Source organism: Schistocerca gregaria, chromosome 4 (genome assembly GCF_023897955.1).
Source record: "Schistocerca gregaria isolate iqSchGreg1 chromosome 4, iqSchGreg1.2, whole genome shotgun sequence".
NCBI classification, from domain to species: Eukaryota; Metazoa; Arthropoda; class Insecta; order Orthoptera; family Acrididae; genus Schistocerca; species Schistocerca gregaria.
In genome coordinates, this window is record NC_064923.1 from 265,584,209 (window position 1) to 265,690,300 (window position 106,092).

Genomic DNA, 106,092 nt, shown 5'->3' on the forward strand with positions numbered 1-106,092 from the left:
ATCTCCTACCTGCCAACCCCAACCCCCACATCGCCCGCCGACCCTCACTGCCGTAATCACTCGGCTTAGTCCAATGATCATGGAGGAGGAGGTGTTGGCGGAGCTCAAGGCGCATCCCTCGCTGGAGGTGTGGGCAGTCTGCCGCATTTTCAACTCGGTCGGCCCCACCCGCCTTATGCGGGTTTTCTCCGAGGACGCCCCCTCCAAACACCGTCTCCTGAAGGAGGGTGCCCTCCTCTTCAACCAGCGCTATAAGGTCGACCCCTCCCGTTCCCCTCCTCAATCCCTGGACTGCTAGAGGTGTCTGTGCTTTAATGCACACCCAACAACCGAGTGCCGCGAGGCATCCACCTGCCTGCATTGTAGTCAAGTGCACTTCCTCTGGCACAGCCCTAACCTTCAATCCCCTCCCTCCTGCAATACCTGCAATCTCCTCCATCCCACCTACTCCCCAAAGTGTAAAGCCCTCCAACCACTCCTGACTATTCCCATGCCGTCTGGAATGCCTACCGGGATACCCTCTCCACCCGGATCGAAGGCCACCCCTTCACCTACCACCACCCTGACGATGTTACCCATGCCACCTCCTTTCTCCAGCAGACCTTAGCTGAGGTCGTGGAGGCCCACATCCCTACTGTCACCATCCACCCCCACTGTCCTACCTTACCCCCAAAGGCTGTCCTCCTCCTTCGTGAATCTCGCCATCTTTACGTGTCTTCCTCCCCACGGGTGACCCAGACACACTGCGACGCCACCGGCAACTCCATCGACACATCCGAAATTTGCTCGCGGCTAAGAAACACTGGGACTGGCGACAGACATGCACCCGTTTAAATGCTACCCTACCTGTAAACTCGTCCAAGTACTGGTCAGCCTTCTGTCGCTTTACCAGAACTAAACCCTTCCCCTAATATCCTCCTCTCCATGATGATCACCCCTTTCCTGACACCCTTAGTAAGGCCAATCTCTTTGCCTCCTACCTTTCCGATGTCTTCTCCATCCCTGACGATCCCCAGTTCGATTACTCCCTCTTCCCAGATGTCCACAATCGAACTGATACCTTTGTCCCTCCCCTCACACCTAGTTTCCAGTACTTGAACAACATTGCACACACGAAACCCAATGCGCCTATCACTACACTGGATCTCATTGCTGCACTCTGCATGAAACGCAACACCGCTCCTGATCACGATCGTGTTACGTACCGCCAGCTTCGTGAAGCTCCTGTCTCTTTCCTCTCCACCCTGGCCAGCCTCTACAATGTAGTCCTGTCCACCGGCTACTACCCCAACCTGTGAAAAACCTCCCGTATCCTGATGTTCCTTAAACCTGGTAAACCGCCGTCCGCCGTCTCCTCCTATCGTCCCATCAGCCTTGCCTCGGTCTTCAGCAAGGTCCTGGAATCCATCGTCACCCGACGCATCCACAAGAACCGCCTCCTTCCCGTTACCCAGTGTGGCTTTCGACCGTCCCGCTCTTCCAATGACATTCTCCTCCACCTCACTCGTCTCCTTTCCAAACAGCGAAATTCCCGTTGCTCTGCGATCTTCCTCTCCCTGGACCTTGAACATGCCTATGACCGTGTGTGGATTTCCGGTCTCCTCTTCAAGCTCTAAACCTTCGCCCTTCCCATTAACTACATCTGTCTGATTGCCTTCCTTCTCTCCCACCGTCCTTCCTACGTCACCATCCACAACACACATTGCTACACCTTTTTTTCCTCCGCCGGTGTGCCCCAAGGCTCCGTCCTCACCCCCTTCTGTAACTTTTGTAAAGGCGGACATGCCGCCGCCGTCACCCCCTGTCCACCTTCTCGAGTTTGCCGATGACACCGCCTTCCTTGCCCTCGCCCCCACCCTGCAGTGTTCCCAAAACCTTCTCCAATCCTATCTTGACCGGTTCCCCACTTGGTGAATCAAGGTTAATCCCTCCAAAACCCAGGGGATCATTGTAGGCAAAACCACCCCTTCCTTCCGCCTCCTTGATTTCTGTCTCACCATCTATGGCCGTCCTATCGCCCTCACCCCCACCCTTAAGTACCTTGGCGTCACCCTCGACTGTCACCTCTCCTGGACCCCCAGCTCCGGGCAATCCAAGCCAAGGCACACTCCCGAGTCTTTCTCCTCAAGCTCCTTTCCGGCCGTATGTGGGGTCTGGACCCCTCCACCATACTCCACACCTATAAATCCCTCATGCCCCCTATCCTCTGTTACGCCCATCCTACCTGGATCTCCACCCCCGTACCTTTTACCAATCCCTTCAGATCCTTGAACGCCATGGTCTCTGCCTCGCCTATCGCATCTGTCTCCCCTCTCCCACGCGGATCCTTTACGACCTCATTCCGTTCCCCCACCTCCTCCTTTTCCTTGAACGGATATGGATCCTGTACACCTCCAGAAAACTCGACCATCCTCACCCGCCTTTCTCCCCCATCCTCTCCTCCCCCGCCCACTCCCGCACCTGTATTCCCACGTCCCACCCGGTCTCCATCTCTCCACCCTCCTTACCCTCTCCCAAGGTGGCTTCCGCCAGCTCCCTCTCCCTGATGATGCCCTCCTCCCCACCATCTACCCCTCCTACCAACTTTGATCCTCCCTCCCTCTTCCTGTGTTTGCTCCTTTGGGCACCCTCCCTCCCTTCTCTCCCTCTTTCCACCCTCTTCCATTTCTCCCCACTCCTCCCCCTGGGCTTCCCGTCCCCTGTCCCCCTCCTCCTCCCCCATCTCCTCAGCCATTGGCATCTTTGTTTTCCCCTCTCCCCCCCCCCCCCTCACCCTTCTTCCCGTCTTGGCAGGTCCCCGGACTCGCACACGCTATGTGGACATTCGCGCGCCGGAGATCATCGCCATCAGTGTCTCGTGTGTGCCGTCATGTTTAGTGTTCAGTGTTCACCGTCGCACTCCATCGTTCACCTGTGCCATCGCCATATTCAGTGTTTGTGCGTCGTGTCAACAGTTTGTAGTGTGGATTCTCGTCGAGTGTGAATGGCTCCGTGTTTGTCTTTATTTGTCTTCTGTTTTATTACTAATCGTTATGTCACTTATGTGTATTCTTTCTGTTGTTTATTTCTCTATTCTATGGCTGAAGAGCAGCGTAACATGCTGCTGACAGCCTGCCTGTTTGTACGAGTTTGAAAATAACAATAAAGGGAAAAAAGAACCTAGTCCAGACACTCTGGTAGTCGCTCTGGATTCCGTTTCTATATCTTTAAAAGGTAAGCTGATGGAGTTTTTCGTTGCAAAATGTGCGAATTTGAAACGTATAAAATTGGATGGTACTGGATACGTTGCTCAGTCCTCTGAAAAAGTAATCCTAGTTCCCTATGAGTTATCGCAACTCATCGCAAAAGCTACTAAAAGTCATATTGTCGGAGAAAGACTTGAAAAAAGCTGTTTATTGGAAGCAGTTGATATTGTTTTTAGACCAGAAGGTGAACAAAAACATACCCAAATACTGCTTTGTGACAACACTGTGAAACGTCGAATTGATGATATGGCCGAACACATAACAAATCAAGTAGTGCACTCTGTGAAAGAATTAGAATTTTTGGGAAAGCAGTTAGACCAGAGTACAGATGTTGCAAATAGTCGTCAACGAAACAAAACCGAGATGCTATTTTTGACAGAGCTAGCGACTACTTCAAAAGCAATTCATATAACTACAGTGATATCTAAATTCTTTTGCAAATATGAACCATCATGGCAAAGGCTGATGGGTGTATCACAGACGGCGCCCCATCAAAGCTTTGATCTCGGTCAGGATTCGTGCAGATTATCAGAGAAATGGTATTTCAATCCATTGCGTCTTACACCGTCAAGCCTAGGCAGCTAAGATACTTCCAGACGAACTCAAAGACCTCTTAAAATTATATGTCAAAACTATGAATCATGTTAAAGAGTTTGCAGTAAACACTCCTCTTTATTGGCGCTTTGTGAAAATTTGGGAACAGAACATAAAAAAAACTGCTGTTTCATATGGATGTACGCTGGCTCTCAAAAAGAAATATCTTAGCTAGATAAATTGAATCAGTTTTTGGAAATTGAAAACCAAACTGATTTGTGTGTTGAACTCCGAAAGCCAAGTGGTCAAGTTGCGTTCGCTTATCTTCCAATATCTTCAATTCATTGAACTCAACGAATTTGAAATTGCAATGTGAAGATGTGAACATAATTTATCATCAGGATGCCATTGCAGCGTATATTAATGAGCTGCAGCTTTGGAAATGTAAAATTGTAGCCTGTAATTATTCCTATTTTTCTTAATTATTTGGAGTCATTGGAAAGAAGCACTCTTTATGGAGGTCTTTGAGCAAACTGATACTAAGAATAAAATACATCATTTGCAACATCTGACAGCTTCAAACGCTACATCCCTAGCTTGTGTGATAAAAACACTTACAGACTGCTAACAAAACCTTTTCACGTTGACATAGACGTGCTGTCAGGAACACTGTAAGAACTAAGTTTCGAAATTAAAAAGATGTGTAAGATTTTATTTTGGGTAAAATATCTGAAAGCAAACACTGCAACTGCGCTTATCATTTTCAAGCACTTATTTGGGCGAAAGGGTGTTTTCCACAGTTGTAGCCATGAAAACAAAATGGAGAAGCTAGCTCAATACCGCTAGTGATTTACGCTGTGCACTTTTTACTATTCATTCAAGAACTGAAAATCTTTGAAAAAATGCAAGTTCATCCAACACACTGATTTACTTGTTTTCTGTTACCAAATGTGCGCGTAATAAAATATATATATTACAAAATATTTTTTTTTAAAATCTGTTACTGTAGGCTATCCATCTTGAGATGACTGAAATCTAATTAAAAAGAATTACATCAGATGCACTTCGCTTACATTTACAGACCATCTTCCGTGGTTACTCTGTAAATTGGATACATATGTTAGTACATTTTTGTTTGTTTTAGGTTAAAAACAACGTTTTGTTTATAAAGTTGTTCTGCAAGCTACTTACGGTGTTACATAATCTGCTCCTTTCCTCCTTGCTAGCTGTGGTTACTATCAGCAGGCTTCATTTCAGTTTTTGTCTTTCTGCAGTAATTCCTGCGCTGTACTATTTATAACTGACTTTCTTAAACTGTTTTTCATTCTACACTGACACAGTGTTTATGCCTGTTCATTTTTTTCATTCACATTGTGCGTGTTGCCAACCTATGAAACGATTTTGTGTTTGTGTGTGTGTGTGTGTGTGTGTGTGTGTGTGTGTGAGAGAGAGAGAGAGAGAGAGAGAGAGAGAGAGAGAGAGAGAGAGAGAGAGACAGACAGACAGGCAGGCAGGCAGACAGAGAGAGAGAGAGAGAGAAAGACAGAGAAGGTTAGTAAATTTGTCTTGCAGGAGTGGAGGTGGATTGGATTTTTCTTTTTACAAGTGCGGGGGGGGGGGGGGGGGGGCAGGGGAGAACACAAGGATGGGCCTGGCCAGTGGTTATAGGACAGAATCTGGGAGGAAATGGTAGTGGTAAATGGAGCCTGTGGTTATATGTATGCTTTTAATGTTATACTACGTAGTCAATCAGTTTAAAGAGTGTGTCGTTTGTCAAATTGATTTGATCATTTATGAGTTGTTTCTATTCTGTTATGGTTTTTTTTGATGTGGTAGCTTTCTTGTAAGGTGAGATGGTGTTTTTGTTGTTGTTTATCCTTATGTTTTCAATCTCTGTGTCGCTGGTTGTAATTTTATGTTGGTGTTGGTGTAAGTGTTCTGCAAAAGTTGGATGATTTGTCCTATACTTCCATGCTTTTACATGCTCTTTGTATTTCGTGTCAGATGTTATACTGGTTTGACTGAATTTCCATGCAAATGAGTGTATTGATCATTTTAGGGAATAAATATGCATGTCGAAGAATTTTTTTATTTAATATCTTGTATTTAGAAATTTATGAGGGATATAAATAATTTTCCTGGCGTCAATGGAGATGTTTCAATAACTTGCATATGCATAATAGGTACTATCTTTTCTCATGTGAATTAAGACCAAATTGAAGATTATGGAAAATTTATGGTAATTTGGTTGAACTAATTATTATTTTACAACTGAAAATTTTTGGCAATTTTTGAAGGGCATTGTTTCATAGAACTGTATGTAAAATTTCCATGTCTATGTTACAATGTTAGTCGACAAAGCAAAAGTGCTTTCCTGTCATCCACAAAGAAAAGTGACAGAGAGAAGTACAGTACGCACATGTTTAGTAGTTCTTCCTGTCGCATCTAGAACAAGTCGGAACATTTCGGGTCGATAAATTCTTTTTCCGATTGGCGCCATCGTCAAAATATTACTGTTGTGGCACTAAAGATGCGAGGAAGGGGTGCTGTGCCGTGGTGTATTGTCTCACTTTGACATCTTAAATAATAACGAAACGAGCGTTTAATTACTAAGGCAATAATTGTGTTTATATAAAGTGACGTGACACGAACTAAAATGGTCAATATGTTTTTAAATGACGCTTTTCTCTACTAACTGCTTGGTGTTACAACACCGTTCACACAGTTCCATTTTCCTTTATACGCGTGAATAACGCATTTGACGATGAGCGTGTATCTGTATAATGCGCAGTGTCCACTTTGTGTATACCATTGCAGGTTTTTGGTACAATGCACGTGAACTTGTCGGTTAGAAGCTCCGAAACGGTGACAGATAAATATTCCCCCTAACACGTCAGTCCTTACCCTGGCGACAATGGTACTCTCTCTGTCTCCTCCGCGTGCACGCCCTTGAGATAGCAATAACACACTAACTCCAAATGTTCGTACTGAAACAAATACTCTACTGCTAATAATCTGATAAAAAAGTGGACGTCAGTATAAAATTGTGTAAAACTGTGAAGTATACTGAGACCTAGCCGCAAAATGAATTGAGGAGACAATTTTTAAGAATGGATGTTTTTGTTCAGGTTGTCGAATGCTCAATTTTAGTTAGCAGCTTACCTTAAAGACATGCTCGATACAGAGGGAGTGTTGATTAGCCGCCGTATTTGTAAGAGGGAGAATGTTGGCTTGGCTTCACACCAGTGCTTCCAACCCACAGGTGCGTGCACATCCTACAGAAGTTGCCCATCGGCCAACGTTTTGGATAAAAGCTTGTGCAAAAGTGAAGCAAATATAAAACTGAAGCTGAATTTTGATGCTGCGTGTTTCTGTTGTTTTTTGCTTCATTGTGCAATTTTGATCTTGTGGCAGTTCATGAATGCAAACAAGTTTAAGATACGATAGTTTATGGGGATGTAATTTGGGAGCCATGAACTAGAGTATCAGTCTATGTGATTAAATATTTTGGCGATTGCTGGTCTAGTACCTCCCGCCGCAAAAGTCGAACACGCGCCAGAACTATTGGACGTGGCCAGCCCATAGTGGGCTCCACGGCGGCTCTTCCATGCAGCGGCTCTTGCGCAACGAGGGCACCATCGCTATACCACGTGCAGACCGCAGCCAATAGCTGCTCCCTTTGGTTTTGTATATAGGGACCCGCTCTGCCCTAGTCCAGGAAGAGTGTCGGATTGTGCCGCTGACAGCCCTCCCCTGCCCATATGGGGCATGGGAATGATATCACAATAAAGAAAAAAAAACATCTAGTCCGCTCAGTCTGGTACTCGCTCTGGATTGCGTCTCTATCTCGGCGGTACTGCGTTCTGGTCGTTGCTCGTTGTTGGCATTTGCCTGGCTCTGGTTCCGAGTGGATTTACTGTTGGTGTTTGGTGTTGTGCTTTCTACAAGCCTCTGTTGTTTATCTATTCCTTGTTGATTCGGTCATAGCCGGTCGTTGTCGATTGTTGTCAGTTGTCGTTGTCAGTTGTCGTCCAACTCGTCCTTGTGTTTCCCCGGTGGTGCGTGCTCCACTGCCGAAGGCTTCTCCGCCTGGCGGTTCCAATCTGCAGCCCTAGGTGTTCACGCAGTTGGTTTTGGTTACTGCAGCTTGTGTGATGTGTATTTCTGTAGACTAAAATAGGGAGGTCTGGTGATATGCCATGCTTCATTCTTGACATCTGGTTAATCAATAGTGTGGAATGTAATGGGTGGGCTGTTTCGTTGACTGACAGTGTCTGTGTACTTTGATGTTTGAGTAGTGGAGTTTTTAATGAATGTTGTATAATTTTTTTTATACTTATCTGGTTGTGATTTTACATATCGTACATACTCAGAAATCAGGGCCTTACCGAGCCTGTGGCGATACTGGGTCCCATCAAGGGTGTAAGCACACGAAGCGTAAAAACCTATATAAAAACACGTGAAATATGATTTAATTCTCCTGCCCCTCATGTTTCTATCTTCTGACTGCAAGAAGAAGACTTGCCCTCAGGACATGACTGTGTGCACACAGTTATCACAGTGTCATTTCGTCCAAGCAGCAGCATAAAAAATGATTTCTAGTGAACAAGATTCACATGAGTTATGTGTCAACAGTGCACTTACTTCATAAACTGACAACTACTTTTTTTGTACGCTACTAGCTCATGTTCAACAATGGAATTTTTGTTGAAATTTCGCTATGGTATAGTAGAATCTAAAGGATTGGTGCCCATCTAACTGTTATGGCAAAGCAAGGCATGATAATCATGATTAATGAAAGCACAGCATTCTCTAAGCACCTCCACTCTTTTAACACAAGGTACTGGCTTCATGCAGTGTTTTGCTGCATTACGCTAAACATGGCTACTGCAATTAGATTTAAGGGCACTTCAGGGTTCAAACTGACCTCATTTGATTGCACAAATAAATAAATAAGTTAGTGACATGAATATAATCCTAAAAATCCTGAACCACCCACTTGAACTTTGGGACCAAACACCGAACATGGAGCTGAAATACGTAACATCCGATGACTCAGGTTACAAGTTGCTTCTCCAAACTTTGAAACAGCTTAGGACTTAGGAGATACTTATGACAATGCCAGTGACTGCAGCATGTTGTCAAGGCAGTACAGCAAATTAAACATGATAGAAAAACTACTTACGATAGAGTATAGCTGAGGTAGACTGTCAAATTCAGCTATCTTGTCATAGAATACGTCACAGCTGCTAGATTTGACATCAATGACAAAACCCAACACGTTTGCTTCGCGAAAGTAAGAAAATGGAAACTAAAATTATAACAAAAACATAATTCTTGAAAAGACACATATTTCAACACTTATTTAGAGCACCTTTTTACTTACGTCCAGTTAATTTATGAAGAACAAATAAATTCTGTTTGTTACTGTATATCATATTAAAATCAGTATGCAATAGCTGACATAAAAAATTAGACACAAATTTTAGTTTACTTTCATTTTTTAGAAATTTGATACGATTTGTAATTTATTTACTACATACATTTAATTAGTTGTGTGCAATATTTTCCATCTGTTGTTGTTGCTATCGTGGCCTTCAGTCCAAAACCTGGTTTGATGCAGCATGTCATGCTAGTGTATCCTGTGCAAGTCTCTCCATCTGTGCATAACTACCACAACCTACATCCACTTGAACTTGCATCTTAGTACTCTATTCAAGCATTGTTTTTTTCCCTCTCCACACACACACACACACACACACACACACACACACACACACACACACACACACACACACACAAACGAATGCATACTTACTTCCGTCACCAAACTGACAATCCCTTGATGCCTCTGGTGTGTGTTAATAACTGATCCCTTCTTTGAGTCAAGTTGTGCTTAAATTTCGATTTTCCCCTCTTCGATTCAGTGCCTCCTCATTTATTATTCGATCTACCCATCAATTCTTCAGCATTCTTCTTTAGCACAACATTTCAAATGCTTCTATCTCCTTCTTTATCTGAATGGGTATCATCCGTATTTCACTTCCATACAAAACTACACCGAGCAAGGTGGCGCAATGGTTAGCACACTGAACTCGCATTCGGGAGGACGACGGTTCAATCCCGTCTCCAGCCATCCTGATTTAGGTTTACCGTGATTTCCCTAAATCGTTTCAGGCAAATGCTGGGATGGTTCCTTTGAAAGGGCACGGCCGATTTCCTTCCAAATCCTTCCCTCACCCGAGCTTGCGCTCCGTCTCGAATGACCTCGTTGTCGACGGGACGTTAAACACTAACAACCACCACCACCACAAAACTACACTTCAGACAAGTAGCTTCATAAAATATTTCCTAACACACACTATTTGATCAAAAATATCCGGATACCCCCACAAATATGAATTTTTCATATGAGGTTCATTGCACTGCCGTCTAATGTCAGGTACTCCACATCAGCGACCTCAGTAGCCATTACAAACCGGGAGAGAGCAGGACGCGGCGTTCTGCAGAACTCATGGATTTTGTATGTGGTCAGGTGATTGGGTGCCATCTGTGTCACACGTCTGTATGCGAGAGTTCCACACTCCTAAACATCCCTAGGTCCACTGTTTCCGGTGTGATAGTGAAGAGGAAACGTGAAGGGTCATGTATAGCATAAAAGTACACAGGCCAACCTCGCATGTTGACTGACAGAGACCGCCAAGAGCTGAAGGGGGATGTAATGTATAATAGGCAGACATCTATCCAGACCATCACACAGGAATTCCAAATTGTTCCAGGACCTACCGCAAGTACTGTGACATTTAGGCGGGAGGTGAGAAAACTTGCATATTGTGGTCGAGGGGCAGCTCATGAACCACACATCACATCGGCAAATGCCGAATGACGCCTCGCTTGGTGCATGGATCGTAAACGTTAGACGACTGAACAGAGGAAAAACGTTGTGTGGAGTGACGAATCACGATACTCAATATGGCGATCCGATGGCGAATGCACAGTGAACCTCATCTGCCAGCGTGTTTAGTGCCAACAGTAAGATTCAGAGGCGGTGCTGTTATGGTGTGGTCGTGTTTTTCATGGAGGTGGCTTGCACTCCTTCTTATTTTACGTGGCAAGATCACAGCACAGGCCTATGTTGATGTTTTAAGAACCTTCATGCTTCCCACTGTTGAACAGAAATTCAGGGATGGCGATTGCATCTTTCAAAACGATCGAGCAATGATTCACGGCTTGTGGCGGAGTGGTTACACGACAATAACATGGACTGGCCTGCACAGAGTCCTGACCTGAATCCTATAGAACACCTTTGGGATGTTTTGGAAAGCCGATTTCGTGCCAGGCCTCACCGAGCGACATCGATACTTCTCCTCAGTGCAGCACTCCATGAAGAATGGTCTGCCATTCCTCAAGAAACCTACAAGCACCTGATTGAACGTATGCCTGCGAGAGTGGAAGCGGTCATCAAGGATAAGGATGGACCAGCACCATACTGAATTCTAGCATTACCGATGTAGGTTTATAATAAATGTTAGCAAATTTGTCTTTTTCGTAAATGGTTTTCTTGCTGCTGCCAGACTGAATTTTATTTCTTCCATACTTTGGCCATCATCAGCTATTCTGCTACCCAAATAACAAAATTCATATACTACTTTGAATTACAGCGGACAAGTTTACAACTCTCTCTCACTCCCTTCTCAACTACTGCCTCCCTTTCCCTTTCTTCGAATTGTATTGTAAGAGGTCCATGATTAAGTAATTTGTTGCTAGCGCACTCGAGCAGATGTAATTTCAATGGATTGCTCACGCGCTGCCTGCGATATGTAAGCTATAAGAGAATCTCACACCAGAGAGCAGTGTTGTCAGCTGTAGTAACTGTGTACCAGTAGGAGTAAGTAGTAGCTTGCAGTCTGGTGTATTGTGTTGTGAACATTCGTATTTGTGAACAATGTGGAATGACAGTCTATGTTACGCGATGTAGAAATGACCTCTGTTCGATTAATTGCTTGTTCTTCTGCAGATTAAGAGTGCTGAAATTCTAATGCCAGTTGTAAATTTTCATCCTTTTAACATTAAATAGGAATTTAGAAAGTCAATAATTGTGTTGTGTTCTACCAAAACATTCGTATCTAAAATAACGTATTGTCAAAAAGGGAACAATCCAAAAATTTGAGTGGAACGTATGGCTTGCAATAATAAATGATAAGTTTGTTTGTAATTTTACATCTACTCCTTTAGTAGATACTGCTCCTTTTACTTTAGTTTTGCCTAATGGTAACGTAGGATAGGTGTCCTCTTTGTTACATTCATTGAAAGTTTCTTCATTTATAACTGTCATAGGTGATCCAGAATCGATTACTGCTGAAAATGTGGATGATCCAATCTTTACTTCAATGAGAGGGTGGGAAATGGTTTTTTGAATAACTGGTTTTTCATGCAAAAGCGTGTCTCGGATGTCACCAAAAGTAATAACATTTTCGAGAACAACATTCTGTTTGTCAAAAGTAGTACTTACGTTGTTGGAAGATGCAACCTGTACTGTATCTAGTCAAATTCTTTCTGACGTACCGTTATTTGCGGGAGAATGCTGTGGCATCTCAACTATTTGTACTGTTCTGCTATTTCTTCCTGACGCATTAGGTTCGGGATGATACCTACTGTCTGGTTCATTCATTATAATCTGTTGTTGAGGATGATTCTGCTGCTGGTTAAGACCGACTGTTATTATACATGGTCTGAAAACTGTGCTAATTACTTTTACGTTTGTCATAATAATCATTGCTATACGGCGCATTGCGATAGGAGTTGAAATGATGTGTTTTCTATACGTAGTAATTTCCTTGTTGCTGTACGTTACTATTTGGTGGAGCCAACGCTATACGTGTAGGCGCTTGGTTGGCCTTGCAGACTACATTGTTGTTTAGGTATGCTAACCGACTGCTTTTGTTGATGTTGTGGGGAAAAGCCTCTATTGTTATCAAGATATGTCTGCGATTGCTGAAAATTTTGTACATACTGGTATTTCTTGTCATTTCGGGAGTGTCTAATGAAAACTGTCACTTTCGGTAAAGCTTGTCATATAAGGTTTTCTTTACTCATTCCTAATTCTAGATAGATCGATAGCTGAAGAGTTGTTTCGATAGATATAAAAGATACTTAAAGAGAAGGCAGCAGTGCACGAAACTAAAGATGAAATAGCACTACTACGACTCGGGGCCCTGTGCACGCTATGGCACATATTCATCGAAGTGTAATGAATCACCTGAGGTCACTTATGAGCTGCAAATACATTTTAGTTTCTGCGTTACAGGTGATGCCGGTGAAAATTCAAAAGAAAATTGTTGTATCCAGTCAAAAGGATGAATCAGTGTTCTTTCACTCTTAAATTTCCTAACGGATAGACAGTGCTTGTAATCAAAGTTATCGTCTCTACATGACTGAGCAGGTTCAGGTATGTGTAACAATCTGATTGTCTGTGTCTGTTCGGGTTCTAAGTCTCAGTACTCTCTGTAAATTACATAAATTATACTCGCTGTGTGAGTGTGACAAATGTTCGGAATGTGGTGTATGGTGTGTTGTGTTAGAGACTGAAAAATATTTCATCTCTGTCACTTTAAAACGTTCGTCAATTTGGCTGTTCTGTTGTTTAAATTTCTTATCGACTTTCGCAACCAGAGTGCGTGAAATTTCTGATGATATTAATTTCAACTCGTCGCGTAACTGTGTTGCGTTTTCTGAACATTGTTTACCAACTGCACTAATTTCATCTCTAAGTGATTCTGTAGTGGCTGCATGTGTATTACTTAATTCTTGTGCAACAGATCAAATTTCTTCACTACTGTTCCTAGCACAAGCCTTAATTTCCTCACATAATTGTTCTTTAGTATCATGACGTTGCATGGTAACAGCTGTAATCTGTTCACTAAGTTGTTTGTTCTGTTCATTAAGGTTGTCGTGTTTTTCATTCGACTATTTGAAACTTTCATTAAATTGTTTGCACGATTCAGTAAGTTGTTTGAAATGGTTGTCGTATTTTTCATTAAGTTGTTTGCATGATTCAGTAAGTTGTCTATAATTGTTGTCTAGTTTTACATCCCATTGTGTGAGATTTTCATTAAGTTGTTTGTAAGATTCATTGAGTTGTTGTTTGAGATTTTCATTAAGTTTTTTGTTCGATTCATTAAGTTGTAGCAATAATACCATTACTTGATCCATGCCAAAATGGCCTACTCTATTCTCTGTGCTGTGTGATGGTGTATCTGCATTTGTCACGTTTTGTGTAATCATTTGGTCATTCTCTGATTCTTGAAAAGGTTTGCCAATTGGATGTGCATTGTTTGTCACTACACCAGAATCAAATAAATCTGACGTACTTTGAGTAAATTGTTCACCTTCGTTAGAAACATTTGTCTGTTCACTGTGTAAATTTTTCCAATCATGTGTGTCTAACTGGACAGCGTTCATTGTAACGGAACGTGCCGCGTCATCGATTGCCGTTAAATTAAGTGTGGACATAACTGAATGTGTTTGTTCATCATTTGGAATAAAATCATTACTAGTGATCGGCATGCACTGCTTATCACTACGACACTGAGTGTCGCCAGTATTATCACTCAAATTATTCAACTCGGCTTTTTCACTAATTGCACATTGCGATGTACTGTTAGCAGTTTTTTGCGCCATTTTCACAAATCAAAGTGAAGCACAAAATCAAACAAGGACAAAGCAAAAATGGAAAAAATACAATAACAACAAAGAGCAATAAATTGCAGATAATCTGTGAAAGAAAGAGTGACAAATTAGTAAATGCGTTGTGCCAGATGCAAACTACATTTAACATTAAGTAAATAAGAGAAGATATGTGACTACTTCTCAGAAATTCACAAAAATACGATTCTGGCCGGTTGTTGACACATGTAACCTCCCAACAACAGTTTATTATTCATGCATGAATGCTATGTCAATAATTACTATAGTGACGTGACTTCTGAATAATGTATAATAAATGTTTTATAAATGGCCAATGAGTGCCAATATTTACTGCAATGACATGAGTTCTTAATAGTATTTTGTTATACTCTGTAAATGAATGCCAATGATTACTGTAATAAAATGACATGATGCCAATAATTACTGTAATGAGATGAGTTATGAATGATGTTTTGTAACACTGCATAAATGAATGCCAACAATTACTGTAAGAAAATGACTTATGAATAATGTTCTGTAATACTCCATACATATTACAGAAAAGTTTAGTAACTGGCCAGTGAGTGCCAATAATTATTCAGCTCGGTTGATACACTAGTGTAATTCTGAATGATGACTAGCATGAGACTTAATGTATCCTTCACCTTCTGACTTAATTACCACCAATTACTGCAATATCCTTGTGTCCTGTCTATCCTAATGATCATGGAGCACGATATTTGGTTTTTGCACTAATTCTACGTTGATGTAAGAGTATGGGTGCTACAAGAATGTGGTGTTGACATATCAAGCTGTCCACCACCTTGAACGATGGAGATGTTATTATGGTCCTACTGTTTAGTGCACCTAATGTACGACCAAAATGAAAACATACAATGTTAATGCAACATTTCAGTGTCTTGGCTACACTGATAAATACTTCAGTAAGAGAACTTCCGATTGTCTCACTTGATGTTGTGCTTCTGTAGAAAGATATGGACTTTAAGTGCCGCTACGTGCAACCTACTGTGCTACAATCATGATGCTATCCTTCCCGTTCCTTTCCTAGTTCTTGTAAAAATGATAAAGACTTTTACAGTGCATGTTCACTTTATTTCATTTCTTAATGTATTCAGTTCTTATAAAAAATGCTAAAGACTTATACAGTGTGTGTGCACCTCATTTCATTTGTTAATGTGATCAGTTCATGTAAAAATGCTAAGGACGTATTCAGTGCATGTGCACTTTATGTCATTTGTTAATATATTTTGTACTCATTGTGTATACATTTTGTCATTTTTTAATATGTTCTGAACTCAGTGCAGAGTGCACTCTATTTCATTTCTTAATATGTTCTGCACCTATCAATAATGTATATACGCTGTGACTGTAGACTTAGTAACTAAATAGATTACAGAAAAATTTGTTGCTCATGGCAAACCCAATTGACTCACCACGCTGCCAAATTTTTGCCCCCCCCCCCAGTGGCCCTGTTATCTAAGAGGTCCATGATTAAGTAATTTGTTGCTAGTGCACTCGAGCAGATGTAATTTCGATGGATTGCTCATGCGCTGCATGCTATATGTAAGCTATAAGAGAATCTCACACCAGAGAGCAGTGTTGTCAGCTGTGGGAACTGTGAACCAGTAGGAGTAAGTAGTAGCTTGCAGTCTGGTGTAACGTGTTGGCTGGGCCGGTCGTGTGGAGCGATGGTGGAGCCTGAGCATTGTACACTCATAGAAATGGAAAAAAGAACACATTGACACCGGTGTGTCAGACCCACCATACTTGCTCCGGACACTGCGAGAGGGCTGTACAAGCAATGATCACACGCACGGCACAGCGGACACACCAGGAACCGCGGTGTTGGCCGTCGAATGGCGCTAGCTGCGCAGCATTTGTGCACCGCCGCCGTCAGTGTCAGCCAGTTTGCCGTGGCATATGGAGCTCCATCGCAGTCTTTAACACTGGTAGCATGCCGCGACAGCGTGGACGTGAACCGTATGTGCAGTTGACGGACTTCGAGCGAGGGCGTATTGTGGGCATGCGGGAGGCCGGGTGGACGTACCGCCGAATTGCTCAACACGTGGGGCGTGAGGTCTCCACAGTACATCGATGTTGTCGCCTGTGGTCGGCGGAAGGTGCACGTGCCCGTCGACCTGGGACCAGACCGCAGCGACGCACGGATGCACGCCAAGACCGTAGGATCCTACGCAGTGCCGTAGGGGACCGCACCGCCACTTCCCAGCAAATTAGGGACACTGTTGCTCCTGGGGTATAGGCGAGGACCATTCGCAATCGTCTCCATGAAGCTGGGCTACGCTCCCGCACACCGTTAGGCCGTCTTCCGCTCACGCCCCAACATCGTGCAGCCCGCCTCCAGTGGTGTCGCGACAGGCGTGAATGGAGGGACGAATGGAGACATGTCGTCTTCAGCGATGAGAGTCGCTTCTGCCTTGGTGCCAATAATGGTCGTATGCGTGTTTGGCGCCGTGCAGGTGAGCGCCACAATCAGGACTGCATACGACCGAGGCACACAGGGCCAACACCCAGCATCATGGTGTGGGGAGCGATCTCCTACACTGGCCGTACACTTCTGGTGATCGTCGAGGGGACACTGAATAGTGCACGGTACATCCAAACCGTCATCGAACCCATCGTGCTACCATTCCTAGACCGGCAAGGGAACTTGCTGTTCCAACAGGACAATGCACGTCCGCATGTATCCTGTGCCACCCAACGTGCTCTACCCTGGCCAGCAAGATCTCCGGATCTGTCCCCCATTGAGCATGTTTGGGACTGCATGAAGCGTCGTCTCACGCGGTCTGCACGTCCAGCACGAACGCTGGTCCAACTGAGGCGCCAGGTGGAAATGGCATGGCAAGCCGTTCCACAGGACTACATCCAGCATCTCTACGATCGTCTCCATGGGAGAATAGCAGCCTGCATTGCTGCGAAAGGTGGATATACACTGTACTCTTGCCGACATTGTGCATGCTCTGTTGCCTGTGTCTATGTGCCTGTGGTTCTGTCAGTGTGATCATGTGATGTATCTGACCCCAGGAATGTGTCAATAAAGTTTCCCCTTCCTGGGACAATGAATTCACGGTGTTCTTATTTCAAATTCCAGGAGTGTAGTATAAGGTAAAAGCAGCCCCGCGCGTATTTAGTATTGTTATATCAATTGTATGTATTTTTAAAAAATCTCTTAATAATAGTCTTTCTCATAAAAAGTAGCTTTTAACTATCATTCATTTCAATTTAAAGAATTTACTAATTTCTCCAGTCATTGGTGAACCCGATTATTGAAAAGAAAAATCAGTTGTTTCTTTATATACATGACAAATCTATCGGCCAGCATTGCAATGAGCTGCGCCAGAAAAATTTCTTATAGGAGCAGATATGTACGTGTTATCCGACGACCTAATTGAGGTAAGATTTTTCAATTGATTCAGAATGAATTTTCAGGGCCATGACGTAGCACTGCTGACATCCTAACAATTTTATTGAGAAATTAGTCACATTGAATTATTGGTAGGTTACGAAATTTTACTATTGGGAGGTTTTGGAGTGTATCTGTTGGAAGGTTACGCTGAATGTGAATTGTAAATGATTATATTTTTTTACTGTTGAGAGGTTTCGTATTTTTTCTGTTGGGAGATGACAGTATACCTGCACTCTGTCTTCTACACAAGATCCAAATAATGTTTTGGAGCCTGTATTTTATACCTGCTACCTCTTGTATTGTGTAGTCCAGACCAAACTGTCGAAAGCTTTCCCTAAATTTACAAATGCTGTAAATGTAGGTTAATCTTTTCCCAACCTATTGTCTTGGAAGAGTCATAGAGTCAGTATTGCCTTGCATGTTTCCACATTTTTCCAGAACCCAAACTGATCTTCCCTAAGGTTAGCCTCTACCAGTTTTTCAATCCTTCTGTAAATAATTCATTTCAGTATTTTTCGCCCATTCATTCCTATGAACACCGACCTTTTTTGGAATTATTTTATTCTTCCTGCAGTCTATATCTGTTTCATCTGTGTCATAATTATATCTTTTACATAAGGTAGAATAATTTTGTCACGGTTGGCTCTCCAAAGAATCTCAATAATTCTGAGGCAATGTCGTTATCTCCAAGGGCCTTATTGACCTGTAGGTCTTCCATTGCTTTGTCAATTTCTTCTCGCTGTATTACATCTTCCCTCTCATCCATATTTATTTCTTCCCTTTCTACAATATTGCTTTCAAGTCTGTATCCCTAGTATAGCCCCTCTACATATCCCCTCCACCTGTTAGCTTTTCTTTCTCTGATTACTACTGGCTTGTATCTGTGCTCTTGATACTCATTCAGCTGCATCTCTTTTCTCCAAAGGTCTCTTTAATTTCCATACAGACAGCATCTATCTCTCCTCTAGTCAGCCTTGTATTTGTCTCTCACCAGTTTGTGCTTAACCTTTTTGAACTTCCTGACAATCTCATTTTTTATGCATTTGTATTGTCTTTTGCATGCTTCATTTGCTGCATTTTTATATTTTCTCTTTCCATCAGTTACATTCAGTATCTCCTATGACACCCAAAAATTTCGATTAGGCCTTGTCTGTCTACTTATTTGCTCCACTGCTGCCTTCTCTGTTGCATCTATCAAAGCTGCCCATTCATTTCATACTGTATTCCTTTCCCCTGCTGTAATCAATCATTGCCTATAGCTCCCTCTAATATTCCCTGGTTCTTTCCACTTCTCAAGGTCTCATCTCCTTAATTTCCTATGTTTTTGCAATTTTTATATTTTAATCTACTGTTTATAACTAATGAATTATGATCAGACTCCACATCTGCTCCTGGAAATGTCTAACTGTTTGAAAGTTGGCTTCCAAATCTATGTCTCACCAATCCACACACTGAGGTAAGGAAAGTCATGGGATAGCAATGTGGACATATATAGAGGGCAGTATTGTCATGTTATCATGTTCACAAGGTACAAAAGTGTAATGCATTGCCGGAGCTGTCATTTGCACTCAGGTGATTCATGGACACACAATGGGAATTAACGGACTTTGAATGTGGTATGGTAATTGGAACTAGATGCACGTAACATTCCATTTCGGAAATCGTCAGAGAATTCAATATTCCGAGATCCAGACTGTCAAGAGAGTGCCGGCTACATCTCTCACCAAGGACAATGAAGTAGCCAAACGGCCTTCATTTAACAACCGAGAGCAGTAGCGTTTGTGTAAAGTTGTTAGTGCTAACACACACACCAGACTGCATGAAATAGCCCCGTAAGTCAGTGTGGGATGTATCCGTTAGAAAACTGCATCGAAATTCGGCGTTGTTGAGCTAGGGCAGCAGATGACTGTTGCGAGTGCCTTTTGCTAACAGCACAACATCACATGCAGTGCCGCTTCTGAGCTCATGATCATTTCACTTTGACCCTAGACGACTTGGTAAGAGCTGAGTGTAGAGTTCGAATGTGGCTCAGACCCCAGAAGCCATGGACCCAAGTTGTCAACAAGACACTGTGCAAGGTGGTAGTGCTTCCACAATGATGTGGGCTGTGTATACATGGAATGTACTAGGTCCTCTGATCAATCTGAACCGATCAGTGACAGTAAATGGTTATGTTCAGCTACCTGGAGATCATCTGCAACCATTTATGGTTTTCATGTTCCCAAACAACAATGAAATTTTTATGGATGACAATGTGGCATGTCACTGGGCCACAGTTATTCGCGATTGGTGTGAAGAACATTCTGGACAATTCAAATGAATGACTTAACCACCCAGATCACCTGACATGTATCTCACTAAACATTTATGGGATGTAATCAAGAGGTCAGTTCTTGCACGAAATCCTACACTGGCAACACTTCCACGATTATGGATGGGTATAGAGACAGCGTGACTCAGTATTTCTACAGCAGGCTTCTAACGACTTATTCAATCCATGTTTGGATGTCACTATGTCTTATTTTTAATTAAGTTCTGAGATATTACTTCTTCTATGTTGACTTGTCCAATACCTGGTAGAAATGTAAAGAATGTAAGTTAGGTGTACACACTGTAAATTTCGTAAATTTAAAATTGATCAGTCTAATCATGGCACTCCATGAATTAAAACTTCTTTTCTCGCTTTACATTGGTTCCTTTGTTGCTTGGTGGAGGAGACCAAAGGGTGATGTCATTGGTCCCATCAGATTAAGGAAGGATGGAGAAGGAAGTCGGCCATGCCATTTCAAACGAACCATCCCGGCATTTTCCTGAAGCGATTTACAGAAATCACACAAAACCTAAATCAAGATGGCCAGATGCGGGTTTGAGCAATCGTCCAGCGTACTAACCACTTCACCACCTCGCTTGCTACATCACCAAGCAGTATGTTCTGCTGCAAGAAACATAATTTTTGATCAGCATGTTTTTGCCTGTTATGTAAATTATTAACTTGACTAGAAGAACGAAACGGTTGGTAGGACATGTTTTGAGGCATCAAGGGATCACAAATTTAGCATTGGAGGGCAGCGTGGAGGGTAAAAATCGTAGAGGGAGACCGAGAGATGAGTACACTAAGCAGATTCAGAAGGATGTAGGTTGCAGTAGGTACTGGGAGATGAAGCAGCTTGCACAGGATAGAGTAGCATGGAGAGCTGCGTCCGACCAGTCTCAGGACTGAAGACAACAACAACAACAACATGTAAATTATTATTGGAATGCTTCACTTTTCTTGTCCTTGTAAATAATGTAAAGAAGTAGGCACTCTGTAAAGACGAGATTCATGTGGCAATGTAGACACATTTGTTTGTCTTGAAATTATGGAATTTTGTAAACATGCTCCATGTTGAGACAATTTGACATGGACTTCCTGGCGTGAGATTTCAGTGAGGTATGCACCTCGCAGGACCCTTCCAGAGGGACACAGGTAGGACAATGCAAGTGGTTGGCTGGATGGGACAGAGGCCAGCCAGCCTACACTCAAACCATTCTCGCAGACTTGTTTCTTGGGACACTCCACTGCTGCTTTCCTAAAAGCATGATGTCTTTAGTTTTTATGTGGAATACTGTATGCTACTTTGTTAAAACTAAAATGTTATTTTCCGTTTTAAAATCTCCCCACCTAAGATATTGATAGCACCACAGTCACGTTCCTTTTTATGTTCCTTGGGCTTAATGCAAATTCACACCAGCTGTCGTAGCACCATCTAATCACAGCACCATCATGTCAAGGTGTATTCATATCACCTCACGTAATAGCATGTCATGCCCATTCAAGTCATGTGATCTCTATTTGCACGGCTGCCCTAAACCGTTTTTTTGTGGGAATTGTGATCTTCTGAAGATGACTTCCCTGTTTTTACACACAAAATGCATGTACACAACACAATATCTTATGTACGTGGATGGTGGAGTCCACATTTGTATAACAGTGGCATATATTTGACTCAAATGGTTTGCAGCTTGCATAAATGCAAAACAACACAAAAAAAGAGAGTGGGTATATAAAATGTCATTACGTGGTACAGAAAAGGAATTTCACACGCTATAATAGAGCTCAGAGAAGAGGAATCTGTAATTTATAAGTATTTTAGGAAGTTGAAGCACCAGGTTTTTGATTGGTTACGCCAAATTGCACCCAGAATCGCTAAAGCGAATACAGTGTTATGAGCTGCCATGACGTCTTGTGAAAAATTGGTTTGTGGAAGATTTAATTGCCAGGCCAATGTAAATTTTTGTGCATTAGTCGTATCTCCTGCAAACCTTTCCCTTGGGGACTTATAGGTCTCTTCACATCTTCTATTGGCATAATCTAAATTACCTCATGCTGGGGGGTTACCTTCATAGTCTCGTATGTTATTGAATTTAGCATATGTTAAAATTCAGGAGTAAGTAAGAAACACATATTTTTTGTTTTTCTCCAAAAAAAATCCTGCCCCAAGATACAGGCAACCAATGATGACACTGCAAACATCATTTTGAAGATGCGAATTTCGGAAAATTTTTAAAAAACTGTATCTCTTTAACAGTTCTAGATTTTTGTTGGAGTTGTTTTTATTTTAAAGATAATTGCTTTATGATTACAATGGTATACTCCGTTTAGACGTATGTATCAAACTTCTTTTAATGTCACCTTTTGAATTTTTTTACAATTTACAGAATTTTTTTTCAAAAATACCAACTCAGAAAAGCTAGATTTTTTTCTGTTGGTTAGTACCATGTAGCACTATATTCTCGGAACAGGAGAGCTTCCACTTTTAAGTTGGACAAGTTTTATTTCAAAAATCATTTTTTTTTTACTTTCAGGGGTAATGTATGACATCATTGAAGCTGTTTTCTTACCAATTACTTTGTTACAATGTTTGTTTGTATTGTCTATGTTGTAGTTATTTCTTATCATTTTCTTTGTTGCAGTTATTCCTTTTCACTTTCATTGTTGCATATACACTCCTGAAAATTGAAATAAGAACACCGTGAATTCATTGTCCCAGGAAAGGGAAACTTTATTGACACATTCCTGGGGTCAGATACATCACATGATCACACTGACAGAACCACAGGCACATAGACACAGGCAACAGAGCATGCACAATGTCGGCAAGAGTACAGTGTATATCCACCTTTCGCAGCAATGCAGGCTGCTATTCTCCCATGGAGACGATCGTAGAGATGCTGGATGTAGTCCTGTGGAACGGCTTGCATGCCATTTCCACCTGGCGCCTCAGGTGGACCAGCGTTCGTGCTGGACGTGCAGACCGCGTGAGACGACGCTTCATGCAGTCCCAAACATGCTCAATGGGGGACAGATCCGGAGATTTTGCTGGCCAGTGTAGAGCACGTTGGGTGGCACAGGATACATGCGGACGTGCATTGTCCTGTTGGAACAGCAAGTTCCCTTGCCGGTCTAGGAATGGTAGCACGATGGGTTCGATGACGGTTTGGATGTACCGTGCACTATTCAGTGTCACCTCGACGATCACCAGAGGTGTACAGCCAGTGTAAGAGATCGCTCCCCACACCATGATGCCGGGTGTTGGCCCTGTGTGCCTTGGTCGTATGCAGTCCTGATTGTGGCGCTCACCTGCACGGCGCCAAACACGCACTCGACCATCATTGGCACCAAGGCAGAAGCGACTCTCATCGCTGAAGACGACACGTCTCGATTTGTCCCTCCATTCACGCCTGTCGCGACACCACTGGAGGCGGGCTGCACGATGTTGGGGCGTGAGCGGAAGATGGCCTAACGGTGTGCGGGACCGTAGCCCAGCTTCATGGAGACGGTTGCGAATGGTCCTCGCCGATACCCCAGGAGCAACAGTGTCCCTAATTTGCTGGGAAGTGGCGGTGCGGTCCCCTACGGCACTGCGTATGATCCTACGGTCTTGGCGTGCATCCGTGCGTCGCTGCGGTCCGGTCCCAGGTCGACGGGCACGTGCACCTTCCGCCGACCACAGGCGACAACATCGATGTACTGTGGAGACCTCACGCCCCACGTGTTGAGCAATTCGGCGGTACGTCCACCCGGCCTCCCGCATGCGCACTATACGCCCATGCTACCAGTGTTAAAGACTGCGATGGAGCTCCGTATGCCACGGCAAACTGGCTGACACTGACGGCGGCGGTGCACAAATGCTGCGCAGCTAGCGCCATTCGACGGCCAACACCGCGGTTCCTGGTGTGTCCGCTGTGCCGTGCGTGTGATCATTGATTGTACAGCCCTCTCGCAGTGTCCGGAGCAAGTATGATGGGTCTGACACACCGGTGTCAATGTGTTCTTTTTTCCATTTCCAGGAGTGTATTTCTTACACTTTGTTGTAGTCTCTTGTCTGTTTCTTTGTTGTGGTTGTTCATTGCAGGTTTATGTATTGTAATTGTTCAGTGATAATTTGTATACTGCAGAGGATTAAAAGAAATCTGAGACCATCCAGTGAGTTCTGTGTGTTCGTAAGGAATTTTCAGTTGACACCGTTGCAGTGTGTTTTGTGAAAAGGACTTTTTGAAATGTCTTCTCACTGGGGCCACAGGAGCGTGAAGTGTGCTAAATATTTGCTCATCCATAAAACTGTGACATATAAGACAGACAAAAAAACAGACTTTGTTCACGTTGGGAATAAGTGTTCTTATCTGAAGACTCTGATCCAAAGTGAAGATATTTCCAGTGATGACTTTTTGTGTTCTAAATGTTTTGACAGAATAACAATGGTAGTATCTGAACAAGGTAAAGCCTCACATGGTACAGATGAGGCAGATTTCGCATCAATACAGGAAGAATTAAATACCTTGAATCAATCAACTACAGAGGTAGGTGTTAGTTCTACTAATTAACGATGGTCAGTGAAGTCAAGTCATAAGCTCAATGCATCAAGAAAAATGCACAGAAATTACTAAGACTATGGATGAATACACTACAGCAAAACTGACCACACTCTTAAAAGTAGAAATTCCATCTTCAGAATAAAATGAACCAAAGCACTCTTGCACCTCTTTCCAGGAATTTTTCACAAATATCAATTCAGCTGTTGAATATTGTGCATCCTACTGTGAAAAGGTGCAAGTTTTAACTATTATTGCAGAGACATTTTCAAAGAAAACAACTTTGAACCATGTTCCATTAGTATCAAAGTACATAGTAGACAAATCAAGAAATTTGAGATCTGTAAAAGGAGTCTTTGGAAGACCAGATCCCTATTATGATCATCCTGTAGAAGCAGCTCAAGCTCAAATAGTGCATTCATTTTTTCTGGAAGATAAAGCGGACTGTTTTCGCAAGAGTACCTACAAAAAAGACACTATAACTGCAACAGTTTAAGGACAAAAATTTGTGAAAGTGAAGAGGCATATGACTCACAGTATTAAAGAAACTTTTCCAATTTATAAGAGCAACTATAGAACTTCACATAGTGGAAGATCAAAATTATAGGTACTATGACCTAAGTGAGTAATTCCATTTCAAGCTAGAGATGTGTGCTTATTTGCGTACTGCAAGAATTTTGAACTTTGTGTGATATCTTTGAAGAACTTACTGGGGCACGTGACATATAACACCTTGGTTGAGAGTGTGAAGTCATTAATAGTCCGTGACGTAAAGCGAGAGACTTGTTTGTTTGAAGAATGTAATGATTGCCCTGGAAAGGGAGGACTGTCTATACTAACACATAGCCTGGAAGACGTAGCAGATAACTCTGAAGAAATTACATACGCGACATGAGAGGAAAATAAACTAATTAAGAAAACTGTTGCCTTTGACAGTTTCACTTATGAACTCGGCAAATGGTCAATGAAAGCAGTAACACACCAGCATCTGAAGAAACTGCAACGACAATATATTGCAGAAGTGAAAGGGTGTGTACAGGCTGAGAACTACACTCCTGGAAATGGAAAAAGAACACATTGACACCCATCGTGCTACCATTCCTAGACCGGCAAGGGAACTTGCTTTTCCAACAGGACAATGCACGTCCGCTTGTATCCTGTGCCACCCAACGTGCTCTAGAAGGTGTAAGTCAACTACCCTGGCCAGCAAGATCTCCGGATCTGTCCCCCATTGAGCATGTTTGGGACTGCATGAAGCGTCGTCTCACGCGGTCTGCACGTCCAGCACGAACGCTGGTCCAACTGAGGCGCCAGGTGGAAATGGCATGGCAAGCCGTTCCACAGGACTACATCCAGCATCTCTACGATCGTCTCCATGGGAGAATAGCAGCCTGCATTGCTGCGAAAGGTGGATATACACTGTACTAATGCCGACATTGTGCATGCTCTGTTGCCTGTGTCTATGTGCCTGTGGTTCTGTCAGTGTGATCATGTGATGTATCTGACCCCAGGAATGTGTCAATAAAGTTTCCCCTTCCTGGGACAATGAATTCACGGTGTTCTTATTTCAATTTCCATGAGTGTATGTTTATTGTTTCACTGTTATTTTACTGTGAACTGGTCTGTAATTCTTCCACATGATGTACAAAGGCATCATTGGAGTAATGACCAGGTTTCAATTTTTACAGCAGTGGTACATTTTCAAAACAAGACCACAAGTGTTGCAGTTATAAGTGATGACGCAGGACATGATTCAGCACATGTTTTGGTAGCAATACGTCAAATTCTTCAACTGCAAAGAGGGGCAGAGATCATAATTATTTCTAATAGTACTCGTAGTGATTTTAAAAATCGTTACCAGCTGTATGAATTGAGTAAGTCACTTGCGCTAACTGACTTGGTATACAGTGCTACTGGTCACAGGAAGGGCCTTGTGATGGTGTAGGAGGCCTGCTGAAGCAACATGCTACAAAACATAATATTTCCAGACCAAATACACTTGCGATTCAGAATGCTGAGGATTTTACAAGAGTTGTGATGTCTTACACATCCACAGCCCTCATTCTTTTGTCCAAAGAGGAAAAAAGTATCCCATGCACAGAAAAAAAGACTGGCCCAAACAAACTACTCCTGTAAAAGTAATTCAGATGACACATTTTTCGACTCAAAGTGATGGGCAAACGCATATTGCACACACTTTAACGAGCAAGAAAGAAGAAATTTCGTTCGTTCAGCCAACACTTCAGAAACAGCAGGATAATATTCAGATTCACAACTTGAGAAGGAGGATGTTTGTGGTGTGTGTGTATGACTGTGACTGGTGGATTACAGAGGTCATCGACACTAGTTATGAGTTAAACGAAATTGTAGTGGACTTTACGCTACCACATGGACAAGCTGCTGGGTATAGGTTTCCAGCAGGACAGCAACAACCCCATCAGTGCTCGCTTCCTGTTCACAATGTTTTGAAGATTGTAAGTGCTCCAGTTCTATTGATTCTACAGGAAGGCATCACTCTATATCAAAGGAAGATTATGAGCACTGGAACACATTATTAGTTCATTGACTGGCTAATTTCAGTACAAAACAAAGTGCACAGAAGTTGTATATATTGAAACCTTTAAGTCTTTGGACCTTTCGCATACATTTTGAAACAATTTAAAATGCTTGAAAATGAGTCTCTTACTCATCTTTCATCATCATCGTCATCATTGTTCTTCCTAAAGGCAGGTTTTCACATGGTAGTTCTCCAGGCTGCCAGGTCTTCTTCCAACCTCTTCAGGTCTGCATAATTTCCTCTTCCCTTTATATCGTCTATCACCTTGTATCTCCTTCTTCCTCTCAGTCTTCTCCCACAAACAAATCCTTCCAAAGCATCTACTAGCAAGCACTCCCTTCTCAATGAATGTCCCAACCAGTTCTTTTTCCTTTCTCTTACAACCTTCAGCAGACATCTTCTCTCACCAACCCTTTCCAATACTCTTTCATTACTCACTCTTTCCATTCAGCTTATTCTCTCCATTCTCCTCCACATCCACATCTCAAATGCTTCTAACCTTTTCCATCCTCTCGTCTCAGTGTCCATGTTTCTGCCCCATATAGTGCCACATTCCAGACAAAACATTTGCCAAGCCTTTTCCTTAGTCCTTTATGTAATTTGCCACATAAGAGTCTACTCTTTTTGTTGAATTCCTCCTTCGCTACAGCAATTCGAGTTTTCACCTCCTGGTGACATCTCAAGTCTTCAGTTATTGTGCTTCCGAGATATTTAAATTCACTTACTTGGCTAATGGTATATTGTCCTATTTTAATATTGGACAGTCTGCGTCTTGTACTGATGACCATACTCTTTGTTTTTGCTGTGTTTATTTGCATCCCATATTCCACACAAGCTTCATTCAGATCTTTAAGCATGTTATTCACTGCCTGCTCACGTTCTGCCAATAATACCATGTCATCAGCAAATCTTATACATTCACTCATCTTTCAAAACTAAAATTTTGTTAAATAAGGCTACATTCTGATTTTTATGAACCTGTAATGTGATAATAATACAGGTTTTATGCAAGGAAAAATGTGAGTTGTTCATAAAACCTCTTCAACCTAAAAGTGGAAGCTCTCCTTTTCAGGGAATGTAGAATTATATGGTGCTAATCAACAGAAAAAAATCAAAATATTATGGATTGGCATTTTTGAGAAAAATGTTTTTCCATAAATTATAAGAAAGTTCAGAACGCAGTCGTAAAAGAAATTTGACAGATAATTCCAAATGGAGCATTTCATGGTAATCATAAAGCAATTATCTTTCAAATAAAGAAAAATCCAACAAAATATCTAGAACTGTTGCAGAGAAACAGTAAATTAATTTTTCTCCAAAATTCGCATCTTTAAAATGGTATGCACAGTGTCATCTTTGGAGGTCTGTATCTCGGACCAGAATTTTTTTTTTTAATAAATAAAACAAAAAATAATATGTGTTGCTTAGTTAGTCCTTCATTTTGGCATATGCTAAATTCAGTAATATATGAGACTGAAGATAAGATTTTTATAGCCTTCCTGGTTAATATGGACTATGCCTATTTGGCTTTTAATAGTTCAAGTGCTTTATTTGTACTGGGGTTAACAAGTGAAACCAAATAAATATTGAACGCTAGTGCTTGCAAAATTGTTTCATACGCTATCAAAGGAGCTACTTAACAATAAATAAGTCTGTCAAAAAGACACAATTAAACAAACATTATAATATTACATTAGTTGATGTAAACTTCACCAAAAATGTATTTTTCCACTGTTGCAGCATCTGAAGGTTTCAGTCCATTTCTTTATGAAATATTACAAATGCCTAACAACTTACAAATAAATTCCACCTACTGATCAGCCTGATTCTGCCCACTGATTTTTTTCAGTTAAAGTTGCAGCCATACTGCTGTGCATTGCATGGTAAAATATTAAATACAGTATCGGTATGCATAAAAATCTATAAATGTAGCAGAGGGAAACTAATTTACTAAGCTCATGTCACACAATCCAAACTACTGCCTCCCTGCTTTAATTAATCTTACATTTACTATAAAATTATAAATTTTAACAAAAGAAATAACGAAATGAAACAATTTATAACAAATAACAAAAATAATGAACGAGAAATAACTGATGTCAACCACAAAAAGAACGAAAAAACGAAATATGGATATCTGCACATGGCCATGTATCAGGAGGGAATGAGCTTGTGGTCATGTGATTAACAATGATAAGATGATATTAGCCATCAAAACTTTTTTAACAAGAAACTTAAACAGTGCCATGATGTGATGGGATGTGCCAGTGTGGATGCTACCATTTGAAATGCACTGCAGAATGTTTTGAGGATGTGTAGGGATGTGGCATGATGTGACAGCGAATGTGAATTGGCCTTTAGCCCCTGACATCCCTAAACACAGCATGAGGGGGAACAAGGAAAGCAAGGAAGGGCGAAACTTAAATAGCAGTGTAATTTGTCCATTGATTGGTTACATTTATTTGACTACCACATAATAGCATGAATAAATAACTATAATAATCACAAATAATTATCAGTAACAGTACAAGGTTAATTAGTTGTTTACAGCAATAATTGGTGTCAACAAATGTTTTTACCTCAACAAGCCACAAAATACAGTGCCAGAATAAATATAAAACAGTAAGTTAAAAAAACTTTATTTTATTATAAAATACAAGCTGCTGAATCGGCAACAGTAAATATACTTTTAAGACAATTTAAGAAAAAGTTACATAAGGAATTCAAATAATTTTTGGAAAACAAATTATTTAAAAAAAAAAAAAGGCACTTAACACGCGAGAGGGCAAACATACTGCGAAAATCAGCATAAAATCTACTGAAAAATTTTTCAGGTACCAAAACAGCAAAATAGATTAAGGTTTTTCTCACGTGAGGCAAGTACAATCGCAATTTAGGCTCAAACCAGTAATTATGGTTAAATGATTTAGAAGTATTTGTGTAACATAACAATCAAAAAAGTACCATGCGCTTAAGCAAGTTTAGAAAAAACTTAGGTACCTGAAACTCATAACATGGGCAATACAAGTATATTCCAAAGGAGATATACAACATTAAGTAAAATTTAAATAAGGTTCCATAGATCAGAACATTAAGCAATATAGCTACCATTTAACTTAGAATTTATTAGCAGACAACACGAACCAGCACATTAAGGCAATCGTGGATGTGCCTCAAAGGAAGCCAGTAAACACCAAGGCAGTGCATAACAACAACAATACCCTGCAGCAACCAGCCACTGAAAATCTGGCCATGAAGATCAGTAGACTAAGTAGGGCTGTTAACAAACAATACTTCGGTGAAACACAGACCTAACAAACCCGTTAGGCAAATATTACTGCCCATCTTCTAGAGAAATGATCAGCATAAGGCCTCTTAATATGGCACCAAATTTCAAAAATTTATCTTTAATCAGATTTACAAAATATCGAGAATGCATAGTTGTAGCGAGGGTAAAGTCTCTTAAACCATTTAGTTGAATAATGTTTGTTACAAAAAAAACTTAATAAATACCCACAATAAGAAATGGCAATAATTTAGCCGAAACACATGGCAAGGACCATTGTGTGAACCAAACAGTTATGCAAGGAGAACGACAAGATTATATTTACGAGGTGATACTTAATGATTAGATCTTAGGAACTCTGCTTCCTTCCATGGTATTTAGACATGGAAATCTACAACACGATTTTAACTCATAAATTAAATAGATGATATTTCTGTTAAAATAAACAAAACATAAATTAAACGATTAAATGCAAAATCCTTCAAAACAATTAAGATCACAGTTTTACCTGAAAATTTTTTGCCGTGGCTTATTGCCAAAACATTTCTCAGAACACTATGGCATAAGAAAGCTGACAGCCATATCAATGGAATTGCCTAACATAAGGTTAACTACTGAATTTAGTCTTTCACACTGCTTATAGCCAAGAGAAATACACCACAGTGATGTTGTTAGTGGTACACAGATATCCCCAGTACAAGCACAGTTATGTGTACAGCAAAATATTTGACTGATCAGAAATATAAATAATCTGAAGTAACTGAGCCTTAGCTCAAATAATTAGCCTGAAACAAATATTTCAGTAAGCCACCAGGCACAAATGCGTGATGTGGAAGATATCTGATAGACCTGGAAATATCCAGTGTAGCTCCCAGCCCCGAGTCCCACACATACAGAAATATGAAAGCCAGACAAATGAGTGGCACGGACACAAGGACGCCAAACTGAGCTCAGTGTCATAACTTTGACTTCACCAGTTTCACAAAGTCTTGGTGACTGACCCACTATGTGTGGAAATCAGCCAGTGACGCCACCTAGGCCTCTGTCACAATTTTATTGCTTCCGGCGATTTATTATCACGTCTGTTTGTTTTCTCTTAAGTTATGGCTGTGGTAGCTTATTTTATACATCAAATAATGTAAACATTACATTCCACATTGGATTCCTCCCTTTTAAATTCAATTATTTGGCTGAAAGTGTAGCAAGTAAAACTCCACTTTGTTGGTTAGACATACATCTTTCTGCGAAAGGCCATGTCTTTCCATGTTAAATAGCAACTTTTTGCTGTTAAAGGAAACCATCATTATTCGGTAAATACTGTGCGTTACAAGAGAATTGTAAATAAACTGTACTGTAATGTACCGTTTCGTACCTTCTAGGATCCTTAGGAAACTAAAGTGTTACAAATTTGCTGTCATTATGTAGTTATTGTCGCTTTTTATGGCGCTAAATAGATTCCCTATTGTAAAAACTATGCTAGAGATCAACACAAACGTTAATATTCGTACTCATCCTATACCGTATTCAGATGTTTCGCTTTCTGGCCTATGGGGCGCTATTGTCGCTGTGGGTAACAAAAACAAGGTGTTGTGTCGTGACTGTTATCAGACTGTGATGGCACCACAATCGCATTTCTTTTGATGTTCCTTGGGTGTAGCCCCCTTTTATTTATTCATTGTTTGCCCGTCATTAAATACACTTTGCTGTATATTAAGGCGTAATAAAAGTTGTTCCTTTGTATTCTTGTATCTACATCTACATCTACATCCATACTCCGCAAGCCACCTGACGGTGTGTGGCGGAGGGTACCCTGAGTACCTCTATCGGTTCTCCCTTCTATTCCAGTCTCGTATTGTACGTGGAAAGAAGGATTGTCGGTATGCTTCTGTGTGGGCTTTAATCTCTGATTTTATCCTTATGGTCTCTTCGCGAGATATACGTTGGAGGGAGCAATATACTGCTTGACTCTTCGGTGAAGGTATGTTCTCGAAACTTTAACAAAAGCCCGTACTGGGCTACTGAGTGTCTCTCCTGCAGAGTCTTCCACTGGAGTTTATCTATCATCTCCGTAACACTTTTGCGATTACTAAATGATCCTGTAACGAAGCGTGCTGCTCTCTGTTGGATCTTCTCTATCTCTTCTATCATACCTATCTGGTGCGGATCCCACAATGCTGATCAGTATTCAAGCAGTGGGCGAACAAGCGTACTGTAACCTACTTCCTTTGTTGTCGGATTGCATTTTCTTAGGATTCTTCCAATGAATCTCAGTCTGGTATCTGCTTTACCGACGATCAACTTTATATGATCATTCCATTTTAAATCACTCCTAATGCGTACTCCCAGATAATTTATGGAATTAACTGCTTCCAGTTGCTGACCAGCTATTTTGTAGCTAAATGATAAGGGACCTATCTTTCTATGTATTCGCATCACATTACTCTTGTCTACATTGAGATTCAATTGCCATCCCGTGCACCATGCGTCAATTCGCTGCAGATCCTCCTGCATTTCAATACAATTTTCCATTGTTGCAACCTCTCGATACACCACAGCATCATCTGCAAAAAGCCTCAGTGAACTTCCGATGTCATCCACCAGGTCATTTATGTATATTGTGAATAGCAACGGTCCTATGACACTCCCCTGCGGCACACCTGAAATCACTCTTACTTCGGAAGACTTCTCTCCATTGAGAATGACATGCTGCGTTCTGTTATCTAGGAACTCCACCAATCCAATCACACAATTGATCTTATAGTCCGTATGCTCTTACTTTGTTCATTAAACGACTGTGGGGAACTGTGTCAAACGCCTTGCGGAAGTCAAGAAACACGCCATCTACCTGTGAACCCGTGTCGATGGCCCTCTGAGTCTCGTGGACGAATAGCGCGAGCTGGGTTTCACACGACCGTCTTTTTCGAAACCCATGCTGATTCCTACAGAGTAGATTTCTTGTCTCCAGAAAAGACATTATACTCGAACATAATACGTGTTCCAAAATTCTACAACTGATCGACGTTAGAGATATAGGTCTATAGTTCTGCACATCTGTTCGACGTCCCTTCTTGAAAACGGGGATGACCTGTGCCCTTTTCCAATCCTTTGGAACGCTTCGCTCTTCTAGAGACCTACGGTACACCGCTGCAAGAAGGGGGGCAAGTTCCTTCGCGTACTCTGTGTAAAATCGAACTGGTATCCTATCAGGACCAGCGCCCTAAATTTGAATTCCTTAAACCTTAATAGGCAATGAGCCCAGTTTATTTCCAAAATTTCAAAATATTTTCAATGCTCTGAAGGTGTACCCGGAAATTAGGTTCTTTTCTCAACTGTTCTACCTTAATTTTATTCTCAGTCATGGTTCTGAGAGAGAATTGGTGCTGTAGATGTAATTTTGAAACAAAACTTTGTGGCAATTTACAGAACCGGCCATCAGTCGACGATTGTGTCAATAAAATCACTGTGAAGTTTTGATAGGATTTTATTTCAGGTAAAAAGGTAGCTTTAAATCTCCAAAGGCAGAAATAAATTTTCTGCTTCCACTCATTGTAACATTTGCATTCAGTGACTAGTTCAATATAACTTTTGCAATTTAAGCTGTATGTTGAAACCAGACGAATAAATTAATATGTCTTATAGGCTTATTGGAAACAATTATTGTTGTTATACTACATGGTGGTTAAGCGGATTTGCTGAAGGCTAGTATGAGACTCCTACCATGATGTTCACAAACATTTTCCAATATACAAAATATTTATTTATATAGCTGAAAATATAACTCATTTTATACTCATGACACTGTCTTGCGAAGAATGCAATATGAGAACTTAGCCATCTAGTGCAGTTTTCGAAGCTCTTGTTAAAGGTGGAGCAAGGTGCATGCGGCCAGTAAAACAAACGGCTTTTCTGACTGTTCTGCCAGCTGGCATGACAGTGCGCCGTTAGGATGTTTCCACAGGTCTGGGGCTTGCAGGAGATACATGTGCAAGTTTTCGTTGAATGTAGAGTCGATATAATCATCAAAGCTCAAAGCAAGGCCATCGTGCGCCAGCGCGAAGTAAAAATTAAAATCTCCAATGGAAGATCTCTGGTGTCTATGTGAATGTTTGTAAATAAAAGTGCTTGTGTTGAATTTTGCGGTTAGGGGTCGTGTTGGGTACATGGTAGGCGATTAAATGGCTTATTACTCTCGGAAACTTATTGTCAGTTGCCTACGAAAACAGTTGGCGAGGAAAAACTACCAATACTTACAGAAAAATGCGTATTCAACGGCAGCTGTAGATGCAAAGGATGGTTAGTTCAGCAATGATTTCAAAGAGTACTACATACAAATACACTAGACTAATCACTGATTCCAGAAATAAATATTTTTTTTAAAAAGTTAATGAACATACCTCATTCTTAGTGATACTGTATAACTATAGAATGCTGTTCATTGTTGCCGTTTCGCATTAATGTTTGATAGGGTGCATCAGTATATTCCGAAACAGCGCAGCTTAGCTTGCGTCAGGAACTAATAAAAATAAAAAATCATATAATATTGTGATTGTGACAGAAACATTGAAGTGACACATTCGAACTGCCATTTTAAAATGACAACTGTTACCGTACGGAAGTGAAATGTTTGCTGTAAAAAAATAGTCCCCAATTTTCCCATAAACTTAAAGTAAGACCAAAGAAAAAGCCGAAAAAGCCATATAATCCTCTAGCTTTTGGTCGAAGGTTTCAAACAACACAGCATGACGAGTGAAGCCGACGAACGCTGCTGTACGTTTCGGATGGCCCACTGTCACTTAAGGTTCTCCTTCACGACGGAATCTGCCAGCACATGCTGAAAGAAGCAGTTAACACTTGTGATGTTATTCGTGTTGGCAATTTTTGAACAGTTTGATCGAAGAATGGTTTTGTATGTTGTAGGTGCAATTGGCCTAAAAATAGGACCTATCATGAAACTTTTCGGCAGATTAAAATTGTGGGCAGACCGAGGCTTGAATTCGGGGCCTTTGTTTTCTGTGGGCAAATGACCCACGCCAGTACGTCATGTCCTACCTGCCAAACTTCACAGAAACCAGGAAGGTTCAGAAACCAGGAAGGTTCATATCAACGCACACACTGCTGCAAAGTGAAAAATTCTTTCTGGAAACATACCGGGGGCTGCGGTTAAGCCACGTCTCCACATTGTACTTTCTACCAAGAGTGCTAGTACCGAAAATTTCACAGGGGAGCTTCTTTGAAGTTTGGAAGGTGGGAGATGAGGTACTTCGCAGAGGTGAAAGCTGTGAGGACAGGTTGTGAGTTGGGCATGGGTAGCTCATTCAGTAGAGCACTTGGGCGCAAAATGCAAAGATCCTGAGTTCAAGTCTCTGCGCAACACACAGTTTTAATCTCCCATGTAGTTTCACATCGGTGCACACACTGCTGCAGAGCAAAAAATTCGTTCAGGGTCTGTTGCATCTGTCAGGATGATCATACACATTTGATAATCATTTAACCTAAAACACTAAAGGAGAAAAAAATAAACTCTTACTAAACCATGGTAAATTATACTATTCCATATTTTATTCAAAGAAAGTCATAATTTATAGCTTAAACACCAATTAATTACAATTATAAGGCCTCCAATGGTATGCCCCACACAAAAAAGTACAAAATGACTTTTTACACCCAATACTGACAATACCAGATTGGAGGGAACTGTGAATTGGTATCAACTGCATTCATAAATTTTACGAGGGTTTCGTACTCTAGGGTTAATGTTCTGTGTGATTGATAAAGGAGTGTCTCATCAACACACTTTCCTATGCCTTATAGGCATTCCTACAATTTCATTTGGAATGACATAGGCCTACTAAATTTTATATATGCTGGCTGAAGCGGTGAGTTAACATTTTTACCAAGACGGGAAATTGAACTCGGTCCCCTGCTAATTAGGCAGGTGTGTTAGCCACCTTAGCACAACAGTTCGCACAGCTGCACGGATTAACCTGGCATGCAACCCACATTGATCTGTACTCTCACTGCTGTCTCACTCTACTTTAAATTCCCCCTTGCACACAAACAGAATTGTTGAGGCTGTCCGTATTCTGGAATAGCACCTCAGCATCGAACATTGATGGGGGATCCAGCCTGAAACCCAGCTGCAGGTACTTATACAAATGAAATGATACAGTTTCAGAAACTTTATGCGTCTCATACAGATATGATTTTGCGTATATAGATTGAAGCGGTGAGTGAAAAATTGTACCAAGGCCCCTTGGTACAAATTTTTACCTTCCACTTCAGTCTATATACATGAAATCATATTTGTATGAGGCCAAGGAACCACTGTACAAATTTTCCCTTGCTACTTCAGTCTACATACATAAAATCATATTTGTATGAGACCAAGGTACCTTGGTGCAAATTTTCACTTTCCGCTTCAGTCTATATACAGAAAATTATGTCTGTCTGAGGCCCATAAAGTCTCTGAAATTGTGTGAGTTTATGTGGTTAGGTGCCTGCACTTGGGTTTCAGGCTGGGTCCCCCATTTATGTTCAATGCTGAGGTGCTATTCCAGAACATGGAGAGTCTCAGAAATTCTGTTCAGGTGCAAGGGGGAATTTAAAGTAGACAGTGGCAACAGTGAGAGTCGTGTCGAGGAGGGAGAAGTGCCAGGATAATCTGTGCAGTTGTGTGAACCACTGTGCCAAGGTACCTTAGTGGCTAATGCATGGGCCTAGGATACCTGGGTTCAATTCCTGGCCATGGTACACATTTTTACTCACTGCTACAGTCTGTATACATAAAATCATATCTGCATGAGACCAGCCTCTGAAATTGTCATTTCATGGCATGTTAAATGTCGAAGTCATTCCCATTTCAGTGAACCATAACATATGGTACCATCCTACACATTTTCTAAGTTGCCTAATTTTAAGATGTTATGCCTGTGGCTAGTGGTCATTGAGTGTCATTGACTCTACTATCACATTCAGCAAAGGCAGTCAAAACATAGAGATCTTGTATGGCCCAGCACAGCTGCAGTAGATAAGTGCATACCTTTTCACTTCTTGTCAGTCATCAGTGTCATTTATCAGATATGAGAATGTGACAGCAGCGTTTTTCTGTGCTTTTTACTGCCTTGTTTATGTACTTTCTCCACCATTCCACCATATACACAAATATTTTGTGATAGTGTACTTCAGTAATAAATAAGTCCTTTAAAATACATTATACAGTGTGCTTCTGTACCAGTATCCCAAATAAAACACTCAGATTACAAAGAATAATCAACAAAATTAGCCTATAATTGCAATACACAAGCATTAACTGAATATTAGGCAATGGAAAAATATGATTTTATAAGGCTAAAGCAACCTCTCTGAAATGTTCCCATTAATATCCATGGAAAAGGTGTCAGGTATGTAATTTGGAATTCCATTTGTGGTGGAGACATATTTGTCAGCTACAAATTGGCCGAGTTTTCTTGAGAATGTATACGCAGAGACCAGGGCCAACTGTCATATGCAATTCTAGCAACAGTGATCATAACATAAATAAATGAACAAGGATACAAAGCATTGTAGAAATGAGCAGAAAAATCTACATTTTACTGCAAACTTGACATCAACATATTTGTAATGGGAGCTGGAAACATTTATTTTAGATAAGGACCTTGCAAAATGCTTCTAATACACAGTAAAACTGAGTGGTTGATCAAACTTGTAACTAGAAAATAAATAAACATGGCAGATCACCATGGCATATCAGTAGCATTAGGAAGCTTATTAAATGACAACACTTGCCTTACAACAGATATGAAGCAAAGTGTAAATCTATAGATAGGCAGATGTGATGTAACACAGTGGAATCTCCAACTGGTGTAGCAATGTCGTTTTATGAAGCTCATCTAAACATACATTATGAGTCTATAATATACTTGGGGTAAAAGATAATGTTACAGAACAAAACATTTTGCTCTCCAGCATCCATCATGGTTTCTGATCAAAACTATCAGCTGAGAAGTCAACTTGTGCCCTTTACCCAACACAGTTTAGAACCATGCCTAAAGGAACCTTGTTTTCTCTCTCTCTCTCTCTCTCTCTCTCTCTCTCTCTCTCTCTCTCTCTCTCTCTCTCTCTCTGTGGATTGAGATCATCTTAAAGAGACAGAATGTAGTGTGTTGTCAGTGAAAAGTGGCTGTTGGAACATCATGGGATAAGTGGTTAAGGCACTGAACATGCACTCAGGAGGTACAATGTTCAAATCCCTGTCTAGCTATCCAGATTTGATTGTTCTGCAGCTTCCTGAAATCTTTCTTCCTCAAACTACCTAGAATATGAAGATAACAGAACCTTGTAAATCAGCATCTCATTGTATTAAGTATTTAAGCACATAACACAATTCTTCTTCTTCTTCTTCTTCTTCTTCTTCTTCTGTAGTGCTGCCATTCTTTCTTACCTTTGACTTCTTCGTTTATTTTCCTCTATACTTCTCGGTTTTTTCAATTGTTTTCCATCCCTGGACTCCTTTGCTGATGAGAGAGATCCTCCGTTACAAAATCAATCCACATTCTTCTAGGTCTCCCCTTTTGGTCCAGTAGCATGGATGATACTTTTCATCATTTTCTTTTGTATTCTATCCTCTGCTATTCTCTCCCAATGTCCTAGCAATTATATTCATTGTCATTTGACAAATGTTACTATCTTTCTTCCTTGTATTAATGCTTATTACTCAGTGTAATAGTTTATCCTTTGTCAGTGAGATTCTGATTAGATTTAATAGTCTAGCCAACTTCCCTTGGGACTCTGTATAATTCTTGACACCTGATGCTCTCAAAGGCTGGTTTGAAATCAGTGAGTAGGAAGTGTAGGTCTATATTATGCTCATAGAAATTTTCCATCAGTTTTCTGATCGCAAGTACTTGATTAGTTGTTCCTGTGTCTGGTTGAAAGCCACACTGATGTTCCCCATGTATACCTTCTGTGCATTTTCGAATCCTTTGATTTAGCAAACATATGATAACCTTTTAATTCGTGCTTAGTAGTGTTATACTTCAGTAGTTTTCACATGTAGTTCTATCTCCTTTCTTATAAATGTGGATTATTGTTTCAATTTTCCAGTTATCTGACATGATTTCCGTTTCCCATATGTCTGATATTAGTGTATGCACTTCCTTTATTACAACCTTGTAATTTATATGTTTAGAGGCACACAGTGAGTCACTAGATGATACTAACTCTCAACCAGTTAAAAGACTTAAAGAATTAGGTCCTTCTGAATACATATAAAAAAAGCTGGATTGTAGTAACATGACATAGATGAATTATCAAAGTGGGTTTCTAATTATAAAAAAAAAAAAAAAAAAAAAAAAAAAAAACATGTTCCAAAAACTGGCAACAAAGGAAGGATTATGAAATCGGCCAAAAAGGCTATCAAATAGTGCTGCATGCTTTTAAAACAGTTCCACAATGTTCATATTTATTAAAGTGGTGGAGACATGCACAGATTAATACAGTTGGAAACAAATTAACTTCAAGAAGAGTTACAGGCTGATGATGTCACTGACAGAAGAAAGAAAATAATAAAGTGAAGAGCTTCAGTTACCAGAATGTGAACTGAGATATGATATGTAATAATTTGTTTTTCCATTAAATGATTGCTGCTCTTTCAGGTATGATTGTTTTGGTAGTTTTTCAGTTTTAGCAAGATGCTGCTTGCTGGGCTGTTAGATGTATATGAAACTATTGTTCCAGATCATCATCTCAGATTATTCTTTGGATGATTTCTACGACTAGTGAGAACTGAAGTTGTGAACATAGTTAATCAAAGCTACACTACCAAGAAAAACAGTTACAATCAGTCATTAAATTTAATATCCATTACAGGACTGGCATCATTGCTGTGTTTATTGACATAACATCCAGTATAAATATGTTGGGCAAAGCTCTGATAGAAAATAAATAATTTAGGAATAAAAGAGACCACTTACTGAATAGTGGAAGTGTCTGCTGATTCTCTCTCTCTCTCTCTCTCTCTCTCTCTCTCTCTCTCTCTCACACACACACACACACACACACACACACAAACACACACACACACACACCGTGGAGGACAATGGCGGGATTGCAATTTGGTTGTGAACTGGGGTGAGTGATTATGTTCGGTTGGCTGGGTACATGGGGAAAGAGGCAGGAAACAGGAGGAAGCAGATGGGGAGGAGTAACTGTTGGATTAGAAGAAAGCATCAGGTATGTAGGATAGGAACGCGGAAGGGAGAGGTAGCAGGTGCATGGGCTGAGAATGTGACACTTGGGCATCAGAGACAGTGAGGTCGTGCAGTGCACAACAACAGTGACATGAAAGCTTGAATTGAGAGGTGGTGACTGTTGGGCAGAGTGTGTGGGATGTGGGTTAGTGGAGATGGAGCCCAGGAGGATTACAGGAGCAAGGAATATGTTTCAAAGCTAATTCCCATCTCCTTTGTTCCAAAAACCTTGTATGGGATGGAAGAAATCAAGATGGCATGAGTTGTGAAGGAACTGTTTATTTTGAACTTGTGTTCTCCCACTGAGTGAGCAGTCTTTTCTTGCCCACATTTTCACAGTGGCCATTCAGTCTGGTGGATAACTGGTTGGTGATCATGCGCACATAAAATGCTGTGCAGAAATTGTAGCAGAGCTAAGTGAATGACATGGCTGCTTCCACAGGCGTTCCTGCTCTGATGGAATATGGTAAGACTTTGATAGGGAAAGAGTACAATCTGTTGGGCAGTGAATCAAGCAAGTCTTGCATCTGAGTCTTCCACAGGGATATGACCCTTGTGGCAAGGGAGTGGGGGTGGCATGGGGATTGATCAGGATGTTATGTAGTTTGGGTGGATGGTGGAACACCACATTAAGAAGGATGGGAATGACTATAGGCAGGATATCCTTCATTTCCAGGAATGGTTATAGATATTCAAAGGCCTTCCAAAGAAAACAGTTCAGATGATCCAGTTCAGAGTGGTGGCACACTCCTTTGCAGTGGGTCCTTGCGAGTGGTGGGAGGTTTAGGAGTGTGTACAGATATGGTATAAGAAACTTGTTTACAGGTGATGGGAGGGGAGGTGGGGGGAGAATGCCTGTCTATGAAGGCCTTCATGAGATGTTCAGCATATTGGACAACGGACTTCTCATCACTGCAAGTACATCTGCCATGGGTGGCCATGTTATAAGGGAGCAATTTTTTGGTATGGAAGGCATGACAGATTTCAAAATGCAAGCACTGATAGTCGTTAGTGGGCCTGATTTGGACTGAAGTGTGGACTGAACCATTGGAGAGATGGAGGTCAATGTCCAGGAAGGTGGCACCTTGGGCTGAGGAGGACCAGGTAAGCAGTTTGGGAAAATGTGTTATGGAATGAGGAGAGCATGTCCTTGGCTCTTAATCTTTCTCCTTTGAGTGAAAGATATACAAACAGACCCATGGTGCACCCATAGGCACCCACATTGCACCAATCTGGCAACCAGTTTATGGCCCATCAAGAGGAAACCTTCCTAGCCTTACAAAACCCTAAACCTCTTGTATGATTAAGGTTCATTGATGATACCTTCGTGGTCTAGAGACCAGGTCTTTGCCTGGAAATGAGGGACATCCTTCCCACCCCTGCTAAAGTGATATTCTGTTGGCCACCCAACCTACACAACATCCTTGCTCATTCCTGTGTCACTCCTACTCCCAGCCTCTTGCCCAAGGACTCATATTCCTGTGGAGGACCCAGGTGCAAGACCTGCCATATCCACCACTCAGCATATCCTTCCCTTGTCCTATCACAACCTTATTCTGTACCGTCAGCAGCAGAGCCACTTAACAAAGCAACTATGTCATATACCAGCCCGTTTACAATTTCTGCACATTTTATGTGAGCATGACCACCAAATAACTGTCCACAAAAAGAATGGCCATCACCCAAAGGCTTCATCTGAAAACTAGCAAGTTTTCATTCTTTTTTGTATGCCTGTTGACAACTCAATACTTCTACTACTCAGTGAGTGGTCTCCTTTACTCTTAAATTGGTGACACAACATCCAATATTTCAACCACATCAGGCTAAGAAAATACTGCAAGAAAACATATACTTTGGGTTTCCTAATTTGCTGTTGATATTCTGTTATATATTAATGGCCTAAGATTGTAAGAATCTGTACCTCCTTATTAACCAGTCCACAGTACTATAACCACCATTTCTCTGTGATGAGTATCTTCTGCCAATTAAGCATAAGGTCACCAGATTACAGCGTGTTTGCTTGTCTGCCCTGCTGTCTCATTTGTGCACCCAGAGTCTGCTCACTTTACGTGTATTATATGAGAGCCTTGTGAAACCCTCTGCTTCAGATATCCTGTTCCATATTTTCCCTCCCTGCTTATTACAATATCAGAGACAAGTTTACAGTCTTTTTAATTAGGCTTTACAGTGCCCCTTGTTTTCAAAGTTGACTGGGAGTAGTTCCTAATTACAAAAACAGACATAAAAAACTCTAGTATCAGACAGTGGAGGTGTGTGTGATTGGTTAGTCTCTAGATATATCATGATAAATCAAAAGAGAAACTTAGCTTAAAATTACACTTTTTGCACCCAGTGACATATAAGATAATATAAATTCATTAAAAACAAAGATTCCAAGACTTACCAAGCGGGAAAGTGCCGGCAGACAGGCACATGAACAAAACACACAAACACACACACACAGAATTACGAGCTTTCGCAACTGGCAGTTGCTTCGTCAGGAAAGAGGGAAGGAGAGGGAAAAATGAAAGGATGTGGGTTTTAAGGGAGAGGGTAAGGAGTCATTCCAATCCCGGAAGCGGAAAGACTTCCCTTAGGGGAAAAAAAGGACAGGTGTACACTCGCACACACACACACATATCCATCCGCACAGGTGTATGTGCGGATGGATATGTGTGTGTGTGTGTGTGAGTGTACACCTGTCCTTTTTTTCCCCTAAGGGAAGTCTTTCCGCTTCCGGGATTGGAATGACTCCTTACCCTCTCCCTTAAAACCCACATCCTTTCATTTTTCCCTCTCCTTCCCTCTTTCCTGACGAAGCAACTGCCAGTTGCGAAAGCTCGTAATTCTGTGTGTGTGTTTGTGTGTTTTGTTCATGTGCCTGTCTGCCGGCGCTTTCCCGCTTGGTAAGTCTTGGAATCTTTGTTTTTAATATATTTTTCCCATGTGGAAGTTTCTTTCTATTTTATTTACATCATCATTAATTTGAACCCAACAATTACGTTTGTTATTGTCTCTGTTGCATTTCGAAATAATATAAATTCACTTTTTTATTGATCTACCTAATTGACTGTTCTAACAAAATGCTTTGTACTGTAGTTACCAAGCACTCTCCTTTAATGTTGCAACAGTATGAGAGATATCACTCAAAAGAAAATCTACAACCTATGTTTTTCTGAGCGTAGTCTCTTGCAAAACAGAACAAAATAATCTAAGAAAATCTTTTCAAAATAAAACAGCTTAAGCTCTGTGATTCCTCCCTCGCATACCACATAGTATCTACTCATATTCCCCTTGATAAACCTCTTCCTAAAAGAAGAAAAACATAATAATGTAATTACACTTTATCAATGTATGTCTACCATAAATACTGGAGCTCTTCCAACTGAAGAAATATACAAAAATATGATCTTATAAATACACACATCTGGCATCTAATCTCACCATGTGCACATTATCCAGAGACAAAACAGCATGTTGAAAATAACAATGTGGTAACTCTCCAAACAACTCACTCTTTAAACAACTTGCAACATGTGTCTCTGCTTGAAATGTTGTTCTTATTTAGGCTATCCATAACACAGTCACTTGTTACTAACAAACTCAAAACATGCTCTTCATGTTAAGTCTCTTACTTCTACACATCTTGACATCTCTTTAGGTTTCAGTCTTCTCTGAACTAGATAGTGGCACTTATTGCTTCACTTATTAGATGGCACTACCTTTTCCTCTCTTACACATTGTACATGTCCTGCTCAGTAACTATCTATGAAGGTCCGCATGCAGACATCAGTTCCTGCATTAGTCAGTATCTTCCGAAGTAGCAGGTATGTATTTCTGTATATACCTGGCTACATAAATGGAAGGTTGTCTTCTAATAGCTGCCTGTTCTGACAGCCATTGTGAGCAGGATAACAGGCCCTGTGGTGAGCTACACTTATGACATGCATTGGATATAGATAGAGGGCACATCCTTGTTTGCTGGGCTGTTTCCTTAGTTCCATGTGGTTCACTATATAGCCTTAGTATCTTCTGACTCCACAAGTGTTGACAGCTTATCATTGACATGGATCCCTCAGCCTGGTGTGCATGGCGGTGAAAACTTCATACTTACTCCCTTTTTACTGTTATATTTATCCCTCCAAAACTCCACTGTTGCTTATTAGCAGATATCGGATCACCCCCTTCCATTTCTAATCTAATCCAAAGTTTAGAACCTTAATATGTGTTGCTTGATGAATGTTGTACTGGTTCTTCCAATAGTTCCTCTGTTTATTTCTACAGGAAGAACTTGTGAGGCTAATCATATTAGGTTTCTTTCCTGGAAAATTTAAAACTCTCTCCATCTGACCTCATGTTATTAAATACCTTAATTTTCATGCATTTTCCCACGTGTTCTATCTGTCAAAAACCTGTCCTTGTTTATCATTTCTCCTTAGTGACATAGCCACCTTTCTCAGACAGTTGTCCTTTCAATATGTCTATATTTTCAAGGGAAGGCCATACCTCATCTGCTGTCCACGCCCAGTCTATCAAAGCATACTCCTGGATTCAGACTGGCAGATTCTCAGAAACTGTGAATAAGGTCTTCTTTCCTCCTTGTACCACACACTATCCATAAGTTGCAAAAGAAATCTTTTCCATATTCCCAACCAGGACTGATAACTTTTATCATGAATGTATGTTCTACCAGCAGTGTTCATGCTTCTTCTCTGACCAGACTTGTTTCTTAAATTTTCTGGTGCATTCAAGTAAAGTTGGATGAGTGGCATTTAAATACTCCCCCTACTAATTCAATGTCTCTTGCTCAATTGGAAGAGTTTATTTTGGATTTTTGGCCCCTTTTTCATTCTGGTAAGCGAGGTGGTGCAGTGGTTGGAACACACATTCGGGAGGTTCACGATTCAACTCCGCATCCAACCATCCTGATTTAGGTTTTCCATGATGTTCCTAAATCATTTCAGGCAAACGCCAGGGTGCTTTCCTTTGAAAGGGCATAGCCAACTTCCTTCCCCACCCTTGCCTAATCAGTTAGGATTGATGACCGCACTGTTTGGTCCCCTACTACAATTCAACCAACCAACCACCCTTTTTTGTTTTCATAGTCTTTAAAATTGTTGTGAGAAATTGGCTGGCTGTAGTTATCTGTTGTCTGCAAAATCTTAAAGATTACCCTCCCTGCAAACTGCATCTTGCCATACTTTGTTCTAATTACTGTCTCTTTCCAAGGCCTGCTTGTTTCTCTTTTCTAATTTTTTTCACCAGATGCTATAGTTTCTGTTATTTGCCTTTAATTTTCTCTGTCTCAGCTCTCAGGTTGTGCATTATATGTCACTCTCTTAGTTATTTATTCATTCATTGTTGTGTTTTGTAGATGGACATTTAGGAGTGTGAAATAAATCAAGGTATACTTTAACAGAGACAATACATTGAAATGTAGTCTGCATATTGTTTTAATAATAAGCTATCACTATAATGCTTAATATTATGTTCACTTATGCTACCTAAAAGTCTCTATTAAATTAGATAAAAAGCTGCCACTTCAAAACAAGCCGCTGCCTTCTCAGTTATGTGAGTGTTATATAGACACTGTTTATGTGTTATTGGTAGGTTAATATTTGCTTGATTACTACGGCATTTCTCAAAGAACATATTTGCTTCCACGTAAATGTTGAGCCCTGTTTACAGAACATTACTACTTGTCATGTAGTTCTGGAATGAAAACTGCTACTTGCCATGTAACTTACAGATTGCATTCATGAATCTTGATTTTAGATAATTTGTAGAAAGAATGGCTAATGAGATACATTTTAATTTTCTTTTGAACTGCTTAAGATTCCCAGTTTATTGGTTTATGTTAGATGGGACCCTGATGAATACCTTTACAACAGTGTTCACAACCTGACTCTGAACCGTAGACCGGAGGAAAAATCTGCATGAAAATTATTTTTGTATCATGTTTTAGGACTGTGTTTATTACAGTTCAGCTGAGCTGGTGTTTCTTATCAGCTACAGATACCATTAGATAGCAAATGTATTGGAAATTAGTGTAAGAATTCTAATATCCATAAAAAGGCCCTCTGCAAGATGTTTGGTTATCTGTTTTACACAATATTTGTACTGGTTGCTTCTGTGGAATAAATATTTTATTTAGTTTGGGTTCATTTCCCCAAAACATAATTCCATGAGACAGTATGTCCCTCCACCCCCTTAAACCAATCAACCAACCAGCGAGGAGGGAAAATATCCAAAATAAGCTAACACTCTTGCTTTTAAGCCAACTCAGTGATAGATAAGGGCAAAAAATAACAAACCAAGTTTCTTGATTTAGTTTGTCTATGTAATGACTATTTTAACATGTTACTCAGCTGAACGATAAGCAGGTTTCAACACAGTGTTTCATTGGGTGCATAATCATTAATGTCTACTTGTGGTGCGAGCAGGGAATTTTCATATGTTTGAGTGAGATTAAAACTTAAACTGTTTGCTGTGAACCAGTGATAGGCTTATTCAGCTAACACCTGAACTGTATCTGGTAAGGTTGAATTTGGACCCTTGATTAGTATGTTTGTGTCACCAGAAAATGTTACAGTTTTAAATGCTTTTTTCTCCCATGTTTACTGATTCAGTTACCTCATCCCTAAGTATTTTTCCTTTCTCCTCCTTATCTTTTCTCTCCTTTTTTCAATCCCCCCCCCCCCTCCCCTTCACCCCTTCCTTTCCTTTTTGGTATCTTTCTTTCTGCTCTTTACCCTCTCTTTCCTTCTCCCTCTCTTCCTCCTCTTGCACTCTTTCTTTCTGTCATTTATTTTCTTCCCTCACTTTCCATAACTGTCTACTGTCCCCTGTCCAATTATCTCTTCTCTTCTGTCTCTCTCTTTTCTATCTCTTCTGTCTCTCTCTTTTCTACGCCAGACAAAATTATCTGTATGTTTACTCCTGTATTTCTTTTCTCACTGTTTACTTAAGTTTTGTAAATGGAATTCTTTTATTTTCCATTGCTTCCTGACTTCTTCCTCTACTGATGGAGCTCTCTTTCGTTTCACTTAATGCTCCGTTCATCTGTTCACATACATAATCACCCCATTCCATATTATCAAAATCAAATGTGTGGTTCTCTTATTTCCATTCATTGTTCATGTTGTCATGCAGATACCACACAAAGTCTGTTCAAGCTTATTGTCATCAGCATAGCTCATCAAGTGTAACTCCTCAATTTTATATTACTTATTTACAGCACTTAGCCCTGGAGACAAGTCCCCAGAACCTTCTTTACTTGAGCTCCGCTAATGGTTTGCAGCCACCTTCTTACCTGGCCCATGCAGGGTGCTGACCGTGTCATTCTCTGCAGTTTTGTAAACACCTATATCTCAGATAATTGATGTAGATTTAAGGGTTACTTGCCCCAATAATAAATCTGTGATATGAAAATGAATTTAATATTGACACAAAGTGGCTCTCTTGACTAACATCCGAGAAGATTCACTTACTCTGCTCATTAAATGATGTACATACACAAAAAACTTCCATGGTTAATAAACTCTGTCTGAACAGGCTTCGCAAGGTCCAACGATACCAACTGGCCGCTGTGTCATCTTCAGCCAACAGGCATCACTGGATGCGAATATGAAGGGGCACGTGATCGCCACACCACTCTCCCAGCTGTTGTCAGTTTCCATGACTAGAACTGCTACTTCGCAGCAAGTAGCTCCTCAATTGGCCTCACAAGGGCTGAGTGTACCCCACTTGCCAAGAGTACTCGGCAGACCCAGACAGTCACACATCCAAGTACTAGCCAAGTCCAACCATGCTTAACTTCAGTGATCTGATGAGAACCAGAGTTACCAATGCGGCAGGGCTGTTGGCATAATTAACGAGAACTCTGATAAATTATGAGCATGGCAAGCAAAAGTTACACTATTATTAAAAAAGCTATAATCAAACATTAAGTTTAACATAAACGTGCTCATTAGTTCTAATATTATGTTTGAGAAGTCATCTAATTCTTCTGCAAACATCAAGAAACCTACTTAAGAAAGTTATTTAAACACATACTTTGGTTTTCCAAATTTGCTGTCAAACCCTCTAAAACGTAAAGAGCCTATAGTTCTACGGTATTTTATTTCCTCATTACTCAACCTATCCTCCTCCTCCCAATTTCTTCACTATTGACTATGTGACAAACACAATCAAATATGCATTATTCATAAAGGTATCTTGCAAACAGGTGTTGCAGATGAACAGGCATGTTCTGCCATCCTAGATTTCTGAAAGGCGTTTGAAACTTAACCATTTCATCAGATAATAATCAAGATACAATCATATGGAACATCTTCACAGATATGCAGTTGGCCCAATGAATTTTTAACTGACCGAACACAGTACATTGTACTGATGGCAAATATTCAACAGTGATGAAAGTGAAATTGGCCATGCCCAAGGAAGCATAACAGAAACACTGGCGTGACCATACAAAATACACACAATCAGTGTATCAGAGAGCATCAGCAGCACTATCAAGTTGTTCACTGATGATGCTGATGTCATTATTAAATCACAAAGAAATGGAGATAGACTTGGACAAAATTTCCTCTGGGTGTAATGACGGGCAGCTCTCCTTACATGTGGATAAATTCAAGATAATGCATATAATAAAATAATACCATAATATCTTGAAATATTAGTGGCAAAATCTAGAGTCTGTCACATTATTTAAATATTTAGGTGTAGTATTTATAAGAAATTTTAAATGAGATGAAAATTTAAAATCCATAGCAGGTACAAGAATTGAAGGACTTAAATTTGTTGGAAGAGTTCTGTGAAAATGGAAAGCATCTCTAAAGGAAATCTTATAGAAGACACTAGTTATAGAGTATATATCCAGGCTTTGGAGTTGTTATCAAGTAGGAATGACAGTTTAAACATCAGAAGAACTCAGAGATACACTACTATGACTGTAACAGGTTCATATAGCTCATATAAAATTGTAAATAATGTAGGAGTAAAGGTAACAACTCACCCAAATAGTGGAGTCACAGAGACACACACAAACATGACTGCAGCATCACTGGGATCAGCGGTTGTGTCGGGTGAAGTGAGAGAGTGGAGAAAGGAGGCAGGGAGTGGGAGGGACTTTTGGGGAAAATTGGCTAATGGCTTGGAGGAAGGCAGCAGTAGCATGAGATAGGAGACAGTGGCACCAGTGAGTTGGGTTAGCACATGATGATGATGAAATGGGCTAGTGGGCTGCTATGGGTGTTGGAACAGGAAGGGGAGGCTGTAGGGACGAGGGTGAGTAAAGTTATGGTGCTGGGGAAGGAGGAGGTGCATGTGACTCTAGCTCAAAAAAAGGATTTCTCTGAAAGCTAGCAAGTTGTCAGTTTTATTTATGCGTATGTTGTCAACTCACTGCCTCTACTATTTGATGAGTTGTTACCTTTACTCCTAAATTATGTACATTGTATTATGACTCATTGTTATAATACTCATATAAATTGTAGTGGGGATGTTCAGATATATACAGGGTGACAATTATTGAACTATATGAAAAAAACATAAATTAGTTACAAACTACGGTGTGCAGTCACTTTACTCAACATGTAATTGTCACTACAGATATTTGGATTTAGGTTGTGACATGTTTGAAATGCCTTCCATCATTGGCAATGATTTGTCGCAGACGAATAATGAAATTCTTCATGACCTGCTAAAGTGTAAAAACATTGATGCTGTTGATGACCTCCTGAATGGCTGTTTTGAAGTCAGCAAAAGTTTTGGGAGTGTTGCTGCACACCACAGATTAGATTAGATTAGATTAATACTTGTTCCATAGATCATGAATACGACACTTTGTAATGATGTGGAACATGCCAGGTTAATGAAAGATGTCTGTACAAGATATTACATTACACAAAATATTGCATGACACTAATGTTTAAGTTAGTTTTTTTCCCCCTCTCTTAATTTATATCTAAAAATTCAGCCAATGAGTAGAAGGAGTTGTCATCTAGAAATTCTTTTAATTTATTTTTAAATGTTGGTTGACTATCTGTCAGGCTTTTGATGCTGTTTGGTATGTGACCAAAGACTTTTGTGGCAGCATAATTTTCCCCTTTCTGTGCCAAAGTCAGATTTAACCCTGCATAGTGAAGATCATCATTTCTCCTGGTGTTATAGCTATGCACACTGCTATTACTTTTGAACTGGGTTGGATTATTAACAACAAATTGCATAAGTGAATATATATACTGTAAGGTTACTGTGAGGATCCCTAGATCCTTAAATAGATGTCTGCAGGATGACCATGGGTGGGTTCCAGCAATTATTCTGATTACACGTTTTTGAGCAATGAATACTTTTCTACTCAACGATAAATTATCCCAGAATATGATACCATACGAAAGCAGTGAATGAAAGTAGGCATAGTAAGCTAATTTACTGAGATTCTTATAACCAAAATTTGCAATAACCCTAATAGCAACGTAGCTGAACTCAAGACGTTTCGGCAGACCATCAATGTGTTGCTTCCAGTTTAACCTCTCATCAATGGACACAACTAAAAATTTTGAAAATTCTACCTTAGCTACAGACATCTGTTCAAAGTCTATATTTATTACTGGAGTTGTGCCATTTACTGTACGGAAGTGTACATACTGTGTTTTATCAAAATTTAAAGAGTGTCCGTTTGCTGAGAACCACTTAATAATTTTGTGAAAAACATCATTTACAATTACATCACTTAGTTCTTGGTTTTTGGGTGTTATTACTATACTTGTATCATCAGCAAAAAGAACTAACTTTGCATCTTCATCAATATGGAATGGTAAGTCATTAAGGTATATCAAGAACAGTAAAGGACCTAAGACCAAACTCTGTGGGACCCCATACTTGATAGCCCCCCAGTTTGAGGAATCAGCTGGTGTTTTAACATTACATGAACCACTTATTTCAACTTTCTGCATTCTTCCAGTTAAGTACGAATTAAACCATTTGTGCACTGCCCCCCTCAAACCATAATGATTTAGCTTATCTAAAAGAATTCCATGATTTACACAATCAAAGGCCTTTGAGAGATCACAAAAAATACCAATGGGTGATGTCCGGTTATTCAGAGCACATCTTTAATATAGCCCCACAAAAAGGAGTTGATGTGCTCAGATCTGGAGAACACGGTGGCCAATTGAGGCTCCTGCCAGTGGCCTCTGGGTACCCCAGAGCTAGAATGTGGTCCCCAAAGTGCTCCTCCAGGACATCAGACACTCTCTTGCTTTGATGTGGTCAAGCTCCATCATGTGTGAACCACATCTTGTCGAAATCAGGGTCACTTTGGATAATGGGGATGAAATCATCTAAAACTTTCACATACTGTTCTGTAGTAACCATGCCATCAAGGAATGTCGTGCCAATTATTCCGTGACTGGACAATGGACACCACACATTCATCTGCTGAGGGTGAAGAGACTTTTTGATCATGAAATGCGGATTCTCAGTACCCCAAATGCGATAATTTTGCTTATTGACAAGTTCTGTGGACAATAGTGTTGGCAAAACACAACCTCTGTTCCATGGTCCTGGGGAATGATGGCTCATGGTATTGAATTTTGTATGGGAAGAGATGCAAGTCTTCAACAATTTCTGTGTCTCCCGGTTGATTCTCACCTGTTGTCCAGCTCGTCTGATTGATTTCCTGGAGCTGATTTGAAACACAGCACATATCTTCTTGATGTTATCAGGCATTTCCACACATTTTGGATGACCAATATTGCCAACACTCTCATCATGAACACTACCCGTTCTCTCAAACTAGTGAATCAGATTCTTGATTGTTAGCACACTTGGACCAGCTGTCTTCAGCTTGAACTTGGTCACTAACTTCCTGTGAGCCACAGTTGGGCTGTTATTGCATGCATTGCATAGTAGGCCTTCACAAGCACTAAATGCTCAGGCACTCTGTACCATGACATTTTCTCGTGCAAATGGCTGACAACAACAAGGTGTGTACGCATCCACACTAATTCCCATCATACCCCGCCAACAACCTTACAGTTTGAACATTCTAACACACACCATTCAGAAGTTACGATGATTTTATTTCATATCGTTCAATAATGGTTACCTTGTAAATGCAAATTTTTGGGAGACTGGCAGTGGTGTTTCCATGAAAACATGTTTGTTGAATTACGGAATGGGTATTGAGGAAGACTGTTCAACATTTCTGTTGTCACTATCATATATGTCACACAGGGATTCTGATATAAGATATGATAGATTACGGTGCATAGAGACACATATAAACACTAATTTTTCCCCTCAGTCAGTTGCATTGTTAGCTGCAACAGGCAGAAGATGTGCTTTATTGGTGTTGCACATTTTACCAATTTTAATTGAGATAAACTCGTGCTGCATTGTTCTTCTTCAGCATGCCAGTGTAGAAGTGTGCACAGAATCCGCTAAATGAAAAATCTGTGCAATGCACACTTTTATTTGTATGCAGAGGGATTCAGAAAAATGTAGATGCTCTTTGATAGTTAATATCTTTGAAATTTCATGTGGTAACATAGTCCACTGTTTTTCTCAACAAATCGTGGTGCGCATTTTCCAGCAGATGACAGTGCACCAATGAATCCAGTAAGATTGTCGTCTGAGCAATGCATGACCGTATTGAAGTGGTACTGGAAGTACAAAAACATGATGGAGGTACAATGACAATGATGTAACGTGCACAGAACTCAGCCACCAACACGTACAACAATTTATCATATTTATTTGGGATGATTTTGAAACCGACGGTACTGTTCAGGATGTGCATAAGAAAAAGTCTGGCTGATCAAAAACATTAGTAAGTCCAACTTCCAACATTGCTGGGTTGCAACATTTCATCATATTAGGCCACCTCAAAAATCTGAAAAATTCTGAAGGCTGCAAAGTGGAAAGTGTACATTCCTAGATCACTACACACCATGAACAAGGATGACCGAGATCCAAGGATTGACTACTGTGAGTGATTTGAAGTCATGCTTTGGGGGGATAAACAGTTTGCAGGGATGTTTATTTGCTCTAACAAGGTGCAATTCAAACTGAACAGTACTTTAAACTGCCACAACTGTGTATATGGGCTCCTGAAAATTCTTATGTTCCCATCGACAAACATGTTAATCTACTGGGTGTTAATGTATGGTGTGGTCTGTCATCGCCCAGTTTGATTGGCCCGTTCTTTAAAGATATGTAACTAGTAAGGCGTATTTTCAAATGCTGCAAACATTGATTTTACTTGCCGTCACAGAGGTGTTTGGAAATGAAAGATTTTTACCTACAATAAGATGGTACTCTGCATAACTACCATAGAGATGAAAATATACCTGGGCAAAGGATAGGTCGAAGAGGAACTTGTGAATACCCAGAACAGTCTCGGGACCTTACACATCTTAACTTCTACATATGGGAAACCATGAAAAATGAAGTTTATCAACAGAAGCCAGCTACAATGAATGAGGTACAAGAACCATTGAGGCGTACTGTGTGGCTATCACACTGGCAACACTGACAGCTGTAGTTTAGGTAACAGTTCAGTGGTATTGACATTGTTCGGCTGCTAATGAGGGTCACTTTGAACACATAAAATAACCTTCCCTCCATGCAATAATTGTAACAGTGTGTCATTTTGCTCCATTCATATTGACTATCAAAGATTATTTATATTTTTCTGGACCCCTCTATGTAAAAGGTGACTTTAGAATTTCCTTTGTGCGAGACCATGCCTACAAGAACAGTATGCCAATTTGAAGTTTTAGATTTGCTTATTCTACCATTCACTTTGCTTCTGCGTGATCTTTCATTGATTGTATCAATACCCATTTGTATTGTGAAATTTCAAACATTCGTGAGTGTTGCAATAAACTCATACTGTTATCATCAACTTAAACTTAATGGTGCCCTTTTAAAATTTTTGAGACCAGTGGGCCTCTCATCATTCAGACCAATCATTTTATAATTTCATTGTATGTTTACATTAGAAATAGTTTATTTTTGAGAATTTTTGGAGACTTACAAAACTATATTTTTGTAAGTTACCAGTACAATTGTTTTGGATATGCAATTTATTTTGCAGCAAATCAGCATTTGTGATTCACAGTTCTGCCAAAGAATACATCATCTCCAAATATCACTATATTTCAATGCAAATAAATGTGCATTTTTTAGAATTTTTGGAAGCTCTGATTATCCTTCGCATAATCTACGAGCAATTTGTAGTAAATAGGTGTTTGTGATTTAGTTACTGTAATAGTAATTCTAACTAACATATTGTGTTACATCCTTTTAGCTCAGCAGATTAAAAGGTAATCACCAGGCTTAATTTAAAGTTATTTGTTCACTGCCTTGTAATGCACTGCATCAGCAAAATGGAGCCCCACTGTGAATTCTGTTGCCGAACAATGGATGAATTAGTTGACATTCATAAACAGCGGTAAATTTCCCTGACTACTGTCAAAAGATTGGCAGGTGCTGTGAAATGGTGTTTTGGAAGAGCTCCTGAGAGTCATGCACCTGCGATACCAGTGCCAGAGATAAGTCAAGTACTATCCTCTTCTGTAGATCCTGTCTCCTCTGCAGAAAGTACTTGATCTGTCATTACTCATCCACTTGACTGTGAGTGGCATGTCAACGGTAGATCTAGGCATTCTGTACAGGGTGGATGGGGGCCGGGGAGGACCCAGGGTGTTGTACCGATCCCCCTAACCAATGAGTTTGAGGTGCTGTCTCTAATATAAACTGAAACAGAGACAGTGGGACTCACTTCACCTCTTTTGGGGAAACCTGTTTTGTTCAGTGTCAAGAGGAGGCAAGTGCAAAATGGTAGTGGTCTGTTAATCATTGGCAGTTCATGTATATGGTAAATGATGATACCCCTTAGGGAAATGGCAGCAAGGGATAGGAAGGATACCAGGTGCACTCAGTGTGTATGCTTGGGAGCCTCATTCAACATGTTGAAGAGGCTATTCCAGTAGCCATTGAGAGAACAGGGTGCAACCAACTGCAGAATGTGGCACATATTTCAACAAATGATTCCTGTCTTCTGGACACCAAGGTCATATTTGAGTCATTTCAGCAACTGGCAGAGAAGGTTGAGAAGACCAGCCTTGCACAGGGAATTTAAACGAAGTGCACAATTTGCAGCATTGTCCCCAGAACTGATCATAGCCATTTGGTTGGTAGCTGTGTCTTCCTGGTCTTGTGCCATAGGATTGAGAACTGTAGGGTCCCCCTAATGGGTCAGGCGAGCACTAAACATCAGAAGCTGCTACTCAGATAGCTGACTATGTGTGGGGTGCACACATGGTTTTTTTATAGATTAGATGACTCTCCACCCAATCCATATAACTATAGCTGTGGGAAACCCAGAAGCGTCAGTGCTGGGTCAAAAGAAATGCTTTCCATAGTTGAGAGTATTAAAATCCTAATGGTAAACTGCCAAAGCATTCGCAACAAAGTGCCAGAGTTTGAAGCGCTCATGAAAAGTTGTAAAGCTCACATAAAACCTGAAATTAATGGTAGTGAGATTTTAGGGGAAAATTTAAGTGTATATGAAAAGTATAGGCAAATGGACATGGAGGTGGTATGTTTTTTGCAGTAGACAAGAAACCTGAATACACCGAGACAGAAATTGAAGATGCATATGAGATTGTTTGGGCAAGACTCAGTATTAGGGGTGGGCATAAAATCGTAATTGGAACCTTCTATCACCCACCAAGATTATCTCCTGATGTAACCAAAAACTTTAAAGAAAACCTTAGTTCACTGTTTTGTTAGTGGTGGGTGTGATAAGACGTCCTGTGAAATATTACAAATGCCTTCTCTTAAAAGTGCATAGAACAGATAGGAAATATATTGGATATAATGGCAACAAATGGACCTAAACTCTTGGAGGATGTCCACATTGAAACTCGTATCAGTGACCATGACACGGTTGTGGCTACAGTGATCACCAAAGAACAAAGGACAACTAAAACAAGTGGAAAGATGTATATGTTGAGTAAACTAGATAAAAAATCAGTATTGTCATATTTCAAAGAGGAACTGGAAACTTCCAGCATAGGGCAGGAGCATGTAGGAGAACTATGGCTCATGTTTAAAAGAATAGTTGACAATGCAACTGGACAGATATGTACCTAGTAGAACAGTCCATAATAGGAGGGAACCTCCATGCTATACAGTCATTGTAAAGAAACTTCTAAAGAAACAGAGATCACTGTGTAATAGGCATAAAACAAAGCGTATGGCTATAGATACAGAGATGCTGAATGAAATGGGTGTGGCTGTGAGGATATCACTGTGTGATGCCTTCAATGACTACTGTAGCAGAATATTGGCAAATGATCTTTCACGGAACCCAAAGAAATTCTGATCGTGTGCAAAGGCTGTTGGTGGCACCAAAGTTAGTGGCCAGTCCCTAGCGAATGAGATAGGAACTGAAATTGAGCAAAAGCTGAAATGCTTAATACTTAATACATTTTAAAATGTTCCTTTGCTGAGGAAAAAGTAGGAGAATTGTCCCAAATTTAATCCCCAAACCACAGAAAAGATGTATAAAATAAGCATTAGTGTCAGTGGTGTTGAGAAACAGCTGGAATCATTAAAACTGAGCAAAGCTCCAGAACCCCATGGAATCCCTACCAGATTCTACAGTGAATTTGAGGCTGTATTGCCCTCTCTTCTAACTATAATTTATTGTAGATCCCTCAAACAAAAAAACACGCACAGTTCTTGGAAAATAGCACAGATCACACCCACCTACAAGAAGGGTAGTAGAAGTGGTCCACAGCACTTTCATCCAATATCCTAGAATTCGATTTGTTGTAGAATCTTAGAACATATTCTTAGCTCAAACTTGAGCAGAATCATCTCCTCAATGCCAACAGCATGGAACTCGAAAACATCGATCATGTGAAACCCAACTCCCATTTTCTCACGTGACATACTGAAAGCTGCAGATCAAGGCAGTAGATGCAGTATTTCTTGTTTTCTGAAAAGCATTAGACTCAGTATAACACTTACACTTATTGTCAAAATTACGTTCATATGGGGTATCAAGTGAAATTTGTGACTGGACTGAGGACATTTTGATAGGGAGGACACAGCATGTTATCTTGGATGGAGAGTCATCATCAGATGTAGGAATAACTTCGGATATACCCAAGGAAAGTGTGTTGGGACTATTGCTGTTCATGTTGTATATTAATGACATTTTACACAATGTTAATAGTAAAATCCGGCATTTTGCTGATGATGCAGTTATCTATAATGAAGTACTATCTGAAAGAAGCTGCATAAATATAGTCAGATTGTGATCTATTTCAACATGGTGCACAGATTGGCAACTTGCCCTAAATTTGCAGAAATGTAAAACTGAGCTCTTCACAAAATGAAAAAAACATAGCATCCTATAACTATAATATCAATGGGTCACACCTGGAATTGGCCAACTCATACAATTCCTTAGTGTAGCACTTTGTAGGGATATGAAATGGAATGATCAGATAGGTTCAGTTAGTGGTAAAGCAGTTGGAAGACTTCAGTTTATTGCTAGAATGCTGGGTAAGTGCAATCAGTCTAAAAAATGAGATTGCTTACAAGTCACTTGTGTGATCCATCACAGAATATTGTTCATATGTCTGGGAACCTTACCAAATAGGACTAACACGGGATATTGAACATATACAGAGAAGGGCAGTGTGAATGGTTACAGGTTTTTTCATCCGTGATGGAGTGTCACAGAAATACTGAAGGAACTGAACAGGGGGGCTCTTGAAGATAGATATAAACTAGTGTGTGAAAGTTTATTAGTGGTGTTTCAAGAACTGGCTTTGAATTATGACTAGATATGTACTACAGTCCCCTACATACCACTCACAGAGGAATCATGAGGATAAGATTAGAATGATTACTGCATCCACAGAGGCATTCTAACACTAATTCCTCCCATGCTCGATACATGAATGGAACGGGAAAAACCCCTAATAACTGCTACAATTGGACATAACCTCTTCCATGCACCTCACAGTGGTTTGAAGAGTATAGATGTAGATGTAGAAGTAAATGAAATAGCACAGATCATCTCTAATTTAAGTGTACCCTCTACAGTGCACTGTGCAGTGGCTTGTTGAGCATTTATTTAGATATGTAGGTGTGATGAATGAAGCCTTTATCTTTATTCTGCTCATTACCTTTGTTCTGAATAATCTTTTCTCTGTTCACTTACCTATGAATCAGTTCTGCTGACCAAACCAGCATCTCCATGACTCGTCTCCTGGACCAGGAATCTTAAGAAGCTTCATAATGCTTGAGATCCCCACCACTTGCCCTGCATAATTATTACAAGTTTGTGACTTCCATTTGAAACTCTTTGTTGTTGGTTGGTTGAAAATTATTTTCTCTCATCACACCCAGAAAGTTGATATACTCTCTATAATTTCTTAAGAATTGGTCACTTTCTGCAGGTGAGCTGACAGCTTTCAGAGCTTCCTGTGGACAGCTGAACAGCAGAAATTGTCATTTCAAAGCAGGTGTAAACCTTTTGTAAGTAAGAATAGAACTGAATAGATTGAATTTGGACACTATTTTGTGAATAGAAAGCGTTACCTTATTACACAGTCTGTAATTTGCAAAACAGTTCTATTTATACAGATTTACTTTAATGGTGTGTAGTGAAGGATACTTTGTGTACCACTGTCAGTTCCCCCCTCTCCTGTTCCAGTCACAAATGGTTCATGGAAAGAAAGATTCTTGGTAAGGTGCCATGTGAGCTCATATGTCTAAATTTACTTTTGTGATCTTTTTGCAAGATTTACATAGGAGGAAGCATTATATTAGTTGATTCTTCTAAGAATGTATGCTCTCTGAACTTTAACAGTAAAGCACATCATGATGCAGAACATCTCTCTTGCGGTACCTGCCACAGGTGTTGGCTGACCATCTCCATGATGGTTTCACACTTATTTAATAAACCTGTAATGAAACATACTGTTCTTCCTTAGATCTTTTCAATTCTCTCTATTAGTAGTAGCTGGTACACATGCCAGACGACAAGCATTACTCAAGAATTGTCAAGCAAGGGCTTTGTAAACCATTTCCTTTGTGAGTGCATTACATTTCCTTGAGGATACTTCCAATGAATCTCAGTCTGACATCTGCTTTATCTGCAATTAATTTTATGTTGTTGTTCCACTTTAAATTGTTCTAAACACATACTCCTAGATATTTTATGGATGTGAGTGCTTCCAGTTTTATTACATAATAGACATAGCATTTGCAAAAGTGATCTTTTGATCACTGTATGCAAAAAGAATTGTAATTTAATAAAGAAATATCAACCAGGACTCAAGTGCACTACTGCCTTTGTAGTACTTAACAGACCCTGCACTGACTGAGCATTGTGGCCACAATAATCCAACCCTCCACAGAAACACCCTTCCTAAAACTTTTCACTGCTTACAGTAGTTGCTTTGTTCTTTCCCCCTCAAGGTATCTGTGGTTGCTTCCTTCTTTTCCCTGTGAAGATGCTTGTTGAAACTCTCTGTCTCTGAGCCTTCTGAATTGGATACCCACAAACAGTCCTTCAAATGAGACATTTCAATGTCTCAAGACCTTGAATTATTTGTCAGAGTTTGTGAAGGAAAATTTCTCAGTTGCTGCCTAGAAATTGATCATATATCAACCATCACAGGGGGAAAGAATAATTATATTTACTTTCAGAAAGAAACAAACACTGTCTGAATAGACTGTAAAGGCCCAATGGTACCGACCGGCCGCTGTGTCATCCTCAGCCCTTAGGCATCATGGGATGCATGTATGGAGGGGCCTGCAGTCAGCACACCACCCTAATGGCCATTGTCAGTTTTTGTGACTGGTGTCTGTTACTTCTCAATCAAGTAGGTCCTCAATTGGCCTCACAAGGGCTGAGTGCACCCTGCTTGCTAACAACACTTAGGAGACCTGAATGATGACCCATCCAAGTGGCAGAATAGCCCAATGGCACTTAACTTTAGTGATCTGATATGAACTGGTGTTACCACTGCAGCAGGGCCATTGGCTATATTTACTGTCATAACATTATAAAAATTAAATGACTGCAGGAACAGATTTATATCTGTAATTATCACTTTTCTTAATTGTACATAATTCACTTAGGCATGTGCATCAATCACAAAATTTAACCTGTTTATTTGTTTCTTATGTTTTTCATCTAACTATTGGACAAATGTTGTCATGGTCTTTAGCTGCAGTTGAGCATATAAGTTTGGTGGATTTCTAATTTACTTCCATTGAATCTGTAATTGCTGTGTGTCTTTTGTGACTTTGTTCTTTACTTAGAATGATGATACTTGAAATAACCACGTTTTCAGATGAAATATTGGTGGACAAAGTATTTGATGTAACCACTATCGGTATCAATAGACCAAACAAGAGAAACTGTGTAAACCCTGAAGTTGCAAGAAAACTCCGAGCAGCTGTTACAAATTTTGAAGATGACCCTTCTTCCTCAGTTGCTGTTTTGTATGGTACCGGAGGCAACTTCTGTTCTGGATTTGATCTGGAATCTTTGGCGGAAGTGAAGAGTTTTGAGAGTTTACGCAAGGAAATTGCAGCAGGAGGAATGGTGAGCATTGGTGTAACCTGATAGTATCAAATATGAAAAAAAAATTAGAATGAACCTTCTCATTTATCAATTACAGTTATAAATAACTCTCACAGCTGAGAACATTCCATTGTCTTCATACATCACTCAAATTATATTTTATGCAGGTCTATTTTGTTTAATGATAGTCAAAAGGCAAGTAAATTTTGCCATTGAAATTTTTGTTAAACACACCGAGGTGCATAAAAACCTCTTCAGGTGCAACTGTGGGTGTCTTACCTTTTTCAAGTGTTATTTAAAGGATGAGAAAAATTAATAGATCTTTTGTAATTATTATGAGATTTACTTTGCGTGAATGCTCAATAGCATTTAAAATATATATTTCCTGCCATTATGTCTTGAATAATGTCCCACTTGTCAACTATCAGCCATCTGATGAACTGGACTAGTGCTATCTTTAGATGTATTAAAGATAGAAAAATTAGAAATATATAAAACCATAAAACAGTAATTGATATCATTGTATATTGTGAAAGTAAAATTAACATATGACATTAAATCAAGGACTATTAGGAGAGGATTCTGAAACAGTGGTGGAATCATCACAGCTGCAAATTTAATTGTGGCTGTTTATCCATTAATTCCAAAATATATTTTTTCTGTCTGTCCAACTGCAGTTGTTCAAGTTTTGATGGTTTTAAAGTAGACTATTGTGATTTTGGTACTGGAAACATGTACTTCATACTATATCATGTATCAGATGTGCATTGTTGGTTTGTATCTCTCTTATGTTTGTGTCCTCATTCTGTTTTCTACCTCTCCTTTTTTTGTCTGAAAAACTGGTGGCTGTGTATTCTTTTGTGGTTTGGATTTCACTAAACAGAATGACAACGGGTGTTACATGGTGAAAAATCAACTTTCAGGCATGAGGTGTGACACCAAATATTGTGAATACACTGTGGAACTATACTGATACTCAATGTCTGGACCACAACTCACTTCCTGCTAGATGATTTATGCATGAAAGAAGACATTTAGCTGACTTATGAAAAGCCAGTGTGGCTGATAATTTAAAAAAAAAGAAAAAAGAAAAGAAAGTTATCTGGCATCTGGCCATACACACAGTTGAAAATAACTTGTATATACAGTTTTCACTCAACTATTCATCTTAAACTGTTGATCTAATGCCTGAAATATTATAATTCAGTCCACTGATCTACTGTTGTTGACTTAATAATCATCACAAGATCTATAATACTACTTAAGCTATGATCTTATTTCTCTGTCATTTTAATGGTGTCAAAAGATTGTGTTATTAACAATAAAGATGACCTTTTTCTTTCATTAATTTTCTTGTGCCTTTGTCCTGCATTTGTGCGGTGTTGGGATGATTATTGAAGGTTTTGGCACGGTTAATTTAAGGGGTGACTGGATGCCCTTCCTGTCACCACCTGGTTACACTTCGAGACAGAGTGTGTGTACACCAGCTGTCAGTGTGTAGTGAGAGTTATGCAAAAATTTTCAAAATAGTTGCAAATTGTGCAACTGAGGTGTGACTTTGGTACCAGCCCACACTCACCTATTCGGATGTTGGGAAACTGCCTAAAACCACATTCAGACTGGCTGGCACTGACCCTCATTGTTAATTCACTGAGCAGATTTAACCGGGTACTGGCATCTCCCACCATCCCAGAAGCAGCGCTTTAACATGTGCAGTTATCTGGGTGGGTAATGAAGACATGATCACTAGTTATTTACATTTTAAATTGATCTTTCATCATTTATTATTTCAGTTCTGTTATAATTTCATTTCTAATATCATAAGATTTTCATTTGGTTTGACTGTCACTTAGCCAAGAATTTCTTTGCTATACTCTCATTCTAAAATTATTATTATACAATTATTATTGTTGTTTTTGTTATTAAAAATCACACAGTTGAAAAACTATCATTTAAATATTTTTGTTTCTGATAGGGATCAACAAGAAGAATTACAAAGAAACCTCTAATAGCTGCTGTCAGTGGCTATGCAGTAGCTGGTGGTTTTGAACTTGCATTACTATGTGATCTTAGGGTTGTTGAAGAAACAGCAGTCATGGGAGTATTCTGCCGGCGATTTGGTGAGCTGATAACAGATTTATCATAGTGAAGACCAACAATATCATGACTACAGCCTAATAGAATCTACTTTTAATGAAAATAAATTATTTTCAGTGGTTACATTGTACATAGATGATAGTAATGACTGAACTTAGTCTTGAGTTGATGGCAAAAGAGAGAAAAATTTCTAGAGCTGGCACGTGCTTGCACCTTTTGGTTAGTAATGAGGGTGTCATTAGGTGTAATGATCCCACCCGAAAGATGTATTGCCATCAGAAAGGATACATGGTCACAATTCAGATTTCAGTGATGATTTATAGAGCTGGATGGTATTCAATAAATAGTTTCATACTCTCACACTTTTTTAAAGACAATTTCCAGCCTGTAGAGCATCTTTAGATACTAAATGTACAGGTACTGTATGAATATCCCTATTTTGAGAGCAGTCTTCACTAATGATAGATGAATACTTTATTGTGAAATAACAATAGAAAAAGACATTGTTATTCACTCCATGGATGAGCCATTGAGTGGCAGGCAGGCATATTGAAAAAAGACATCTAGATCTTTCTTTTTAAATATCAGACTAAATCCTTCATCAGAGGTACAAAAAGAAAATAAAATGCACACACATTTGCAACTCACATGCATATGTTCACTATCATCTCTGGAGCTTATCAGACACTTGCTCTTGTTGCTGAGTCTTAGAAATACCTGGTTCATGTGCTCATTACAGCACTTACAGTAACAAAGGTTTCAACAGGGAGCAGACTATACTGGGCAGACTGACCTACCCAGCTGTAAGACTACACTAGGTGTCACTTGTAACGTAATAGACTGAGATTCACTTATTATAATGTGTAATACATCTGATTTCTAAACATCACAATATTCTGTAACCTTAAACAATGGGAAATCCAGGATGGAATGTAAGAACATTATGAAAAGGATAGTTGATACTCACCATGTAACGATGATGCTGAGTTGTGGATAACCACAACAAAAAGACTGTCACAAAATAAGTTTTTGGCCAACAAGGCATTTGTCAGAAACAAACAATAAACACACACACACACACACACACACACACACACACACACACACACACACACACACACAAACACAACACACACAAGACCACACTACAAGCAGCAGCAGCAGCAGTGCATGATGTGAGAGGCAACTGGTTGGGAGTAAGGAGGAGACTGGGGTGGGGAGAGCAATATGGGTGGAGGACGGTGAAGTGCTGCTGGGGAGTATGCAGGGATGAGGTAAAGAGAGGGTAGGGCAGCTAGATGCAGTTGTGAGGTTAGACAAAGGGGTGGGGGTATCAGAAAACAAGAAAAGTAAAAAGACTGAGTGCGTTGGTGCAATAGGGCTGGAACATTCCCGTTCCAGCACTAAACAGCCCTCTATGCCAGCAATGCACCCAGTTTTTTATTTCTCTCATTTTCTGCTACTGCCCCCTACCCACCATCTAACCTCTAACCTCCCGACTGCACTTAGCTGCTCTACCCTCTCTCCACATTGTCCGTACACTCTACCCAGCAGCACTTCACCATCCCCCACACCTACCCTGCTATCCCTCCCCCTCCCTGCCCCAGCCTTCTCCTTACCCCCACCCAACTGCCTCTCCCATGATGCGCTGGAGCTGCAGCTCGTAGTCTGGTTTCAGCTGCCAGAGACTGTGGTCATGTGTGTGTGAATTGATTTGTGTGTGTGTGTGTGTGTGTGTGTGTGTGTGTGTGTGTGTGTGTGTGTGTGTGTTTTGTCTATTTTTCATAAAGGCCTTGCTGGCCGAAAGCTTATTTTGTGACAGTCTTTTTCTTGTGCATATCTGTGACTCTGTGTCTCCACTATATGGTGAGTAACAAATATCCTTATCATAATATTCTACAATTTTCTTGTCTGATTGTATGCTTATGGTCATGTGTTGATTTTCAACTACACTAATTAGTGTTTAACAACAACTGAAATAAAAAAGAAAATACTTTAACAGAATGTTCGTTCAGGATGTATAAAATGAAATAATTATCTTGAAGTAAACTTGTTAATTACTGGTTTTAAATACAATATGGAGTAGTGTGTTTTTACAGAATAATTAGGTATGATGAATGGTATTGATTCTATTTTGGCAAGTGAAATATTAATTTATCTGATGAGAATATACCTACTGTAGTATTAATTGTTAAAAATACTCATCATATAATAATTAACACTCAAAGCCTCTATATTTTATGAAATCAATTTTGAAACACATGCTTATGTTTTTTGCTGAGCGTAATGTCATGCTCAAATAATTTTGTAGAGAATTGGGGAAACCTGAATATTCCAGTAAGATATGGGTGAGGTGGTCTTTCTTTTACAGTATGTAATGAACATGGGTGTCATCTTAAAATTGGCCATCTTGAATCTATGTCAGTCTTTTTAAATGGAAAGGAGGTTTTGTGATACAACAAATTACATCAGCTTTTTCTGACAGGTTCATCCCTGTAAACACAGTCGAATTAGCTATTATGGTTAAAAAATTACAACACATTTTGGTTGGAATTACAGAATGGACTGCTCTCCATAAAGGAAAGTCGTTTAATGTGTTCAACGAAGTGTCCCTCTCAGTCAATATACATTTGAAGGCACTTAATCTAATCATCACATGCTCGCAGAAGGATTTCTGCAGAAATGCTGGAACATGCGTCTTCAGCGTGTTACTCAAGATAATGTCTATTTCTTATTTTCTCTGCATAAACAGTCCCACAGATAGAAGTCAGATGGTGTGAGATCAGGTGATCTTGGTGCCACTCCACAGGACCACGTCAGCCAATCCAATGACCAGGAAATCGACCACCTAACTAACCACTGACGAACAACTGCTCCATTTTGTGGTGGAGACCCATCCTGTTGAAAGTAAGAGGAAAGCTGCCATCTTCATTCAGAACTAAAGGAAACACCACTTCTTACATCATTTGCAGGTAGCATTGAGCATTTAGGTTCTGGTCAGTTGAAATGGGTACCTCATATTCCACACCACACCATAACCTTTACATCACCAACTGCCCCGGAAAGTTGCATCCAGCATTGATTCCGGTCACTCCAGTGTCTGTAGTTGTGATAAGAAATTTTTTCTCATCACTGAACAGGATACTTCTTGCACAATTTCAAATGCAATTTTCTTAACTTGTCTGAAATCTTTACCAGTCTTCTGTGCATCATTTCTGCTGAAAATTTATGATTCATAAGGAGAGTGTTAATTTTTTTTTTTGTTCTCTGCATCAGTAATTCTAGGTCCAACTGCTTCAAGATCTTGCTGAACTACTTTGACCCACTGTCCTCCTGTCTTTTTTCCAAGACTTCTCATCACTAGTTGTTTTAATAAATAATAATGTTTAAATATGACACAATGTTTGACACCTCCTATTCAGCCAGTATTTAAGTATTTACAAATTATTTTCTTGCTCCAAATCTCAGTTTTTTATTTTGCAAAAACTATGATGTTATGCTGTGGATACTGCAAATAGTTAATATTTTTTACTGAAATTTTGACTTGATACTCATCCATGTTGTGGGTAGGAGTGTTATACAATACAACATTACAAGTGGCAAAAGTGTCTGAAGGGTTTCAGCCTACTATCACTCTAAAAGGGATCTTCTCCTTTTACCAACTAAGAAGCATAAATTTAAAACAGCAGACTAAAAACAAAAACTGAAAACCATGGAAAATTATAAAAATAACTATTACTACAAACAATATCAAGGAATACTGAATGTAAAAGGCACTAACACGTGAGACCTTCAACAATACAGTTATGAAATTCATACTGACAACATCAAGCCCACTGAAGACATTTGGATTCGTAAGGTGTGATTGTGAGCTAAAATTTGTTTGCTGTAGATAGCAATTTGGCTGTGGGTAGTCCTTGTGTACCACCACACAAATGGGCAGGAGCACTTCAGTGTTTCACTGCTTACAGAGGGGACTCAATTTCATTACTTGGAAATGAGTGCTCAGTGAGACCCAACCTCCACACAGGAGGAAACAAACTGTCTTTGATGACCAGGATGAGATCGCCAATCTAGGGCTACTATGCTCCTCCTTATGCCCATTTATTGCATTTCTGCAGCTGCATCATCAGGTGGTGAGTGAACCACCTCTTCCAAAGACTCTGGCTCAGTGACTACAAGTTGCCATGTATGCAGTCTGTTGGTGGGAATCTCAAGCATAAGCACTAAGGGGTTGCATCTTTAAACTTCTGATGCTGTAGTTATCGAGAGGCTTGTTGTGATTCACTTAAGAATTTATTAACTTCCCTCCTAATCACTAAATACCATATGTGTCAACAATTTGCCATGTTTCCCTTAATTTTCAGGTATGTTGGCACAGTACGTGGCCTTTAGCAAAGCAATCTCATTGCCAAGCTCATTATTTTAGACAGTACCAACAACCATTTTGATGGTGTTTTGAGATTGTTTTGAGGTGAGTGGTCCCGTTATTCTATCTATTTGTCGCAAACTAATATGTAGGCCAAAACACTATACTTTATTTGAATATTGAATAACAACACAGCAATTTATCATCAAAGTTGATAACTGAATGCAAGGATACATGCACAAATCTTCTTTCTGGCCCATCTTATACAGCTAATATAGGACAAGTGCTGCAGTCCAGGTACTAGTTGGATAGCTGCAGCCGGCCTCACCACCACTGGCCAAGTCAGCTCAAATATGCTGGACTGGAACAACTTGATAGATGTTCACCAGAGTTGTCTTCTGATGTGGCAAGTCTCCATTTGGAAGCTGTGCTGCTTGGTTCACCCACCCAGCATGTCTTATTCAAGTCTTGTCACAGGCCTGTCCTATCCCAACATGGGCATGGCCACCAGTGAAAACAGTCATTTTGTATTGCAACTTCTGCACAGCATTTTATGTGGGCATGACCACTAATCAGTTGTCCACCATGATGAATGGCCACCACCAAACTGTGGCCAAGAACAGAGCTGACCACACAGTGGCACAAAATCCTAATGAGTACAACATGTTAGTGCTCAGTATCTGCTTCACAATGTGTGCATTCCAAATCCTTTCTCTGGTACCGTGTGCCACAGAATTTGAATCTGCGCCAGACGTCATGGACGTCGAAGACCCCTAGAGGTCTCTGCATCATCGCGCTGTAAGCCGTGATGGCGCCCGCCTCCTGGTCCACATTTAGTGTGAGGGCACCACAGTGGAAAATGTGGTCCCAGTGGCCAATAGCAGTGCCCCAATTGTGTATTTAAGTGCCTGCCTCTCGCTCAGCAAGCGAGTCTAATCATTTCATGCGTCTTGACCTATCGCCTCGACAACAGGCAGCATGTTTTCCGTTCTTTGTTTTCATTACTAGTGGATGTCTTGGATTCATTTGGTTGTCTCTGTCACTCTGTTGCTTCTTGCCCTTGACTGCTCTGGTCACAGTTGCAACATTTTTGGCGACGAGGTGACAAAGTTGATGCCCGGGATGCATTACCACAACAGCTTCCGAGTCCTCAGGTGTCCGATGCGTTCCCATGTCCGCCATCATTCCTACACTAAAGAGGACTGGGAAACCCACTTACATCGGCTGAAACAACATTTCATGGTTTTTCGTGTTACAGATGACTACTTGCAGCGGTTGTTGTTTTTGTCTTGGGCCTCCCCAGACACATTCTTTCTTCTACGCAAGTTGGCACCATTGTCCGATCCTGTGGCTCTCTCTTTCCAGGAGATATGCTTTTTGCTGACAAACAATTATTCCCAATGCTTCCATGTGGTCGCCTCTCAGCTGGAGTTCCACCAGTACCATAAACAGCCTGGTCAATTGTATCGCTCCTGGGTCACAGACTTGCAGGGTCTCGGCCATCGATATGATTTTACATGCATCAATCAACAGTGTAAGGCTTTGTATGCAGAGTCCCTGATCCGGGGTGTAGTGGTTCAGCTGGCTCCCGATCCTGAGGTCTGTACTGCGTCACTGAAACTCGATAACCCCTCCTTGGAAGAGATTCTCCGCATTGCCCACTCCTTTGAAATTGCTCAAGTGGCTAATGAGCGTCTTATGGCACTGCTGCAGGTGATGGCGATCAAAACGTCATGGCGGGTTCTGCCCTCGTGATGTCAACATGGCCTGGCCAACAGAGGCCAGCACCATTGGGACTCCTCATTGTCCAATGTCTCTAAGGCATAGGCGCCTCTGGTCGCCCCTCGTCGCTGGTCACGCGGCCTAATTCCATCTTGCCCAGAGTGCTTTATTGCACATTGTCAATCTGATTGTCCTCACTACTGGGAAACATGCACACTGTGTAACAAGGAGGGTCACATCCGATCGGTTTATTGTAGTCGCTTGACTTGCTCCAGTCCTGCCCCTCCTGGGCTTCAAGATACAGTCCATGTGCTGGAATCGGTCATCCCACAGGATGGCCCGTCAGCGTAGAAGCTTTTTCTCATGCTCTGCCTTTTCACTGAGGATGTCAGTTTTCAGGTCGACACTGCAGCCACCAATTTCCTGATTAATATGGTGACATACACCTGGCTGGGCTCTCCTGAGTTGTCACCTCTCTATCGCCGTTTGGCCACCTACAGAGATGGTTCCATTCCCGTACATGGGCAGTTTGTCATCCAGGCAACGTACAAGCATGTTCCCCAGCTCCTTACCCTCTCTGTCATCAACCATCCATCAGCTTCAAATATTTTTGGTCTGGATGAGTTTCCACTGTTTGGCATTTCAATTTCCGATGAAGTTAAGGTCATTTTCCACGGTTGTTCCTTTTCAGGACTTGGACGATCTGTGCTCCGCTTTTGGGTCATTGTTTGCAACAGATCTCGGATGTGCTTCCGGTTTTCATGCGCACATCACCTTACGGCCAGATGTGGAGCCTCGCATTTTCTGGGCCCGGCCCCTTCTGGTAGCCTTATGGCCAGCAGTCAAGCAGGAACTTGATTGGCTCCAGGCCACTGGCATTCTGGAGCTGTGACTTACAGTGCTTGGGGGATGCCATTGGTGGTCATATGGAAACCCAATGGGTCCCTTCGGCTGTGTGGGGACTTCGGCATTACAGTCAGTGCTCAGTCCCTCGCTTAAACTTACCCCATTCCCCGACAGGATGACCTTCTCACCAAGCTTGCCGGGGGAGAGTATTTTTCAAAGATTGACCCAACTGAGACACACCACCAGTCACCCTTGGATGCCGAATCCTCAGAACATCATGGTTCTCAGCACACTTTTCGGACTGTATAAGTACAAGTGCCTTCCCTTTGATGTCTCTTCAGTGCTGGCCATTTTCCAAAGGTTCCTGGAGCAGCTTGCACAGCCTATCCTTGCCTGTGTGAATTATCTGGATGACATCTTGGTCACTGGGCGTTCTCACCAGGAACATCTGTAAAACCTCAGTGCCTTATTTCACGCTCTGCAATTTGCAGGTTTATGCTGTTGGCTGGACAAGTGTCATTTTTTTCAATCGTAAGTGGAATACTTAGGCCACTGGCTTAACAATGATGGCATTCACCCTTCGGGTCGTAATGTCGCGGCCATTGAGGCCCTTCCTCATCCCTAGGACTGAACTCCAGGTGCTTTTGGGCAAGGTTACTTATTACTTAAAGTTCTTGCCTCAGGCTGCCTCTGTTGCTCAACTCCTCAATCACTTGCGTTGCAAAGGGGAACCTTTTGATTGGATGCCTGCCTGTGACCAGGCTTTTCTCCATTTAAAGGCGATGCTGAAGTCCGCCCCTTGCCTTACTCCCTTCTCTCTGGACCACCCGTTGGTTGTGGTGGCTGATACGTTGGCATATGGCATTGGGGCTGTCCTCACGCATCGGGATGCCAATTGCTCTGAACATCCCATCGCTTATTCCTCTAAGACGTAGACCACAGCACAATGGAACTACTCCCAGATTGAAAACGAACCCCTGGCGATCATGTTCGCCGTCCAAAAATTTCACATCTATCTCTTTGGTGCAAAATTCACCCTCCTGACAGACAATAAACCCTTGGTTACGCTTTTTGGACCCCACTCTCACCTCCCAGAGTGGATGGCTCTATGTCTCCAGCGCTGGGCATTGTTTTTACCAAATTACAGTTACACCATATGGTATAAGCCCACTGCCCACCATCCTAATGCAGACACTTTGTTACACCTCCCAGCAGCCCCTGATCCTGCCTTTGACCAACAGGAGTTCCTCTGCTTTCACAATGATTCTGCCTGCCGGGATTCATTGGGCGGTCTGCCTCTCACGGCTGCTCACATTGCTGCGGCTACCCTCCGCGACCCTATCTTGCGGCATATGTGGTCCACGGGTGGCCCTCCTGTGTTACTCATCAGATGCAGTCTGGTTTCAGCCCCTGGCACCACCTGTCCCACAGGCTCTCTCTGGTTGCTGATGTCCTTCTGTTGGCCACAGAGTCAGATGACCGTCGGGTGGTCATCCCTCCAGATTTCCGGCTTCATGTGCTCAGTTTGTTACACTGCGGGCACTGGGGAACGTCCTGTATGAAAGTTTTGGCTTGCTGTCACGTGTATTGGCCTGGCATCGATGGCGATATTGACCACCTGGTCCGTGGGTGCACTGTATGTGTGCGTCACCAGGCATGCCCCCCCCCCCCCCCTCCCTCAGTCATTTGCATCCAGGCCTGTGCCTCGCCATCCCTGGGAATGCATCCATATCGATTTTGCTGGCCCGTTTTTGGGGTCCACGTGGTTACTTATCATTGATGCTTACTGCAAATACCCATATGTTGTCCACATGGCATCCACCACCACAGAGGCTACATTCACAGCCCTGGCCCAGGTCCTTGCCATTGAGGGCCTGCCACACATGTTCGTCTCCAATAATGGTCCCCAATTCATGGGGTCCTTCTTCCACGACTTCTGTTAGGCCAACGGTATCAAACAAATCCGTAGCCCTCTTTCCACCCTTCGTCCAATGGCACAGTGGAGAGGCTTGTCCGCACTTTTAAATGACAGTTGACAAAGATGGTCGACACATCTCCTACCATGTCGGCCCTCACCCTGTTTTAGAGCACCTATCGCACTATGCCAATTGATGGATGCAGTCCGACAGAGATCCTTCATGGGCAACAGCTACGGACCCTGCTCCATTTGCTGATGCTATCTCCCTCCCGGCCCCACTCCCAGCCCTCGCAGTGTTATGCCCACAGCACAGCTGTGTAGGCTCGCAAGTAGGGGTGCAAGGTGGGTTGGGTGCGGGTCACCACAGCTCATGGGTGGCATGTGATGTTGGTGCAGATGTCGAAAGGGTTGGAGTGCTGCCATCATAATCAGCTCCGTCTGCATGCCCCTGCGGGACTCGCACCGCCGCCTCCTCCCCTACCTCCTTTGAGTACGGACATGGTCCTCGAGTCACTGTCCATGCACCCAGTTGCCGTCTCCCCTCGGGCCTGCCGCCAGCTTAGCAAAATTTTTCTTTTTGTGTGCCTGTTAGGAAAAATTTTCATTATTTTTTGGGTGCCTGTCAACAGCTCTTGCTATACAGTGAGTGGTCTCCTTAACTTCCAAATTATGTACACTGTGCCAAAACTTTCCTTGACTTTTAAAACCAATTTAGCATTTTTATGGCAAGAAATGATACCTCTGCCAATCAAAATACCAATTAGGAAAGGCAACTGTGTTTAAAGAGCATTCCATTCATCAGTCATGATCACTGATGGAACAGCTTACATAAAACTGCTTATTTGTCTGAGGTGGCCTTAATGTTGTCTCTGTATTTGACCAACCTCATCCTCTCCAAAGAAACCATGTTGGGAATGATCATATGGAAACAAGAAGCCAACAGTTATACTTACCTTAGCAACACATACCTTTTCACCAACATGGTCCTCTCCAAAGAACTTATAATGGGAATGGGCAGATGGTAACAAGAAGCCAACAGGTGCACTTACCAATTTCAGTCAGCAAGGCACAGCGGTACAAGTTGGAACAGCAGTAACATCAAGGGTGGTTACAGATATATTGTCTGGTGTGCAGTCTGGGTGGTGAAGCTCTGGCAGGAACATGAGGTGACATAATAGAAAATGGTGTGACAGCCACCATCTGTGTCTTTACCTTACATGTCAAAAATTCTGAAGGCGCTTTGACAAACAACAAATTAAGTAAAGCTGTGAGGACGGGGTGTGAGTCGTGCTTGGTTAGCTCAGTTGGTAGAGCACTTGCCCGCGAAAGGCAAAGGTCCCAAGTTCAAGTCTCGATCCAGCACACAGTTTTAATGTGCCAGGAAGTTTCATATCAGCGTGCACTCTGCTGCAGAGTGAAAATCTCATTCTGGAAACATCCCCCAGGCTGTGGCTAACCCATGTCTCCGCAATATCCTTTCTTCCAGGAGTGCTAGTTCTGCAAGGTTCACAGGAAAGCTCCTGTAAAGCTTGGAAGGTAGGAAACGAGGTACTGGCAGAAGTAAAGCTGTGAGGGCGGGGCGTGAGTCGTGCTTGGGTAGCTCGCCTGCGAAAGGCAAAGGTCCCGAGTTCAAGTCTCAGTCCAGCACACAGTTTTAATCAGCCAGCAAGTTTCATATCAGCGCACACTCCACTGCAGAGTGAAAATCTCATTCTGGAAACAAATTAATAGACTGAATCGTCATGTTAAATGCCTTGTTCCCTAAGACCTGAACAGGCCTTATAGTGCTTGTATCCCTTAAAGATGGAGCTGAGAACGTATACAGCTTACATAAACTGAGTTCAAGTTCATATACACTGAACCAAATACACACACACACAGTTTCTTCATAACTGATATGCACAGTTTCGACTTTGAGATATAATGCATGCAGTATCTACCATGCTTTTTTTTATTATTTGATCTTGCACGTTGTTACACTTTTCATGCATATCTTAAGGTTTTTATGATGCATGTAATCCAGTATCTAGGGATTATATTTCTTCTGGTGCCTATGAAATGGTAGCATACATCTTTTGCTACCCTCTCCTTTTGATTAGTTTCTCTATCAGAAGCAGATTTATCTGTATAAATTTGGCCGGTTATTGGATCAGAATTTTGAGAATCATAAACCCACTAAATCTTCAAGTCATATTTGGCTGGCTTTGTGGGTATGTATTGTAGTGGCAACTTCCACCACCAAATGTTACAGCAACACCAAATGTAGCAAGAAGAGGTAGAAGGCACTGTATTAAGACTCGTCCGAGCTTTACAAGTGATTTATTGTTTCCAGCTACAATACTATGTTTCACAAAACAACCTAGTGGATCCAAAAATTCATTATCCTGCAATGGTTCAGTAACACATACTGTAGCCAAAGGTAGATTTGACTCCACACTTACCCAAAGCGACTTACCGGTGCTACCAGACACACACACTCAAGCAGTTCAATTGGTTTGTTCATTATGTCAAACACCCCTCGCGACAACTCTGCATCGACAACAGTTTCCCCTAGCTGAAATAACATTCCACCAAGTTCCACAGTTCATTGTCTAAGGTCAATTTTGGCACGATGTTGATGCAAGAAATCTACTCCTAGGATCTACCATAGCCCTCGCTTACCCATGGTATTACCTCCATGGAGGCATCAAATCGGACTTTCCCTCCATGAAAGTCAACTGTCACTGACCCCAATAGTGTGACCTCCTTATGCCCCACTCCACGCAACCTATAACTTGGTGGGTCTAATTTCCTTTGTCCCATTAAACTCTTAGTAGCTACTGACACTTGCACCCCTGTGTCCAACAAAATCTTAAACTTTTTAGTTCCTATGGATCCTACAACTGAACATTCCACCTCTACATACGTATTTGTAGCATTGAAATTAAACAAGAGCTCCCTTAGGTGGCTCTTGGGCCCCCTCTGCCATTTAACAATTGTCCACCCCTACTAACTCCCCTTCTCCATCCTCCGGGCTGCTGATTTCCGCCCCTCATTCTATTCCTTGGTCACTAGGTACATTGCCTCTGCACATGTCCTGTACGACCACACCTATAACTCTTTATTCCCGCTGTAAATACTGCTTGTCAGTCATGTACCCCCGTTGCCAGGTCTATTTCCTCACATTGGATTGCCAGCTGAATGGCCAGATACAAATATGGTGGAGTCCCTTCACGCACTTTCCATGGCATATGTTCTGGTAACCCCCTCAAAAATACATCAAGTGCCCTTTGCTCGGCCCTCTGCAACAGAACACCATTCGCTCTGACCCAACTCGTAAGTATACTCGTTAATTTCTATTATCCTGTCTGCAAATTTCTCTACCATCTCCCTCTGTCTCTTTGTCATTGTACTCAACATCTCCTTAAAGCACAGAGCACTATTCTGTTTCTTGGGCCTTTGTAAAAGCCTTTCCTTCAACTGCTTAAACTGCCCTGCCTTCCTTAAGGCCTCAGAACACCTTACATAAGTCTTCGCTTCACCCATTAATCTAATCTTGGCTACATGTAACAACTGTTCATCCGACCAACTGTTCATCACAGCAGAAGTTTCCAAGTCCTCCATAAATGAGTACACATCCTCAGATGCCTTGCCAGAAAATGGAGTAATCATAGTCATGGCAATTGGATCAATCTCCTGCTGCGGCACCTTAGGCCAAAACGACTGATCCGATGTGGTTTCCCACTCACTTCTAGTTGTTAATTCACTTCTCAACTGCGTATTGTCTGCTGTCAGTTGTGCTACCTTTTCCAACAAAATCCATACCGCTTCTGGTTCCGACACACCTTGCGTACCTGACTCTGCTATTGTGTTGCTTTTGTTCCCCATTAATCCCAAAACAAAACAATTAAGTACAAAAATAACCCAACTCACTACACCTCCATACCATCATACTCATTAATGTCATACCCAAACCAATACAAAAGTAATTAAATGCCATTAAAAAAATCTTACTGCTCCAAATACACTAACACTTACTCTGACAACAAAAAATACTATGCCCAAGCAAAACATCTACAATGGCCTGCCATGAGCCATACCCAAAAACACAAAAAAGAAAGAAAATGTCCAACACTCAAAAGAAAACTGGTCAAAACTCACCACATCTTGTGACTAAAATGCAGGCGGTGGGCTCAAACGTCGTACTGTACAGCCAACGTCCACTATTCTGACATTAAATGTAGTGGCAACTTCCGCCACCGAATGTAACAGCAACACCAAATGTAGCGGGAAGAGGTAGAAGGCACTGTATTAAGACTCGTCCGAGCTTTCCAAGTGATTTATTGTTTCCAACTATAGTGCCCCGTTACTCTCAGTCTGTGTCACCCAGGCCGGCAATGCTGAGGACACCACTTTGCTGTCTGTGAAATGTCTTGGCGCAGAATGGCTGCCTCAGTGACCCATGCACGGACTGCTATGTGTTGGCCTTGTATGGCAGTGGAGTTGCGGCATTGTCAGGATGTGCCAGCAGCCAACTCAGTGGCCTTCGCCTCTGCTGTCTCAGTGCCATCCGCTGCAAAGCAACCTGCAGCGCGCTCCCTCGCCGGCATATCTAAGAATGCAGTGACAACGAGTGCGCCCACGATCCGGTGTACAAATCTGTGGCCCTCACCTTGGATGTCTCCGGTGCATGTTGGAAGCCAAGACGACTGCCCATGGTAGCGAGCCATGGAGTGGCCCGTCGCTGGCTGGCTACGGACCCCGTGTCAGCTTCAGAGAGTCGAACCAGCAACCATCTGGGGACTGGAACACTGGTGCCCCATCTGCTGCTGTGTGTAGCCGGTGGTGTGACATGCCCCACCATCCAGAAGAGCTGCCACACTTGAATGCCCCGTGTTGGTCTCAGAGGGTCGAACCAGCGACCCGCCGTGGACTGGAACGCTGGCACCCCATCTGCTGCTGCGAATAGCTGGTGGTGTGACATGCCCCGCCATCCAGGAGAGCTGTCACACTTGAATGCCTTGTTAATGAACCAGCACATGCATGTGTGCCTCTGTTTTGATACCGCTCTGCTCCGAGTCATGTACTCATAACAATTAAGTTGCGCCAGTGGGCCCTTTCTTCCTGTAACTTGCACCATGCAAACTGCTGCATTTACTCTTTTCAGCAGTTTGATGGCCCTGGCCCTGTGGCCTACATTCTACTTCACAACCACTGGTAGCATAACTTACTGTCAACAGGCCCATGCCTGACTGTCACTTGTGTGCTTAGAAATGTTGTACCAAATCTAACTTTCCTATCTTAAACTGTGGTGCCACTACAGTATTTAGTAAATCTTGTCTTTCCTTTGTAAGGGGAAAGCTGTTTATCAACAGTGAGGTGATCAGGAGGCAAATAGTTTATCAAAGATTAAATTTAGTATTTCAAATATGTCAGATATTGCAGTAGCTTTGTGACTTTTCAAACGCTCAGCCCTAGTGTTCACATTGTCAAATCCTATAAATCAGCTTATCGGCCAAGGCCTTTTGAGGGCTAAACTTACACATTACAGAGGAATGCATTTGTTTTCCACATTTGCTTTGTGTGTTCACTGTTACAGAATCTTACTCCATCTTCAGGCGACAAGTGGCACATCGGGACCATCCGACTGCCGTGTCATCCTCAGATGACCAATAGGAGGGGCGTGTGGTCAGCACACCGCTCTCTTGGTCATTACGGTGGTATTCTTGACCGAGGTCGCTACTAATCGGTTGAATAGATCCTCAATTGGCATCATGAGGCTGAGTGCACCCCGAGAAATTGCAACAGTGCATGGCAGCCTGGATGGTCACCCATCCAAGTTCCAGCCAAGCCCAACAGTGCTTAACTTCGCTGATCTTACGGGAAACGGTGTATCCACTGCAGCTAGGACGTTGCCTACAGAATCTTACTCCAGCTGTAATCAGTATACGAAGATAGGCATAAAATTCTTCAGTTGTAAATGGCTTCCATACTTTTGCTGCTCTTTCCAAATTTTGTTGTACCTGATTTGCCTCCCGGTTGGTTTCACATGCTACTAAATCATGCATTTCATCCATAAATATACTCTTGAAGGTGTCTTTTATAGAAATAATTTTTGTTGCCCGTTATAGATCAGCCCTCCCCACAAAATATTATGCTTGAATATCTTTCAAGTCACAAAAAGTTCCTTATGCCATTCAGTTCCATCTTTGCCATGTCGAATGCTACCATGTAGAATGCATGCAGAAAACATAATTGCTTCACTGTTTTTGTCAACTCTATCATTTTCATCACTACTCTTATCACTAATCTCTCTTTCAACTTCAGTATCATTCCAAGCATCAATGGCATCTTCAATATTCGAAGCTTTCTAATTTAATCTTCTTTTGCTTTAAAGTTTAATCCACTGTATTCAGATTCAGAGAGTTCTCATATATCATCAACGAGAATTCAGATTTGAGGTTCATTGTAACAAAGCTTACACTATAACGATTAGTTCATAATGTGCAACAGTAGCCAGCAAGAATTAGAATGCACTTTTGTGATGATGTACACCCAGAGTTGAGTGGCTGTACAACAATAAATTCATTGTGTTCCTCTAGTAACCAGTTTACAGAAGAAGGTATAATTTCTTGTGTGGACACAAGGATTAATGAGTGATTAAGTCACCTCTTCAACATAACGTGCGATTGCATGAGACAGCCTCAATAAATTCCTGGGTTACTTCGTTATTACAATCTTCCCAGCAAAATATCAAACTGCAATCTTCACATCACTCCATTCTGAAATAGGTATGCATTATGTAGATTAAAAATTTAATATAGCAAGCAAATCAGATACTAGGGACTGGACGTAATCTCTACTTCTTTATACATTTGAATGACTGCACATTTACATCTGAACTAATCTTGTTTTTCACAGGTGTACCACTTGTAGATGGTGGCACTGTCCGCTTACAAGCAATGGTTGGCCTGTCACGAGCACTGGATTTGATTCTAACAGGACGACCAATTAAAGCCAAAGAAGCCTTTGAGTGGGGTCTTGCAAATCGAGTGGTTGCCTGTGGAACAGGTAAACAGTATGGTGTTCTTCTTATATAGTCATAGCACTCAGTTAGTGAAGGAAGCAAATAAAGAATGGCAACTTCCATACTTCAATGTGTGTGCTCTGCATACAGTGACACAATTTGTTGCTATCATAAACAATTTAAATTCATCCTTTCTCTCTGTGTGTTTTATTCTGTTACTTCACATAGACTACCGTATTTACTCGAATCTAAGCCGCACTTTTTTTCTGGTTTCACGTGCGGCTTAGATTCGGGATTTTTTTTTTTTTTTTCTTTTTTTCGAGTCTCATTTTTCAGGTGCGGCTTATATTCGAGTGCGGCTTAGATTCGAGTAAATACGGTGGTTTAAGTGTCTCATCTTTTAAAAATCCACACAGTATATTGTTTCATGTTTTCACATTATTAGAATTGACCCAGTACCTTCAAAGAGTAATAAAATATTAATTAAAGTAAAATTTGGAACAATATTCAGTTTGAAAACTTCACAGCAACTACTTTTATTGTGATCCACTCTTAGAAATTTTATTTTCAAGAAGATATGCCAGGGAAGCACCAGCACCTGGAACAGCTTCTGCATGATGTACAAAGGTCCTGCCACAAGAACTGAGCCACTTACAGAAAGTATTTGAGGAAAACTATGACTGAAGAGGTTAGCCGCCTCCTGAAGAGGTTTAAAATGGATTTAGTTTAAGGGCTTCAACAAAAATTTGGCAATTTGTGATGCCCGTAAAGGTGATGTAGGCCTCAGAATCCCCATAATATACTAAATGTCATGTGGTGTGGACAGTTTTATGTGAGATGGACTGTGTGCACTGTTGAATAGCTCCAGATAGAACATGAGATGTGTTCCACCTACAATAGCCTCAGAAATCAATTGTAGCAGAACATGCTCTAGGAAACAGGCAATGAATTGCTTTTGACAAGATTTACATTATTACCTTAAAAATGTCTGTGGAAAAGCATAATAAAAGAAATGATAGAGATGACAACATCCCCAATAAAGATGACACTGTGCAGCTAAAGCACAACTTGGGATACAGGACACAGTGATTCTAGTTGAGGCAGGCACACAACTAAAACATTATCTTATATGTCATTGCAGTGGGCACCAGTGATGTCACAGTTGGTAGCATGGCTGTATATAGATGGAAGCAGCAACCGCATAACATCCTTGATGACTTTTGTTGTATGGGCTTCTATGTATGGTTTAAGGCATATTGAAAAGGAAGGATAGGTCACTCAGGTTCAAGAATGAGAGGACCTACCCATTATTATCCAGAAGCTTAGCGACATTTTTAGGTTTGTAGAGTTCTCACGTGTTCAACTGGATCACATTGTAAGTTTATCATGGTATTTCGGCAAGCAGGCTCATTGCCACCTTCACTTGGTTTCTGATGACTACTGCTCTGCTTGTGTTGGCATCCTACATACATTGGCTGTTACCCTCTCCTTCACTCTGCTCCTGTCACTATCAGTGCAGTCACCACGGTGAGTGGTGAGGCTGGCAACACCTAGCTGTGGACAAGTTGGGCATTGCTCTCCTCACCATCACCCACTGTAGCAGCTGCACGGATGGTGACAGGAGTGGAGTGATGGAGAAGGTAATGGCCAGTGTGTATAGGATGCCAACATTAGCAGAGAAGTAGTCATAAAAAAATATCAGGAACCATCTGAAGATGGCAATGAGTCTGCTGAAGTATTGTGGAGATGTTATGATGTGACTCGGGTGACGCCAAAATATTCTACAACTTAAAAATTTACCAGGAAAGCATCAGATCACATTTTTAGGCTTGTTTATATGCCCTCTAGAACATACTACTATTGCTGGAGTCATCATCAGACACTGTAAAGACTCACATGCAGTTAGGAGAAGTGATCTAAAATTATATTAAACTGATTTAAAGAAATAAGTTTCAACTTACAAACTTGCAGATATTTAAGATAATTCTCATTTATTGTTCCATCTCAGTTGCACACTTTTTAATTTGATTGCATGTTTTGATCACTCTGTATCATCTTCAGATCTAAAGCAAAGTAAAACGAAATACACTGAAGCACCAAAGAAACTGGTATAGGCATGCATATTCAAATGCTGAGATATGTAAACAGGCGGAAGATAACACTGTGGTCGGCAATGCCTATATAAGAAAACAAGTCTCTTGACACAATTGTTAGATCTGTTACTGCTGCTACACAATGGCAGGTTATCAAGATTTAAGTGAGTTTGAATGTGGTGTTACAGTCAGCGCCCAAGTGATGGGACACAGCAGCTCCAAGATAGCAATGAAGTTGGGATTTTTGCATACAACCATTTTACGAGTGTGGGGCATTTGTAGCTGGAGAGATATAGGACCCCTGATATTTCTGGATACAACTTCAGCAGGTGACATGTATGTAACCATCCTGTCTGATCACCTACATCCATTCTTGTCCATTCTGTATTCCGATGGACTTGGGCAATTCCAGCAGCACAATGAAACACCCCACACGTTCAGAATTGCTACAGAATGGCTCCAGGAACACTCTTCTGTGCTGAAACACTTCTGTTGGCCACCAAACTCCCCAGACATGAACATTGTGCATATCTGGGATGCCTTGCAACATGCTGTTCAGAAGAGATCTCCACCCTCTTATACTCTTATGGATTTATGGTCAGCCCTGCAGGCTTCATGGTGTCAGTTCCCTCTGGCACCACTTCATACATTATTCAAGTCCATGCCACGTCATGATGCAGCACTTCTGTTAGCTCGCAGGGGCCCTACACAGAATTAGGCAGGTGTACCAGTTTTCTTCGGCTCCTCATTGTGTATACCATTTAATATTTTACAATAGTAGAAAACAAAGGAATAATACATAAATGTAGAATTTACCTAAGTAATTGCATCAGCAACCTGCCTTGTCTACTCAGAACAACGTATCAGAGTACAGTATTTTGCAACTTTGGTCAACGTTTTAAATAGGCAGATGTTGGAGGCAGCGGGAGGAGGGGGGAGGGGAAATGGAGTGAGACTGATTGTAGGAGGGAAAAAGAAGCACGGGGGGAGGATTGGTTGGGAAGTCATGAGTTTAAACAAGGAAGGTCATTTTAAAATTAAAGAATGTAATGTAAAAATTCTCATTGAGACACTAATAGTGTAGAACAATGCGTATGTAAAATATAAACAGTATAAAATAAGGAATTATAAAATGGAGTGAGGGAGAGATTGCGAGTTGGCAAAGAGGATGAGGGAGGGTGTGGGAGGGAGAGGGATAGTGGCAGGGATGCTATGGGTTCAGCAAGAGACTAAGGCTGCAAAAAGTGAATAATGTAAAAAAAAAAAGTCTGTTAAGATACCAGACTAGATGCGTAAAACTGTAAAAGTGGAGAGAACAGCAGATTTCGGAAATAGAACTAGCTAAAACTAACAAGTGTCTGAAGATATTCAAAGTGTGCAACTTTTTAAGTATAAAGTCATAAGTTGTTACTCTGAAAATATAACAATTAAATTGTATAAATATTTTTTTCATTAAAATGTTAAAAGTGTATTCCTAGGATGATTGATGTATAAATAGTGAAAAACGTAAAGATCATAAAACTACAGAAGTGGAATTATGTAGAGAACATGGAACTGCATGAACTGTCATTAAATATTATGAATTAAAAAAATGAAGACATTGAAAGTACAAAGCCAATAAAAAATGTAACACAATAAATTATGAAAGTGTAGCAACTAAAGTTATAGGGACATGGTGTGACATTTATGGTTAACTGCATTTGCTTGTGCTGGTGGCGTTTTAGAGCAGATAATTTTGCAGTATGTACGAAGCCTGTCTCTATGCCAGCCTGCTGCTACAACAGCGCGTGAGCTGATGCATTGCTGCTGTCTCTTCTGGGTAAGTGGGGCTGTTGATCATACATGTGCTGTGGTGAGGTGGCCAATTGGAATAGGCTTTCAAAGTTTCCAAAAAATGCACTTGATAAAATAATTCTGCTGCTGACGTAATGTATTGCCAGGCTCTTGCAGACAGTGTGTAAAAATCTTTATCAATGATTGTCAGGAGGTGCCCTTAGGTTCATTGTGCAGCTCTTCCAAATGTGTATCTATCTATTTACAACATTGACCGAGTTGCAAAACACAGTATTCTGATATTCAGACAAGATGGGTTTCTGATGCAATTATTCAGGTAAATTCTACATTTATGTACAACTCTTTTCTTTTCTGCTGTTATAAAATATTAGATGGTACATATTTAGTTTTACTTAGTTTTTGATTTGAAAATGATCCAGAGTGATTGAAACATGTTATTGAATTAAAAATGTGTACAACCGAGACAGAACAATAAATGAGAATTATCTTAAATATCTACTTGTACAAAGTTGCTGAATTCTCTCGAGACAATTATATTGACTGTAGTTACAAACTTGTACTTGATTCTCTTCTAAGATATCTTCTTAATTTAACATTGCTTCCATTAAACAGAATGTGAATTGGACAGCTCATCCAAAATGAAAAATTTCAATGTTTTCCATGTTTATGAGCGCTTGACATGGTGTCAGTTCAAGATATGTCATTGCGGCAGGTCTGTTTTTGCCTTTGTCATATTAATGATTAACAGTTTCTTTCAAATTTTGAATATCTTCAGATCAACCATAAATACAGTGCAGCTGCCAGTTTTATATGCTGTGTGCAGTCTTCCACTGACCAAGCAGCAATCGGTATTGTAATTGTAAACTGTCAAAGCTGCGTTGGTAAAGTACAGGAACTTCAAGCTGATAGAAAGCACAATGCTGAAATTGTTATAGGTACGGAAAGCTGGCTGAAGCCAGAGATAAATTCTGCCGAAATTTTTACAAAGGCACAGACGGTGTTTAGAAAGGATAGATTGCATGCAACCGGTGGTGGCGTGTTTGTCACTGTTAGTAGTAGTTTATCCTGTAGTGAAGTAGAAGTGGATAGTTCCTGTGAATTATTGTGGGTGGAGGTTACACTCAGCAACAGAGTAGGTTAATAATTGGCTCCTTTTACCGACCTCCCAACTCAGCAGCATTAGTGGCATAACAACTGAGAGAAAATCTGGAATACATTTTACATTAATTTTCTCAGCATGTTATAGTCTTAGGTGGAGATTTCAATTTACCAGATATAGACTGGGGCACTCAGATGTTTAGGACGGGTGGTAGGGACAGAGCATCGAGTGACACTATCCAAAAATTACCTTGAGCAATTAAACAGAGAACCGACTCGTGGAGATAACATCTTGGACCTACTGATAACAAACAGACCCGAACTTTTCGACTCTGTGAGCGCAGAACAGGGAATCAGTGATCATAAGGTTGTTGCAGCATCCCTGAATTTGGAAGTAAATAAGAATATAAAAAAAGGGAGGAAACTTTATCTGTATAGCAAGAGTAATAGAAAGCAGATTTCAGACTACCTAACAGATCGAAACGAAAATTTCTGTTCCGACACTGACAATGTTGAGTGTTTATGGAAAAAGTTCATGATAATCATAAAATGCGTTTTAGACTGGTATGTGCCGAGCAAAACTGTGAGGGACGGGAAAAACCCACTGTGGCTCAACAACAAAGTTAGGAAACTACTGTGAAAGCAAATAGAGCTTCACTGCAAGTTTAAACGCAGCCAAAACCTCTCAGACAAACAGAAGCTAAACGATGTCAAAGTTAGCGTAAGGAGGGCTATGCGTGAAGTGCTCAGTGAATTCGAAAGTAAAATTCTATGTACCGACTTGACAGAAAATCCTAGGAAGTTCTGGTCTTACATTAAATCAGTAAGTGGCTCAAAACAGCATATTCAGACACTCTGGGATGATGATGGCATTGAAACAGAGGATGACACGCATAAAGCTGAAATACTAAGCAGCTTTTTCCAAAGCTGTTTCACAGAGGAAGAGTGCACTGCAGTTCCTTCTCTAAATCCTCGACAAACGAAAAAATGGCTGACATCAAAATAAATGTCCAAGGAATAGAAAAGCAACTGAAGTCACTCAACAGAGGAAAGTACACTGGACCTGATGGGATACCAATTCGATTCTACACAGTGTACGCGGAAGAACTTGCCCCCCCCCTTCTAACAGCCGTGTACCACAAGTCTCTAGAGGAACAAAAGGTTCCAAATAATTGGAAAAGAGCACAGGTAGTCCCAGTCTTCAAGAAGGGTTGTCAAGCAGATGCACAAAACTATAGACCTATATCTCTGACATCGATCTGTTGTAGAATTTTAGAACATGTTTTTTGCTCACGTATCATGTCATTTCTGGAAGCCCAGAATCTACTCTGTAGGAATCAACATCGATTCTGAAAACAGCAATCATGTGAGACCCAACTCGCTTTATTTGTTCATGAGACACAGAAAATATTAGATACAGGCTTCCAGATAGATGCCATTTTCCTTGACTTCCAGAAGGCATTCGATACAGTTTCGCACTGTCGCCTGATAAACAAAGTAAGAGCCTACAGAATATCAGACCAGCTGTGTGGCTGGATTGAAGAGTTTTTAGCAAACAGAACACAGCATGTTGTTCTCAATGGAGAGACGTCTACAGACATTAAAGTAACCTCTGATGTGCCACAGGGGAGTGTTATGGGACCATTGCTTTTCACAATATATATAAATGACCTAGTAGATAGTGTCGGAAGTTCGATGTGACTTTTCGTGGATGATGCTGTAGTATACAGAGAAGTTGCAGCTTTAGAAAATTGCAGCGAAATGCAGGAAGATCTGCAGCAGATAGGCACTTGGTGCAGGGAGTGGCAACTGACTCTTAACAAAGACAAATGTAATGTATTGCGAATACATAGAAAGAAGGATCCTTTATTGTATGATTATATGATAGCGAAACAAACACTGGTAGCAGTTACTTCTGTAAAATATCTGGAAGTATGCGTGCAGAACGATTTGAAGTGGAATGATCATATAAAATTAATTGTTGGTAAGGCAGGTACCAGGTTGAGATTCATTGGGAGAGTCCTTAGAAAATGTAGCCCATCAACAAAGGAGGTGGCTTACAAAACACTCATTCAACCTATACTTGAGTATTGCTCATCAGTATTGGATCCGTACCAGACCCAAAGAAGAGTGGTGCATTTCATCACAGGGTTATTTGGTAAGTATGATAGCATTACGGAGATGTTTAGCAAATTCAAGTGGCAGACTCTGCAAGAGAGGCGCTCTGCATTGCGGTGTAGCTTGTTGTCCAGGTTTCCTGAGGGTGCTTTTCTGGATGAGGTATCAAATATATTGCTTCCCCCTACTTATACCTCCCGAGGAGATCATGAATGTAAAATTAGAGAGATTCAAGCTCACACAGAGGCTTTCTGGCAGTCGTTCTTCTCGCGAACCATACGCGACTGGAACAGGAAAGGGAGGTAATGACAGTGGTACGTAAAGTGCCCTCTGCCACACACTGTTGGGTGGCTTGCGGAGTATAAATGTGGATGAAGATGTAGATCATATTAATTTACATATTTTTATGTCTGTTATGTGCTACTTCGCTTATTTTCAGTTTAATTACAATAATTAAAAATATGACTAAACAAAGTATGGCAAAAGAAGATGCTTTATATTGTCATAAACCACTTACACACATCATTTTTCTTTCCTCCATATTTTATTGTAATCTGGTCCAAAGATTCAATTTTTAAATATTTTCGTTCTGGCTTTATACCAGAATATTATTAGTGAGAATATGTACAAAATTAAAGAGTTATTTGTGTTCTGTGCATGTGCTCTTTCAATTGCAATTTTGGTAGCCTTTTTGTATAATTAGATGCTACATAATTACTGTTTACTTCCAGCCCTGGGTCAAGCAGTCCAGCTTGCTTCGTCTTTAGTGAAGTTCCCACAAGCATGTATGTTAGCAGACAGGGATTCAGTTTATAACAATGCCTTCAATGCAAAAACCTTTGAGGAAGGAATGGAGTATGAAAAGAATAGTGCATCTGATGAAGTCATAGCTGTAAGTAATTTGCTTATTAAATGAAGTTGCCACATGCAGACTTGTTTTATGGAAATCTGATTTTAATTAATATTTTTTTACTTTTTTCGCCCTACACAAGGAAACACAGTAGTAAGACACTTTTCTTTTGAGAAGAACAGTTTTTATACCGCCATTGAGCCATTTTAATTTTCCACAATTTCCCTGAATAATGTGATACAAATAACCAGATGCTTCCTTTGAAGAAGGCAAAACTAACTTCCATTCATCACCTTATCCAACTTGAGCTTGTGCTCTCTCTCTCTCTCTCTCTCTCTCTCTCTCTCTCTCTCTCTCTCTCTCTCTCTCTAATGATTTCGTTATTGACAAGACAATGAACTCTTAACTGCCCTTGTTTGGTTTGTTATTACTGATACTTGGTGCCACTAACAAATTTTTTTCATTATTGATTACATTTGTACAGTGTTTTTGATTAATTACTAGAATTGGACAAAAAGTTGAAGCAGCTATTTTGAGCCAGATGCAACGAGCTAGGAAGCCCAAAAAACAGTTTGGCAATAGTAATAAGAGTACACTATATGTGTAATATCTTCATTAAAAAACTTAAAACTGAAAAAATTGAGTAATAATAGCTGGAGAGTGAGTGTTTAATTACATCTCAATGAGGATTAAGTGAACCAACCAAGGTAGATTTCAAAGTCCAGTCAAGATGTTCAGGCTATTAATAACCCCAATGAACAATTTTGATGGAGCAATTGCCATTTGTGTTATGTTATGCTGGAGAGCTGTGTTGATCTATTGGTAAGCAGTAGTTCAGTAATTTTTGTGTATGTGTAGCTATTCTTGTCATTTTTCTGTTAATGCATGTCATATGATAAATAAATAATAGAGAGCAAAAAAGGATGGGCTGCTTACCAGTGTGCATTGCAGGCAGTGAATTGAAACCTATTTTCTGGACTACACAGTTATGAGTTACTAAGACAGACTGACTGACTACTAAATGGCAGTACTAACATGCGTAATTCCTGACGCATGATCAGTGTGTCAACTGATTGTGTTGAACCCCGGTTGTAAGATTTAGAAGCACTCAAGCCTGGGCTAAGACTGTTGTGAACATAGGTTTACCAAGGTTTAACACTATGCACATGTCTTCCGAAACTCTTTAGGTCCTGGTAGACTAGTGTACTACATATGTAGGATTGTCAGAGGCCCTGTTGCTATGTGAGAGTTCCTAAGATGTGGGTTTCCTTGTTAAGTTTGTAATATATATGAGGAAGCAGCAGGGTTTTTATTTATTTATTTATTTATTTTTAAGCAACTCTCTTTCTGGTTTACTTCGTCAAATTTACCTGGCATATGCATGAACAGCATTAAGCACTACCGTGATTGTTTACTATGTACAGAGTAAGTTTTTATGATGTCCTTGCCTTTTCTTAATTCATACCTTGACCCTTCTCACATCATCCACCTTGTGGATGGGATCAACATGATGAATGAATAAAAATGAGGTCTATTCAAAAAATTCCAGAACATTCATAATTTCATGCCAGTGGTGTGTTAGGGTGAAATGTGGCTGGCATCCCTGCACACATCTGTTTAATAAGTAAGGCCATGCTGATAGTTTTGTTTGACTTGATGTGAAGGATTATTTCATAATGAATTTGTTCCACTAGGACAAACTGTTAATCAGTGATACTACCAGGATACGTTGCAACACCTAAATGTGACAAGGAAACTGTCTGAAATGTGGTGAGACAACTCATGGCTGTTGCATCATGATAATACCCCTTGACTTTCATCCCTGTTGGTGCATGACTATTGCATAAAAAATGAAATCACTGTGCTGCCTCATCCTCTGTACTCTACAGATCTGGCCCTAGCAGACTTTTCTTATTTCCAAAGTTGGAAACCCCAATGAAATGATAAAGAAGATAAAAGAAAATTTGCAGTCTGCACTTCATGCGATCCAGCAAGAGGCATACCAAAAGTGCTTCGGGAAGTGGAATCAGCATTGGGAGCGGTGTACCATTTGTGGAGGAGAGTATTTCGAAAGAGACCATGCATAATAAGTAAAAGATAACTATAGAAAATTTTTTTGGGTGAAGTTCCAGAATTTTTTTGAACAGACTTTATATGACTGAATGAATGAATGAATGAATAAAGGAATGAAAGGAGGAAGGACTGTGGTACTGGAAGGGTCTTGGTAGACTATAAATAATGGAAGGAGTAAAGATAACAACTCGCAATATATTTGGGTGAGCAGTAGTCATAGGCATATAAACCATAATAAAAATGTTGCTAAGGCCTTAGGGCCCTCTCATTCTGGAATCTAATGACCTCCATTTCGTTCTCAACCTTTTCTAATCTACTGCCCTCTTCCCCTCATGGGGAAGAAACTAAGCACTCTGAATGCTAGGATATTATAGCGTATTTTTATATGTGTACTAATGTCTCACCTCCTGAAGGTAAGTACTGGCTGGCAATTCTAGCAATGCTCATAACATTACAATACATCTACATCTACATCATACTCCAAAAGCCACCTAATGGTGTGTGGCAGAGGGTACTTTTGATACCACTATCTGATCCCTCCAACCTTGTTCCACTTGCAAATAGTGCATGGGAAGTATGATTGTTGGTAAGCCTCTGTATTGGCTCTAATTTTTCGAATTTTCTCCTCATGTTCAATATGTGCAATGTACGTGGTGGGAAGTAATATGTTGCCCGACTCCTCCTGAAAAGTGCTGTCCCAAAACTTCAATAGTAACTCTCTCCATGATGCACAATGCCTCTCAAGTAACGTCTTCCAGTGGAGTTTGTTTAGCATCTCCGTAAAGCTCTCTCACCAGCTAAACGATCCCGTGATGAAATGTGCCGCTCTTCATTGGATCTTCTCTATCTTCTCTATCAGTCGTACATGATAGGGATCCCAGATAGATGAATAATAATCAAGAATCAGGCGAACAAGCACCTTATAAGCCACTTCTTTCATGGACATTTCCTTAAGATTCTTCTGATGAATCTGAGTGTGGTGTCTGGTTTTCCCACTGTCTGTTTTATATGGTCATTCCACTTAAGGTTGCTCTGGATAGTTACCCCTAGATATTTTACTGCAGGTGCTTTCTACAGCTGTTTGTCATCAATAGTGTAGTTGTACAGTAGTATATTTCTTTTCCTATACATGCGCAATACACTACATTTATTTACGTTCAGGGTCAACTGCCAGAGCCTGCACCAATCATCGATTCTCTGCAGGTTGTTCTGCAAATTCTTGTTATCTTCTGACGTTAGTACTTTGGTACAGACAACTGCATCTGTGAATAACCTTAAAGAGCATCCAATGCTTTCTACTAGATCATAGCAACGATCCTATCATACTTCCCTGTGATACTCTGAATATTACCTTTACATCTGTCGAATTTGTTCTGTTAAGAGTGACGTGTTGAGTTCAGTCTGCAAGAAAGCCTTGAATCCAATTGCAAGTCTTCTCTAATACTCCGTGAGCCCATATTTTTTTCATTAATTGGCAGTGCGGGACTGTGTAAAATGCCTTACTGAAATCAAGGAACATGGCATCGACCTGAGCGCCTTTGTCCACTGTGCTGTGAATCTCATGGAGAAACAGAGCGAGTTGAGTTTTACAGGATCTATGTTTCCAGAATCCATGTTGATTTTTATATAGATGATCATTTTCCAAAAACATGATCATTCTTGAGCATAAAACATGTTCCATAATTCTACAACAAATTGATGTCAACAATATAGGTCTATAATTGTGTGGATCTGTCTTACGGCCTTTCTTAAAAATGGGAATGACCTGCACTTTTTTTTCCAGTCATTAGGTACCTTTCGTTGCTGAAGCAATCTATGATAAACTACTGCTAGAAAAGGAGCAAGTTCTTTTGCATAATATTTAAAGAATCGTATAGGAATCTCATCTGTTCCTGACACCTTTCCACTACTAAGCAATTTTAGCTGCTTTTCAATTATGCAATCGGTTATCTCAATATCTGCCATTTCGATGTTAGCACAACGATTGAAAGGATGTGTGGTCTCTGAGAGAACAGATAGATGATTTTGACCCACTTTCTGATTTTACATACAACCAAAATCTCTTAGCATTTTTACTCAGATCGGTTGACAACAACTTCCTTTCAAAATCATTGAATGCTTTTTTTATAGCTCTCCTTACCCTCATTTTCATTTTCTTCAGCTTTTATTTATTAGCTGGGTTTTTACCTCTCTTGGATCTGAGATGAAGTGCCCTTTGTTTACGCAGTGCTTTTTTAACATGGCAATTAAACCATGGTGGATCGTCCCCATACCTTAAAACCTTACTCAGAACATACTTGTCTAGGGCATATTGAATGATGCCCTTGAATTTTTTCCATTTGTTCTCCACATCTCCACATCCTCTTCACTGAATATTTGATGCTGAAATTTGTACCCTGTCACCCTTGCTGAGCAAATATGTCTTCCTACATTTCTTAACATTCCTTATAGGTCCTGTCGTCATAGATGCTATCACAGCCTTATGATCACTGATACCTTCCACTACGTTAACTGATTCAATAAGTTCAGGTCTGTTTGTTGCCAGGAGGTGTAAGACATTATTAGTTGGAGTTGGTTTTCTAACTATTTGCTCAAGGTAATTTTCGGACAAGACATCCAGAACAATGCCTCACGAATCCCTGTCTCGGGCACCAGTTATGATGGCATAAGACTCCCAGTCTTTACCTGGTAAGTTGAGGTCACCCTCTATTACAACAGCATGATCAGGAAAATCACTTTTGATATTCTGCAAGTTGTGTCTGAAGTGCTCTACAACTGCAGATCCTGACCCAGGTGGTCTATAGAAGCACCTGACCACCATTTTTGACCGTTCTTTGATACTCAATTTCACCCAGATAAATTCACATTCGGAATCCGTGATAACCTCGCTAGATTTTATCGAATTTTTTACTGCAATAAACATGCCACCACCAGTGGCGACCAGCCTATCCTTATGATAAATATTCCAGTCTGAACTTAGGATTTTGTCATTGACGACTGGTTCCATTCAACTTTCTGTTCCCAGTACTACCTGTGCATTATAACTTTCAGTAAGCAATAATAATTCTGGGATCTTTCCTTGGATGCTCCTGCAATAGACACTATTGTTTTGCCCACAGCTTTGCCTGTGTACGCATACATCACATATATTTCTCATACATTTAACACATTTCACACATATTTGTAGACAAAATTAATCCGGATCTAAGTTGAATTTCATCCTGCAGTTTCATCTGAATTCTAAGCAAACTTGTAAATCTGTCAACACCTGACTGTCATTTCGAGAAAAAGTACTATCACTGGCAACTGTATGATTCTGTGCTGTCATGCAAGTCTGTGGTATTGAGTCATGTCTCATGATACATTACCCAAAACACGTTGGCAAATTATTGGCTCATTGTAGTGCTCATTCTCATCTTGCTTGCGTTTGATGCTTCAAACAGCACAAAAGAAGAGACTGATTGCACTTCATACTTTTAAACTATTCCAAGTCAACTAATACCAACAAGTCATTTTTTGATGTTTCTGTGTGTCACTCATTCTATTTCCATCCCCACTCCTAGCGGATATGCAAATGATGAGTGATGTGGGACCAAATTTGGTGGTAATTGTTGCAGGCCTTCCGGAGTTATACTTTTATAACACACCGTTTCACATCAAATGCTCAACATAGGGGTCTTACTTCACAATATTTCCAGGTACCAAATGATGTGTGTGCCAATTTAGATAGAAAAACCCTTCAGGCATTACAGAGATACGCTGATATGGCATTGTCTCTGGACCCCATCCTGCCCCAACTCTGTGGACGAAATGTCATCGTGGCTGTCACCAATGAGTCTAGTGTACCCAAAAAATATGGATTTGATACTAATATTGGTTGTTACCAAATATTTTTACATCACATTGTTTCACCCCTTCCGCCATCCCTAGGGATGGTGGGGTATATTATCTCCATGGTATTCTTAAATGAATAATTGTATAAATAATGAGTCATGTATATACAAAATTTGATTGGCATTGCACCAATGTTCCTGAGCTAAGCTTATATGTATACCCCCTTTTACCCCTTCCCGATCAGTGGTAGGTGGTTCTTACCTCCACAGAAACCTTTATGAGTGTGTGCACAACAACTCACCAGAGTTTCATTTCCATGAGATGAATGCTATAGGAATGAATGGAAAATAAATAAATAAACAAACAAGCAAATACTAATTTTTTAAACATTTGGTCCACATGTATGCACCTGCATGGCTACACCTGCTGGTACAATATAGTTGACTGGTGCAATAATATAATGATGCATGTGTTTGTGCATTCTTTACTTAGCGCAGTAGGTAATTCAAAAACTTATCAACATTTTCAGTCTGATTTATGTGCCCATCCACTGCTCAAGATGTCAACTATATGACTACATACATTTACTCCTTTCTTTATGAACGAACAAATGGTCTGGATGTAAGAATACTGAGGGTAGTGGACTGAGCAAAGTCAAGCAATCAATAGTCTCAGATCATAGGGCATGCTCAGATAATTATGTATGTGTATCTTGTTACACAAAATTTTGTTAAATAGACAATAAGTTGAACTGTAGAAACCAAACTCTTTCCACTAGTTTTTAAATGTTGGCAATAAATTAGGAACCAAAGAAAGATTAGTGGAGTTGGAAGAAAAGTTAAATATGATCATGTAGGATACAATAGAATCATCATAATAAGTACAATCAAGACCATATAGAATTAAAATCAGGTCCTTTTTTTCCAGAGGAATAGAGTGAGAAGGAAATTCAGGCATATGGTTTTGTTGTAAACAAGAAAATTAAAAATAATATCACAATTATTGACAGAATATTGGACAGAGAAGCAGAATTTGTTTTAAAATTAAACAAAAGATATTTCATGGAAGTTGATCAGTTCTAAACATATCAATGATGAATGAAAGGCCTCTAAGAGAATTTGTAAACACTAACTAATGACAGCAAATCCCACTGCATGATGGTGATTTTTTAAAAAGCAGGAAGCTAAGTGAAGAATAAATCTTCATTGGGAAACAGAGTATGATAGCATAAATGACAGAGTTATACATTAGTAGAATTTGTCAAGAAGATTTACTTGTTTGTCCATACTCATTTGTTTAGAAAAAAAGAAAAGCAAACAGGAAATGAGTTTGTCAAGTATCTACTGTAAATAAAATTGAAAGTACTATAGTTTTCAAACAGCAAAGTAACTGTACGAGGAGAAACAGTTATAAAAGACTTTATAATTTCAAGTGACCATAGTGTAGTAAAATGTAGAGTAACAATACATACAAAGCTAGATGAAAGAAAAGTTATTAAACAGAAAATCAGAAATGTAGATAATGACAGTTTATTTAAGAATTGGAAAATACGCAAAATCAAATGAAGCAGCAGGTCTACCATTTTGAAAATGAAGATTCTGCAGACATTATTTAACACATGTATTTGTGCAAATAGCAAAACAATGTTGCAAATATGAACAAAGAAAGATCTAACAAAATCTGAAGTGGGACAAGGATTCTATTTAATAGAAGATATTTCACACAGACAATAATAGGAAGTGATTGAATATGCTGAATTAAACAAAATTATTTGGAAATAGTGTTGAGATGATGTGAGAAAATTTCTTATGACAAACAGTTGATAACAATAATATGCTGAATTAAACAAAATTATTTGGAAATAGTGTTGAGATGATGTGAGAAAATTTCTTATGACAAACAGTTGATAACAATAAGAGTGTGAAAAGAAAAAAAAAAGAAAGAAAGAAACATGTCCACAGTAGAAATCACATTTCATGTTATTTTTGTTTGTTTCAAGGAATTAATCCAAAACACAGACAATTTTAAAATTTTGTACATGGCTAGAGCAGCAACCATACAATGAAATCTTCTTGTAGAAATAGTAAACAAATGATCAGTTGTGAACTGGAAGGCTTATTAAACCTCTACCAAGATTTCAACATTTATCATCATGTCTTGTTATGAATACAAAAACTTATTCAGACTTTTTGGATTACATGTCGTCGAGAGGTACGTTAAATTATAACCAGAAAGTGTCAGCCAGATGTAAAATTTCATCTCCATAATAAATTAAAATGTGCACAACTTGGTTGTTGTCATATGGTATTTCCTCACCAGTGAACAGCTAGTGCACTAGCATCACATAGGCAACATTTGCACTAAGGAAAGTTTCTGGCAAGAGAGGGCACTAGTAGTATACGCAGGGAGGGTGTGTGATAGTGAATCATGCTAAAACTTGCTTGAAAGGTTAAAATTAAAATTATGACATTAAAAACCAGATTTAGCTGTGTACATATTTAAAATTAATAGAAATACTTTAACGAAAGGCTGAAGTTCTATGTCTACTAGTCTCCAACATACACCAAGGGGACTAGAAGACATAGAACTTTTGCACAAAGGAAGTAAAGATTACAACCTTGACCTCATAGAAGATTTAGAAATTTTGAAACATTTTACTCACAAAAAGATGGACCTGTTTTAAATGAACAGGTATAACTAACTCAAAAATAGAAATTTTCTAGCTAGCTTCAGACCCATACCTCTCCTCTTTCACCCTCTTCCCCTCCCCTCTCCCCCTTCCCTTTCCCCACTCTGTTTCCTTTTACTGTTGTTTCTATTTCCTCTATTCACAGTTTTACATAATTTTTTTACCACAATGTCTTTTTTTATATGTCTTCTTTTATCAATTTTAAATATGTATACAGCTAAATATGATCTGGCTTCTAATGTCATAATTTTAATTTTAACCTTTGAAGCACATTTAGCATGATGAAGTTTCATTCATTATCGCAACCCTCTTTGTGTAAACTACTAGTGCCTTCTCTTGCAAGAAGCTTTCCTTAGTGCAAACGCTGTGTACGTGACATTAGTGCACTAGGTGCTTATTGGTGAGGAAATACTCAATGACAATAACCATGTTGTGCATATTTTAATTTATTATAGAGATGAAATTTTATATTTGACAGATATCTTTCAGCTATGTTTTAACGTAGCTCTGCCACAACATGTAATCCAATAAGTCTGAATAAGTTTTTCTATTTGTAACAAGTCTGAAGAAGACTTTTTTATAAACATTAAAACCATAGTAAAGGGGTTTTAGTGAAGCTTCCAATTCATAACTGATTGGTTGTTTACTATTTCTACAAGAACACTGATAATTAATAGTGAGATATACCTGTGGAAACCAGCTCATGTAGCTTAACATGCAGTAGACTAGCTTTCATAACAAGGAGTAGAGACAAATTTGGGTCAAATCCATGAAGCAGATTAACAACTGTTGATTTGGTACACTGGCCAGTCCGAGTGTGGTTTTAGGTGATTTCCCATGATTCTTTGCACAAGCAACACAAACTGTGAAAATACAGTTACACAAAGAACAAAGTTTACAGGTTTACAGACCAAGGGCCCACATGACTTTCCTCCCTTTAGTTAAGTGCCGACTGTGGTGACAAGAAAGGCATCAGGCCACAAAGTTAAAAAAAAATTATGAAAACAATGGGTGCATTACAATGGGCTTAACAGTGTGAGAGAGAGAGAGAGAGAGAGAGAGAGAGAGAGAGAGAGAGAGAGATGTTGCTCAAGGTGTGAAGAAAGGAAAGGTGCTTGGAGATGATGATGTTTTGGTGTAAACAGTCAAAGCTAGAGACGAAATAGTGCAAACGAAGTAGAGTTATTTTCAAAATGTCCACAGAAAAAGATCATTCCCTGAACAGGAATGCTCCAGTTCTACTACATGACAAGAATGAGAAAAACCCAAGTCCTAAAAAGCTATTGACCTCTTCTTAATGTGCAAGATACTAAAATTATCACCAGCTGCAAAGAAAAATATTCAATTCTAACCAAGTGAAGGAACAAACTGGCTTTTGAGAAAGTTTTTACTTGCCTTCAATAAAATATGTTCTGGCATACCTTCAGAAACAAGTCAATGATTTAATTTTTGTCATAATACTGAAGAATATACTAATGAATGCTACAAAGAACCAGTTGATGAGATCTTGCATTTAGGACAGCAATAAATGAATAAATAGGGGCCAGGAGTGATTATAGAAGTTAAATTCACTTTTTGAAACAAAGTTTCTCATATGTCAGGGTGTTTTAGTGTGTTTAAAGCAGATAAAAAGAAACACATTTTTATGTGATGAGGCGCTGTTGGGGGCGCACAGACCCTTGTTGCTAGGATGGTCAGTTCTGCCCAAGGATGGCATGTGCAGGAATTATAGGTTATATGATACCAGGACCAAACAAGCAGAAAATCAGGAGAGCTCAGTCAGTAATAATGGTCTTTATTCTGCAAGTCTTCCATATAGAAGTAGATGACTATACCAGTGGTGTGTTTAGTCAACCAGGCAGCAGCTGCTACCTCAGTGTAACTCACAGCTGCATGCTGGGCTCATGGCAGTGCGGATATATGCAAGGCCATAGTGCTTGTCTCAGCAAAAGACTGTGGCTGCCACAACAGCTGTGCTGATGTAAGGTAGGCACCTCTGACAGCTAGTAGCCATGAGCAGTGGGCCTTATATACACTGCTCATCCAGTACAGTTCCAGCACTGTGGTGATGGTATGATGCATCTCCTAATCCCTAGCAGTGGCATTGCAGGCTCTTAATCAACCTTACTGAACATGTCCTCATGTGTTGACACACTTGCTAGAGACAAAGTACCATAAGTCAGACATCAAAATGAATTGATCAACATTTAATTTTCACAGCACAAGGCCCAAACGATATTTTCTTTTCCACAATTGACCATAGACATTATTGCAGTTAGTAATCGAAAACAATTTCTTTTACATTGAATGTCTAATTTCTGTCAATTATGAGATTGGTTTAGGTAAAAAATACAAGATGCCATACAACAGTATAGACAATGAGGAACAAGCACAACTACAATGACTGTCTCTGTACAAAAGTATATGAACTACATATACAATAACATAGGCAGTGTAACTCAAACATTAAAAAAAACCCAGCCAATAGCTACTGAACAAGTATAGTTAATGATCTAACAGGACAATAGTTCACAATGGATACAATACATGGTGTAACCGTGAGGCAATATAGGTACAGTACAGTTTTAGCTAGTGTAATAAATAGCACAATGCGCGAAATCAGACAGAGTGATTACCAGGTGCTGATGACATATATAGATGGCAAGTTGTAGGTGATGCTGGGAGGTGCCTGCACAGCCATCATGTGCGGTCGCTTGGCAGCAGTGTCTCCCCCTGGCAGCCATGCTTTGCAATAGTGGATACGGTGTGACAGTCATATCGTATGTGCCAGTCGTGTGTCTTCGTAAGTCAACCCCCACCTGATGATGTTGGGCAGTGCTTCAAACCAGGCCGATGTTGTCAGAAACATCAGATAGCCCCTCTAGTTTTGCCAGCTCCTGGTCAGTACAGACAGAAGCACACATCTGGAAAGTCCCCACCAGACATTGCAGTGGCTCCGACATTGGTAGCAGAGGCCACCGACTCAAGTCCACGTCGGGTTTTGGCATGGAAGGGAGCTCCAGTGGTGGGACCCCAGCTTGATCTTCTCCTGACATCCAGTCCTAGACCGGGAAACCTATAAACAGAGGGAGATGAGGGCAAGGACAGTACTGGCGAACAGGGCTGTGAACCAGACGGCAGGTACAGCTTCGGATCAGGAGGGGAGATAGCAGAAGGCGCAGTGGAAGATAAATGAAAGGCAGCATCACCACAATGTATGTCTGCCAGACATGGCAGCAGCTGAGCCCTCCACACATATGGAGCTGATTTTGATGGCATGTCACCACTGTCCGGTCCCACATGACCAGAGTGAATATGTGGTGTCCTCACTGCTACTGTTGCACACCTGCCAGAATCCATGTGATCTGGTGTCCAAAGCTTTACAGACACACAAGGGTGCCCGGCCAGAGCATGGAGACAGTGCTGCGGATGCCCCACAAGTGTTGGCAGCTTGAGACAGAGGAGTGTGTGGGGCTGATGGTCATGGAGCATTCTCACTACACTCTTCTTCCCTATTGGTGTTGACCTGCAGCAATACAAAAAATGTTAGCACCTCATCCATAGAAGCATCAGCCACATATTTCTTCATCTGTGTTTTAAAAGTGAGTCTTTCGGTCTCACCATTTGATTGGAGGTGGAAAGGTGGAGACAGCAGGTGTTGAATGCCATTTCTGTGGCACAACTCACTGGAAACCTGGGAGCAAAATTGTGGTTCACTGTCACACACCAACATGAGAGGAAGTCCTTCAATATCAAACATTCTGTTGAGTGCTGCAACTGCAGCCTTTGCACTCCTTGACTGACAATTGACCACATACTGAAAGTTGGAGTATGCATCGAGGAAAATCAGCCAGGTGGTATCCAGGAAGGGGCCCACAAAAGTTGACATGAACCTTTGGAATATTGCTAGTGCACCCCAAAAACTAATCATTTGAAACAATACAGGGTGTACATGAATTCTGGGAACCCTTTCAATTATTTATTGCACCAGAACTAAACATTGTACAGATGTCATGCATATTTTATTTTGAAGAGAAACTCTGAATTTTTTTTTACAAACATTTGATATGCAAACCATGAGTGAGCTGGCAGACATCAATATGGTAATCGAATTCTTGCCATACCCGTCCCAGCATGGCATCATCGACTGTGGCAATTGCTTCCTGTATTCTCTCCTGGAGCTCTGCTACATCACATGGTAGAGGCAGTATATACACCAGATCCTTAATGTGTCCCCACAGAAAAAAGTCACATGGAGTGAGATCTGGTGATCAGGGAGGCCATTTCATGAATCAGCTGTCCCCTTCTGTAGCACGGCACCTACACTCACCATGTTTGCGACTAAAGTTGACTATCAGCAAATTACCAAACTACGTTGTGGCAGTATACATGAAAAAAAAAACAAACTTTCAGGGCTTCTCTTCAAAATGACATATGTATGATATCTGTACAATGTTTGGTTCTTGTGCAATAAATAATTAAGAGTGTTCCCGGACTTTATGTACGCCCTGTATAATCCATGCAGCATGTTGACTACCAGAATCTTCCGTGATTCCTCATCCTGGGGTAGTTAAGAGTAAGCTTCGGAGAGATCAACCTCCAGAAACTACTAGCTTCTCGCGAGTGCAAAGAAAAGTTCATCTAGTTTTGGAGTGGGATACATATCAGCCTCTGACCGGGAATTGAACATAACCTTATGAAGTCTCCATACAAGCACAGTTTTCCAGACAGATTTTGACAACAACCAGAAATGTTGCCCACCGACATACAGACATGGATTCAATGATGTCCAAGGCTGTCTATCTATGTAGCTCATTTTTGAGAGCATGCTCCAGTGCTGATCTTGTTAATTGTACACAGTGAGTGAGATGAACAATTTCTTAGGTAACACCTCTGTGGTGTGAGACTCCAATGAAATCAAATTACCGTCCATTAGGTCCTGTCAGGGTGAGTGTGTTTTGTCCAGAGTGCGGCATACAGATATGAGATGTCCTTCCTTCCAACATGCCTCACACTTTGCCCACCTGTAGGGCATGTTCTCTGACATGTGTTCGAAAGTCTGTGCACAACGGAAGCCAGCACTGGTCATGGATCGAAGACTTCTTTCATTGTTTACAAGATGGAGCTGTAGTGCGGCAGTGTTTGCTATCTACTTTTGCTGCATTTGCTGTTTCAGCAAAGTTGGATTCCTCTCCCGGGTTTGTTGTGATGGCCCCCACCTCATCCCAGAATTTTAACTTATGGCCTACAGCCTGGGAAACTTCCAAGGATTGGGCCCAAAATTACCCCAACATAAGATCCTCAAATTGTAGCAGTTTCTGATGCACCTCCTTATCTGAAGCCACTCAAATGATCACGTCCCTAATCATCACCTCTGTATACTATTTGATATTTAATGAAGTCACAAAAAAAGGCCTCCTGAGTCTGCAGTTCAGCTGCATATATGTGATATAAGTGATGAGGCTGTTTGCAACATGGATAAAATTCCATACAGAATGCAATGATATGGCAGGAGATCCATGACAAGAATAACAGTTTTACCATGGCTGCAGCAAAGTGCTGCTCGAGGTACTTCTCATATCCTTCCCACTATTCTGCCATCTGATTGTAATGCAAGAATGGTAACGGATTTGTAGCCAACGGCCCGGAGAGCAACACAGGCAGCAAGGCTTCTGACGTATCCGTCCCTCTAACTGGTGTTGCAGAAATTGCTGTAGCACAACTTCCATCAACACACCCAGTGAGTTAGCCTGTTCCACATGGTCCACAGCTACATAAGGAACATAGAAAATGCCCTCAATCATCACCAATTATGTTATAACTTGAAACATAGAAAAACACGAGATGAGACATCCAGAACAAGTACATTTATGATCTCATTAAACAATATTTACAGTGGGTACTGTGTATGGTGTAGCCATGGGGCAAGAAAGGTACTGTATAGTTTTTGCTAGCATAGTAAATATGGTGATTGCTTCCATAGATGATGTTTCACAGGTGGTGCTAGTTGGATTCTGGGAATAATATAACATACTTTGTTAAAATGTACTTACTTCTCTTGTTTACCTGACGGTGCAACTTTCACTGAGAACTAGATGTTAAACTTAGATAAAAATCTCAGCTGGGCTATTGAGAGCCCCTAAGAAAACTACAAAAAATGTGAAATACAAGAAATATGAAAGTGTTAACAGGTATTTTAGAGACTCACCTATTACTACAGAACTTAAGTGTTCAGTATTATCATCTGTTGCCGCTCTATATTTTGAAGAAATTACTAGTGAAATTAGCTAAACAATTTCCTCTTGAAACATAGGTGACTTGAAAAACAGATGGATGTAAGGATATGATATGACTGTGCACCAGCACATTTCTCCATTATAACACAAAATTAGCAGTAATAGCTGTACTATCTGAGTGGAAGGCATGTTGTTGTACATTTCTCTAGATTCAAAAGACCAGGAAAAGTCTTTCTTTTTGGGGAGTACCAAAACGTTGGTTTGCAGCACATCTGGCCAGTGCAGTAGAAATAAAAATCAAAGAGGGCATTTTGTCAAGTGTAATTAAGGCGAAAGGAAAGTTGGAGCAATATGTATATTTGAATAAATCTTAAAACTGGGACATAATGGATGTTTTTCATTTATTGTCAGTAAAGGATATCGCGAAAGAAATCTTTGTTACTGTCGTTACATTTTCCCAAACAAACAGCATTTCTTTACCCAGAGATAAGGTTCTTGCTTGCAAAAGCTGCTTTCAGTAGCCATTGGATTTGAAAAAGCTCAAATGAATGTGTGTAAAACAAGAGTAATTATAATGACTGAGTGTTCCTGGTCAAGTTAGGTCTGTTAACAAACCATGTCCAGTAGACGAGCCGAATGATTAAAACTTGTCATGGGGCACACCTATTATGAGAGTCTGTGTTGCTTATCGCTAGTAAACCTTTGTGGAATAATTTAAGCCATATAGACTACAAGTGTCAAATATCAAACTGCTCATCTCAGCATCCTCTACATTGCCATGGAAAGTTTTAAACATCCATATTACACACCACATATACCACCTTACAGAATTTATTGTTGAAAAGCTTCACCTGCTCATGATGTGTAGTGTTACCTTGGTGAACACAGAACAGAAAACTGGTCTATACTTTTATTTTATTTCTTTAACTTGTATGAAAACGGAAATGTGGTGTTGTGTAAAATATATTTTTGATCCTCTAATGAAGATAACAAATCAAAATAATTAAAATGCACATCTGTAGAAATACCTTGAAATCATTCCTTAACTGGTTTGTGACTTCACTGTTTTTCCTATCAAAATTATAATATGCAGTTTGTTAGCTTTTACTTTTCTAAAATCAGATAACTGTTCATTATACACAAGTGTCCAAAATACAAATATTATAAGAAGTAAAATCTAGAGAACAAGTTATGAATTTGTGTAAAGGTGCTGCATGTGCTCTATGAATACAATGTTGTGCCTTCAGTAACTTCTGTGTTTTTCGGCTCTAACAGCACCACAGAATCACTAAACTTAACTCCGTCCGAACAGACCTTGGGAGGCCCAATGGTACCGACCGGCCGCCATGTCATCCTCTGCCCACAGGTGTCACTGGATGCGGATACAGAGGGGCATGCAGTCAGCACACCGTTCTCCCGGCCGTATGTCAGTTTACGAGAGCGGGGCCGCTACCTCTCAGTCAAGCGGCTCCTAAGTTTGCCTCACAAGGGCTGAGTGCACCACACTTGCCAATAGCGCTCGGCAGACCGGATGGTCACCCATCCAAGTGCTAGCCCAGCCTGACATTGCTTAACTTTGGTGATCTGATGGGAACTGGGGTTACCACTGTGGTGAGGCCATTGACACAGAATCACTTTGTATTCATAAATAAGTAAATGGTTACTTTGACTAAGCACCCCAACAGAACATCGAGGCCATAATACTGACAACCTGTGTTTAAATCAAAGTTGAAATTTTTGTACCAATTCCAGTGAATTGTGTGCTTCAATAACTCATGGACTCTTGAAAAAAAATGCATTATATGAAGGATAGTGAAAAGAACATGGACTCAGTGTGTGAAATATTATTGCAATGGGAATTTTATATTTCTTGGGCTGGCATTACTAACAGAGAAGACATAAAGGTAGAGATGGAGGTGGTGGTGATGTGTATGTAGTGAGTTTGTGTCAATTTGAACTGATGTTAATTGTTAAATGTTTCAGGAGGCTGTTAAAGGAGCAAGAAGGTTCCTCTCTGGCACTGGAAAGCATGGGACAACTCAAAACTTGACAGAAGATTTTTCACCACAATGACTCTAGTTTTACTTTAAATATCCTATGTATAATACCTGACTCTATAATGACACTTGGTAATGTTACATGAAATAAAATTTATTTTATCAAAAATAGTAATGTACTGAAGACTTTCTGACCATTCACTGTGTGTAGCTCCCATCATCAAGAAGAATCTTCAGAGATGTGGGGTGACTCAAGGTATACATTAATGAAAGAAAAACCGTTGTTAGAAAGTGTCACTACAGTGTGCTTACACAGGTTAAATTTAACACACAAAAACCAACACATCAGTTGCTTATATTGCAAGAAGCTGTTTCTTCTTTAGTCATATGAAATGAGAGCTGTTTGTCTCCTGCTGGTAGCTTAGTATTTATGACCACATTAATACTCATCAAAGTTATCTACATTTGTAACAGTTATGTAAATTTGTAATAATTAAGACTTGTTTACAATGAACATTGATAGTTGTCATGCAACCAAAGAATCTTTAAAGCATGAATCCAAATTAATTAAATAGTGTTTGCAGCCAGTATTTTTTTTAATTTTCTTTTCATTTTGTGAGAATTTGTTTCTTTCTTGTGCCATGTTTGATAATGATTTGAAAGACCATTGTGTCAGATTGGTGACCCCTAACCAGTTCCTAGAAAGTCAAGCAAAGTGTTATTTTGTGTTGTTTTGTGATTGTATAGATAACATCACTGATATGGGCTTTTGGAGCCAAAGGCCCACTCATGTACCATTGACGACTGCATGACACAAAGCTTTACGTCTCACTTGGGCCCGTCAACACAGACATTGGACTGTTGATGGTTGGAAACATGTTGCCTGGTCAGACAAGTTTCATTTCAAATTGTTTAGAGCAGATGGACATGTACAAGTACGGAGACAACCTCATGAATCCATGGACCCTGCATGTCAGCAGAGGATTGTTCAAGCTGGCAGAGGCTCTGTAATGGTGTGAAGCGTGCAGTTTGGAGTGATATGGGACCCCCAATACATCTAGATACGACTGACAGGTGATGCGTATGTAAGTATCCTATCTGATCCTGCAGCCATTCATGTCCATTGTGCATTCCGATGGACTTGGGCAATTCCAGCAGCTCAAAGCGACACCCCACATGTCCAGAATTGCTACAGAGTGGCTCCAGGAATGCTCTTCTGAATTTAAACACTTCCGCTGGCCACCAGACTCCCCAGACATGAACATTATTGAGCATATCTGGGATGCCTTGCAACAAGCTGTTCAGAAGAGATCCCCATCCCCTTGTACTCTTACAGAGAATATGAATAGTGTATACAAGGGATTTACTTCGTACAAATATGTGTGTGTTATTTAGTATGACACATATCTGACAGCTTGCAAGTAACCATAAAATGTGTATTTGCAAAGACAGTACATTTCAAGATGAGTTGGAAGTGTTTTATTGGCTAGCAACTTCTTCATTAATGAATATCTTAGCAAACATATAAATGTCACATAACGTGCGTTTGGTTTCTATCTATCAAAAGTTAGGTAATGAGAACACTGTAAATGGAGATTATAAATTATTTTGATGATGTGTAGCTACAACAGCATACAGTTTTTTATGTGGTGTACATGTTATAAGGCGTGACAAGGTTCATGATAGTAAAGGAATGCTGGCACAAACTGGCCCCTAGCTCAGGGATCATAAAATGCATATTCATCAATGATGGGCAAACTTCCCTGAAGTATTTGCTATCTAAAACAACTCTGAGGCAAATGTTTTAAATTTTGTGGATATTGAGAGCATTACCCTAATTATTATGAGCATTATCCTTATAAGAACTG

At 40.4% G+C, this 106,092-nt stretch overlaps 1 protein-coding gene across 1 annotated transcript; it reads left to right on the forward strand.

Annotated features, from left to right (window-relative positions):
* Positions 1-34,619: 34,619 nt before the first annotated feature.
* LOC126365948 (probable enoyl-CoA hydratase echA8) lies at positions 34,620-104,814 on the forward strand. Its single transcript, XM_050008732.1, has 6 exons — positions 34,620-34,898; positions 61,252-61,505; positions 63,460-63,604; positions 79,337-79,486; positions 87,277-87,437; positions 104,211-104,814. Exons 1-6 carry the CDS (start codon positions 34,781-34,783, stop codon positions 104,298-104,300), a joined length of 918 nt encoding a protein of 305 aa, XP_049864689.1. The 5' UTR covers positions 34,620-34,780; the 3' UTR covers positions 104,301-104,814.
* The last annotated feature ends 1,278 nt before the right edge of the window (positions 104,815-106,092 follow it).

Bases quoted from the DNA above. Each gene is read 5' to 3' on its own strand.
- LOC126365948 (XM_050008732.1), top strand. From the start codon at position 34,781: ATGGCTTATTACTCTCGGAAACTTATTGTCAGTTGCCTACGAAAACAG. The intron at 34,899-61,251 runs GTTAGTTCAGCA...CCACGTTTTCAG, and splicing joins AGCTGTAGATGCAAAGGATG to ATGAAATATTGGTGGACAAA. The intron at 87,438-104,210 runs GTAAGTAATTTG...TAAATGTTTCAG, and splicing joins CATCTGATGAAGTCATAGCT to GAGGCTGTTAAAGGAGCAAG.